The sequence below is a fragment of the Mustela lutreola genome, chromosome 15 (genome assembly GCF_030435805.1).
Source record: "Mustela lutreola isolate mMusLut2 chromosome 15, mMusLut2.pri, whole genome shotgun sequence".
NCBI classification, from domain to species: Eukaryota; Metazoa; Chordata; class Mammalia; order Carnivora; family Mustelidae; genus Mustela; species Mustela lutreola.
The window spans coordinates 4581137-4719091 of record NC_081304.1 but is presented as its reverse complement, the minus strand read 5'-3'; the positions used below and the strand labels follow the sequence as shown (position 1 = coordinate 4719091).

General features: G+C 50.3%; 6 protein-coding genes and 1 long non-coding RNA gene across 21 annotated transcripts in view; 2 read left to right on the top strand and 5 right to left on the bottom strand.

Moving 5' to 3' along the window:
- The window catches only part of ST6GALNAC1 (ST6 N-acetylgalactosaminide alpha-2,6-sialyltransferase 1), an 18809-nt gene extending 5301 nt beyond the window's left edge, over positions 1–13508 (bottom strand). The window contains exon 1 of the mRNA XM_059150307.1: positions 13269–13508. Coding sequence (XP_059006290.1) covers positions 13269–13399 — 131 coding nt within the window. The 5' untranslated portion in view covers positions 13400–13508. The remainder of the gene's footprint in view (positions 1–13268) is intronic.
- Positions 13509–35327: 21819 nt separating this feature from the next.
- LOC131817025 (uncharacterized) lies at positions 35328–36452 on the bottom strand. The gene is made up of 2 exons (XR_009348285.1): positions 36034–36452; positions 35328–35810 (listed from the first exon to the last, which is right to left on the bottom strand). It is a non-coding gene; the product is annotated as an uncharacterized LOC131817025 (long non-coding RNA).
- Positions 36453–42078: 5626 nt separating this feature from the next.
- Positions 42079–69282, bottom strand: MXRA7 (matrix remodeling associated 7). Of its 5 annotated transcripts, none has more exons than XM_059150344.1 (5): positions 68963–69282; positions 54112–54184; positions 49896–49992; positions 48802–48882; positions 44549–45858 (listed from the first exon to the last, which is right to left on the bottom strand). In XM_059150344.1, exons 1-4 carry the CDS (start codon positions 69221–69223, stop codon positions 48849–48851), a joined length of 465 nt encoding a protein of 154 aa, XP_059006327.1. In that variant the 5' UTR covers positions 69224–69282; the 3' UTR covers positions 44549–45858; positions 48802–48848. The 5 variants fall into 5 exon arrangements, with proteins under 5 accessions (XP_059006326.1, XP_059006327.1, XP_059006329.1 ...); XM_059150345.1 differs by lacking the exon at positions 44549–45858 and adding an exon at positions 45865–47131; XM_059150343.1 differs by lacking the exons at positions 44549–45858; positions 48802–48882 and adding an exon at positions 42079–43119 and having other exon boundaries at positions 68963–69275.
- Positions 69283–70515: 1233 nt separating this feature from the next.
- On the bottom strand, positions 70516–80687 carry JMJD6 (jumonji domain containing 6, arginine demethylase and lysine hydroxylase). Of its 5 annotated transcripts, XM_059150314.1 has the most exons (8): positions 80300–80687; positions 79386–79774; positions 78603–78889; positions 77740–77837; positions 77133–77221; positions 76225–76363; positions 75215–75342; positions 70516–73979 (listed from the first exon to the last, which is right to left on the bottom strand). In XM_059150314.1, exons 1-8 carry the CDS (start codon positions 80426–80428, stop codon positions 73943–73945), a joined length of 1296 nt encoding a protein of 431 aa, XP_059006297.1. In that variant the 5' UTR covers positions 80429–80687; the 3' UTR covers positions 70516–73942. The 5 variants fall into 5 exon arrangements, 4 of the variants coding, with proteins under 4 accessions (XP_059006297.1, XP_059006299.1, XP_059006298.1 ...); XM_059150316.1 differs by lacking the exon at positions 77133–77221 and having other exon boundaries at positions 77702–77837; XM_059150315.1 differs by lacking the exon at positions 70516–73979 and having other exon boundaries at positions 74928–75342.
- A 136-nt stretch (positions 80688–80823) lies between these two features.
- Positions 80824–87544, top strand: METTL23 (methyltransferase 23, arginine). 2 transcript variants are annotated; one of them, XM_059150340.1, is made up of 5 exons: positions 80824–81203; positions 83248–83352; positions 84980–85217; positions 85303–85387; positions 85534–87544. In XM_059150340.1, the coding sequence occupies exons 2-5, from the start codon at positions 83269–83271 to the stop codon at positions 85697–85699; spliced, it is 573 nt and encodes a 190-aa protein (XP_059006323.1). In that variant the 5' UTR covers positions 80824–81203; positions 83248–83268; the 3' UTR covers positions 85700–87544. The 2 variants fall into 2 exon arrangements, with proteins under 2 accessions (XP_059006323.1, XP_059006325.1); XM_059150342.1 differs by lacking the exon at positions 80824–81203 and having other exon boundaries at positions 83264–83335.
- Positions 86193–89416, bottom strand: SRSF2 (serine and arginine rich splicing factor 2). Of its 5 annotated transcripts, none has more exons than XR_009348268.1 (4): positions 88797–89416; positions 87910–88585; positions 87146–87244; positions 86193–86642 (listed from the first exon to the last, which is right to left on the bottom strand). XR_009348268.1 is itself a non-coding variant. In XM_059150337.1 (3 exons), the coding sequence occupies exons 1-2, from the start codon at positions 89156–89158 to the stop codon at positions 88282–88284; spliced, it is 666 nt and encodes a 221-aa protein (XP_059006320.1). In that variant the 5' UTR covers positions 89159–89413; the 3' UTR covers positions 86193–87244; positions 88275–88281. The 5 variants fall into 5 exon arrangements, 1 of the variants encoding a protein (XP_059006320.1); XR_009348266.1 differs by having other exon boundaries at positions 86193–87244; positions 87910–88013; positions 88275–88585; XR_009348267.1 differs by having other exon boundaries at positions 88275–88585; positions 88797–89413.
- Positions 89417–89903: 487 nt separating this feature from the next.
- Positions 89904–116282, top strand: MFSD11 (major facilitator superfamily domain containing 11). Of its 2 annotated transcripts, XM_059150313.1 has the most exons (14): positions 89904–90039; positions 90321–90491; positions 90999–91054; positions 92651–92758; positions 93710–93789; positions 93911–94007; positions 95238–95296; positions 95931–96075; positions 98484–98524; positions 105634–105699; positions 107784–107909; positions 111054–111228; positions 112077–112212; positions 113138–116282. In XM_059150313.1, exons 2-14 carry the CDS (start codon positions 90396–90398, stop codon positions 113300–113302), a joined length of 1350 nt encoding a protein of 449 aa, XP_059006296.1. In that variant the 5' UTR covers positions 89904–90039; positions 90321–90395; the 3' UTR covers positions 113303–116282. The 2 variants fall into 2 exon arrangements, with proteins under 2 accessions (XP_059006296.1, XP_059006295.1); XM_059150312.1 differs by lacking the exon at positions 89904–90039 and having other exon boundaries at positions 90046–90491.
- The last annotated feature ends 21673 nt before the right edge of the window (positions 116283–137955 follow it).

The window sequence follows — 137955 nt, the reverse complement described above, 5'->3', positions numbered from 1 at the left end:
GGAGGTGGCCTGACCCACAGCTCCGTCTCCTGGGACACACGACAGGACTAGAAACCTACGGGCTGCCGAACTGGGCGTGTCTGGGGATTATGTTCATTCAAGGGCAAGGTTAAAAACTCCTCCCTAAGTCGCAAAGTTGGAGGCAATCACACCCAGCAGCCCTTCCCACGAAGTCTGAAGCCCGCCACCACTTCCCACATCGTCACACAAAAGCTTTCAGAAGGCTCTCTGGACCCACCAGGAAATGGATTTAAACCAGCGGAATAGAACAGACTCTGAAATATGTAAGACGGAGAACAACTCATTCAATAGATGTTCAGTGCAGCATGCTGTGTGGGTCCCGGGAATGCAGATTTGAATAAGGCGCAGCCTTTCACCTGTGGAGGACGCTGTAGACATTGTTATTACAGGCGGAAGATGGAGGAGACCGTTCATCACTAGAGAAATACAGGGCAGGCCCCCATGGTGGTCTGTGCACGAGGCAGATTATCTCTGTCGATCCTTCCTCATTTAGGGTCTCCCTCCCGCATCGCGGCCAGCCCTTGTGGCAGTCCCGTATGTCCTGCTTTCTGGGCACCAGGGAAGCACATTCATTCTGGTTTTGCAAGAAGGGCGCTCTCTGGCCTGACCTTGAAACAGAGAAGGCCTTACTCCTCTGGGAGGTTGTTAGGGGAAAGGCTAGCAGTGGGTCCTTCCGTCTTGGAGCACACGCATTTTTAACTGGCCTCATGTAGCCAATGCCTCTGCCTGTTACCAAGCTCAAAGAAGCGATGCGGAGAGTTATCCCCGCCCAGAGGGTTGAGGAAGGCGGTGACACCGGGCCAGACTGTGACATGGAGCAGCCTGGAAAAACTAATAGCCTTCGAGACTTTTAAGCCTTTATTCCTTGTTTTCCATTTTTAACTAAGAAAAAAAAATGGAGGGAGGGATTTATCATAAGGATAGAAAATGTCTTGAGGAGCCCAAGCGCAAGATGTGGCGGAGCTTCTAGAAGGGTCTGGAACCTGGAGTCTCTCTCTTAGGCTGCTTTCTGCTCTCCACTCCTCAGCCCGCGTGACGGCGGAGGACGCCCGCCCCAGAACACCTCCTCCCGGGACTCATGACTCTCTGCTCCCAGTGCTTAATTTTTATGGTTCCGGCCCACTTGTGTCCCTTCCTGTGCCTGACCAACATGGCAAGTGACCCAGGTCCTGGGGTCCACCCTGGGCAGGAGAGGAGGACAGTTTCAAGAGAAAGAGACGGCTGTTGGCTCGTGAACTGGATAGACATTGCTGAAGTGTCCATTCTGGAAGGGTACCCTCTGCACAGAGGGGGAACCTTGAGATAGTCCTGATCCTATTCATTTTTAAAAATTATTTATTTATTTATTTATTTAAGTGGGGGAGAGAGAGAGAGAGAGAGAGTGCACAAGCAGGGGGACCAGGAGACAGAGGGAGAAGCAGACTTCCGTTGAGCAGGGAGCCCAAAGCGGGGCTCGCTTCCAGGACTCTGGGATCACAACCTGAGCCGAAGGCAGATGCTACATCAAATGAACCACTCTGGCGCCCTAGTCCAGAACATTCTTGAGGCATCTGGGCTACCTTATGTTGGTGCTGTGAAGTCTGAGTACCGTGAGACTCACTCTTCTCCCCTCCAGTGGCACAAGGGAGCTGAAGCTTCAAGCCAGAGGCACAACCAAGGCCTAGGCGTTAGCTCAGCGAGCAGACAGCTCTTGTTACCCACCCGTGAACCTCGGAATCGCCTCCCCCTGCATTTCCCACCTCCAAACTGCAAGAGGCCTCTAGAAGTTTCCCTTCCAAAGTGCAAACACCTCGGCAAGGCTGCGATCGGGGAGATGGCGCGGCAGGGTGGGCTTCTCCACGAGACGTCTCACACATACGGCCCAGAGAGCTGGCCGTCCGCCTCGTGGCCACGCCAGCCCCAGGGAACGGAGCTCCCCGAGCTCCTCTCTACAGTCCCTCCCAGAGGCAGAAGGCGCAAGGTCCCTGGCAGGTTACCAATGACTCCTTCACATTTTACAGGGAGTCGCAGCAATGACCTAGGTACTGACAAAATTATGGAATTAAGTTTCATTTCATTTCCCTATAATTAAATACAACTATGATTGCTAGGAATGTGGGTGTCTATGTAGGCATTTCCTTATGCTCATGCATGGTATTTACTGAATGCTCAAATTCCTTCCGTCTGTGTGGTGGGTGCCCTGTATTCGCCTTGTCCAGACCTTGGGCGATCCTGGGTTTGAACAGCATGAGTAAGGCCAGGGTGGGGTGAAGGGGGGAGCCTGTTTTCTATTAAGGGTTCAAAGGGACAGATAAGTCACGCTTGGATCTCATCCAAGCAAAACAACAACTCAGTATCAAAGTCTGATCTATTTGGGAGGTAAAAATATAAAATGTAGCACTTTAAAAAGAAATTTATCATTAGCAGGGTTTGTTTACCTGGCTCTGTGCAATAAAGAAAATGGATACAAAAGATGAATTATCTGGCATCGTCTTTCCTCTTAAGTCTGAATTACCCAACACCACGGGAAACCTGGAAGCGAAGAAAGGGCAAAAGGCTCAGAGTTTATTTATACTTGAAGTCATGAAAAACTGTGGGCAAGAGAGCAGAGTTTTCCCACAAATATGGCAGAGATGATCCTTGAATACTGTGTGGATTAGGGGCACTGATGCACACACTGTCGAAAATCTGCACATGACTCTTGGCTCCCCAGAACTTGACTACTAATAAACAATAAATAATAATAAAATAAATAATAAATAATAATATAAATAAAATAATAAATAATAAATAAATAATAATATAAATAAAATCTTTAAAAATATCTATGTACATAATACATATAACATACAAAATATATGTTGACTTGTTTATGCTGTTGGCCAGAATCCTTGCCAATAGCATAAACAAGTCAACATATATTTTGTATGTTATATGTATTATGTACATAGATATTTTTAAAGATTTTATTCATTTACTTGACAGAGAGAGACACAGAGAGAGAGGGAACACAAGCAGAGGGAGAGGGAGAAGCAGGCTTCCCACTGAGAAGGGAACTCGACATGGGGCTCTATCCCAGGATCCTGGGATCATGACCCAAGCCAAAGGCAGACGCTTAACAAGGGAGCCACCCAGGCGCCCCTAAGTCAGCTAGAGAAAGGACAATGTCCCTCATAAAACTGTAAGGAAGAGAAGATACACGTACACTACTGTACTGTAAAAAATCCATATGTAAACAGACCCACATGGTTCAAACCATGTTGTTCAGTGCTCAATTGTATCTACCGGAAATAATACAGGGAGTGTTGAAGGTGTCTCAGCCACGGAAGAGGTCATCCCAACTGAACCTGACCAATAACACCCCGAGTCCGAGGCCATTGATAAAACCAGTAGGAATAGAAGATTATTTTATCAAGGAAAACACAAGAGCTCAAAAGACCTCCTTGATGATCTCACAATTCCACTTCTAGATATTTATCCTAAGAGGGGCCCCTGGGTGGCTCAGTGGGTTAAGCTGCTGCCTTCGGCTCAGGTCATGGTCTCAGGGTCCTGGGATCGAGTCCCGCCTCATGCTCTCTGCTCAGCGGGGAACCTGCTTCCTCCTCTGTGTCTGCCTGCCTCTCTGCCTGCTTGTGATCTCTGTCTGTCAAATAAATAAATAAAATCTTTAGATATTTATCCGAAGAAAATGAAAACACTAATCTGAAAAGACATGCACACCCCTGTGTTCGCTGCAGCGTTATTTACAATGGCCAAGACATGGAAAGCAGCCCAAGGGCCCAGTGACAGATGAATGGAGAAATATATATGTATATGTATATATATATATTATATCCATTTATATATATATAAAATGGAATACTGCTCAGCCATAAGAAAGAATGAGGTCTTGCCATTTGCAGCAACTTGGATGGGCATAGATAGATTAGATTAAGTAAAATGAGCCAGACAAAGACAAATACCGTAGGATTTCACATACATGTGCCATCTCAAAAACAGATAAAAATGAAACAGAACAGAAACAGACTCGTAGTTACAGAGAGTCCAGTGGTGGTTGCCAGAACAGAGGTGGTGGGGGAGGGTGGGCAAAACGGGTCCGAGGGATTAGGAAGTACAGTGTCCCGCTAGTAAAATAAGTAAGACACAGGGCTGTACAGTACAAGCCTAGGGGACATAGTCCATAATATTCTGACAATTTCATATGGTGACAAATGGAAACTGGCCTGATTGTGAGCATTTCATAATATATATATAAACATCAATTCATTCTTGTGCATCTAAAACGGTATACAATATTGGATATCTGTTATTCTTCAATAAAATCCCCAAACCAAAAACCCTTTGATTTCCTAAATAATTCTGGGCTCTGATGTTCCGTGGAACAGATGATAGAAGAGGCTCCAGGCAGGTGTACCTGCTCTGTGATGAGTGGCCGCGTCCTCACCACCCAGACCCCCTCCCCGCAGTCTCCACGATCCGCTTTCCTCATCGCTCGCTCATTTTATCCGGGGCATGATTGCCTCTTCGGGGTTACACATCTGGTTCCCCATCCTTGGCTTCCGTTATGCCTCTCCTTGAAAGGAGAACAAACCCTAGTCTCCCCAGGGCTGTCTTTCCTCGCCCCCAGCCGAGGCACCGCCTTGATGGGCAACTCTCACCCCCAGTGCCCGCCTTCGTGGTCAGCCCAGCCTGGAGCGGCTGAAACTCCCTTGGTGTCCACAGAGCTCTTTAGGGGCTCTAGTCTTATCCGAAATGGAAACCAGTCATTCCACTGTCCCCCCATACCTCAAACTCTGCAGTATCTTACCCCCAGGAAATCCTGAAACTTTTTGCATGATTTACATTTTAGAACTTTACTTTAAACTTTATTTTTTTTATTTTTTTAAAAGATTTTATTTATTTATTTGACAGAGAGAGATCACAAGTAGGCAGAGAGGCAGGCAGAGAGAGAGAGAGAGGAGGAAGCAAACTCCCTGCTGAGCAGAGAGCCCGACGCGAGACTCGATCCCAGGACCCTGAGATCATGACCTGAGCCGAAGGCAGCGGCTGAACCCACTGAGCCACCCAGGCACCCTACTTTGAAACTTTGGATGGGTCCACAAGTTGCTTCCATCACTAAAATTGTACTTTGCCTTAACGAGCTTTAATTCTCTTTGTAGGCTGGGAAAAAAAAATACAGAAATCTGTATTCTGTTGTTACTCCAAATGTTCTTTTTTCAAATCAAAGCCAATTCTCTTATTTGTTTAGCTTCTGGCCAATTAAATCCTAATGGAGAACAATATAAAATGGGAACAGAAGAGGAAACACATCTAAGCCACTGTTCCTAGTGCTTTAGGAAATGGATCCAATTTCCAAAGCTCTCCCCCAACAGAGGGGCCCAGAGCATTTCCTGAGATCCCGTTCACTGAAGTAACTGTGGCCCGGGAAATGGGAAGCTGGTTTAAAATTTGGATGTGCTCCCTCTGATACATGAATAGCACACAGGTCTCTCCAGAACCCCCAGGCTGAGTCTTGAGAGTTTAGGAAAGTAGGGACAACCTTGAACAGGGTGGTGGGGGGTGCGACCGGGGTAACTGGGGAAGAAAGTGTTTTCAACAAAACAGTGGCAGGTACGTAGAGGTCCAGAATCACAGATACGAGGCGAGACCCTGTGCTCCTGTGGCTGGAAACTCTCCCCGCGAACCTACATTGCTCAAAGCGGGGTCAGTTTTCATCACCCGGATCTGGCACGGGGCTTAGCTCTTTTGCGGCTAATCACACCTGCAGGTACAATTTGTTTCAGGCGTAAGCCTGAGTTCCGGTGACATTTTTATCCTGGCGTGTTTGACATAGTGACCTTGGGGGAAAATAAGATTCCTCCCCTTCCCCAGCCCTCTGCTCCAGAGGAAGGAGAAGAGCGAGGGGGTCCAGTGGGCAGCTACCCCTGCCGTCCGTTGGGGCCAGAAGCTCCACAAGTGGGGTGGCTTTTAATAACTTCCAGATGAGGCTCCCTGAGGCCACAGGGCAGCACGATCAGCCCGTCCCCCACGAGGAGGCAGGAGGGCGGCCGCCCACCGTGCTTCGGCTGTTACCTACCCAAAACTCAACCTCTGGAACTCTGGCTGTTCTCATGTGTTGAGCTTGAGTCTGACACAAAACTACCTTCTTAGCACTTGACAAAAAGGCGGTGACACACACGGGGCAGGAAGGAGCCTGCTTGAGTTCCAGCCCGTCCACTAACCAGCCCGCTGTGTGACCTTGGGCAAGTCACAGAACCCTCAGAGCCCTTGTTTTCTTATCTATTAGATGGGAAATTTTTTTTTTTTTTTTTAGATTTTATTTATTTATTTGACAGAGAGAGAAAGCAGGAGAACACAGCATGGAGAGCAGCAGGCAGAGGGGGAAGCAGGCTCCCCGCTGAGCAAGGAGCCTAACACGGGGCTCAATCCCAGGACTCTGGGATGATGCCCTGAGCTGAAGGCAGATGCTTAACGACTGAGCCACCCAGGCGACCCCCCAGAGGGGACTCTTTTTTTTAAAAAAATATTTTATTTATTTATTTGACAGAGAGAGAGAGACACAGCGAGAGAGGAAACACAGCAAGGGGAGCGAGAGAGGGAGAAGCAGACTTCCTGTTGAGCAGGGGGCCTGATTCGGGGCTCGATCCCGGGACCCTGCGACCATGACCTGAGCTGAAGGCAGACGCTTCACCAACTATGCCACCCAGGCGTCCCCCCGAGATGGGACTCTTCATACCAGTCTTATAATACCATTGTGAGGACTTCATGGTGTATAAAAGCCACTTGGAAAAGTACCATGTTCCACAGATGGGTTGGGTGCTAACACGTAGACAGACAGTGACCATCCACTCCCCTTTGGGTTCACGTGTCCAGAGATTGAAGCCAAAAAGGGTGATAGGCGTCAAGGCCATGGTAAAGGACATTTCATTCACAGCACTAAACTCCTTAATTGAGAAGTCAAGAGGTAGCAGGTAGGCATGTGACTTAGAAATAGGATGATACGGGGCACCTGGGTGGCTCAGTCGGTCAGGTGTCTGGCTCCGGCTCAGGTCATGATACCAGGATCCTGGGAATGAGCCCCACATCGGGCTCTCTGCTCAGTGGGGAGTCTGCATCTCCCTCTCCCTCTGCTGCTGCCCCTGCTTGTGCGCGCGCTCTCTCTCTCTCTCTGAAAAATCAATAAATAAAATCTTAAAAAAAAAAAGGGTGGTAAATACCAGAAGAAAGGGCAGAAAATTGAAGTAGGCACCTTGGGAATCAGGATTCTGGAGGAAGGAGAAGTCATGGGGAGCGCTCTGTGTTCAGTACTATCTGGAACATTTGCATGTTAGCGTAATAAAAAATAAATACATAAAGGGGGAAAACATGAAAACTAAATGAGATATCTTTAACCCACTGAGCCACCCAGGCGCCCTAAATGAGATATCTTATAAAAAATGCTATGAAAATCTGAAAATGCAATGCGACATGTAGTAAACAGATACTCAGTGACTGTTGGGTGATTAGATCCCTGGTGCTTAGAACTATCTGTTGAGGATTAGCAATGAGACAGCCAGGGTCACTGATCTTAAGAAGGTCCAGCTCTAAGAGGAGAACAGACATAAACAGTGACCCAGAGTTAGCGATCCGATGCTATTAGTCACGTGGGCGTGGGGAGAGAGTGTAGACACGACCCAGGGATGGGGTTCTGCTGGGGGGGAGGGGCGCTTCACTATGGCAGTGGGGGGGCCCTAGATGGGTCTTCTGTTCCTGAATCTTCAGAAACAGACTTTGCTGAATTATTCTTCCTTTTATAAAAGCAATGTGCGCTCATTCCCAAAAAAGCAGAAAAGGATATCAGCCAGTGATTGTGGAATCACAAGAATTTGCTGGTTGCCCCTTAGGGGGCGCACACCCAGATCCCCTTCCGAAAATTCCCACACCTAAGCGGGTGGACATGGAACAGCTAAGAGACAGAGACGATGGATGTCTCGAAGGCAGTACAAGGGCGAAGAATCAGTGCCGCTCCCCGGCTCCCCACCCCCCCCGGACCCTGGCACCACATCTGGTATCCGGGAGCCTCTGATGCCATCCTGGGAAGGGGGCAGAGGAACAGGACGGCTGAAATTAGGTTTCCCGGACGCTCGGTGAACGGGGGGTCCACAATTAGAAATCGGGAGGTTATAGAAAATAAAGTTATATTTCTTAGACCAAAAGAAAAGAAAAAGAAAATCCATAGCCCTGATTTTATAGCTCACGCTTCCCGGGTTAGCTCTAAAGCCAACACAAGGCACAGAGCCTTTAAGGGCAAAGTCATTCCAGACCAGGAAAGCTAAGCAGGTAGAGACAAGGTCTGAGATCCGTATCTACATATCCGGGACCACGTAGGAGACTGGGACCAAATGAAGAAAATCCAAAAGGTAGTCCAGTAACCTCGGTTGGAAATCATACCGTCCTATCCTTTTGTTGGCAAATCAGCCAATCTTATTCCCAATCCTTTCTCCCTAATGTCTTTCCGCCGGAGCCTCCCTGCCCAGGGCTCCTACCGTAAACCATTCCAACAGCCTCGATCCCAGCCCCCCTGAGAACACCCCCCACACACAGTGTCCCCTATAATCTGGTAACAGAGGAGTCTTGAAAACGCAGGAACGTCATCATGTCCCTCCCTTATGCAAAAGTTTTCGGTAGCTGGAGAATAACATTTAAACTCTTGATACGTTACCGAGGGTCCTGCCTTTACTCTTTGGTCGACAAGCATTGAAAAAACACCACCGTGTCTGGGACCAGCTCAAAATACTGCGGGAAGGGGCAAATAAGCCAGTCCCTACCCACAGGAAATGCACTGTCTGGCAGAAAACAAACTTTGGGTTCAGGACAACGCGTTATGATGGGTGTGATAGAGGAAGGAGGGTCAGTGCTCGCCCTGGGCAGGGCTGGGAGCCAGACTCCGGAGCTAGCTGGTCTGGGTTTGAACTGAACTGACCAAGGTGACCTTGAACAATTTGCCTAACCTCTCTTATTTGGAAAAGAGGGTGTTGTTAACAACAATATTTACCCCAAAGCCTTGATATGTGGTCGCTAATCGGGGATTTTGGAGACCAGTGCCTGGCATGCCAAGCCCTCTAGCGTCAAGTTTCATTAGTCACCAAGCTCTCACGCCCGCACACGCCCGCCCGTTCCCGTGTCTACACTGCTGCACCCGCCGCTTCCTCGGTGCGCAATCTTCCTGCTGGCTGAAGTGTCCCACGGCCCTCAGGCGCTCTACAAACACCACCGTCTCCAGGATGTTCTCCGTGCCCTGCCCCAGGGGTTGAAATGACTCTTTTCATTTTGCTCTCATAGCGCCTGGGACTTAACTGCGGTCACGACTCCTAACACCCCGCACCGTCTCTGGTTCTGTCTCCGTCTCTCTGCCCCGTTAGACTTTGAGGCTCTGGAGAGTCAACCTGTCCGAGGGAGGGAAAAGCACGGATTTTGGAGCCCAAATCCCCGGGGTTCACATCTACAGTTTGCGACTTCCTGGCTGGGTGGAATTAGGCTCAACTTTTTTTTTTTTTTTTAAAGATTGTATTTTTTTTTATCTCATCTCCACACTGACCACAGGGCCCGAACTCACAACCCCGGGATCAAAAGCCGCAGGCTCCACCTACCCAGTAAGCCCGGCGCCCCCAGGCTTAATATTTTGAGCTTCATATCCTTCATTTGTGTAAAAGAATAAAAATGCTAATCTTGGGTGACAATTGTGAGGACCAGAAATAACCCACAGAAAGCGGACATCTCCAGCTCTGAAATGATAATCTTTTGTCATAAACAAGGAAATACCTCGGTAACAAGGACCTTCAGAAACCACAGATAACAGGGCACCTGGGGGGCTCAGTTGGTTAAGTGACTGCCTTCGGCTCAGCTCGTGGTCCTGGAGTCCCCAGACCGAGTCCTGCTTCAGGCGCCCTCCTCAGCAGGGAGTCTGCTTCTCCCTCTGACTGTCCCTGCTATCAAACTCTCAAATAAATAAAAAAAATTTTTTTTAAAGAAACCACGGGTTGGGGCGCCGGGGTGGCTCTGTGAGTTAAAGCCGCTGCCTTCGGTTTGGGTCATGATTCCAGGGTCCTGGGATCGAGCCCCGCGTCGGGCTCTCTGCTCAGCAGGGAGCCTGCTTCCTTCTTCTCTCTGACTCTCTGCCTACTGTGATCTGTCTGTCCCTACCCATAGGAAATGGGTATAAATAAATAAATAAAATCTTTTATAAATAAATAAATAAATAAATAAAATCTTTGTAGAAAAAAAGAAAAGAAACCACTGATGCACATTTGGGTTGGCGTTTTACAACTCCATTTTATCTGATTTTATTTTCCCCAGGCTGCACTGTGGGGAGAGATGCCTCAGCTCCCCCTGCCCCCCCCACACCCCACCCCCACCTTGTCTCTCCCTCCCACCCCTCTCCTGACCTGATTTTCCACTTCTTCCTTCCCTCCCGCCCCAGGTCCTCTTCACCTTGTATTTCAAAGGCTAAAGCCACCTGTGAGGGCACCTGTCAGCCTCAGTCCCTCCCTTCATCTCGGGATAATCTGCTTGTGAAGTCCGTCCCTGGGTCGCCACTATGGGCCAGCCCAAAGCAGTGATTCACTCCTAATCTATCTTGTTCCCTTCGGACAGACTAACCATTGCACAATACCGTTTTCAGGAGGACACCTCCCTGCCTAAATGCCTCCTGGTGTCTACCCTCACCCCCGCCCTTCTGGAATGCCCTTCCCCTGCTCCGGAGATTGAGCCCCTCATTTCTGCAAGGCGTGTTGGTCCGCGGCTCAGCCAAGAGGACGCAGGCAGTCCCGCCTCCCTGTTTGTGCTTTTCTCCCCACACGCCTTATCTAAGCCCTACGGGGGTCTCAGATACCAGAGACCCATCTCCTCATGGAAGCTTCCAGCGGACACACCTCCTTCCCTCTCGGGACCTCTGCTCTCAAGGTGCTCACTCTGTCACTTGGTTTGTGCTTAGTTATGGAGACGGTTTACTGAGATGTCTCAGTGGATTACCTTCTCCCTCAGTCTAACGCCTTGGGCAGTTCAATAACTTTATAGTCATGTTTCATGATTAAAACTCAGTCTAGGGGCACTTGAGTGGCTCGCTCAGTGGTTAAAGCATCTGCCTTTGGCCCTGGTCATGATCCCAGGGTCCTGGGGACCTGTTCTCTGCTTAGCAGGGGGCCTGCTTCTCTCTCTTTGCTCCCCCTGCTTGTGTTCCCTCTCTGGCTGTCTCTGTCAAATAAATAAATAAAATCTTAAACAACAACAACAAAAACTCAGTCTATAAAAGTTACAGCAAAGATTGAAAAAAAAAAAAAAGAAAAAAGAAACCCTAAATTCAGTCTCATCCATTTTAAAGCTCCAGGTGTCCTATCGGTTCAGAGCTCTTTCCCCCACCCCGCCAGGTCAGAGCGAAGACCCAAGGCTTGGGGGGTGGGGCAGGAGGGCTGGGGGAGGTGGAGAAGCTGGAGGGAGGGGGTCAGAATCCGGGTCAGCCCCAGCGAGGCTAGCTCTTCTGTGGACGTGCACACCTGTTGTTCTAACCTTCTCAAAGGGTTATCTGGGGGCGCCTGGGTGGCTCAGTCGTTAACCGTCTGCCTTCAGTTCAGGTCATAGTCCCAGGGTCCTGGGATCGAACCCCACATCAGACTCCCTGCTCCGCAGGAAGCCTGCTTCTCCCTCTCCCATTTCCCGTGCTTGTGTTCCCTCTCTCGCTGTGTCTCTCTCCATCAAATAAATAAATAAAATCCTTAAAAGAATAAAAAAAAGGGGTGACCCGATGGCATCTGTGGGCATTTGCTGCCAATGTACCCATTGCCTTGGCCATTCCAATCTTAGAAATTTGCCTTCTCAAATACCTATGTAAGTGTGTGACGAGCCAGTGGCAACCCAATAGGATCAACCCAAGGGTCAACCGATAGAGACTGGTTGAGTAACCCCATATCCTTGCCATGCACCATGAGTAAAATGGGAGTAGATTTGTACATGTCGACACGGAAGGATGTCCATGGCAGAGTGTCGATTTAAAAAGCCAGCCCGTGGAACAATGTGTGTGGTGTGAAACCTACCTACCTGCCTATGTATCCACTTATCTACCCACCTATCTGTTTTTTTTTTTTTAAGATTTTATTTATTTATTTGCCAGAGAGAGAGAGAGAGAAAGCACAGGCAGGCAGAGTGGCAGGCAGAGGCAGAGGGAGAAGCAGGCTCCCTGCCGAGCAAGGAGCCCGATGTGGGACTCGATCCCAGGACGCTGGGATCATGACCTGAGCCGAAGGCAGTTGCTTAACCAACTGAGCCACCCAGGCATACCCCCACCTATTTGTTTATCCATCTGTGGTAAGGGCTTGTGTAACATAAGGTAAAAAGCACAAGCTAAAGAAGCAGAATACCAGGTTTTGAATCCTGGCCATGCGACTTCCTAGCGGGCTGACCTTGGGCAGTTCACTCTCTGTATCTCTGTAAATTCATAACCATCAGAATTAATTAATGGCACATAAGGCATTTTGAATAGAAGTGTTGCCTACAATTATGTAATAATTATAGGTCCGCCAAAGAAGCAAGTGTGGTCAGCGCTTAAGAGTGGGTAGACATGGGGGTGTGATGGGAGACCCTCACTTCTTGCTTGGATTTTTCTAAACATTATGAGAGCAGGTATTACTTTCAAATTTTAAGAGCAGTGAAATAAAGTCATTCCCCCCAAAAAAAACTAGTCTGGAAAGAAAAAAGGTCTTCTGCAGCTGGAGATGTGTTGATGCTCTAAGGAAATTGATCTACAAGGTCCTTCTGAAGGATCAACTTGGAGCCCAGAAGTAAGCGAGGCGGGAGGTCTCAAAGTTTCTCACCAGGTCCTCAAAGAGAATGAGATTTAGAAGTGAAGGGTAACCGCGGTGTACATCTTTTGCTTTAGGACACCGCAAATGGCAGGAGTGGCGCGTGAGAACTATCCCCAAAGCCCCTGTTCTTACACACAATCCCAGAGGGGGACGTCATCTCCCATCTGTGCCTTCTGGAGACCCAAACCCATCGCTGGCCAGCTCCTGCCTACGTTTCCCCTCGACGTGGACACCTTGGTTTCCCCGCTCCTGTGTGTTCCCTACGTGCCCCCTTGGATCTCCCTTGCCAGGGGGTCCTTGAAAACATTCCTGCTTGCTGACACCCCGTGTGGACACGGCAGCATCTCGGGGCTCCCAGGGCTTCCCTGGGCTAGAGTCCTTTAATGTGCTTCCAACAGAGTATGAGGAATTTGGGAAGGGTCAGAGCCTTACCTGGAAGGTTTTGTGTTGGGCTCCTTCATAAAGGAGGGCAGCAGGAAGAGGAAAACCACCAACACGGCCAAAAGCAAGAGCCACTGGGCGGCATGGTCCAGACGACTGATTCGAGGCAGACAGGTCCTCATGACGTTGGGTCAGGCACCGCCAGAAGGTTCTGCATATCCTGGAGCTCTGATGGGGCCTGCAGCTGGTTTGAGCGCTGACGCCTCCTGGTCAGGGAGTGCACACCTCTTGTCTTAACAATGAGCCACTCGGGTAAACACGGAGTTGATCGGCATCTGCCAGGGGAAGGAGGAGCTGCCGTCCCTGCTTTGCAAGGGCTGGCGTGGCTTGAAGGAAAAGAAACTCCTTTTGTTCAAACAAGTCTACTTTCCTTTTCTTGGTCTCAGGAGCCAATTTCTGCATGTAGAGCTTTATGAGAAACATGTACGCGTTATAGGGAACCTCGCTTTTATCAGGTTCCAAACCCCTGGGGACCCTGGGCAGCTGCACGGGCTGGAAGACCCCTGCACGGCCTCCGTGTGCCACATGACCTTTACGAGAAAAGCACAGGGAATCTCTGGCTTGGAGAGCCCTCTAGCAATAGTCCCTGAAAGAACATTGTGCCACCAGAGACTAGAACTATGAGAACGACTCATTTCCAAGGCGTTCCAGAGTCCCGGCTCTCAGTCCTGGGATGCATACAGGAAACACTTGGGAAACTTTCCTACACCAGGTTGCAGAGAAATCAACAAAGCCAGGATCTCCGGTACCGGCTGTTTTTCCGGCAGGGGTATTTTTTTTTCTTTTTTTTTTTTTTTAGTTCCCCAGGTGATTCCAATATGCAGCCATGCGGAGGACTGATTTATAGTCATTGGCTCAACCTTGCCAATGTCCCTTTGGCAGTCATGACCGTGACAGCCCTGAGCTCATACGTGTAGGCGAGAGCTCGGAGCCAGGCTCTGGGGGGCCGTCCTCGTGCAGTGATGCCTTTGCAGCTGCTCGAGGTGCTGGTGTGGTTGTCAACCCCATTCTACCGTTGGCGAAACCGCCCGGTGCTCAGATCTCCTCAGCGTGGAGACCCATCCAGAGGACCCAGAGAAATCATTAACTCTATTTTGATATGAGGCATAAAAGCCGTAATGCTTAGGGGGAATGTGCAACTCAGAGGAATAACGATCGAGTTCGGGATAGAAAACAGAAGATGCAGAGAAGCAGCCCTCCGAAGTGCATATTCAGAGGAATGCACAGCTTCCCACTCTGTACCCAACATCCTCGGCCTTCACCCAGGACACGCACCAATAAATGCTTAAAACACCTTCGCCAAGCAGGATGAAAAAGGCAAAACATGCTTCTGAGTGGCAGGGGGTAATACAGATGCACGATGGCCTTCCCTTGTCCCGTACCGCACCCTGGAACTCAGGGCACTATTCCAGGGGTTGGGCTGGGAGCAAGAAGAAAAGATCCTTTTGGTACTAATTTAATCTCTCTCTCTCTACCTGAACACACCTAACCTGTAACGGCTGATAGAATCACTCTATAAACATCTTCTGAATGACTCTATAAACAACTTCTGAATGGACTCGGATCAAATCATTACTCTTTGCTCTAAGTGACCCTTAAGTGACCGGAGTTCCCCTGTGAACTTGCCACAAACGATTACCCTACGCTCTGCTTCCTGTTTGCAATGCTAGGCAAATCACCTGCACAAGGGGAAGGCGTTTTCTTACCCCCTGCCCGGTTCCACGGCAAGGAGTGTCTCTCTCACCTTGCCCCCTGCTTTGGGGAAGGCTCTCGGGGTCCGTGTTCTCTCTGACTTGCAGAGCATGAAGATCTAGGGGGGCTCCCGGGTGTAAGCTGTGCTGCGGAACACGGTCTGTGCTGCTCGCCACCTCAGGGGCGGGTTGAACTTGGAGCTATGGAAGCCCTGCGAGGAGGGGAGAGGAGAGGGGGCCAGATCATCCAACGCTGCTGCAGTGCATGCCTGTGCGCCGTGGGAGATCCAGAGGGACACGTGTTCTAGTGGAAACAGACTCTCCAGATGGGTTTCCAGCCATCTCCCCTGTTCCACTGTTTCACATTCAGTAAGGTCAACTCCCCTCTCCTTTTTAAAGCTTCTGCCTTCAGTTTTTATACACCTGTCACCAGGAGGCACGAGACCTCCCATGCAGACAAAGTTGTTAAAAGATCATTATCAGGGCATCTGGGTGGCTCAGTCGGTTAGGCGTCTGGCTCCGGCTCAGGTCATGATCCTGGGGTCCTGGGATCGAGCCCCTCACTGGACTCCCTGCTCAGCGTGGAGCCTGCTTCTCCCTCTCCCTCTGCCTGCTGCTTCCCCCTGCTTGTGCTCTCTCTCTCTCTCTCAAAGAAATAAATAAAATCTTAAAAAAAATTAAAAGATTTTCCGGAAAAGGGAAGCTCGCGACTCTCATATGGATAGGAAACATGAAAATGTGTTAAAGATTTTTTTCCTACTCATGAGAGTGAGTAGATGTGGTAATTGATTCAAAAGAGAAGGCTGGAGGCATGAATTAACATAGAATAAGGATTGCTGACCATGAACGGCAAGTGGGGTAAAACTGGTTTTTCCACAGGGAGGACAGCAGAATCTGTGTGACTATCAACTCCCTACAATTTACAGAATTGTAAAATAGTTCAAAGGCTAGAATCAGCTAAGCTGGAAGGTTATCTCCTAGATGATGCATCCTTTTCCACGTAAACACACGTGGTATTTCTAGAGTGAAGGTAACTTGGAACCACTCCAGGATTGCAATTGTTGGAAACATCCTCTCTACTGGAAGACACTCTTGGTGACTTAGGGGAATGCTGGTGCTAATGGAAAGAGGTCAGCTTTTTAGGGACATTGAGTAGCAGGCATTCAGCATCCCCTTATATGTCCTGCCTTCTCTGTTTTCTGTACCATGCTCACCCCTAACTTTTAAAAAACAGTCTCATTGAGATATAAATTATGTACTATTTAGTTCACACACTTAAGTGTACAATTCAGTGGAATGAATTGAGTGTATTTACAGAATGGTGCAACCATCGTAATACTCTAATTTTATTATTAGTTTTTTTAAAGATTTTATTTTTATTTTTAAGTCATCTCTACACCCAATATGGGGCTCGAACTCACAACACCGAAATCAAGAATCCCAAGCTCTGCTGTTGAGCCAGCCAAGCACTGCTCAGTAATCTGATTTTAAAACATCTTCATCACACTCGAAGGAAAAAACCTTATGCCATAAAGGGAAGCAAAATACACCACCCCAAATTATGCCTCTTTGGCACATTGATTATTTTAAGCTGGTTATTTTTAAGAAACTGCAGGCCTGAGAGAGTTGATCTGAAGACCAAGTATAAGTTTGCCTTTTGTAAGAGACTTTCCCATTATAAAGGAAATCTCCATTTATAAGGGTGACTCCCTCCGCGTACCAGGAAGAGGATACTAAATTCCCTAGGAACTCTAGCTCATGGAGATGGTGTGGACTTGAATCTGCACAGCAACCTCACCCTTGTGAGCCATGAAAACTGGGGCAACTGGGTGGCTCAGTCAGTTGAACGTCCAACTCTTGATCTCAGGGTGGTGAGTTTGAGCCCCGCCTTGGGCTCCAAGCTGGGCATGGAGCCTACTTAAAAAAAAAAAAAAATGCAGTCAAAACACAGCAGATTCAGGAAAAGCTCTTTATTCCCTTCTCCCCCACAAAAAAGGCCAGAGGAGCTGCTCTGGGAGCAGAGTTGTCTTGTCAGCATGGATAACCTTGGAAGGATGGGAACAGGGAGGAGGCTAGCAAGGTCTGGTCCATCAAAGTCCTCTCTGTCCCATTGTTTCTGAGTGACCCTGCAAACATTTCCTGCTTTTCATCTTCCTGTGAAGTGCATTCCTTCTGCTTGAAGTCCCAGACCCCAACAACCTCCTCCTTAGTTCAGGATGACGTGTGTACCTCCTTGAGCCTCACTGTCTTGGGAATTTCCACATCTGTGTGGATGCCCTGCATGTATGCTATCAAATTGGATTTTCTTCTGTTAAAGTGCCTCATGTCAATTTGATTCTTAGTCCAGTTAGAAAGTGCTTGATAGTATTTAAAGTGATGGCTTTGGCCATTTAGGGGAGCTACTGTTTTCCTGGGTCTCTCCCATGTATACAGGAGGGATGAATGTTATTCAGCCTCTGTTTTTCTCCTGTTAATCTGTCTGCTGTCAATTTAATTATTAAACCAGTCAAAGAACCTAGAAGGGCAGAAGAAAAACTCTGCCATCCCTGCAGCCCCTGACTTGCCACTTGTTGCCTTATTGTAACTGTTTGTCTGGTTACTTCTGTATCTGTTTAATTCTTTTCTTTTTTCTTTTTCTTTTTTTTAAGATTTTATTTATTTATTTGACAGGCAGATCACAAGTAGGCAGAGAGGCAGGCAGGGAGAGGAAGGGAAGCAGGCTCCCCGTTGAGCAGAGAGCCCAATATGGGGCTCAATCCCAGGACTCTGGGATTATGTAAAAGTCCCCCCTTATAACTAACTATTTTCCCTTTCTTTCTTTCTTTCTTTTTTTCTTTCTTTCTTCTTCTTCTTTTTTTTTTAAGTATGCTCCACACCCATCGTAGGCTTGAACTCATGACCCTAAGATCAAGAGTCACATGCTCTACCAACTGAGCCAGCCAGGTGTTCCCAAAGTTCCTCTTTCTGAGGGTAGAAGCCTTGGGCATTTACACAGTGTTCTAGACCACCAAGAATCAGTGTGATTTTAATTCATATACTTATTTTTTCTTTTAAAGTAAGGCATACTCCCATTTGCAGTCCTTCATGTGGATGTGTCCGGAGTCTTGGAAATTTGACTACCCTACATTCTCTTACAAATGGACCTTGAGGGGTGCCTGGGTGGCTCAGTGGGTTAAAGCCTCTGCCTTCGGCTCTGGTTGTAGTCTCAGGGTCATGGGATCGAGCCCCGCGTCAGGCTCTCTGCGCGGTGGGGAGCCTGCTTTCTCCTCTCTCTCTGCCTGCCTCTCTGCCTACTAGTGATCTCTGTCTGTCAAATAAATAAATAAAATCTTTTTTTTTAAAAAAAAAAAGGACCCTGAAAGCTCTTTTAGCCCATTTGGTAGGAGACAGCAGGTATTTGTATGTGCTTGACCATAGAATAGTCCTCCTCTGTCGGGGAAGATCATCCTATTCCCCCCAGTACACAGATTTGGGAGGGATGCCCATGGAGTGGTGAGGGAGGATGGGGACCCCACCTAGCCAGTCAGATCAACAAAGCAATCCTGGAGTGATGGGGTGATGGGTATCACAGTCAGATGGCTCTCACAACCAGTGTGATCTTATTTTTAAATCTGAGGTCCAAGTTGCTTGTTTCAGTCCCTTGAACCAGGAAGACTCCTGACCTTTGCTCATGGGTCTTTGTGGTGCGGAAAATTCTCTTGACTCTGCTCCCCATCCTACTCTGACTGCTCCAGCGTGGGGACACGTGCTTTGTGGACCCCCAGGAATGGGTGGAATCCTGTGAGGATTCTTCTTGGCTGTCTCTTTCCCTGGCTCTTTCCGTTAAACTTCTGGCTGGTCTGCTGTTCTGCTTGTCTCTACTAGGATCATGGAGCTACCATCCCTATTAATGGTTTGCCCAAGATGTGCTTATCTCTGAAGAATCTACAAACCTTCATAGCACCAGGACACTATTGCCTTTGACTTTGAAGATAAAGGGCAAAGGACATGAAGAAGTCTTTCTCTGGGGCTTGAGCAGCGTAAGTCTGAAAAGCATATGTTGACAGTTATGGGTCATGCCGTGACAGCGTTGAGCACCAGCTTCAAGTGAAATAATCTTTAATTTTATCTTTGATTAAGTCTGTATTTGTATGCCTATGACATGGGGGCTTCTAAAGTGTGGGGTCCAGGCTAGGGGCTCCTCTTGTCTGTATCTTAATGTAATGTCATTCTATACCCCATTCAACTACACTTTTCATCTCTTCCCTTCTCTTCTCTTCTCTTCTCTTCTCTTCTCTTCTCTCTCCCTTCCCTTCCCTTCCCTTCCCTTCCCTTCCCTTCCCTTCCTTTCCCTCCTCTCCCTCATTTCCTTCCTTCCTCCCTCCCTCCTTCTTTCCTTCCTTCCTTATTTTCCTTCCTTCTTTCTTAGCCAGAATGCCCTGGTTCACAAAAGTACAGTATTTTATAGCATTTGTCTTTATAACAGGCTCACATGGCCTATTCATTACTTAGAAGTTTCTCACAGAAAGAGAAAGGCAAACATAAAGCCATTTGGTTAAAACAATACAATTTTAATTCATGAGTCTTTGTGGTCTGATGAAGAAGTCGATGATTAAGGGTGCCCTAGGCAAGTGTTCACTATTATGCTAGACAGCCTGTCTTCCATACAGAATGTCCTATCTCCTGGGTGGTCATGGTCAGAGGTGTGCTTGTCTTGGAACACTGAGTCTGGATCGGGCGGCCTGTCAAGTGCCTTCTGGGCTACTGCAGTGTTTGTGGAGGTGGCTAGAAAGGCCAGGCAGACGCTGATGGACCTTTTTGACAACATTTCTTCCATCTCCAGATGCAACGACAGTATTTCCTGTTCTCTTAAGACTCTAACATCAGGGGCACCTGGGTGGCTCAGTGGGTTAAGCCTCTGCCTTCAGCTCAGGTCATGGTCTCAGGGTCCTGGCATTGAGTCCCGCATCGGGCTCTCTGCTCAGCAGAGGACCTGCTTCCCCCTCTCTCTCTGCCTGCCTCTCTGTCTTCTTGTGATCTCTCTCTGTGTCTAATAAATAAATAAAATCTTAAAAAAAAAAGACTCTAACATCAGAGAAGAAGCCTACCTCACTTTCTAAGATCATTGCCTCTCCTTCCTCCACACATGAGAAAGCTTCTGCTCTTCCCTCGTCCTCTCATCATGAAGAAATCCATCCAATAGAAAGGTCGGTGCACCACTGAGCCTGGTGTCATGGTGACAAGTGCTTTTGAAACGAAATACGGCACGAGGTCAAAGTTTCTCCTGATGAAGTTGTTCATTTCATACTTATTGAGAGATTCCTGTATGCTGGGCTCTTGGGTGACTCCATGATGGAAGACATACAGGGTCACTGAAGGCATGGGGCCTGGGGTGCTGACCTGGGGGTACATGAGTATAAAAAGCTTCTCCAGCAGTGCTCCCAACATGGCCAATGAGTCCCAAAGAATAACACGGGACATGGATGCATGAAAGGCAGCACCAGGAAGGCTGAAGATAAACAGGAAAACTCTGCCCTGCCCACATCCAGCACTGAGTGCCATCAGTATCTAGAGAGGAAAGGCTGAGCGTGAGTGGCCAACTTGCCCTGCAGACCCCCTGCAGCATTAGTAATTGCTATGTAGAAGGCAACTTTGTGGAGAGGGTGGACAAAGACAAAAGCCCATGTGGCTGGGGCTGAGCCAACAGAGGGCAGGGGTGGAGGGACAGCTAGTGTTGGGAAAATAGAATTAAAAACAAATCTCCCAACCCCAAACCATCTCCACAAAGGTAGAGGAGAAAGGAAACACGCGATTGAATAAACTTAAACCAGAATTCAGTGGGCTTTGTAAACAATCCGCTAAGAGATTGCTGCAAAGATGGAAAGAAACCTTGCCTTCTGATGCAACCAAGTGGGTACAGGTCCCTACAAACATGTTCCCATCATAAACAATGATTAATTCTCAACTAAGAGTGCTGGACAGCACAATTGTCACACTGAGTCCATCCTATCCTCTCTTGGTGGTTGGGGGGACCATCTGGGTAGCTAACTGGCTTTGAACAAAATAAACGAGACTCCTGCCCTCCCACAGAAATTGGATAAAGGGGGTGCTATCTTCCTCAATCATGTTTCCAAGAGATGCTTCCAGGAGTCCAGAAAGTCCAGAAAGACTTTTCTGGGTCTGGCAAGAGGATTCTTCAGCTTTAAAAAGTCTCACATGCATTTCAAATGGACAGAGGAAGAGTTCCCAAGTTTTCTAAAGCAAATGCTCTAAGAAAAGGGAGGGGAAGCAAAATCTCCATCCTTATTCTCAACAGGGGAATTAAACATCTTAATTTTTTTGCTTGTATCTGCTCTTACCCTAGACAAGCAGAGCATGTGGGCCTCGAAATTCTCAGTGAGGAATTTGGGTTTACTCTGAGCTTGATGGGAAGCCCGGGGAGGTCTTGAGCTGACAACGTTTCAAAGGTTTAGTCTTGGTGCTGAGTGGAGACCTGGCCCCCAGGCTTGGCCTGATGTCTGTAGGGAGGAAGCGGCCTTTGGAGGCACCAGAAGGTTGAAAATGGAGCTGATTTCCACTGATGGTTTGTGCCAAGGAGCCAAGCGGGTCTGCTAACTATAGCACTTAGGGGTGTTTCTTGGTATTGTTCTGCTGGGGCCCCAGATTCCTGTATAATGAGTGTCATCTGGTCATTGTGGAATATGCCAATGTTCTTCCACTTTTCTGGTCTTTTTTCTAGTACAGTGTCTCTCAAATGTTTCAAACTTCTCCCTAAAAGGTGGAAGTAAAGTAGAGCTCTGAGAAACAAATTCAGAGGAGCTATTTATGAGAAGAGTAAAGAAATGCTAATGAAGGCAGTGGCTCAGGGAAGTCAAATGAGGTAGACAGTAATGTGTGCAACCATAGGGCAAGGCTGTGAATGTGCCCACCTCCTGAGAAAGCAAGCAAAGAGAGACGGCATTGCCCAAATCAGACCAAAACCCGTTTTTTTTTTTTTTTTTTTTTTTTTCTTTCAGGTTTTCCACCTGGATCCTTTGTGCCTTCATCATCCTTTATGTAACCGTTTGCTGGGAGAATATTCTAGCTAAAAAAACAGGTCTCTGAAAAGAAGCAAACTAATTACATAGTCTCTTTTATGCTTGTGGCATGGAATCATAAATAGAATTACACACCACACCGCTCTGAACGTTTGGTTTCCTCTCTGCCTTGCAGGCTAGGAGCTAATTCTTACCTGTTGGATCCACCTGCTCACCTGAATTCTTGGGCTTGTTTTTGCTCTTATTTGTTCTTTGGCTGTTTGTTGTTGTTGTTGTTGCTCGGCGGCCGGTTGGTTTGGGAGCACTCACCCTGTTTCTGAACCTCTGGCTGTTCTGAAACAAGAAGCTAATTGGATCTTTACAGCTGCAGGAAGATTTGTTTAGTTTTTATATTTTTGCAAGGTCTTCGCTCTCAGAAAACGCCGATGTCATTTCACGTGGTACATGGATCCTCTACCGTGGAAACCTTTGTCTCCTAATTGCATAAGTGTCACAGATAAAGACAAAGTGCCAAATTGTAGAATAAGAAGGACCTTCAGGTAACTTTGGGAGTAAAAGCCCTTTAATCTTTGCACAGTCCTCTCCCTTCTCTGGGGCGAGAAGGCTATTTTGTGCAGCTGTCTGCTGTAACTGGGTATCAGTGGGTTCCACGGCAAGCAGCCTCCTCCTGAGAGCAACACAGAAAGCATTTCATCCCTTCCCTGTCTTGCTCGCTATACCTGGCCACTATTTAGCTGTATGTTTTTTTTTTTTTTTTAAGATTTTATTTATTTATTTGAGAGAGAGAGGGATTGAGAGTATGAGTGGAGAGGTAGAGGGAAAAGCAGACTCCTCACTGAGAAGGGAGTCTGCTGTGGGACTCAATCCCAGGACCCTCGGATTATGACCTGAGCTGAAGTCAGATGCTTAATTGAGTCACCCAAGCACTCCCTAGCTGTACAGTCCAGCAAATCACACGTTAATGGTTATAATAACAGTTCACAGGGAACTTGTTAGAACTCTGTTGTAATCAGTTACATATATTATCTTATTCCTCAGAACAAGCCAATGAAGTTGGCAGTTAAAATCCCCATTTTATAGATAAGACAAAGCAAACAGGAATTTGCCCCAGGGCCCTCAGCTGGGAAGTAGCACAGCCAGGATTTGGACACCTGTACCACGATGCTGTGTGGCCCAGGGCTTTGTTAAACCTTCGTGTGGTCATCTGTACCATGAGCTTGTTGACCAGATGTTCTCAAAGCTCCCAAAGACTCCTGGATGCATCCGTGATGGGCAGTGTCTCACTAGTTTGACTGCAGAAGAGGAATGCTCCATGTTGGCTCTGTTCACTCCCCAGAACCTACCCCAGCAGACAAGTTCCGAAACCACTGCAGGCGGGACAAACCAGATAGGGCTCGTCTTCATGGACCAGTGTTCACGGAACTCTGCTCTGTCTGACCGTCAGTGTCTTGCCCTACATCATCGTTCATATACTAGCTGAAATTCTTGCGTCGGATAGAGCCCCCAAACTTCTGGAAACAATTGGTTCTGGGGTTGTTTAATGAAACTAAAGTAAGTTAAGCCTTCTACACTCCAGCTAGAATTCGCTTCTCTCTTTCGCCCTCACATGTATCCTACCAAGATTTGATCACTGGTGTTTATTACATGTCTTCTTGGTTTCTCCCTTGACAATACAGTGCATGTTCTTTTTTTTTTCTTTTCTTTCTTTCTTTTTTTTTTAGCCAGGGACCAATTCATTTGTATGTGTTTCCCCTGGCACAATCACTATTGTGTAGTTGGCATTTGGTGAATATACAGCAAATCAGCTGAATCAAAACAAAACAAATCAAATAGACAATGACATATGTAGTGTAAGCCCCTGCAGTCATTCCCCTCCCCTCTTTTTTGTAATCCAAGTGCTTTATTTAAGTTTTACTTGCCAAGGCATGCACTTTGAAGACAGCTAGCTCAAATAAACACATCACCAGCCACCCCACTCAATAAGGAGCTGACTGTCTCCCCTGCACCGAGGATCTTGCTTGGCGTCCATAACTGACCACAGGGCCGCCTTGCCTGTTCTCTTCCCATGCGTTAAATGCCTGCTGTTGTGTTTTAAATTTACCAATAAGGCCTAAACCCTGCAAACCCCAGGTCCCCACCCTCCACCCCAATAAAAGCAGAACCCCAGGCCTGCACTCCTCTCTCTCTCTCTCTGTACCCCCAGCTGTGTGGTGTAATTTCCAGATACTGTTAAATCATCAACCTCTTTCAGTATTTCCTCATGTTGTTGCTGAATGGCCACTTGGCATTGCAGCAAGAACCATGAGGGTCTACCCACTCATAATGCTGGTTTGGAAACGGTGCCGGGGGTGGGGGTGATGTGTAAGGGAGTCTCACCCAAGCTGGGACTGTGACAAAGCAATAGAAGACGCTGGTTTTCCAACCCAGATGTCAGGGGTACGTGTTGTCAAAGAAGCACTCAGTCTAGTCCAGGAAAAGCGTTGGGAAGAGATTGAACTGAAGCTCTCTGGGCCTGTTATTATACATGGCACATCCAAAACATCCCGCAAAATGGAAATTAACTTCACATTAGTTACGTAGGGGCCAGAGCAGTGTTCCTTCCCATCCCCAAAGACGGGCCACTTTGGCATGAAAACGATCTTGAGATAAAAAGTAATCAAGGGGCACCTGGGTGGCTCAGTGGGTTAAAACTCTGCCTTCAGCTCAGGTCATGATCCCAGGGTCCTGGGATGGAGCTGCACATCGGTCTCTCTGCTCAGCAGGGAGCCTGCTTCCTCCTCTCTCTCTGCCTGCCTCTCTGCCTCCTTGTGATCTCTGTCGGTCAAGTAAATAAAATCTTTTTTTTTTTTTTTAAAGATTTTATTTATTTATTTGACAGAGAGAAATCACAAGTAGATGGAGAGGCAGGCAGAGAGAGAGAGAGGGAAGCAGGCTCCCCGCTGAGCAGAGAGCCGGATGCGGGACTTGATCCCAGGACCCTGAGATCATGACCTGAGCCGAAGGCAGCGGCTCAACCCACTGAGCCACCCAGGCGCCCCAAGTAAATAAAATCTTTAATAAAAAAAAAGTAATCAAAACCCAGCAGATTCAGGAAAAGCTCTTTACCTCCTCCCCTTCCCCCCAACTGCCTAAAAAGAGCTCAGGCAGAGGAGCTGCTCCAGGAACAGAGCTGTGAGCATGGATAACCTTGTAAGGATGGGAACAGGGAGGCTAGGCAGGGAGGAAGCTATCGAGGCCTGGTCCCTCGAAGTCCTCTCTGCCCCATTGTTTCCGAGTCACCTGCAAACATTTCCTGGTTTCCATCTTCCTGTGATGGGCAATCCTTCTGCTTGAAGTCCCAGACCCCTACCCCCTCCTCCTTAGTTCAGGATGACATAGGTACCTCATTGTGCCTGACTGTCTTTGGAATTTCCACATCTGTGTGGATTCCCCAGATGCAAAAAATTAGACTTTCTCCTTAATCTGTCTTATGTCTGGTTTACTCTTAGTCCAGCCAGAAGGACCTTGAAAGGGACAGGAAACTCTCTTTTTTTTTTTTTTAAGATTTTCTTTATTTATTTGTCAGAGAGAGAGAGAGAGCACAAGCAGGCAGAGGGGCAGGCAGAGACAGAGAGAGAAGCAGGCTTCCCGCTGAGCAAGGAGCCCGATGCAGGACTTGATCCCAGGACCCTGGAATTATGACCTGAGCCAAAGGCAGACGCTTAATGAATGAGCCACCCAGGTGTCCCAAGGACAGGAAATTCTTGCTCTGGGACAATTAACCTGCAGTAGTGTGGCCATCCCATGCATCCGATGTTCCCTAGGATTCTTTTCTCTGTGACATTTTCCTATCCTCAGAGCCTTCACAATCACCCCTGGGAAGACCAGGGTGAGCAAGCATCTTCTGTCTGCCATACTTGTACCAAGGAGAGAAACCTTGGAGGATGTCCATAAAAGAAGAGAAGGGGCTCCTTTGGGCACCCCCTTTGAGCCATGCCTAATAAGAAGAAAATGCCATTTCTCTAGACTCAAAACAGCAGCATGTTTTTGCTAACATTAGAATTTTTACTAATCTTCTTCCCGGGGTTCACATTTCGAAAATGAGGCCCTCATCAGAATTGTGTCTTGAAAAATGGAAAAAGCTGGATTTCCTCCAAAGGATCGAAGTAGGAGATCTCTTACTGCCCAAACCAGCGAATGGCGGTGGTGGAGAAGGGACAGCAGCTTCGGGGAGTGGTCAGGATCCAACTTCTTTGCCATAGATGCCAAGGTGTTAAGCGGCATTCTCCATGGCATTCCAGAACTACTGGCTAAGACTCGAAGCTGAAGACCAGAGATGCCAAGTGGCTTGGGTAGGAGCAGCAGTGTAGACAGGAACCCCAGGGGAAGCGGAACCTGGTGTCTCCCACTTACTGAATTATATAGCACCATGGCCCTTCCACGAGCATGTGTGTTCGTGGGGTAGGACCTTTTGAGAACTGACATATGTTCCCTGGGGCTTTGGGGTCGCATATGTGTAAACATACAGAGTATTCCCAATAGAGCGACTCTTACTTCCAGTCTAGGGATTTCTGAAGGCAGGATACCCACTGGAGTGAGTGGCCCTCGCCAGTGGAGTCTGAGAAAACTGTGTGAGTCTGGGAATGAAGACGGGGTGGCCCTAGGCCAGTCTCCTATAGCCCTTGGAAGGTGCAGAAAAGCCTCTGTATTTACTGAGTTCTTAGAAGCAACAGCATGGAGGGCAAAGGAAGGGTGACTCTCACAGGCTGTCCAGGGGCCTCCAGACGAAACAGTGGGCTCTAGAGATGGGGAAGTGGACTGCTGAGAGGGTCAGAAGACGAGGCTGTCCTTTCTGGGGCTGAGGGGGGCTCAGCGATGGAGGGGACCGAGGGAAGCCTGCCATCTATGCGGAGACCACTCTATGTCGATGACCAGTAGTAGTAGATAGAACTAAGCCAAGCCTGACCTGGGGCACACAGCCAGTTCATGGAAAGATCTCTCTCCCTCCCTCCCCACCCCAAGGATTTCCACTTCCTATTCTCCACGCCAGGGCAGAGCTTGGAAGCCAAGCCTTGCCAAAAGAAGGAGCCCCCGTGCCCCACGCTCACCCCTGGACCTGCCTCTCTCCGCCTTCTCCCGGCAGCCAAGGGCAGCACCCCAGCGTGGACTGGGGAGAGGCACCTAACCTCCGAGGCAGATCAGCAGGGAGTTTTCAGCAGAGCTGGCCTGAGCTTTCCCCACCTACAGTGTCCGAGTCCGCCAGCCACCCCCTCCCGCAACCCCCGTCCTGCCAGGGACTAAGAGGGAGCTGGCATGGAAAGGCTGAGCTAGAGGGAGAAATTAGAGAATTGTTACTCGTTTCTTCGCTGGGTCAGTTGAGGCTCAATGAAACCACACTTAGATTGTTGTCTGGACCGGAATTTTCCTGTCCTCTGATGCCGTGCCCTCTGGTAACTCGCTGTTCTGTCTGGAGGCCCTTTTCTCAGACAGCCCAGAGCACTTTCTGCGACCCTTCCATCCGGAAAACTGAGACACAAAGCATATGGGTCCCGTAGCACCCCAAGGGGAGATCTTTTACTCTAGACTTTGTGGTGGTTGTGACCCTGGGGACAGCGTCTTCCGCAAAATCCAAGACAAAGGACTGCATCTCATGTAAGAAGTTTGTTCTTTTAGGGAATTTACAGGAATAAGAGAAAGGATTGCTGAGAGGAAGGCAGCTGTCTGGGTGAGTTAGGAAGCCTTCTGACCACAGACGGAAGGACTGTGCCAAGATCTACAGCCTCCAGGGACAGGCAGGGCTGCCCAGCCTGGGACAAAGCAGGTCCTCAGCGGTGCTGTGTACTTACTGCTTAACCAGAACCAGGGTTCAGTTTCACTCATCAGGGTTCAGTTTACGTTCATCCGGTCGTCGGATGCGTTTTTCACCGCCTCCTGACCCTCTGGGTTCTGTGTTTGCCTTTCCAATGACTATAGTAAATCAGTGATGTTAGAGAATAAAAAACAAGTCAATCTTCCCAGCCAGAAGATAAGATAAAGTGTGCCATAGTAAATGACTATAGGTAAACGACTCAGCGCTTATACCAAAGCCACCCCAGAGGATAACGGCCCCATGTCCTCCTGATTTTCCTGGTCAGAAGAGCTGGTTCCACCAAAGCCAGCCTGGAGCCGCTATTCCCCCAGATGTGGGGTCCCCGGTGCTGCTGGGAAGCAAGCCGGGAGCCCTGGGTGCTGCCCTCTCGCCCGCCCCAGCCCCCACTCTCACCAGCCGTCACCGGATTCAGCCCTTATCTGAATAGATCCCATTTTCCATGGAAGGCAACCAGCGAGCGCGGGACAAGCAGCCAATTAGGCTCCAGAGCAGGAAATGTACAAGCGGGCATGGGACATCTTGTTACGCCAGAAAGCAAGGAGGCTCTCAGATGAATCACGTTAGAAGTTCACAGAATCTCTTGAGACCTGGCCGTTCCTCTTCAAAAATGTCAAGGTCAGGAAGGACAAAGACGCAGGAGCTGTTCCAGATGAAGGGAGGCAAGAGAACCAAATGCAGTGCTTAATCTCTGATTGGATCCTGGAATAGGGTTTTGTTTTATTTTTAAAGATTTTTTTTTTTTTTTTTTTAAATTTGAAAGAGAGAGAGGGAGAGAGAGTATGAGAAGGGAAGGGTTGGAAGGAGAAGCAGACTCGCCCCCGAGCAGGGAGCCTGATGTAGGACCCGATCCCGGAACTTGAGGAGTGTGACCCGAGCTGAAGGCAGTTGCCCAACCAACTAAGCCACCTAGGCGTCCCTTGTTTTGTTTTTATTTTTTAAATTATTTATTTGTTTAAATATTTTATTTACTTGACAGACAGAGATCACAAGTAGGCAGAGAGAGAGGAGGAAGCAGGCTCCCCGCTGAGCAGAGAGCCAGATGCGGGGCTCGATCCCAGGACCCTGGGATCATGACCTGAGCCGAAGGCAGAGGCCTTAACCCACTGAGCCACCCAGGCGCCCCACTTTGTTTTCATCATTATTGGTGACTGTGCGAGAGTATGTCCTTGTTCTTAGGAGACAGACACTCTCGTGTTTGGGGGACCAGAAACACCCTGCGAGCAATTTACTCTCACATGGGTAAAATGTTATACCTGCAGAAAAGAAAATGATTAAGCAATTGAGATCAAGTGCTAACAATTGGGGAACCCGGAGGGTCTATGAGAACTCTTTTCATCATTCTTGTAACTATCCTGCAAATCTAACATTATTTTTAGAAAAACAAAACAAAACAAAACCCAACAGGGGTGCCTGGATGGCTTAGTCATTAAGCCTCTGCCCTCAGCTCCGGTCGTGGTCCCAGGGTCCTGGGACCGAGCCCGGCATCGGGTCTCCCTGCTCAGCAGGAAGCCTGCTTCTCCCTCTCCCACTCCCCCTGCTTGTGTTTCTTTATCTCGCTGTGTCTCTGTCAAATATATAAAATCTTTAAAACCACAACAACAACAGAACAAGGTCACGGGACACCATCAGCCAAATTCAGAGGGTGGACTATTCTGTAAGACGCACGAGTGACTTGGTGTCTCCATCACATCAATGCCATTTAAAAAAAAAAAAAAAAAAAAAGGCAGGTAGACTGTTAGCTAATAAAAGACTTCAGACACAATGACTAATTGTAATGTGTGGCTCTTGTTTGCATTCTGCCTTGAACAAACCAGCTAATTTAGACAATCAGAGATTAGGTAATATGATGGAATTATTGATTTTGTTAAGAGTGACAGTGGCACATGACTATGTTTTTTTCCAAATGTTTTTATTAGTTAAAGATGTAAATTAATGTATTTATGGGAGAAATGGCACAATGCCTGCACTTGTCTTTAGAAGGCTGGCAAGGGGTGTAGGGGCGGACAGGAAATAAGATTGGCAAAGCGGGTAATTGTTGAAGCTGAGCGACGAGGAAGTAGGGTTTCGATACCTGATTTCCTCTACATTCATGTATGTTTGAAATTTTCCATTTAAGAACCTTTAAATCAATTACGCCCAAAGACTGCAATTTGAATTCCATTATTTCAGATGACTATTCCTTTTCTCCCACCAGTCAAGTCTTCCGGAAATACGGTTCAGAATCTCTCTCTGGTCCTTGCCTGGCGGTCTGGTGTCTCTTTTGATCCTGCCGGTGAGTGGCCCGCCTGCGCTTTCCTGCTGATTGGAAAGAAATCTAATTTGACTGGATTTCAGACCCAGATTGCAGTCATATGAAATTAAAAAGAAACCATCCAGGGCACCTGGGTGGCTCACTGGGTTAAAGCCATGGGTTAAACCATGGCTCAGGTCATGGTTCCGGGGTCCTGGGATCGAGCCCTGCATCGGGCTCTCTGCTTGGCGGGGAGCCTGCTTCTTCCTCTGTCTCTGCCTGCCTCTCTGCCTATTTGTGATCTCGGTCTGTCAAATAAATAAATAAATAAATCTTTAAAACAAAAAAAAGGAACCATCCAACTCATGATGTCACTCACCTGTCTCTCCCTCAACTCATGTCTCGGTCTCACTTGATCACATATCTGAATTTTTGACAAAGAAATTAGTTCCACAAATGGAGAATGCAGAAACTCCAGTGTTTACAGAAAATGATATGCTCTTTCCTGTATAATATGCAGACTGGACCTTTGTCGCATGTACCCCCATCCAGCAGTGAGGTTGACAGGCCCGAGGCATTCTTATCTGAAAGCAATTCACTAAGGAAAACTCTGGAAAGATGAAAATGGTAAAGTCCGAATTAAAAGCTGTCACTGAGTTTCATGAAGTGTTCTCAAGAAGCAGACTCTTTTTTTTTTTTTTAAGAACCAGACTCTTAAGTCGTTTGGTACTCACGACTGCAGAAATCAAGATGAAACACACGAGAAAGCAGAAGAAATCTTGAACCATGGGAGAAGCAGATTAACTCCTTGCTCACAAGCACGATACAAAGAAAGAACATGTCAAAACTCACATGCCAGGGGCTCCTGGGTGGCTCAGCCATTAAGCGTCTACCTTCGGCTCAGGTCATGATCCTGGGGTCCTGGGATCGAGCCCCGCATCGGGCTCGCTGCTTGGCGGGAAGCCTACTTCTCCCTCTCCCATTCCCCGTGCTTGTGTTCCCTCTCTCGCTGTCTCTCTGTCATATAAATAAATAAAAATCTTAAAAAAAAAAAAAAACTCACACGCCACTCAGACATAAACTTTAAGGGCAATACTCAAGTCTCAAGTAAATAGCTTGGACATACATGGAAAGATTTAAATTCTGATGTTTGCACAATGAACACCGACTCTTCCGTTTTGGTCATCTCTTTGCCACAGAACTGATTTTTAGTGTTTGCCCGTACCAGGATGGGTTTTTCTTCATCTTCTCACCATCTTTTCTCCCCACCTCCGCTTCCCGAGTGGGAATCTTTGATAAGGGGAGAAAAAGAGACGGTTGTATCTCAAGAGACAGATAAAAAGCAAGAGGAAGATGTGTTTGTTCTAGATGTGTTTTGCCTTTGAACTTCCATGCTGCCCAAAGGGCTGAGTCCAAAGAGAAAAGAGCAAACGTGGAAGGTGCTTGAGGAAGGTTCGGCCACGTTTCTGAACACAACAGGGCTCCTGGGGCAGCCGGCCAGGAAGTCCTGGTCCGAGAGCTCGTCGGGCCAACAGAAAAGTTTGGGTGCCAGAAGCATCGCTGTCCCCTCCGGCCCGGTCTGGATCTCAAGCCCTCAGGGTGACTTGATTTCCCCATTTCCTTGTAGGAAGTGTCCCTTCCTCTTAAATCTGCCAGAGCTGGTTTCTGTGACTAGCATGAACTCTGACCCATATGGTGCATCAGCGAAAAACAAGAATTCCTGCATTTGTAGAAACTGTGTTATCTGTATTGTTCCTGGGCTCACCCCACCCCCCAGATCCCCAGTCCTCTGTTACCTTAGGGCTGCAGGGTTGCCTGGGGCATGGGGAGGGGGAAGTCAGAAGACTAGGGGGCTCTACCTCTTCTTGGGGGAGGGGAGCTTGCTGCTTCTGGGCTGGTTCAAAAGAGTGAGAGGCACGGGGGAGGTTCGCCAGTGGGTCACCGGGTTGGTCCCAGAGGGGTCCATGCTCCAGGGGACACCCCAGGTTGTGTATCACCGCTGAAGGGAGCCGTTCTCTGCAGGACCCTGGGCTGTGTGGTTCTTCCTTCATCCCAGGGCTCAGGGCTTCTCAGGGCAAAGGCAGGTAGGAGCAGACCCTCAGCTCTGCAGCCAGTGGGAGGAGATTGGAGGGTCTCTTGGCTTCTTCTTCCACACTGCTGGGCTAGTGACTCAGCCTCGCTTTGCTTCAGTTTTCTTTTATGTAAAATGCAAGTAATAATCATGGTGGACAGGTTGATGCGCCCACCAGGTTCCCCAGCGGAAGGATTTCCCCCTTGCCCCCCTTGGTCAGCCCCTGTGCAGGAGCACTTGGCCCGAGACAGCAGTCCCCTTTCATTGATCCAAAGAGTGATGGACAAGGCCGTGTCAGCGCATGGTCTCCGCACTCTGCGGGGTCAACGGAATGGCCATCCGGTCTTCAGCCCTCCCTCCGGGGTCCTCTGCCGCCCCTCTCTTCCTCTGGGAGGGGTTGATGCTGGAGCTCTGCCCCCTGAGACTCTGGTACAGGGATCTCAGCGTCAGAGATTCCCGGGACCCAGCCTGCCACACACCGCCTTCTCATTTAGACTAAAGTGCACAGAACTTGGGGCTCCTGGGTCACTCATCGTTAGGCATCTGCCTTCGGCTCAGGTCATGATCCCAGGGTCCTCGGATCGAGTCCCGTATCTGGCTCCCTGCTTGTCCCTCTCCCACTTCCCCTGCTTGTGTTCCAGCTCTCGCTCTGTGTGTCTCTCTCAAATAAATAAATGAAATCTTTTAAAAACAGTAATAATTAAAAAATTAAATGCACAAAACTTAAAATTCTCATCACAGACCCAGGCATAAGCGCACAAGAAACATCACGGGGGCTGTTACAAACCCAAGGCCTTTTTTCTCCTTATGATTAGAGATTTTTAAAAATCATCTCAAGGGCGCCTGGGTGGCTCAGTGGGTTAAGCCGCTGCCTTCGGCTCAGGTCATGATCTCAGGGTCCTGGGATCGAGGCCCACATCGGGCTCTCTGCTCAGCAGGGAGTCTGCTTCCCTCTCTCTCTCTGCCTGCCTCTCCATCTACTTGTGATTTCTCTCTGTCAAATAAATAAATAAAATCTTTAAAAAATAAAAAATAAAAAATAAAAATAAAAATCATCTCAAAAGACCAAAAGAGGCAACCTCTGTGTGTGCTCACCTTGCCATTTTGACTGGAATGCCAAAAAGCAAACGCAGAAGCAAGAGGCATCAGGGTTTTTGAGATCTCATTCACATACCATACAATTCATCTGTTGAAAACAGACATTTATGGCTTTTAGTATATTCCCAGAGCTGTGCACACATGACCACAGTCAATGTTAGGATGTTTTCATGACTTCCCCAAAATACCCTGTGCCCGCTAATGGCAACTGCTCTTTCCTTCCAGCCCACCCCAGCCCCAGGTAACCCCCAACCTACTTTCTGTGTCTATAGATTTGCCTTTTCAGGACATTTCATGTAAATGGAATGATACCATGTGTGGCCTTCTGTGTCTGAGTTTTTCACTTAAGATAGTATATTCAAGGTTTAGCCATGCTGTAGCTACTCTGTTCCTTTTCATGGTTGACTTACATTTCGTTATGTGGACAGACCACATTTTGTTTCTCCATCCACCAGGTCCCGGGTACTTGGGTTGTTTCCACCTTTCAGCTATTATGAATAATGCTGCTATGAACTTTCATGGCAAAGTTTTTCTGTGGGCATAGTTCCCCCCCACCAGCTTTATTGAGATATTGATGTTCAACATTGTGAAAGTTTCAGGTACCTGGGTGGCTCAGTGGATTAAGCCTCTGTCTTTGGCTCAGGTCATGATCCCAGGGTTCTGGGATCGAGCCCCGCATTGGGCTCTCTGCTCAGCAGGGAGCCTGCTCCCCTCTCTCTCTCTGCCTGCCTCTCTGCCTACTTGTGATCTCTCTCTGTGTCAAATAAATAAATAAAATCTTTAAAAAAACCAAACAAACAACATTGTGCAAGTTTAAGGTGTCTAACATGTTGATTCAATACACATACACAGGGTGCCTGGGGGGCTCAGTCAGTGAAGCATCTGCCTTTGGCTTGGGTTGTGATCCTGGAGTCCTGGGATGGAGTCCCTGCTCAGCCGGGAGCTTGCTTCTCCCTCTGCCTGCTGTTCCCCCGCCTTGTGCGCGCTCTCTCTCTCTCTCTCTGTGTCAAATAAATAAAAACCTTAAAAAAAAATACACATACACAGCAGAATGATTTCTACCATGATGTTAGCTAACATCCCCAATCACGTCACATAATGACCACTGGGGCTTTTTTTTTTGGTGAGTGTGGACTTCTTTTTGATTTCACATGGGTGTAGAGCTAGGAGTAAAATACACCGAATCATATGGCAATTCTTTAATTTTTGGAGGAACTGCAGCTGTTTCATAAAGCAGCTGTCTCATTTTACAGTCCCATTGAGAGTGTGAGGGTTCCAACTTCCCCACCTCCTCATCAACCACTCCTTTTTATCTGTCTTGGCCATTCTGATGGCTGTGAAGTAGTGGCTCATGTTTTTGACTTGTGTTTGATTTGCACATTGAGCATCTTTTCATGTGCTTGTTGGCCATTATGTATATCTTCTTGGCAGAAATGTCTACTCAGATCCTTTGCTTATTTTAAAATTGGGTTATTTTGGATATATATATTTTTAAAAGTTTATTTATTTATTTTAGAGGGAGAGTGTGCCTATGTGGGCAAGTGGGGGCAGGGACACAGGGAAGTGAAGAAAGAGGATCCCAGCAGACTTCCCGCTGGGGGTGGAGTGCCACGTGGGGCTCTATCGCGTGACCCTGAGATCATGACCCCAGCGGAAACCAAGAAGAGTCTGGTTGCTCAACTGCCCGGAGCCACCCGGGCACCCCCGTCTTCGATATTGTTTCCCTCTTTTATAAAAGAAGAAGGTTACTGTGTCCTTCACAGATTTGTCGTGGAGATTTCACACAGTGTTCTGCACGTCGCAGGCACCCCCAAAAGTTAGTGAACCTTCATCTCACCTCGCCTTCAGAGTGGAAACCGAGTCAGATTCACTTAGCATCACATCACCTAGCGCAGCGCTTTGCACGAAGACAGGCTCAATAAACTTCGGAAAGTATAAATGTGCCAATTCACACCGCTCAAATATTCTAATTGGAACCTTGCGTGGTTCGCCCCCTTGCTCCCATTACTTTCCGTGAACCTCTTCTTCTGAGAACAATATTCTTAATTTTATTCCCCTTGCCAGCTGCCTCCTGTCCCGAAATTTCGCTGGCACCATCAGGGAGGCTGATTACAAGACAAGCAAAGACGCCTCCCGGCAGGCTGACGTGTAAACGAGAACCCTTTGAAGGAGCTAGAGGACCGACAGCCTGTCAAACACAACCTGTCGCTTTTTGGAGAGCGCAGCGGAACGTAATTAAAGTCATTACAGAAGTGAGAAAAATGAGATTTTTTTTTTTTTCCCCAAAACCCCCTGACTGCTTACTGACAGTTATTTAACAGTTCAGTAACCCGTCACCAGCCAGCCCCGGCTGAGGCATGGCCCTCGTTCTCATTAGGAGGGGACGGGGCCACCGACCAGCCCAAAGATCTGGGGCGGGGAGGGGAGGGTCCCCGCTAGGGTGTGCACGGGAGACCTCCAGGCGCGAGTGCTGCCTGACCGCTCCCTGAGCGCTGCTTCGGGGAACCCGGCTCAGCGGCCTGGGGTCCACCGGGAAAGCTCAGGGACGGTGAGGCCAGGCGTCTCATTCCACCTTGCACCTTCTTTTTTTTTTTTTTTTTTTTTTTTTTAAAGATTTTATTTATTTATTTGACAGAGAGAAATTACAAGTAAGCAGAGAGGCAGGCAGAGAGAGGAGGAAGCAGGCTCCCCGCTGAGCAGAGAGCCCGATGCGGGACTCGATCCCAGGACCCTGAGATCACGACCTGAGCCGAAGGCAGCGGCTTTACCCACTGAGCCACCCAGGCGCCCCCCACCTTGCACCTTCTTGAAAGCAAAGGCACCCCGGGGGACCTAGGGGTGCGTGCCGCTGTGCGCTCACGTACCCCAGGCCCGGGTAGAGCCGGGAATGTGGAAAACAAGGCGTGTGTGTCTTGGATTCAGCCCCAGGACGGCGGGGGAGGTGGGTGGGGGGTTCTGAAACTCTGGGTCACTTTCTCTCGAACCTACTGGAGGGCCGGCCCGGGGAGGGCGGGGGGATGAAGGTGGAGATGGGCGGCTCCTGGGTGCTGGGACCCGCGCGACTTCGTGTCCCCATGCAGGGTGCCCTGCTCAGGGACTGTCCCGGGGCTCCTGGCCCTGCCGCGGGAGGGCACTGGGAGCCGGCTCCGGGCCGCCCAGCTCGCCAGGCCGTACCTCGACGCGGCGGGCTGCGGGGCGCGGGGACCGAGCTCCCGACTTGAGCCGCGGAGGGGCGGCGCCCGGAGGGTCCTGCGAGCCCACGGCTGGCCGCGCGGACTTCGCAGGAGGCGGGGCAAGCGGGACTCCAACCCCAGCCCCCGGCAGCCAGTGGTGACAAGGGCGACGCCTGGTGTGGGCGGGACAGACCAGCTCGCGCTCCTTATTGGGCAAATGCCCCTGTCCATCACTGAGGAAAGGCGACTGGACATCCAGGACTTCCCCACCTCGGGAAGGCGGGCTCTGGGGAGATGGGCGGAAGCGCTACCCAATAGCAGTCGAACTCGTGGCCTGCACGAGAGACTGGCAGATGCTCTAACCACTGAGACGTCGCGGAGCTTACTGGCTATGCCGGTGATTGGTGGGCGGCGCTCGGGGCGTTCAGGCGCGGGGCGCTTCATAGTCTGGAAAACGGGCTTCCAACGGACCCGCGGCTGGGGGTGATGCTGCGGCGAGTGTTTCGTCTTGAGTGAGGCTCGAGGCTTTCACGGAGGCTCCTGAGTTTGACTTTTCCTAGAATTAGCCCAGATTTTCCGGGCCCCTTACTAAAGCACCCCCCACCCCCCGTGCAGGAGCGGGGCCGGACGAAGACGGGCGCTGCGCCCGCAGGGGCCTCGTGCGTGTTCCTGGGTTAAAGCGAAGACCCAGTGGACGAGACTCCGTGGAAAACAGGGACGAGGAGAACCGAAGATTGCGGGGTGGGGGTGGGGGTGTGTGTTAGGAGCCCCTGGAAATTGGAATGGATGCTCAGCCTTCCTCGGAAGAGAAAGATGCGAGTGAAAAGTCCCCCGTCAGCTGGCGGGAGTCCGGACTCGGGCGAGGTACTGCCTCGAGCTGGTGCAGAGAAGGGCTCTCTCGAGTCGCGGGCTGGCCCAAGCCCCGAGGGTGGGGGGAGGGCGGTCTGCGACGTGTCACGTGTTCATGCACCTTGGGCCCAGCCACCCATGTGGGGGGATCTGGTCTGAAAATGCGCTTCCGCAAACAGGGAACTCCGAATGCACAGTTTGTTGGAATTCGCCAAAGGTGGGAAACTGCACGAACGGCCATCAGCAGGGGAGGGTTTGCAGAGGCTGCGGGTCGGCTGCCCCAAGGGAGCATTCTACGGACTCTAGCATTAAAGAGAAGGAGAGAGCCAGCGGTTCTTTCCGTGGAGTGAGCTCCGGAGACGGATACAGGCCGCTCCCTGGAGCAAAAAGGTGCTTCAAGGACAAAACCAACACTAATAAAAATGGTTGCACGTAAGGGATAGAGGTGGTGGGGGTGCATCTCGCGGGAGACTTAGGGGGGAAATAGAATAAAAATAAAGTGATGCTGGGACACCTGGGTGGCTCAGTCGATTAAGCGTCTGCCTTTCGGTTCAGGTCATGATCCTAGGGTCCTGGAATCAAGTCCCCACATGCTTCCTTGCCCCTCTCCCTCTGCCTGCTGCTCCCCTTGCTTGTGCTCTCTGTCAAATAAATAAAATCCTAAATAAAAATAAAGATATACCCATAATAATAGTAGAAAGAAAAAAAAAAACAAACAAAAATCAGTGACAGTAGAAATCCGCCCAATTGACCACTGTTCTGGGACCCGACATTAGATCCTGAAAGCACACGGATGCTAGGCTGGGTGGGCCTCAAGTTCTCTATAACAGGGCCACAATGTAGATGGGGCTAAGGGTTTCTGGCAGCCTGCCCCTCTCCAGGGCTCCTCCAGAAGATGAAGGCAGAAAGAAAATGACTTTGACCTACTTTCGGGTTTATATGACCTTGCCCTCCAAGGTTAGAAGTGGGGGTGGGTTGTGGATCCCAGACAGCGAGAATGAAGGGCCTAGGAGGTGACCACGGACTTCTCCGCACCCAGGCATCCCTGTGGAATATGGCTCAGAAGGAGACAAGAGCTCCTTGCGTCCCTTCTCCAGCACTGCTTGGTTCCACGAAAATGAAGCCGTGGCCCTCAGAAGGCATGTGGCCCAGCTGGATCCAGCTGTCCTGACACATGAGGTCTTCCAGGCCCAAGAGCTGCCCGGAGGATAAACTTGGCCTCTGTTCATCTGAGTTCAGGGAGATCCTGTGGACAAATGTGTTTTCTCACAATCAGACTGGGAAGACCAGAACAAGCCCAAAGTGATCTGTTTTTAAAAACTATTTCAATTTACAGATGTTAAAAAATTGAGAACAAGGGGTGCCTGGCCGACTCAGTCAATAGAGGGTGTGACTCGATCTCAGGGATGTGAGTTTGAGCCCCACCATGGGTGTAGAGAGTGGTTAAAAAAATATTTATACTGAGAACAAGTACGAATCATCCAAAAAGGGGAAAAAAGAGCTATGTGCACCAGGAATTCACAGCAAGTTTGTTCCAGGTTTTAGGTTTTAGGCTGCCCTTAGAGCTGCTTTGATGGCACGTTTTTTTCAACATGGCCATTTTTAGTACAGAAAGTGGGGAGACACCTAATTTTCCCGGATGCTGGCAGTTACAACAGACTTTTTTTTTTTTTTTTTTTTTTGAGACAGAGAGAGCACAAGCAGAGGGGGGTGGGCAGAGGGAGAAGCAGACTCCCCCGCTGAGCAGGGAGCCTGACTCTGGACTTGATCCCAGGGCCCCGAGATCGTGACCTGAGCCGAAGGCAGACACCCAACCAACAGAGCCACCCGGCGCCCCTACAACAGACATTTTGATGGAAGGCGGCCCTGAAAAGTTCCTAGCAAGTGGAGTCTGGTGAATAGAAACGAATTGTCAAAATGAACTATTGGGACTTCATCAAGATCAAAAGCTTTTGCACAGCAAAGGAAACAGTTAACAAAATCAAAAGACAACTGACAGAATGGGAGAAGATATTTGCAAACGACATATCAGATAAAGGACTAGTGTCCAAAATCTATAAAGAACTTAGCAAACTCAACACCCAAAGAACAAATAATCCAATCAAGAAATGGGCAGAGGACATGAACAGACATTTCTGCAAAGAAGACATCCAGATGGCCAACAGACACATGAAAAAGTGCTCCATATCACTCGGCATCAGGGAAATACAAATCAAAACCACAATGAGATATCACCTCACACCAGTCAGAATGGCTAAAATCAACAAGTCAGGAAATGACAGATGCTGGCGAGGATGCGGAGAAAGGGGAACCCTCCTACACTGTTGGTAGGAATGCAAGCTGGTGCAACCTCTCTGGAAAACAGCATGGAGGTTCCTCAAAATGTTGAAAATAGAACTGCCCTATGACCCAGCAATTGCACTACTGGGTATTTACCCTAAAGATACAAACATAGTGATCCAAAGGGGCACGTGCACCTGAATGTTTATAGCAGCAATGTCCACAATAGCCATACTATGGAAAGAACCTAGATGTCCATCAACAGATGAATGGATCAAGAAGATGTGGTATATATACACAATGGAATACTATGCAGCCATCAAAAGAAATGAAATCTTGCCATTTGCGACAACATGGATGGAACTAGAGGGTATCATGCTTAGTGAAATAAGTCTAGCAGAGAAAGACAACTCTCATATGATCTCCCTGATATGAGGAAGTGGTGATGCAACATGGGGGCTTAAGTGGGTAGGAGAAGAATCAATGAAACAAGATGGGATTGGGAGGGAGCCAAACCATAAGTGACTCTTAATCTCACAAAACAAACCGAGGGTTGCTGGGGGGAGGGGGGTTGGGAGAAGGGGGGTGGGGTTATGGACATTGGGGAGGGTATGTGCTTTGGTGAGTGCTGTGAAGTGTGTAAACCTGGCGATTCACAGACCTGTACCCCTGGGGATAAAAATATATGTTTATAAAAAATAAAAAATTTAAAAATCAAAAAAAAAAAAAAAAGAAAGAAAGAAACGAATTGTCTGCAGACTTGGGTTTTTGCGCACTGCAGGTGTGTGATGTGTGGGGCGGGTGACAAGCCCCTGCTGTTTGTGTCACGTAGGAAGCAGCGGTGGGGGGCGCAGGGGAAGGGTCTGAGAGTTGTGGGGCAGAGACTCTGGGCATCCCAAAGCCTCTTGGGCCCCAGACTGGCTTCTATCAGCCCCTGTGGCTCTGGGCCCTGCATGGCTGTGCCACGTCGGTGGCACCACATCAGTGGCGGCCCCACCATGGCCTGTCTAACGGGAGTCTCACCCGGTATGCGCTCTCTCCCTCCGGCCCTGCTGCTTCCTTCCCTGTACTTTGGCTTTACGCGGCCCTAATGGTATCGAGGTCGTTTTCTTCCACCCAACGCTGTGAACGAGGGGAATCTCCTCTTGGTTTCAGCGTGCGGGTGGGGTGGTACCTTGGGGTGTGTTACGGCCTTGCCATTGACTCTGAGGACGCCAGGAAACATCTCAGCATGGGTTCTTCACGTTTCCGGAGCCGGATCAGTCCCGGTATCTGTCTGGTGGGACACATGGGTGGGAGGTGAAGTGGGTTCTGAGTGGACTCTTCTGACCACAGTGGACTCGAAGGGGCCCCAGTGGGGCAGTTGAGGGGACAGGTATGGTATAAGCATGGGTGGAAATGGCGGCAGAGCCATCCCCACAGTCCCAGTGAGTGGGCAATGCTTCCTTGAAGCATCAGAGGCTCAGTATGAAACCTGGGCAACGGGACCGCCACCCAGGAAGTGTGCGGGGTGCTGTGTGCAGCATGCTTCAGAGGTTCCCAAGTCCCCACCAGGTGACTGATCTGGTGTCTGCGCAGCCACCCCCTCCCCCATCCCTTCCTCACAGAGTCCTGATGGGGTCCTCTTCTCCGCTCCTATGAACGGCCCCGTGTTCATGGGAACCCAGCCCCAGACCCAGGTACCTCAGCCAACCTTGGTCAGCCCATCTCCTCACTGGAGATTGGTTGAGGCGTGAACACATGACATATTCTAGCCAATCGGGACCTTACAGGAGGTCGGGGACTGGGCAGCGGGACAGGCGCAAGGGTTCCCTCACTCCTATGGACCTTTCCCTGCATTTGGATGCGACATGTGAGCTCCTGCGGCAGTCTTGCAAGGATGAGGAAGGCTAGTGGGTCCCAGGAGCCCGAAGCACAAGGAATTTGGAACCACGGAAATGGCCGCATAGGCCCATTCTGCCTTTGGGCTCCTCTGTGCCCCCGCACCCCTCTGGTTTGCTGCCGCACCGTCTTAGTGGATCCAAGGGTATGAAAGCTCCTTGAGTTTACTTTCCAGAGCCCTGGGGATTTTGACTCAAGTACACAGGAGTCCTTCGTGTTTGGTGTCATCAGAGAAGAAGGATCCAGGCAGGAGAAGACGAAAGCCCATCAGCCGGCACCAGGGCAACGCACTGGACAGGGTGGCCCCGGGATGGTGGCCCGGTCTGCCACCGCACCCAGTGGGTGGGGAGTTGCAATGATGGGGAAGGGGTCGCTGGGAGATGACAAAGGGAAGAAAGAACTCTTAAAATCAGATTAAAAAAAAAAAAAGAGCAGTGACAAAAGATGATTTTTAACAAAGAAAGAACCACAGACATTAGGCTGGAACGCAGAGGTCAGCTCCCCGTTCCGTGCAGGTTGTCACACGGAAGCAGACGGAGTCAGGGCCACAGAAGGGAGGCGCCCGGGGAGAACTCCAGCGCCGAGCCCGAGACCGAGGAAGGGAGAGGGACTCACTCCCGCCATCACTGACGTCAGGTGCGCAAAAGGCCACTGCTTCTTTGAGTTCACTGTACTGAGTTAGCTTTATTCCAGCAAATACAAAATATTTATAAGAATTTCACAGGTTCTCTCCTCACCAGACCCTCCCGAATTCCGTTTGCTGTGAGCTTTCGTGCTAATGGAACAGAAACGGCCTGTGCAGCACGGAGGAACCGCTGTCTCCCCCCGTCCCACGCTGGCGGACCCCAGGAACCTACGGAGCCCCCGAGCTGTCCCAGACACCGTCCCCATCAGGCCATTTTGGGGTTTTCCGGCGTGCTGTCTGTGGAAAGACCCTTTCCCTGCACACATGGCTGTCTTCTCCCGAAGACCTTCATCTCCCTTATAGGCGGGCACCATGTTGCATCTTTGATGTCTCTCTCTAGCAGGGGCACAGTGCTGGGTGTGTTATAAACACTCAAACAAGCCTCCCTTCCTTAAGTGGGAAGTCTGTGTCATGCTTAAATGGGAGGGGCTCTTCGCGGGTCCCAGCTCTGAGGGCACTGATCAGTTCCAGCACGGAAGGTGGGTGTTGAGGGGTTGAGTTAGGGTTTTTGCTAAAAGCACGCTCCGAGCCTGGGACAGGCAGCAGCTCGCATCCCTGGGCACAGTGCCCCTCCCCTCCACATGCCCGCACCTGGTGTGGAAAGGATTCGGGGGCGCCGTGCAGAAGATGGGTAACCGGTCCTGCTGCCTGGGTGTCCAGCCTAACAACGCTGCCCCCTCATTCTGCCTCAGAAGGCTTTCTGGAAGCCTCCGGAACTGCGGGGAGCATTCTCTTAGCAAATGCGTCTAACCCTGATGACCGTGATCCTGATTCCTATAAAAGGAGGACTAAGCTGTGGGAACTGCACCATCAGTGCCATCCACCTCTACAGCTATGTCTGGGGGAGGGAAGGAGCCTGTGGACGTCTGCATGGGAGGGCCCGGACCTCGCCGGACGAAGGCCATCTACATGTCGTAGAGCCGGAGCTGCTCCTGCACATCGCCAGCGGACATCTCCCCGAATGTCTCCTTGTTGTCCTGCATGAGCTTGAAGATGGCTGCCAGCTGCTCCTTCTGCACTCTGTGGGGAAGAGAGGACAGAGAGAGAGGAGAAAGGTGCTCCGAGCCCAGGGTGGCAGGGGCGCTGGGGGCCCTGCTCTATCCGCTACTGCTGAGTCTGCTTTCCAGGACAAGAAGAGAATCAAACCGCACCAAAACGCACTCAAAGCTCAACGACCTCAGCTGGAAGGTTCTAAAAGCCGGCTCTAGGTCTTGGGTGTTCGCTGCAGGTCTGGGGACGCGAGTGACCGTGTGGGTTCCGGTGCCCCTGTTTCCCCTTGGGACCCCTTTGAGCATTGACCTCGCACGTCGGGGGAGGTAGCGAGGAGAGGCCCGTTCTGTTAGGTGGCCGGAGAGCGAGCCCCCAAAGAAACAGGTCAGCGGCAGCCTCAGTTGAGCGGGATGAGGGCAGAGACCACGGCAGAGACCACGGCCGACCGAGACGGGGGGGGCGCGCGTGGAGGGGCCCATGGGGGCTGACTCAGAGCCGGCATGGGGTCTCAGCAGGGGACTCAGTAGGGGAAGGGGCTCAGCACCTTTTCCTTTTCCTGATTTGCGCAGATCCCTTATGGCCAGCGGGGGCCCTGCCTCTCCTGCCATAGACCGGCCCGCACAGGCTGGGCTGCTGGGACTGACCAGCTGCTGTCTTTGTGAGGCTCCGCCACACCATCTGACTGGCACAGGGCAACTCCCAGGAGCGCAAACATTTGGAAAGGGTGGGGCAAGACTTCCTCAGAGAGCAGGGACCGTCTGCGGTTCCCGTCCCCGTGCCGGCTGTTTGCACGGCTGGAGTCTGTCTTCTGCGTTATCTCTGGGGCCACCACACCCTGCTCTTGGGCCCTCTCAGCCTCTCCCTGCAGCTGGCAATGCCACAGACACGGGCAGGTCCCACGTGGCTGGGCTCTGGCACAACCTCCGGCCACCCAGCACCCAGAAGGCTGCCCGGGGCCGGACTGGGGTCTGAGCATCTGGTCTTACACGTGCGTCTCAATAGATTTCCTTCTGTGGGAACCCCATGTCTCCCATCCAGAAGTTGGTTTTCTGGCTACAGCAGCATCTAGAAACTCAAACATTGAAGTCCCAAACCCGAGCCTCTCTTTGTCACCCCGCGAATGTGCTTTCTACAGTCTGTTTTCCCATCTGGAGGAGAAGGAGCCTGCCGTAGGTGTTTGGTACCCCACCGTCCGAAGACAGCACTGAGAACTGAAAGCGTGTGTGTTGAGCTCCTTGGATGAAATCAGCATCTCCCCATCCCAGGCGACCACAGATTCCCAGATATTTTTGGTGGTTGTGGTGTTTGGGCACTTTTAACAGGAGTGGATCTATGGCTTGGACTAGGCTAGAGAGCAAGAGGCATTCAAAGTGAGAGAGAGCTCAAATTTTAATGGGTTCAAAAGGAGATTATTTTTTTAAAAACAAAGCAAAACTGAAAAAACACACAGTAACCGAGATCATCTACTCCAAGTTTATTGGGCTGAACAAAGGCCGAATGCACAGATCCAAGCCATCAGGAGTATGTGAGGCCTGGTGCCTACAAGGCCCTGGCAGGAAGAGTCCAGACAACTAACTAGTTAGATAACTAACCTGGAGGGAGTCACCTACTTACTGGATCCGTAAGATCCCAGCCTGGGCAGGGCCGTTCTTACTGCTGTGTGGGGACATGTGTGCCACCAAGCGTACATCTCCTCGTCACACGGCTTAGCGTGGCTTACCCACTATTGCCTGGTCTGCTCTCCGCCCCTAAAACCCAAGCTTTTAGGCCCAGAGGAGGAGGTCACTGGGAATGTAACATTGCCCCAGAGGTCGGCATCCTGGCCTTCCATTAATGGCAAAAAAGTTCTCTATAAACTTACTGCTTAAAAAAAAAAAAGTTTTAACCAACACATCTAAAAACTGCCGATTAGTCTCATATAGTATAAATACTGTCCAGTATAAAACTCCAAGAAACGGATCTGGGACTGATCTCACTATCTGGTGAAATTCTGATCTGTCTAGGACACGTTCTAGGGAACGGCATCGTCCAGAAATCTACTTCAGGCGCACTCTTCCTCCTGCTTCTGCCGAAGGTGGAGATTTGGCTGAGCTGGTAAGAGCGTCAGGGAAAAGGCTTCTGAGCTCCAAGACGGCCGGATTGCAGAGACTAAGGGCAACAGAGATATGGGGCTGGCCCTGGTTCCCTGCTCTGGGACCATCAACATGGCATCCCTCGCCCCCTGCCACCGAGCCAGCCAGCCAGAAAGAGGGAAGTGGGCCCCCAGGGAGAGGAGGACAGTCAGCCACCCCAGAGCCGGCTAAGAGCGCAGGAGCTTGGCCTCAGCTGTCTGGGATGCCTCAGAGTCTTTCTCGTTTTGGCTCCAGTGAAGGAGAAGGCCAGTAGACAGTAGGGGAGGCACTGGAATGCAGCTACAATGGTTTTGCAATGACAAGGTGACAAGGGACATCACAGATGTGAAGGGTGAGTGGAGAGCGGGGTTCCGCGTTAGGAAAGACCAAAGTCTACAAAACCCTGGCTTAACCAAGCAATCCACACCAACTGGGAGGAACACCTCTACCCGGGGTGGGGCGGGGGGCAAGGCACTCCCAGCACCTTCCCCGCCGAGGGGCAGGTCCTGATGGAGGGTCTGGGTCCCCGCGGATTTATGCCGGCCAGAGCCTGTACGGCTCTGCTCTGGGGATTTCCATTTTAACTCTCAAGCTTTTTAGATGCCAAAAGGAAAAGCCTTTAGCAGGAGGCTAAGGATAACTTCATTATTCTTCGGTTCTGTAAAGAGAAATAGGGAGAAAAGATCATTTATTTTACTTCTTCCATCTAACAAGTATTGTGGGGGAGGACACGGGACACACGGATGAGGAGGATGATGTTTGGGATTGCAGATGCTGGACACTGGTTTCTCGGTCACGGGGCAGTTGGCTTCTTGTCACCTGCAGTAGGACACTCTGTTCCCCAGAGCTGGCCTGACTCAGCACAGGACCTCAGCAGCCTGCCACACCCCATTCTGAGTCCGGAGTCCATGAACTACTGTTGAGTTAGGTCAGGCGGTTGCTGTCTCTGGGCAGGACAGGCCCTTTCTCTGGGCTGGTGGGCAGGGCAGACTCCAGGTCAGACACTGGGCGCTTCTGAGTTCTGGCTCTGTGCTTTACTGGGCCCATCCTGTCAAGTTTGACTACTCCCTATTCCTGCCAGCAGGGTTTTGTCCCCGCTGGGGAAACTGACACCCTAGGATGGACGTCCACCTTTTCTAAATGACACCCAGCAGCGCACGGACTCATCAAGGGATCGCAGGGGATCCGATTTTGTTCCTCTGGCGCCCTCTCCTGGAGGTCAGAGTCTCGCGTGTTTCTAGACCTTAACACTGGCCAAGCCTTGGCCGACTCAGCAGGTTGCAGAGGCCAGGATATCCCACAGCCTGGGTTCCCCCGCCCCCGCCTCTTCCCCACCCCCTGCCTGTGATGCAGTTCAAAACACCTCCACCACAGTCATGTCCCCCTCCAGAAAGGTCAGGACATTCTGAGGACCTTCAGAATGGGAGTGGGAGCTGGGGTCCCAGGTTCCTGCGTATCAGAGCCTTCCTGGTCTACACTTTCCTCTGGACCAGAAGGTGGGGAGAACAGATGGCGTACAAGCACAGGAGTGGGCAGGGGAGCTTCTTCTTTTTCCTGCCAAGCTCACTAGCTTCCCAAGCTCTGAGAGCCGGAGGAGCCGTCAGCAGCCGGCAAGCCCACTGTCCCGTCCACGCTCGGAAGCTGGATGCGGCCCCTCCCAGAGAGACTGCGGTGGGAACGCACACCCCCGCCAGCCAGGCATGGCAAGGCGAAGGGGGCCCTGAGCCCCAGGAGAAGCCCCGAAGGAGGGGACAGAACACGCTCTTCCCTGGGCGGCGACAAGCTCTGGATTCGCAAACCCGACCGTGTTCAGCCCCTCGGGCAGAAGGAAGCTGACCTGCGAGCGAGTCCAAGGATGGGAATGTCCATTTAAACACGCAGAGGAACGATCTGGGGTCTTGATTTTAGTCCCGCTTCCTAAGTGCTATGCCCTGAAAATTTATGAAGTGAGGCTTTAGGGGATGCGGGATCACGTGACCACTGAGTCCCCGGGCTCAGCCTACTGCTGCTCTGTTGGCTGAGTTGAGAAGTTTTTAAAGTCAGGGATTTGCTTGCAACTCAGCTGGGACCCAGAATGCCAGGAGAGGAATTAGAAACAGGCAGCGTTTGGTCGGAAAGAATCTAACAGGCAAAGAAGAGAGCACACTTCGCTGGCCTGTGGCTTCAGTGTTGGACCGTAACAGACGGATTGTTTCCACACTGGAATTCCAGGGCGGTGTCCTACCCACAGCTGGGACCAGAACGCACTTGCACCCGCCGGCGCGCTCCCGGGCCACACGGGAACGAGCGTGCTGTCAGTGGAGACAAGGAGCCCAGGCGCCAGCCTCTGCAACCCCAAGCATCACCACAAGAGGGACGGAAGCGGCTGCAGGAGAGGTGTGGTCAAGCAGCCCCATGCAGTGCCACGTGGGCTGGCCGCGTGCAGGGGCAGGAGGCGGCAGGCAGGCAGGCAGGCGGCACAGGCAGATGCGTCCAACAGCCGCGGGGAGCATGCTGGGAAGGGCAGGCATGAGGATGGACATGAACTCCAGCTGCACCCGGTGAGGATGGCACCACACGGAGCGAGGATTGTGTTTAAGGGCCATGGCGTCCACCGGCCCCTCCTCCACTTGGGCCACAGCCTCCTTCACCCCGAGAGAAGCCCCGGGGCACAGTCTCCACCTCACGGAATAGCCAAATGTCAATCGGTGCGTGAGAAGCCCTCCCCACAGGACCCCTCGGGAAAGAGCCCCGTGGCTGATGGAGTCTGCTGTCTAAACACAACAGAGGACAGACTTTCCCTCCCTCTTCCCGCAGTCCTGGCTCAGAGCTCAGGGTCGGCGGCATCCGACCCCGCAGCCTAAGGCCTGGCATCCGTTCCCTGTCCTTCCTGTTTCAGTGGCTCCTCACAGCCACAGGGAGCACCTGCCCGAGCCCTGGGAATCAGGCCTGTCCCGGCCACAGCTCCGTCCACGGGGACCTCTGCGGGACCTCAAGTGCACCCCGCCCTCCCTATTCTTAATCCAGGGGCCACACACGTTTTCTGTAAAGGGCCCGATACTGACTCTTCTGGGCCCTGTGGCTCACGTGGTCTCTGTTGCAACGACTCGCCCTGGCCACAGGGGCGTGGAAGCCTCCACAGACCACAGGAAACGGAAAGAGTGGCCGTGCTGCGGTCACACTGAGCTTACCGACCAGGACTGCACCCGGCCACCCCTTCCTCTGCCCCGGAAAACCTGCCTGTCCCACCACTCAGGAGCACAGGGTTCTTTTTTGTTTTTTTGTCTTTCTTCTTATGGCAGGACAGAGCGGCAGGGCGACACCCAGAGGTTCCCGAGGGGGACGACAGTTCGGCCCCAGCCTCACAAGGGGGCGCTAGCTCCCCACCAGCGGGTCCTCGAGGCCCACGGGGGACTTAGGTCCCCTGGGCTCCCAGAACCCTGCAGCCCTGGGAGCAGGGGCCGGGTCACAGGGCGCCCCACCCCGTGCTGGTGCCCGGAATGTACCAACTGGTTAATGAAGGTGGCGGAGGAGGGGAGGTTTAGACTCGGTCAGTCATGTTGGGGACACGTTAACAGACGGGGAGGGAAGCATCACTGGTCTAGGGCCTCAGTCTCCTTACCAAAAGGATTTGCAAGAATATGTGTGGCTCAGGACCTAAGGAACTTGCTACAGGGAAGTGAGGTCAGAGGTCAGCTCAATCCTGAAATATAAAGGCAGCAAAGCGGGTCACACCCAGAAGCAGCGTCACCAGCACCTAGGGGAGGGGCGTGGATCCGCGGGAGGCCACCTTTCCTGCTCCGGGTCTTCCTCAGGCTGGGCCTACGCCGCCACCACCCCTCTGCTCCAGGGGAAGAGCCTTCTAGGCCGGGTTTGGAAGAGCTGGGGACAGCTGACACAGGGGAATGGGGATTCTCGTGAGCAGAACGGCTTCTGACCTTGGAGGGACCCCGAGTGCCTTGGCCAGCCGCAATGAACGGCTGTTGGAGTTCTGCATTCGAATACGCCCTCCTGCCGCCTGTGACCCTGGCAGCCCAGCCTGGGTTCCTGTTTCGATTCCTGCTTGAACCGAAGCGCGCCAGGCCCCAGGCCGGCTGGCAGCGTGCAGGAGACAGCTGGGCTGGGGGTCTGAGCACTGCTTCTCTCCCCAGCTGTCCTGCTGCTTCCAGAGCGTTCCTTAGCACTCTGGCGGGATGGAGGGAGGCCCGCGGGTGCGCAGTGGGTGTCCGGCGGGGGAGGAGGGGCCCCAGTTCTAAAACTGAGAAGCTAGGCAGCTGCCATTGTGTGGGAGCCCCGTGGAGCAGAACAGATGCAGACGGACCTCAGACGCTGGGCAGGAGGGGTGGGAGGGAGGGGGAGGGGGGCTGCCAAGTGGATGAGCGGGAAGAATCGCCCGGTCTCAAGTGATCGATGGGTTTTGTCAGGAACTCGCCCTGGGAGGGAAGGGCCGGCCGCTCGGCCTCTCGATTTTCCCTTCTGAGTGGGAGAGAGGCGGGCGGAAGAGGGGCTCAGCCGCCCTCCCCTCCTCCCCCCACCCCCGGAGCACCCCAAGGGGACTATCTGAGGACAGCCAGGACAGGAAAGAACCCCTAAACCAAAAGTGGGGGCATGGCAGCGGCTGGGGCAGCGGCTTGCTGCAGGCTCGCCCCCTCAGCTCTCCCCCTGCACCGCGTGACCGTGACCGTGACCGAAGAGGAAAGTGCTCGGCGGCCCTACCTCTGCTCCTCCTCCAGCTCCTCTTTGGTCATCATCTTCTTGTACTGGTTTCCCCGCAGCTTCCCAGGGCTGTATTTAAAGGAGAAGACCTCTCCCCCTGCAGAGAGGAGATGGCGTCAGAGGCAGCGGGAGGGTCTGAGTGCTAGGCGGCCTCCCCCAGACTCAGGGTCCCCTTCCCCTTTTGTTAGTTTCAAAAGGGCCATCTCGCCCAGAGGGGGTCTCACCGCCCTCCCCCCCGCCCCGGCCCCGTCCACCCCAGTGCCCGCACAGGTGCTGCCAGGCCTCAGAGAGGGCGGTGGCAACTTTTCTTCTCGCCTGACAGGGCTTCCTCCCACAGCCTTTCTGTGAAATCCCACGGCCACTGAGAAACTCCAAATGGGGATCCGGAGACAAAATCGTAACAGCTGGGGAGAAACCAGTCCCCCTCCTTAAACAGCACAGCTCCGTCCTCCCAATGATGGCTCCTTTCCCACACACCGTCCTGAGCTGTCCACAGGTCTGTCTGGCTGTCCCTCTCCAGCGAAGGCTCCCGCCGAGCTGCTGCCTGCGAGGATGGTCCACCCTCGTCTTTGAGGCCCCCCCCACTACTGCTGGGCGACTCACACCAGAGGGAGCAGGCTGGGCCAGGGTGCTGGGCTCCCTGCCTCTCCTCCAGCAGGAGGGTGCCTGGGACAGACAGCACAGGGACTCCCAAGCCTCCTGCTGGGGTCCTCCAGCTCCAGGGCCTGGGGCTGCCCGCCAGTGATTAGAAATCTGGAACAACGCATCCAGCCCACGGTAGGACCTGAGAGTGTTGTGGCATTTCCACACCGTCTTGAATTCGGGCATCAAAACTGGTTTTGGGTGGGTGTGCTAGGATCTGCCAGCCCCTGAGGGCAGACTCCTAGCTGCCTTAGAACAAACCAACCATCTCGAGGCCTGATGAGGGCACATCAGAGGTCTGGGCAGAGGGAGGCAGGACCGTGAGACAGGGAGCAAGGGCAAGTGCTGGGCACATGGGCGCGGGCTGCAGGACAGAAGAGGAAAGTGCCCCCAGAGCATCGCCCTGGGCTGAGCATCAGGGAGGAGACAGCCCCTTGGAAGCGAGGCCCGGCAGGTGTAGGGCACACAGCCCCAGCCGCCCCTCACAGAATGACCTGTCTTGTCTAATTCCCATGAAGGTGTAAAGAAAGGAGCATGGGAAATGCGGAGGCCAGCAAATCGCCCTCCCGTGTAGGCGCAGACCTTTTCAGTTCTGTTCTGGAGAGTTTACCGCTCTGTCACTCCAGTGCCAGGAATCTCCAGTGCTGGAAAATCTCAAATCTCACCCTGGCCTCCCGCTGGCGGCTGTCCGGCTTGATCAGGCTGGCTGACAGGGGTGGGGGTGGGGATGCCTGGGCCCCTCGGATTCAGCTGCTCTCTGGGCTGAGGGAGGAAGGTTCTGGATGCAAATTCCGAACCCAAATGTTACGTGGTGGGGACCGTGTTCTCTCCAAACCCTCGCGGAGGAGAAGGCTGGCCGGCTCCACCGTCCTCTCTCACGGCCCCTTCATCCCGGCCAACTGCCCAGAGAGCAAGGCTGAAGCCTTGCCTTGGGAAGAAGTTACTGCATTTGCACAAGGATTCCTTTGCTCTTTGTTCTTTCTGCAAATATTTAGTGAGCGCTGTGCTCGCAGCAAATAAAACGTACAGCAAGTAAAGAGAAGTCAGATACACTTGGAAGTCGGTCGTGAGTGCTCTGCAGAAACGACATGGTGTGGGAGGGAGGGGGCTGCCTGGAAGATTCTCTGGGGGCGGGGGTGGCATCAGGAAAGGTTTTATGGAAGGTAGTTGAGGGGGTGCCATGAGTTGAAGCCTGCGGTGTCTGGGGAGACAGATCTAGCAAAGCAAGGAGGCCGATGGCACTGGGTGGCAGAGAGAGGGGCCAGGACATGGGGGGGTGGGCAGGGCAGGACATCATGGAGGGGAGGGGCTTGGTTCTTCCTCTGGGTGGATTAGGGGCCTGGCCCAGAAACAGAGGACTCTCTCCCCATCCCTCCCCACTGGGGACCCCAGCCCCTCGCTGGCCGGCTCTTCCTCCAGGCTGAGCTCTGCTCAGGTTGACAAGTAAAGGCTGGAAAGTTCCATTCCTTGTGGGTCCATAGAACCGGGAGCTTCCAGCAGCACCGGTATGGGCTGTCTGCATCTGGGGATCTGGGCACTTTGCTGAGTGAGTCAGAGCTGCTGTCTGAGGGGCCTGAGTCCTTGAGGATCAGGAAAGCCCCCGAAAGCCTGCCTGAGGGGCATAATCCCACAGAGGCTGCGGTCTCAGAATGAGCTCACAGCCGACCCTAGATTCCGGATCTCAGAAAGAGGCAACAGAGAAAGAAAACCAATTAGCTTCAACATCAAGGTCATTGTGTTGCTATGTTTTAGAAACATAAAACATAAAAAATTCTGCCAGCTGGGTACGACTCAAGGTTTCCATTTATGGGGCAGGTCTGATTAGTCTCCTGTTTTCGGGCCCAGGCAGAACAAACAACTAGAAAAGGCTTTCACTTAATCACATCGTATGTGGTGGACCCAGGGATAACAGTCACATCCAATTTTGCTGGCCCAGAGGTTTCGATGGGAGGGCCCCCTGGGAGCAGGACTTCCTCCTGCAGCTTTCTGTGAATCACCAGGTCGCTTAGGGAGGGCCTCTGAGCGGCACTAATCAATTAGCCTGAGAGCTGAGCGGCTCACTGCAGAGGGGCTGGGGGCTGGTCCTCTTTTCCTCTGACAGCTGCGGCCATAAACCTCGCCTCCCGCCCCTCCCTCGCCTTGTCAGAGCTGCCAGGAAGACACTGGGGGATGGGGGGTCTCCTGGGGGCAGCAGTCAGAGAAGGGGGAGGGCTCCTGACGAGGCACAGGGCTGGGTGTGAGGCTGGTGAGCCTCCCCTCGTTCTAGCCTGGGGCATCTGGCAGCCTTGGCTCTGGTCCCTGTTGGTGTCCCCAAGTCACTAACTTTTGGCATCCCTGCAGGTGCCTGTGGCCACCCAGACAGGGACAGACGCCAGGGCCACAGTCCCACGCATCTCTAACCTACAGATGATGGAGGAGAACCAAAAGCTCTGGGGAGAGCAGGAGAGCAGGCTCCCTCACCACCGGCCTGCGCAGCTGCCTGCCCTTCCGTTCTCCTCTGAGGCAGTACTGACAAGCCGCAGCCCCATGGGGCCTCAGGGGGGAGCTGTGGGGCCCCCAGCACTGCCCTGCTGCGGGCCACACGCCCACGCCAGCCGTGGTCAGGGCATTCCTGCAACCCTCTCTTTCCACTGCCCCTGCCAGCAGTGAAAGTCACAGCAACAGTCTCACTTTTTAAAAAAATGATGAATATTTCAAACACAAAAAATAAAAATAAATAAATAAATAATAAATAAATAAATAATAATAATAATAATAATAAATAAAAGGAAAAGGAAAAAAAAGAAAGAAAAGGGGTGCCTGGGTGGCTCAGTTGTTAAGCATCTGCCTTCAGCTGTGATCATGATCCCCGGATGCTGGGATCAAGCCCCGCATGGGGCTCCCTGCTCTGCGGGAAGCCTGCTTCCCCCCCTTTCTTTTCCCCTGCGTGTGTTCCCTCTCTCACTGTCTCTCTCTGTCAAAGAAAAAAGAAAAAAGAAACAAACATACACAAAAGGCCAAGTAATAAGTCCCCCAGACTTAACAAATGTTGACATGTTGGTTCTATTCATTGTTCGTTTGTGTGTTTTTAAAGAAATAAAACACGACGGCCCAGCAGAGACCCAGACCACGCGTGGTTGTGTCTCTGTCTGTCCGGGGGACTGGCCCCCGGGGGTGCCCAGGGCAAGCCCACCGCCGTCCACCCAGTCAGGTTTGAATCTGGCCAGTGTTTTAAATGCTCCCGGTCACTCCCGCTCCCTTCTCCTGGCGGGCGGGAGTCTGATGGTGGGGAGGTCCGGCCAGTCAGCTTGTCACGGGGCAGAACGCGTGGGCAGCGGCCCTGTGAGTGGCTTTCGCCTCCATCAGATGGAAGGGGAGACGTCTGTCGTCTGAAGTGCTCGAGCAGTGATGGGACGGGCGCTGGGGGGGCAGGGCAGGAAACGGAGGGTCAGGGTGCTTGGTTTACTGGCAAGATGGGCCTTCCAGAGCCTGAGACAGCTCACAGTTCAGAGACAGGAAGGTGGGGACAGAAAGAGGAAAGGTGACCGGGCCGGGGTGGGGGGTGGGTACGCCCTGGAGGCCGGGTCCCACTCACCCTCTTCTTCCTCAGGCCCTGCTTGGGGTGGGCTGTCCCCGCCATCCTCCTCCTGCTCTGGTTCCTCTTCCTCCTGCAAGGCAAGGAGAGAGTCAGCCCCGGGCACCCGGAGGAGCAGGAGACGGTCCCTCTGATGCGTCCTGCAGGTGCCTGATTCCTTGGTGAAAGCCACCTGACCGGGGTTGGGGGTGGCAACGGTCACCCTTGGGGGGAGGAACCAGTGGAATCCGCACGATCTCTGTGTAAACACCCCCCGAGTGGCCAAGATGACGACGGGGAGGCTGTGGGTGGAGGAGCTACGCTTTTGACCATTGAACCTCAGTCCCTCTGCCCTTTCTGCGTGGGTGCCTGTCAAAGCGTCTGGAGGCCGTCCAGGTCATGGGATGGGACTCCCACCCACGCTCCGCCCCCGACCCTGCGCCAGTGAGTAGAACAAAAGGCACCAGAGGAAGGCTGGCGGGCCATCTGCAGCCCGGGGCCAGGCTGGGCCATCACAGGGGAGCGGCGCTCGTGGGCGCAGACTCCGTCTCTGCCTCCTGGCACCTCGTTTGTACCCCTAAGAGGCTCAGCATCCATCTTCCCCAAACTGGAGCTCCACCTCCTTCAGGGCCGGCGCTCTCCCACGAAAGGACTCAATAAACAGATGGCTGGAAGGAGTGTCCCAAGATGGCCTTCTTGGGAGGAAGGAGTGACTTCAACCTGCAGGAATGCTGGGGGGGCGCGGCGGGACAGGGACGCACGGATTCTCCAGCTATAGGGAATTTAGGGTCCGCGCGGCCCAGGGAACCGTGATGGGAAGCAGGCGGGCAAACACGGACAGACCCGCAGGTTCAGCGAGGGAAGCACACACAGGAGGGAGCCGCCCACAGCCGGTGGAGACAGCAGCACGCCTGGGCCTTTGGGACTCGGCTCCCAGAGCAGGAGCCTGGAGTGGCCCGCAGCAGGCTCGCTCACAAAACAGTGAGCGAAGCAGCCAGTCACAAGTAGCAAACCCTGAAAGGCCTTGAGTTTTCTGGGACTTTCTCGCTCTCTGGACCCCACAAAATGCAGCCGGGAGGAGCGGGGCAGGAGGCAGGAGCAGGACTTGTACTTGGCAACAGTGTCCAGCAAACTCAGCACCAGTGAGATGGGAGAGCCACGCTGCCACGAGGGCCGCCGTGATACCCCCCCGGATTTTGCACAGCAAAGCGTCTTTGTGGCTGCGGGGAGGGGGCCAGGCCTCTCCGGGGGAGGCAGGAAAAGGAGACACCCCTTTGACCCGGCAAACTCACTTCTGGGTATCTGCTCTGGACTGGGAAACCACCTGTCCATGTTTTTATACAAGGGCTCTAATTGTGTGCAGTAGAAAACACAGCAAACTGGAAACAAGGAAATGTTCATCCTTAGAGTGAAATATCTTACCAGTAAATATATTTGGTTAACGTGTTCACCACGACATTACCAGGCTGAATATATCACAGTGTGCCTGTGCCATGCAGCCCTGTGCTTTAAAAGGAGGCGGCGGTACAAACCGATGTGAGAAAAGCATCAGGTAAATTACCAAGAGGAAAAGCAAGAAGCAGCACGGTGTGAGGGGGACAGTCTTCTTGGTGTAAATACAAAAATGGAAGTGCACACACATGCTCCTAAATGCTAACGAAAGTTTTTCTGGAAGGATGGCAAGGCACTGTTAGCAGTCACTACCTTTGGGAGGCGGAGCTACCATTGGGGGTGGAGCCACCTTGGGGTGGGGCTACCTAGGGGGGAGGGGCGGCCCTTCTCTGTTCATCTGATACATTTCTGTATATTTGGATTTCCTAATAATACGCACGAATATGCATTAATTACTCCTAACATGTTTTTTTTCTTTTTTTTTTTTTTTTTTTTTTTAAGATTTTATTTATTTATTTGACAGAGAGAAATCACAAGTAGATGGAGAGGCAGGCAGAGAGAGAGAGAGGGAAGCAGGCTCCCTGCTGAGCAGAGAGCCCGATGCGGGCCTCGATCCCAGGACCCTGAGATCATGACCTGAGCCGAAGGCAGCGGCTTAACCCACTGAGCCACCCAGGCGCCCACATGTTTTTTTTCTTTAAAGATTTTATTTTATTTATTTGACAGACAGAATCACAAGTAGGCAGAGAGGCAGGTAGAGAGAGAGGAGGAAGCAGGCTCCCTGAGGAGCAGAGAGCCTGATGTGGGGCTCGATCCCAGGACCCTGAGATCATGACCCGAGCCGAAAGCAGAGGCTTTAACCCACTGAGCCACCCATATTTTTAACATGTTTTAAAAATACTACACAAGCTGAACTTGAAATCTGCTGGACTATGAAATCTAATTTCTTTTTTTTAAGGAACAGAAAAGGAAAAAAAAAGAGACAAACAGCCATTAACCCATTCAGGGCTAATAAAGAGAGGAGGTGGATTCTCCCATTACGTGTGCGGGACACCGAGATAAAAGAGAAATAAACGCAGTCCCTTCCATAAGGATGTCATGATGCAGGTGGGAAGACAGCTACACAGTGACTGCCATCCAAGGTGAGAACGTCAAGAGCCGAGGCCAGCCCCACCACCCCAAAGGGACACGGTGAAAGCAGACCTGCCAACACTCTCCTGGGGAGACGCTGGTCTATATTTCAATCTTGCACTTGACTTGTCAAGTGTGCTGTTGCTTAAACTGTGGCTGTGATCCCGTTGGCAGGTTGGCAGGTTAGGAAAGCAATTCAGAGGTCGCTACTGATGGATACATTTTATTTTACTTATTTGTTTTGACAGAGAGAGAGAGAGCACAAGCAGGCAGAGCGGCAGGCAGAGGCAGAGGGAGAAGCAGGCTCCGCACTGAGCAGGGAGCCCGACGCGCAGGACTCCATCCCAGGACCCCGGGACCATGACCTGAGCTGAAGGCGGATGCTTCATCGACTGAGCCCCCCAGGAACCCAGCTTCTGATATATATTTTTTTAAATGTGCAACCCACATCTTAGTGTGGTTTTCAGCTTTAAGAATTTCAGAAGCTACAAACATACCAGAAGATGACATTGGAGAGGTTATTTTCATTTTAAATATATTGCTATCGCTCATTCAAATTCGTGTAATTACCACAGTCCGGGGCTAGATATGGCTCCAGCTGATTTTCACAAAATTCAAAAAAAATAGTCACGGTCCGAGGTTCGGCAACTGAGGAATCGCTTTTGTGATTCCAGCCTTTCGATCTTACGACAATCTGACACACACCTGACGACCTGGACGTGACTTTAAGGGAGGCTGACCAGCTAGCTCCCCAAGGTGCCCGTGGGAAAGGCCTCCTCCACCAGTGCTTCGGGCGCGCACGAAGATTAAAATGAAAAACTTGGCATTCAAATGTCAGGAAGCTAAGTATAAGAGGAATTTAAATAAGTAAATATTCAACGGATGTGTGCTGTAACTTTGTAGCATTTACACTCCTCAAGTTATTAAAAACTAAAACTGCATGAAGACTTTGGGGGTACCCCTGTATCCCGGAATTAAATGACAGATAAATAGCGCAATGTGTGTGGCAGACGGAGATACTGTTTTATAAAGTTTCTGGTGCGCTGTGTCTTTATACACAGGGATGTAATTTAAAATAGATTTTTTACTGGAGACTTCATGAAGTTTGGAAAGCAGTGTGGGGTTGGCCATGTACTGGTTTCTGTCTGTGCAGAAAACCCCTTCCTTCGGAAGATGCCCCTTGAAGCCTGTGGGCCCACTGGGCACCAGCTACCTCAGGGCGGCCAGACCCCCTCCCCCAACAGACTGCTCACAGCCCGCTTTGCAAGGCCAGAACAGGTCAAGTCCTTGCGGGAGAGCGCAGAGGCTGAGGGCTGGGCCCTGGGCACCGCAGGCTTGTCCGGGTTACTTGGTGAACTTTAAGATGACATCACCATAATGGAGCGGAGTCCATGATTAAACAAAACACTGTTTATTGCATTTTGCCCTTATTTTATAAAAAATGTGTACCCGACAGAAAAACGGAAGTGCTGATACCGGTCATAGGGTGGGCGGGTCTGGTACCCAGTGTGCTTGGGACAAAGATGGTCGCGCTTCTGGACGAGCGGCCCATCGGCCTCCCTCCAGGGCTCTGCCTCCAGACGGTGACCGGTGTTCATGACCATGAAGGAGGGCGGTGCGGGGCAACCGGTCGTCAGCAAGGCTGCACCTCTGCCCTTCCCTCCTGCCACACGTCCCGCCTTCCATTCTGCTCTACCTTCTGTTCTGAAGGTATGTTTTCTGGAACACACTGTGTGTCTAAGCAACACAAGAGAGGGGCCCCGAGGGCAGCTCGGGGAGCCTGAAGGGAAAAGCGAGGCTGCAGAAGGGACACTGGGCAGGGAGCCTCGCGGCTTCCGCAGTGACTTGCTGGAGTTTGGTGTGGTTGCGGGGGACTGCGGGGGGCTGGGAAGCAGGGCTCGGACGAGGGAGATGTTACAAGGGACAAGGCACCTGGGGGGGGGGCTGCCGGCAGCTTTAAAATGGGGAGAAATGGGAGGAGACCAGCCTTGTGGGAGCAGAAAGGGGAATGGCGTGGTGAGGGCAGGGTGGGAGGCAGGAGGAAGTCCACGAAGGGGGATCAAAGCGCGGGCGAGAGACGTCAGGCCTCAACTGGGAGGTGAAGGGACTCTGGCCTCCAGCTCAGTGTTTATTAAGTGAATCAGCGAAGGACTGGCTGGCCTGGCTGAAGGCGAGCCCCTGGGGCTCTCGAGGTCTGAGTCCCACCCACCCTTGGCTTGCTTCCCCACACTCGATCACTGTGGATTTCTGGTCAGTGCCCTCGGTCCTGAGCGTGCTGCAGAGTACCCTGTGCTGTGGGCTGAACTGGGTCCCTCCCCACACTCACAGGTTGAGCTCCAACCTGCGAGTATCTCAGACTGTGCCTACGTTTGGAGAGAGCGCCTTTGATGAAGGAATTCGGTTAAAATGAGGCTGATGGCGTGGGTAAGCAGGGGAGGCCCCAACTCCATCTGACTGGTGTCCTTTTAAGAGGAAATCTGTAAGAAAGGACCCAGGCGAGAGACACCAGGGGTGTGTGTGTGCTCATGGAAAGACCCCTTGACACGGCGAGAAGTCGGCACCTGCGTGCCAGGGACAGAGGCTTCGGGGGAGAGCGGCCCTGCCCACATCGGGACCTTGTAGTTCTGGAGAAAAGAAATGTCCGTGTTCCGAGCCGCCCAGTGTGTGGTTCGTTGTTCCGGCAGCCCTAGCAAACCGACACACCAAGCTCTAATGAAAGTACGTCGGTTTTGAGAAAACCGTGAATTGGCGACGCCCTCTGGGAGCGACAGCCGGTCTCATCCCGGCTGGTCCCCAGGGCAGTCTTGGGCTGGGACCCAACGCCTCACCTCACTGACCAGAGCCCACAGTTTGACTTCACATGTCCCGGGACACGTCTCCAATTCAGCCGTTTCCCCCAGTTGGGGGGATGGCTCGGCGGGGAGAGGCCAAGCATGGGGGCCAGGGGCTCCCGGAGGCCAAGGAGGGAGGCTTCTCGGAGCCAGCGCGAATCTGCAGCTGCACATTGCCATATGGCTGCTCCCGCGATCCGGAACACAGCGCTGAAGCAGAGGAGGGGGACAGAGAGACAGAGAGAGGGATGGAGACCGGGGTGGGGAAGAGGCAGACAGAGAGAGAGAAACAGACATCTTTGTGTCTGCCCGAGAAGATGTTTCTGCCCTGGGGTCTTGCACTCAGGACTCGCTGGGATCCTGGAACTGGGCACCAGAGCTGATTCGGGCTGTGGATACAGGCACCCCCCCCCCCCAACCCGGTTAATCCAGGATGAAATGAGAGGACCGCGGGGCCACTTGCACGGGATGCCTGTCCCTCGCTCCCCTGCCGCAGCCAGCAGAGAGAGCAGGGAGCTCTCAGGGGCCCGTGCACTCCTCCGCAGCCTGGGTCAGGCCCCTCCACTGCAGGGCCCGCGGCGGGGTGCGGGTACGGGGCTCCCTCCTGGCTCCCACCGCAGGCCCAGCGGGTCTGACGGCGCTCTCTCCCCTTCCAGACAGATTCCATTAGGCAATCGGGCTGTTCATCTTCTGCATTCAGAGGGCAGCCGCCGCGGGCGAGCAGAGGGCACAGAGCTGGTGCCAGCTCCCACACCGCCCGCGCTGGATGGGGAGGGCGGGCCAGCAGAGGTCATGGCGGGCTCTCTCCACCCGTGTGTCTCAGCAGCTCAGCCACTGGCGCCTAAGTGACAGCTCCAGGCCAAGGACGTGTGGGCCAGCCCTCTACATCCGTATTTGCAGCTGGATAAGGTACCCCCCACCCCCGCCAAGACAAGGAACTGATGTCTTCTTCTCCTAAAGTGGCCCCTCTCAACTCCTCAGACTTTCTCAGTGGCCACAGCATCGTTGACACTTGGTCACGGCCTGGGAATGGTGATCCACGCCTGCTGCTTCTTCTCCACTTGGACTTCTCAACTGCCCCCACGCTCCACGCTCCTGCCAGTCTCTCAGGGCCCGACAGGGCACCATGTCCTTGACCTCACTCTCCTCCAACTCGCTGGCTCTGAGAACATCTTCGAATGCCAGCTTTATGACTTTTTTTCCTACTAAAACCCTAAAATGACCATTGCCATGCTCAATTCAAATAATCCCCCGCTCTGAGGTTCTCCTGCCTCAGGAAGTTTAGTCCCCAGTACGTACTGGGAAATGCTATCCACGGTTGGGGGTGGGGTGGTGGGTGGAAACTTGGGGTCACCTTGGGCACACGGTCTGCCTTCCCCTATTCACCTCTGGGTGCTCCTCCTTCCTCTGTCTGCACAGGCTCCTCTGAGGCCACAGGACCCGGCAAGGATGGTTTTGAGTTCAGTTTTTATCCTGGCCTCGGCAGGCTAAAAAGCTGCCTCGGCAGCTCCACTGGGGGTGGAATGGAAGGGAACTGCTGTACGGAGGGAGGCGGGAAGAGAAGGGCCAAGACCCTCGGCCTGGCGCGCGCGCGCGCGCGCGCGCGCACGCACACACACACACACACACACACAGGGCAGTTCTGCTTTTGCTTTATGCCCTGGATTTCCACCTAAGATTGAAGAAGAAGAAAGGTATCTCGTGCTTTTAAAAATATGAGAAAACCACTGATCTAATGTGGCTTTGACCCAAGACAAAACCCTAGCTGATAAAACCTTTGACGCATTGCCAGTTATCCAGTCTCTGTTTGAACACTTCTAGCCTCGGGGAGCTCACCACCTTACAGAGCAGTCTGCCGCTCTGGGGCGCGACACACAGCTCCAGTGCGTGCAGACAAGACGCACGAGGCCTGGGGCGTGAAGAGGAATGGCCTCGGCCTGCTGCCCAGGGTGTGCTACGAAGAGGCAGCATCTGCCTTGTTCCTTCTCTTTGCTGTCCTCGCAGCTGATGCACTCGCCAGCTGGGGCTGGGCTCTGCTGTGTGCTGAGCCTGCTGTGTGCTGAGCCTGCTGTGTGCTGAGCCTGCTGCTGCAGCTGGGGCTGTGGCCGTGAACATGGCAGACCTGTTCTCCAGAGCCGACATCCTGCTGCAGCGGACAATGGAGACAAACATAAAAGGTGACCTCAGTGCTGTGAAGAGAGCTAGAGAGAGGGTAGCGTGCTGGAGCAGGGGTCGGCGCACTTCTTGTTTGGAAGCTGCTCAGGGACACAGAGGCTCGCAAGGTGAAGGAAAAGTCGTGTGGAAGTCTAGGCCAGGAAGGGGCTGCCAGGCAGAGCGAAGAGCTAACCCTGGGCTCCAGCTGAGGTGCAGGCCTGGGGAGTCTGAGAGCCCGATCAGTGACGGAGGGGGCACAGGACAACGGGGACCGGAGGCAGGGCTGGCCGCCGGGGCCACACTCAGAGTTTGGAACTTATTCTGCATGTGACGGGAGCCATCGCAGGGCATGGAGCAGGAACCGCGGATGCGGATTCCATGTGATAAAGATGGTGCCTGCAGACGGAGGTGACGGGACTCGCCGATGGAGGGACTTTGGGCCAGAAAATAAGAAAACAAGGATGTTGTGTGGGCTTTTGGCCTAAGCAGCTTTGGGGGGGCCACGGAGGAACTCCAAACAGATGGTGAAGAACGGTGTGGGCAGGGCAGAGCCAAGGGCATGCATGGTGGGCAGAAGTCAAGAACCCTTAACAGATATGATGGTCTCAGGGGACCTCAGGGGCTCACTGGACAACCACCGGCAGCCAGCCATGTGAGGTCAAGCTCAAGGAGAGCCTGGGCATCATCAGCCACTGATCAGGAGGATGACAGTGGCCAGCGCGTTCTAGAAGACAGGTCTAGAAATGAGCCGTCCACTTGATACGGGCATGAGCTCTTCCAGCACGGGCAAAGAACAAAGGAAGAATACTGGGGAATTCTGGGGAAGAGGCTGACTCCTGAGGCAGAGCTGGGGGATGGGGTGTAGCCTGTGCCTAGCACACAACGTGCGGGGGGCAGGGAAGAGTGGGGCTGCAGGGCCAAGTTCAACCAGCCAGACTAAAAAGGCCATCCTGGACTCCGACCTCCTATCCCCATTGAGGGCACATTCACCAGCCCTACACACGCTCTCTTGCTCCCATGGCCAAGCATGCCAGATCCAATCCTATCAGATTAACGGTTTTTGGCATTGTTCCTACAAAAGAGGATTTGGAGGGCATCGAAAGCTTCGCAAAAAAACAAAAAACAAAACCACCCAGAGGCAGAAACATACCTTCTCCCCTTCTCAGCAAGAATTAGGTGGAATTTTTGTGCCTACGGTTTCATGGGGGGCGGGGGATAAACGGAGATGCCTGAGCACAGGGAGAAGAGCCCGTGGACTGACAAGACCAGAACAAGAGGGGTGAAGGGAAAGGAAACTGCTGTGCTGGGGACCAACCAGGCTGAAGAACTTTGACCAGGACCAACTTTAAGGATCCTTTTTTTTTTTTTTTTTTTTTTTTTTAAAGACTTTACTTATTTATTTGACAAAGAGAGGGATAGAAACCAAAAGTAGGCCAAAAGGCAGGCAGGGGGTGGGGGGAAGCAGGCTCCTCGCTGAGCAGAGAGCCCGATGTGGGGCTCAATCCCAGGACCCCGAGATCATGACCTGAGCCGAAGGCAGAGGCTTAACCCACTGAGCCACCCAGGCACCCCAACTTTAAGGATCTTAGTAGAAGACGGGTGCCCAGGGTTTAAAGTCTCTAAGGTAGCCTCAACCAGGGGCACAGGAACTGGTGAGACTTCAGGAAGAATAAAGATAAGAATGATTTGACCCTGGAGCTGGGTTTACTAATCTTCATAGGACACCACTGCGCTGAAGGGATTTGCTTGTCTCGGGATTGATCTCAGAATCTGAGCCGTTAGTACATCAGCCTCCGGCCAGGAGACACATGAGTAATACCAAGGTCACAGAGCTAGCTTCTTGCTGAGAACATGCCCAGGGTTGTCTCCAGTGAAGGTCAGGTTGGCCAGAGTTAACAATGAACGCAAGGAGTTCTTCCTTGCAAATACTGGAAACAGGTGTGCACACACACACACTCTCTCCCCTGCCAGACACACAGAGGCCACGAAACAGGAGTGGTAATGGGAAAGCCCATGACTGCTAAGAGCTCTAGGACAAATCAGAGATGGTTTGAGTCCAACCCCTTCTACTTGAGGAAACTGAGGCCCAGAGGTTCTTCTCCCAAGTCCTTCCTAGGTAAAAATATTAGGTGAACGGGTACCGTGATTTCTCACACCGGGTTTCCCCTGGACCCGTTAAATCTCATTTGTTGTTCCTTAGCCCCCATGGCCAGGAGAACGGGACCGATCCTTCTTCCTCCCACGCTGGAGGGCAGGAAGACAGCATCCCAGACCTCCTTCGTGGCTCGGACCGAGCAGCAAACTACTCTGTCCACATAGAGCACCCCTTCCAGGAGGAGGCTTCTGAACCCCAGCAAAGTCCTGCTTCGTGCACTGTCCCTAACGGCGGCCAAGCGAGCGTGGTCGGATTCAGGTTGTTGCAGAAATGCCTGAGCCGCCAGGGATCGGACATTGCTCAGGAAGCACAGCCACCGCTGGTCTCGGGCCCTCTCAGCCCTCCCACTCTGCGGCTGAGGCCGACCATCCAGGAAAGAACAGGGCTACGGACAGACTGTCTGAAAGGGCGCACTCTCCACGTTTCCCTTCTAACCCTCCCTCTGAAGCTAGGCAGCTTCACTACTTCTAGAAAATTCTAACCAACGGCTACATTTTCTGTGTGCAAACAAGACTATCTCTGGAAGAAAGAACAAAATTGAGCCATTAGGAAAGTCCCTGGACATCTTTCTCACATGAAAAAAAAAATTACGAGCCAGAACGACTTCGCATAAAGCACCCTCTTGCGCTTCCAAACACTGAACTCTTGTTCGCAGCTCTGGGCATCATCCTCTGTCCGGGGATGTTTATGACTGTAATTACTGTGAACACACTGTTTTATGTTCTGCACTTTTCCTTACTTATTTCTACCAACTTGCTAATTAACTCAATGTCCTAATTAATGGACATTTGGAGTATTTCCAGTTTCCTTCCCAGCAAATCACTAGACCTACTACAGATTGAGTGTCTATATCCTCCCCAAATTCCTATGTTGAAGCCCTAAGCCCCAGTGGGATGGTATTTGGAGGCGGGGCCTTTGTTGGTAACTAGGATGCATGAGGTCCTAAGAGTGAGGTCCCCAGGAAGGGATTATTGTCCTTATAAGAAGAGGAAGAGACCAGAGAGCTCTCTCTCCACCACGTGCCTACACAGCCAGAAAGCGGTTGTCTTGTGAGCCAGGAAACAGGCTCTTACTGGGAACTGAATTGGCTGGTACTTGATCTTGGACTTGCCAACCTCCAGAGCTGCGAGAAATAAATCTGTACTTTTTAAGTCTCCCAGTCTGTGGTATTTTGTTATAGCAGCCCGAGCTGACTGAGACAAGATTCCAAAGTGATATGAACAACTGCCAGATATCTATTTGGCCCTCGACTAGCTGGCTTCTGCGCTTTTGTTAAGAGAACAGAGAGCGGGGCCATGTGGACACCACGAAGGTCAGGACAGATGATGCGGGAGTGGATTTACCGTCTCCTAAACCGTTCCGTGGCCTCTGCAGGGGGTGGGGGGGCACAGGGACACGCCTGCGGTGATGACGATGGTGAGGGTAAGGGACACAGCATGGACCCAACAGCAGGATAACTTCAGAAGGTGAACTACGGGGGCGCTTGGGTGGCTCAGTTGGTTAAACGTCTGCCTTTGGCTCAGGTCATGATCTTGGGGTCCTGGGAAAAGGTCCAGGGTCCAGCTGCATAGTGAGGGCAGCCAAAGGAGGCTCAATCAGACCACCACCACCAGAGTGTCTGAAAAGTCAAGCCCTTTCCTGAGAAATTCCCCCACTGGTTTCTTTTTTCCAACACTGTATTTTTTTTTTCACGTATAATTCATATACAGTGTTATAGAAGTTTTAGGTGTACAATATGATGATTCAACAACTCTCTACATTTCTCAGGGCTCATCAAGATAAGTGTACTCTCCAGCAGTGTGTTTTGGGAAATTCCAACTTACAGAAAAATCAGAAGAATGAAACAATGAACACTCGGACACCCTTCACCTAAATTCACCAGCTGTTAACGTTTTGCCATCTTTCCAATCTCTCGTGCGTGCATAGATGTGTCACTGTTAGAATCGTGACATGTTGTCCCTCAATGTTTGGGCATGCACCTTCCTTTTTAAAATCTATTTTATTTTATTTTTTTTTAGAGATTTTATTTGTTTACTTATTTGTCAGAGAGAGAGAGATCCTAAGCGGAGGGAGCAGCAGGCAGTGGCAGGGGGAGAAGCAGACAGAGCTGGGAGCTCGGCCACAAGGGGTTCAATCCCAGCCCCCCGGGATGGTGACCTGAGCCGCAGGCAGATGCTTGCTTAACAGACTGAGCCACTCCGGCCTTCTAGGCATGCATCTTCCTAAGAACAAGGACATGTTTCTAATCACAACACCAGCACCACATGCATGAAATTGAGCATCGATACAATAAAATGATCTCATAAGTCATTCCTTTGAAATACCTCCCAGCTACCTGCAAGATGTTCTTGATAGCTCCTCACCACAGCCCCAATCCAGAATCCAATCAAGGATCAGGCATGGCGTTTGTCTGTCTTGTCTCTTTAGTCTTGAATCTAGACGAGTTTCCCTGCCTCCTCTGTGTGTGGTGACGTCCCTACTCCGTTGCTGAGCAGAGCGAGGACCCGGAGCGCCAAGAAGTCTGAGTTCTGGCACGGATGTAAATCTAGCACTATTCGAGTGACCCTTGACCTTCACCTTGACCATGGTTTGGGAATCCTCTGACATTGCCTTGCTGGAATCCACACCTCCAGTTCGCAAGAAGCCCGGCTATCCTAAGATTGCAGCCTACACATCAGCACCCAAAGGCACAGTTTCCTGGCCTTAAAAGGGACCAGCTCTTATTCGTGACATTGTTGGTCATGATTCTTTGTGAGGGAGGGGTGTGCCTATCATGCTTCCTCAGCTGCCCACCCCTACACTCACCCCTAGGAGACATAACAAGAAAGACCTTCTAACAATACGGCTCTGCCCTCTGCTTGGCCTGCCTGTCCCTGCCGGCGGATCACCCCCCATTTCTTCAGTGGCTGCCCAGTGCCTCAGTCCATTACGCTACTTTGCTTCCCAGCACAGCGGGGCCGCTTCCCCGATGACCCAGGGCCGCTTCCCCGGTGATCCAGAGCCGCGCTGGAAGGCTGCTTCCCTGGGCCCCAGATCCTTTGCAATAATCAGCTTTGTGAGTCAGAGGCAGCAGCTGCCGGGCCTGGCAGGGCAGAAAGATGATTGGATCAGAAGAAGTGCCATTAGTTAGGCAAGGTGGCTGCTCTGCAGCCCCCCCACTCCCTCCCACACCCCCTCATTTCCCCAGGGCCCTTCTACCCGCTTTCCAGGCCCAGCAATATGATAATGAGATCTCAAAAAATGCCCCCACCCACCCCACGTCCATATACAGACAATTTCTTAGCGGCTTCTTGCAGGGCTAATCCCACCACCGGGAAGGCAGAGCAGTGGGGGACAGTGGTATGTGTCCCCCCCAGCACCTGACCCCAGGCCTGAGGCACAGCCACAGCCGTTTGCTAGCTGGAGTTGTGGGGAGCTCAGCAACTCAGCAGGGTCTGAACCCACAAGGGCAGAGAAACGGACTTAAACGTAACGCTTACGCTGGGATAATCTCAGGACCGGCTGTCGCACAGGGAGGGGAGACCCAAGCCTCAACTCTCAGAGTCATGTGGCAGCTGCCCTACGTGGGAACCCCTGTGATGGGCTTTGTCCTCTGAGCACCCACTCACCCCCACAGGACAAGCATTTTCCTAATGAGGAAAACTGTCCTCTGGCTGCTCCTGACTGGGGACGCTGAGTCCTGCTCACCAGCTCTGGAACTGCTGAGGACCCCACAGGCCTTGTGCAAAGCTCTCTCAGAAGTGTGTTGTCCAGGGGATCGAGACGCTGACTGAGCGCCACTAAGGGCGGCGTTGCAAACTTCTGTCTAGAATTTGCTGCTGGGGTTTCGAGGGCCCTGTGTAAACCGTGGGAGCAGGGCTGGTTGAGAACTGGGGCTGGCTGAGAAGGGCCCCCACATCTCTCCTAGGCCTAGAAGGCTGGGAGCGCAGGCAGAAGCCCCACCTAACACACCAGCACAGGTCCCCCAAACCCTACCTGCCACTGGCCGGGGAGGTTCGCAAGGGCAGCTGGGCCTCCATTAAGCAGAGTCTCTGTCCTTGGCCCCCGGGGGAAGGGGGAGGGAGGAATATGCTCTCATGACACAATTAGTCACCCACTTGTCAAACAAAGCGCCTGCTCAGAGGGGTCCCTGCACGCTTAACTTGGCAAAGAGAAGCCACGCCTTGGCCCAGCCTCATGGCCTTCTCCCCTCAAGGGTTCGTTCCCCTGTAAACCACAGTGTCCAGCAAAATTCTAAAGGGTGCTGCAGATACTCTACTGACAGGGCCCTCAAGCAGCCTGCTCGTGGTTTCTACTGTCCCAGCCGTCCTCCCCTGCAGAAGAGGGGCTCGGGAGTAAGAGCAAGGCATTCTGGTCCAGCAGACTCAGGGCCCCGAGTGGTAGCCTGCCGGGGTCGAGGGCGCTGAAATCCTGGCAGTGTGTCTCATGGTGGCCAAGTAGGCTTCAATGTAAAGAGCAGCACTGGAAAAAGTGCACGGGGCCGGGGGATGGGCGCACATCTCTCCTGCTGTTCCGAAGCAAGGAAGCAAGGCGTGAGGTCAGGACAGAGCTCAGGGACCGACCGCAGGGACTGGGAGGGGGCAGAAGCAGGAGGGCCGGTTCGGGGGTGCTCAGCGGAGCTTTCACCTTCTCCTCCACTCCCCCCAGGCCTGGCTTATCTGCAAGTCCGGGGCAGAGGTGCCACAGCACGTGTGCAGTTTGACAAGCACCATACAATGACTGCGTTTGTTCAACGCCTCTTCTTTCGGCCCCGCCCTGTAGCTTCCCACCTCGAGACCTCAATGGCTCTGGAGTCTGGATTTCACATTGGTTTAACAGGAAAAATCAGCATTTTTTTCCCTAAGTATGACCATTTCTTCATGATGGAGACAACTCTCATCACCGCAGATCGTGAACATGCACGTGGATCCGGGAACCCGCGGGCCGGAGGGGTGCGGGGCGAGGGGTGGGTGTGACCCGAGCCTGGGAAGGAGGGAGCCGGGACCGGGAAGTGGAGCGCCCGCACCACACACTACACAACTCCCATAGGCTCGGCGCTCGCAGGCACTTGGGAGGGGGAGGGCCACGGCGAGTTTGCTCGGCGGGATCTGCGCTCCTGGGGAACAGTCGGCCCCAGGCAGGGAGCCCGGTCCCCGGCCCCGCCTGAGCTGGGGGGAGGGGGAGGCGGGCCCCGAGGTGGGGAGGGCACCGAGGAGGGCCGGGTCCGTACCTGCTTGGCCTCGGCGGCCTGCTCCTCCGCCTCCGCCGGCGCCGCCTCTCGCTCCCCTGGCCCCTGGAGCTCCCCGGGGCCCTCCGGCGCGGCCGCCGGCTCTGGGGCGCAGGGAGGTGCGGGGGTCCCGGGGGCCTTGGCCGGGGTCACGGGCTCTGGGCTCGCGGCCGCCCCGCGCCGCACCAGCAGCCAGGCGAGCAGTAGCGCCAGCACCGTGGCCAGCACGGGCAGCGCAGCCAGCAGCTCGGCGGGCGCCTCCATCGCGCCGCGGCCGCCCGAGTGCCCGCCCGCGGGGACCCCGAGGGAGCCCGCCGCGCCCCGCCCGCGCCCCGCCCCAGGGCGGAGCCCCTGCCCGTGCCCCGCCTTCTCGGACCCCCCTTTGCGGGGGTGGGGGTGGGGGTGGGGAGGACACGGGTGCTGGGGGACCCTGACCCCTGCGGCGGCACTCCCGAGGCGGGCCAGTCCCTCCCTGCACCGGGCAGGCCTGACGCTTGCGCTTAAGATTTGTTTTGAAAACCCAGCTCGAAACGCTCTTTCCTCAGGCGCCCTTAGATTACTGTCATTTTCGGCATCATTTCCGCTCTGTACAGAAGGTCCAGCACTTCGGCACCGCAGGCTGGGAGATGCCGAGGCCCCCCACGGCCCGGAAGGCTCGCCTAAACCGTGGCACTGGACTGCCCGTAAGGCGACGAAAGGCAAACGTTAGCCGGCTCGCTCCGGGCCGCTTCCAGACCCGTCTGCAGCATCTTCCGGGAGCACCCGAGCTCCTGGCGGGGAATGCCCGGCCCTAACACCCGGCAGCCTTCAACGCAAGCCTCACTGTAACGTGGCTGCCCCCCAAAGGCCGCTTTCTGGAATTCAGCTCCAGGCGCCTTGGGATAACAAGTTCTTCCTCTTGGAGTATTTCCCGTGTAGGGAGGGTGGAATGAAGGGAATTCTGCTGTTTCTCTTTCCCCAGATCCTTCCTTCGGTTGTACTTGTTTGAGATAGATGCGCTATAACCAAAAAGTTGTGTCTTTACCCCTCCCAGTAAACACGACAAAGTTTGTCAGGTACCAGTTGAAAAGACAGTATGCCAGGTTTTGCTTTGGACACATTTATTGCTTTTTGGGGAAAATTCCAGTGCCTGAGCCTGTATCTGGTGCACGCCAGGAGCTAGATGGAGTGCGGCTTACATGGGAGGCAGAAGGATGTGCTCAGGCTTCTTCCTGGGCTCCAGTTACGACCAGCAGGCCTCCAGTATGAGGGGGAGCTTAGTCCTGGTGCTTCACATAATGGTAAGGAGTACCAGCAAAAGGAATTTCAGTGGTGACTGGTGAAAAATGCCCCATAGCTATAAACTGTGGATTGGGGCTCCTATCTGGCTTTTGACCCCCAGGGGACCTTCAGCCAAAGCGGGCCTCCTTTTCTAGTCCCTGCCTTCGTTGTTTGAAAGTACAAGATGTTTAAGTTAAGTTTAAGAGGGACCATTGTGCAAACTTAGCTACGTTCTATATCTACTACCAGATGAATAACGAGAAGAAACAAGAACAAAACAATGCAAAAAACCCAACTCCAAACCAAGTTGCTTTATTTAAAATGATGAACAAGTTTCATCCAAGTGAAAGTTAAAACCACCCAACAAACGGCGGAGCCATAGGCAGCCCGTGGTGGAGCGCACACACGGCGAGACGGAAGCAGACGGAGCGGGCTGCTGGGTGTCTCTGTGGCAGCGGCCAGAGGCACAAGGACTCTGCATGGTCCCAGTTCTTCAGCACCGTCCAGTCACCTTGAAGATAGCAGGCCGGGCCAGTTCTCATGGGACTTTCAGTGAGGACTAGATGCCTCAAGTTTTTGAACAATGAGACAAGAGTAGAGAGCCACCACCCGAGGGTGCCAAGGCGCGAGGTTCATCTAGTTTTGTGGCCTAAGGTAACATCAGTGGAACATCTTCACAGAAGGCAGGGAGGGAGGAGGGCGTATGAGGAGAAACCACACAGGGAACCATCCGCACTACCCGGCACACACGACAAACACCTTATGGAAACGCTATGCACGATTCAAGGAACCTACAGCTGTGCATGTACATGCCTACGTCCTAAAAGCACTTTTTACAACACTTCCCGCAAAACTCCTATTCTGTCCCACACTCTTGTCTAAAATCCTATGTCACGACCAGACTGAACCTCTAATAAGTTCATAAAGCATTCACACCAGCAACTTTCTTGCCGATGCTTAAATATCTGTAGCTGATATAGAGAAAAACCAAATACTGAGACCATAACTTGATGTTCTTACGTTCTTTTAGGAAGATCTCACAGACTTGTATTTAGTAAGGTCTCATCTTGCTTTTCTGGTCATGGAAATGCATGTCTGTGACACCACCTAGCCTGAGCAGTGACCCTTGGGAAGCGTGCACGGCACACAGCCTTTTAGCTGCACGAGGGGAGGGACCTGCGCTTGTCCCAGCTGATGGCCAGCCCCCAGAGCAGGGCCTGCCTCTCAAACGCGGACTGAACACTTGGATGATTCATAAACGGGCGTCTGCAAGCCTAAGCCAAATTGGAACAACATCCCTGGGCTGGGTGGCTCTCCCCTCAAAGGTGTCACCCTGAATATCCCAGCACTACTAATGAGCCCAGAAACACCCGTGCGCGGCACCGGGTCCTTCAGGCTGGTGGTCAAGTCTTTGGTGCTGGCTCTCAAAGCCCCGGAGCCACACACCGTCTTCTTTGACCCTGCTTGTCCCGGTCAGTAGTTTCGGACCCAAGAGTCCTTCTTCCAGGACCCAGATTGCTGGTTTTTCAGTTGGAGAAAAATCCCTACTATTGTTGATGTCACTGGGAGGAGACGGCTCAGACCAGGTGGGGTGAACGGGTATCGTTAGAACAGACCTGGTTCCCCCTTTCTACCTGGTCTGCAGCACCCCGCCATCCCTGCCCTCCTCTCCCTCCGGCTCCCCACCTCCCCCCTGCTTCATTCCACTAACGGTGTGCTTGGGGGGCCCACAGCAACAGGGGATGGCGGTGGGGTGCGAGGTGTGGAATCTCTGGCCCGGCTAAAACAAGGACTGTCCCTCCGTCACTCGTGGGATGGCAAGAACCGAATGGCAGCAGAGAAGCGGTGTGATCCGGACGCTTCCCGGTGAGGTGATTGCGGGCCTGTCAGGTGGGCTGGATCCCTTCTTTCTGGGTATTGTTTGTCCAACAGGAATCACCCTTGGCCTCTCAGGAAGGCTAGTCTCTCCCATTCAAACTTCCGCCGTGTCATCCCAGCCACAGCAAGAGTCCTATCCTGCCCCCTGGCGGCAAATAGTTTTGGTTTTGCTTCTTTTCTTTACGCAGACGTTTAGAGACAAGCCGATATGAATGAGAGAGGAAGGCGTGATGATACCCGACAGCCAGACTGGGGTGCAGAAGAAAAGCGTTTTGGAAGAGAGTGTGAACATTTTAAAAAAGGAGACAGAGGAACCCCAGTCAGGTGTGACCACAAAGAGTCGAGTTCAGGGTCTGACTTCACTCACCCCCAAAACACACCCTGGGAATGGAGGGAAGCAGGGCTGTCTGAGCCCAGGGGGCCTGGTGGGGAAGCGGAGCGGCACGGAGGGCAGGTGACAGGCGCCAACACTGAGGAACATGGTGGACGTTCTCCATCCAACCCAGCCAGGTTTTTGGGTCGGGATTTGAGAATGCAGAAAACTCAGACAAAGTAGGGGACGGGCCTCTTAGGGGCAAGCCACGTGACCAACCCAGGGTCCAGAAACAATCATCAGTCTGTTAAAAATATAACCTTCACACAGAAGACCTGGATTCCCCAGATTATACCCATGGTCAGGGAGGATCCAGGGAGGCAACACCACACAGTTCCAGGCCGCCTGCACACCCGCTCCTGCGCGCCCCTGGGATGCTACAGGGCCAGCTCCTGCCGCCTCCGGCTGTTCGTGCCCTTACCTACACCCCGCCCGGAAAAGGGCATGCTGCTCAGTGCTTTTCACTGGGCACATCCTTTGACAAACGCCCTCTCACTTTTATTTAAATTTAGCTGAATTTAGGGTCAGGTTAAGGCAAGCAGGTCAACTGAGAGGGCAAGAGATGGAACCTGCTGCTCAACCCCCCAGTCTTTATACCAGAGGCCTTAAGAAGCCTTAACATACCCGAGGACCAGAAGCGCCACGTGTGCGTTTATTCCGACCTGCAGCCCAAGCCACCCACCCGCTGGTCTAACCAGCGGGGACACTGACTGTGACGTCTCTCAGAGAGCGAGAGCTTCTGCCTTTACGGATCACGTGGGGAGAAAGACCCATCTGCCGGAAGCGGGCCCTGTGCACAACTTGAATTCTGCGGGGAGCACACACCGGACCATTCCTCTCCCGTTTCTAAGCAGAAACCCTGATCTGTCATCCCTGCCCCAAAACACACCGCACGAAAACGCTGCTGGAATTCCTGAGCCCGTCTGGCGGTGGTGAGAAGGTCCCGCGTCTGAGGCCCGGGCTCGCGGTGGTGAGCGGTGCCGCCCACGCTGGCTGGGTCGGTGACACATTGGGGGTGGCGCAGGAGTGGCACTTTTCATGCGTGATTGGCTCAGATGCAAATCCAAATCCACTCGCCCCTCGGGGCCTGCTGGTGACCACTGGCTCCCGGAGAGCAGAGGCTCCTCACCCGTGTCGCTGAGTAATCAGACGCAGCGAGACATTCGAGGGATCCCAGCCCTGCGGCCTCGAGGTCGAGCAGCGTGGCTTAGAGGGGACAGCACAGACCCCCCCAACCCCGCAGCGCGCCGGCCGTCAGTGTTTCCGGTCTGAGCTCTGAAACTTCTCGACCCTCTACTCTTAGCAAGTGGTAAGAACAGCATTTGACCGAAGACAGAAGCTTGGACCAGAGAAGGATGATCCGAATTCAAAGGAGACAAAGGAGAAGGTGGGAGCAGGAGATGTGAAAACGGAGTCGGGCGGCCGCCCACAGCGCACACAGGAGCCACCTCAGGGAGAGTCTCTGCACTGGCTCAGGGGTGAGCCCGGCCTCCGCAAGTGTCCCTAATCCTGCCAAGGAAAGCACAACCGCCTGTCAGCAGCGTGGAGACAGCACGGCAGGTACGAAGCTGGAAGGACACGTTAAAGCAGAACCCCAAGACCCCACATGCAAGTCAGCGCAGGGCTGACCCTAAAGCTTTTTCTGAGTAACTGCTAAACAGGGGGGGTCAGGTGGGGTCTACAGCGACAGGAACACCCCGGAAAAGTAAGAAGAGAAATCGAACAGTGGCTGTGAAGAGGGCAACCTGGTTGGGAAACGCAGAGTTTAGCTCATCAATTTACGCCACTAGGACACCTGAGCTTCTGGAATTCCGCCGTGAACAAACAGCAAGGCCTATGGATCCGCCACTCTGCTAACAACACACGTTGAGGAAACACCCAGCTGCTCAGATACGAACAGCGCAACAGCAACATCACCCATGGCAGGCCAGGCCCCCAGATGCTTAGGGTCCCCCGAGCTTCCGTCCTGAACTACCTCCCCGAAACCCCCTCCCTCGCTTACCGCCACCGTCTGACACATCAGGACTCGCACGTGAGAAGAGGCTCTGTACCTGAACCTCAGTTTAGCCCACAGCGTGTCCACCGTGAGGGCACGAGCCGGCAGAGGTCACCTTACTGACTCTGAGTTAAGTCCGAGCTCAATTAGATCCCATCCAGTTCAAACAAACAAACATGGGAGACGTGATGAAGACCTTCGAGAAAATCAAAGCTCTTCACGGCTGTCTCACGTGGTGTGAGCGCTCCAAGTGACAAGGGCAAGCGTGGGGGGAAGCAGGAGGCCACCCCTCTGGCTCCTGGGAGACACCGGGGACCTGCTCTCGGGCCGCCCTGACTGCCGCAACCATCTCTTCCCCATCGAGGGCCCGGGGCAGTCGAGTCGCTGCTTTCCCACAACACCACAGGAATTGCCACAAGGGGAGGCCCTGGGATTCTCCAAGGACAGAAGTTGCGAAGATATAAAATGGTTTTAATTTTTATTAAATAATGTTAAGGGTTTCCTTGGCACCATCCGCACAGATCCTTGCCTTTACGCGTAAAATAAGCCACGTGACTTTGCGTCAGTAGCAGAGGCAGAAGCTACTGAAGCAAACGCTAAGTGAATGGACTCCTATTCCAAGGGCGTGCTCGTTCTCGGGCTTTCTCCGGCCCTCCCTTGTCTGCAGATCCAAAAGGCAGCCCTCCCCGGGGCCCTGGCCTCGCCGCGCGCACGTCCTCCTACAGAGACAGCAGCCGCGTGCGGTCACCTGGAGGAGCTGCGCTCTTTGCTCGCACAGTCGTCCTGGGAGGTGGTGTCCCCGTTGCCCATCATGCCGCACGTTCTCCGCTTTTTCCTGCGGTGCATCGTCCCGTCGCCTTCAGACCCCGACTCGCACTGCACGCGGGGGCGGGAGGAGGAAAAACCAGGAAGTCAACCAGATGCAACCCCTTCTGTCTGTGAGTAAACCTCCGGCCTCCAGAGGCAGCACGAATGTCACCCGAGTCCCCCAGGAAGTGAAGCAGCCACGGACGACAGCTCCGCAGCACGGTCCGCACCGCCTTCTCCCTCAGGGGTTTCTGGCCCCCTGGACGCTAGACCTCCCACACATGCCAGGTGTCCCCCCAGGGCTTGCCAGTGGGAGGGCTGTTCGAAATCGAGACATGCGTTAGCACCCTGAGACTGCGTGACGCCATTTCGCTGCATCCAGGCAGACCCCGAGAGGGACACAAGAAGTCCGGCGCTGATACTGTTCCCCCACGCCCCCGGCCCCCGCAAGACACCGTATCCCCGGATTATGCAAAGTGCTCCGAGAGAAATTCCATCCAGTGCGGGCCCAGGTTCCTCTTCCCCAAAATGATGGCAGCTTCTAACAAGCCACCGAATTCGGGGAGCTTCCAGGCTTACAATTTACACCCACAGGGACAACTGTCACCGCTGGCTGTGAGGTGACAGCGCTCCAAGTCTGGAGCCCCACACTGCTGTTCACGAGCTGGGCGGCCCTTGGCCATTCACTTAACGAAATCCCCCAATACTCCTTTTATCTCTTCAAGTTACTGCCGACAACGCATGAGCTCACGCGTGCGTGTGCACACACGTGAGTGCACACGCACGAGCTCCAGGCTATAACATGGGCAAAAGTCACTACCCGGCAGGAATGGTGGCAGGTGTAGCTCTTGGAACAAAGCGGGAGAATGTTCACCCCTTTCCCCGTCCTGGGCAGGAGGTTCCCGGGGGGACCTGCCCTGCAGGCCTGGGTTCCAGGAAGCGGGGCCTCACCTCGGAGTCCGAGTCGGAGGAGCTGGAGCTGGAGGAGCTGGAGGAGTCGCTGGAGCTGTCGGAGGCGATCCCCGTGGACTCCTGCAGGTCGACGGAGTCAGCCAGCACCGCCAACTCGGGGTGCTCTTGCTTCAAGATCCTGGGAGACAAGAAACATCGTTCCCAGTGCTGGGAGCGGCAGCGACACCGCGCGCAGTAACCCGGACTCAAAGCTGAGGCCTGTCTCTCTCGGAGGCACCTGCGAAGGGCGGGCGCCGTGGCTCAGAACGGGCGCTGGGCCGTGGTGAGGCCGCGCGGATCCGCAGGCTGGGAACAGAAACCCTAAAGTGCTGCCCAGGCTTTTCTGAAAGGCGGACTAGCTGCACGCGAGTTACTGTGACCTTCGCACGCCAACGAGCCAGCCGTGCTGCCGACGTGAGGCCGGGTTGCCCCGAGTTAGCCACTGATTTTTTTCCACCTGGGAGAAAGTGTCTCTCTTCCGTTTTTTCCTGAACCGTTCCTAGCTAACTTCCTTCAAACCCTTCCTTTCCACGACACAGCACTGAGCGACCGCAGTCGGGCTTGGTTACATTCCGTTTGTAAGAGGAGCAACAATTAGGTTTGCGAGAAAGAAGACGAGGCAAGCCACAGAGAGGGTCCCCCTCACTCGAAGATAAAACTGGACCAGACTTTCGGAGGAAGCAGCCCTCCCCACAGGGGCCTCATCTCGGCATCCACTCTAAGCTGGGACAAGAGACCAGCCGCGTGGTCAGGCCTTTAAGATGACCAAATCCCAGCACACAGAGGCCGACGGAATGGAGTCAGTGGGCCTTAGGTGCCTGAGAGTCCGGGGAGAACGAAGCCACCACCCTTGCTGGCCCTCTCAGCAGGGAGGCTGAGCACTGACCAAGCCAGGATCCCTCTCTTACCCCGAGAGCTGGTCCCTCCAGGTCAGGGTTGGGACACAGTGGCACGGGGTGGCTGGGGGTGGCTTGCACTGCCGCTGCCCGTGCTGTATCTGTTCTGTGGATAAACAGAGGAGCTAAGTCTCCAGGGCAGTCACCTCACTCACAAGAACTGAAGGTATTAAGTTTAAAGGGGAATAATGCTTCTCAGTAAGAAAAAGAAAGAACCAAAATACAACCCAAACAAAATGGCTTCCATTGCTACCACTGGCTTTGGTGGGGGAGGCCGGGGGGGGGGGGGCAAAAAACAGAAAATAAAACAAAACAAAAAACAGAAAACAAGAACCAATCCCAATTATGGCCATGTTTTGACTGACTGATCAAACATGCAGAGTCTTACCCTGTCACCTGGAGGCTGGCAAGCATCCTGAGAACTAGCCCTGACCTTGGACCCCCTCTCCTCTGCCCCAGCTCTCCCAGGCCTAAGATCAACACACGTCACTGCAGCAGTGAACTCTTTTCCATTTCACCTCTGGGGTATGAATTGGAACAAAGTGAAAATAAGGAAAAAAAAAAAAAAAAAAGGCTCTCACCTATACCATTTCCTCGATAACTTTGGTCTCCCTCTTACCGTCTTGTGCCATACAACAGGGAAGTTGGTGCTGCTGGCAAAATTCTGCGTGATGGCAATGGTGGTGTCAAGGTTAAGGACAACGTGCCACCAGCCTCCTGAAACCCAACAAAGAAACAGTTAAACAGGGTTTGCTTCTGTGCACGATCACAAACATAAGCTTGGTGAACAGAGAGTTTCTATCTACCGATCTACAGGCGAGACAGGTAGAGACTCAGAGACAGCAGATCCCGACTGGTCAATGCGTCCCCTGATTCAGAAATCACAACCTATTTGTGGAAGGTTCTACTGGAGCACAGCCCATGCCTGTTCATTTCCAGATCGCCTGTGGCTGCCTTCCTGCTCCATAGGCAGAGCTGAGCTGCCGGGATAGACCCAGTCCGGCCCACAGCACTTAAAATATTTATTCTCTGCCTTTTACAGGAAAAGTGTGTTGACCCCTGTGAGTCCAAACCTGGGGTTGAAACTGGAAAGGCAGCAAGTTTTTCAGCTCCTCGGAGGAGAACACCTACCGCCAGCATTAAACACCCTCGCTTTCAACGCTTAAGTCTGAAGTGAGCCAATGTTACACTGTATTAAAAACCCAATTTACAGAACGAGTCAGTTTATCCACAGACACACAAGATTACTACAATGCAAAAAAGGTGAGCAGAATCTTTACATACAAAGAATTTATCAACACGCATTATGTATGTAGGTTATAAGAGATGTGGACAGCAGCCCATCACTGTCCAAGCTGGGCAGCAGTCAGTTCATTTACAGTCGACAAGCAGACGGGTTTCTCTGACTCCTAGATACACTTGTGCTCGAAAATGACAAATAACTGAAATCAAAGAATGTACTTCCCCTTAGTTCGTCTATACCTGGTACAAAGACAGTCTCTCCCGGTTTTTGTAAGATTTCCAGGGGTTTGAATTCAGGTGGCCAGGTGGGAAGCTGTGTCCGGGGATGAATGATACTAAACCAAGTAATAGCTTCATCTTGCTGGTTCCCTCCTTCTTCACGGGTCACCTTGATGAGTTCCCTGGGCGTGCTGGTAGGAAACAGGCACCAGCGCTTGTGGCCCTGAACTAAGGCATTCCAGGCACTGGTTCCCAGAGGGTCGATGTGAATTCCAGTTCCAGAGCGCGGTGGCCCCATCACAAACCATCTAATGGAATGGAAACGTCCGAGATATGAAAGGTGATTCAACTGTACACACACATACTACCAAAGAGCGAGTTTCTAGTCTTATACTCTTTATTTCAGGACTACATAAACCCTGCTACACAGAAACGCTAAATGAATCATGCCTGGAATGCTCTGTAACAGAAAGGAAACAAACAAACAAACAAAGACTGATGTGGCTTACTACTACTGAGCTTTAACTATTAAAATTTCCTCTACAAACCAGTGGCTTAACTGTGGTAGCGTGTCTGAGTCACCTGGGGCGCCTTCAGAAATCCTGATGCCCAGGTGGCCATCCAGACCAGTGAAACCAGTCTGTGGCTGTAGGATCTGGGCAGACAGCAATAACTCACTAAGTAAGTTCCATGTGCAGCCAAAGAGAACCACTCACTGTTATGGAAAAAGGTTAGCCGACCGAGCTCAGGTGCCACATACTGCCCTGCGTGAGACTGTAAGGGCTTCACCGCGAGGTACTTTACCTGTAAGGGGGCCTGCGTTTCTCCCCAGCATACTGGAAGAGGTCATCGGTGAAGAACTTGGGCACCTTGTAATCTTCCAGAAGTTTCCTTCTTTTGGGGTGTTCACCATAGCTGCTGTCAAAGATGTAGAGGGGGCTGTCATCCCGAGTGCTCTCCATGTACTCAATGTAGTACTTCATCTTCATCTTCACCGAGTAGCCGTCATTATCCTCACCGCACTTGAACTTCTGGTTACGGTACTTCCTTTTCAGGCGCTCCAGGGTCCACTTCTCCTGCGCCGACCAACCCTCTTGGGCATTCAGCAGAACCACGGGCTTGTACGGTCTTTCATATCGCTCCACGAATTCTTCCACCGACAGCTGTAATGCATCTGCCCTTTCCACGTTATCCTGAAGGAACCAGAAAAAACCTATCCAGTTAAAAAAAAAAAAGTCCAGCGGCAGCAAAGGGCGTCCCCCAAGACCAATTAGCAACGACATACCTAAGGAGCCAGATTCTTTTTCTGGCTTATTTTGGGGGGGGGGGTGGGGAGAGGAGGGACAAGGACCTGCGTGTGCACTGACACGTCGCACCCAGCGCCGCCCCACCACGGGAAGGGGGCTTCGCATCTCCCACTCGTGGGCCTCCACAGTCGAGTCCCCGGGGCCCCACCGCCCAAAGGGGTCAAGGGGCGACAGTCCTTCCTGCGGGGATCGCCGAAGGCGCCAGCCTCCAGGTGGCCCAGCAGGCAGGCGGCGGCGGCGGCGTGGGAGGAAGGAGGCCCGCCCTGGAACCCGGCCCCGATGACCCCGACCTCCGCGGGGTGCGGGTGAGCCCATCGGAACCCGGGGGTGCCGCGCTGGACGCCGGGGGAGTCGCGCAGCCGCCCGGAGGTGCCCGTGCCCGGCCTCGGCCCGCGACCCCGGCCCACTCACCGCCACGGCCGCCGGGTTCAGCGAGAAGCTTTCGTAGTAGTTGTGACGGGTCCAGTCCAGCGAGTCCTTGAGCTCCGGCCGCGCACTACGCTTGGCCTCGCGGATCCGCTTCTTGCTCTTGTGGTTCATCCTCCGGGGGTCACCAGCTGCTCCCGCGACGACCTCGGCGCGCCTCGCTTCCTGCTTCCAACGCACCCCTCCCCTGCCCGGACAGCGGCTGCGGCGGCGGCACCCAAACGCCCTTCGCCCTGGCCCGGCGCCTTTAAAGTCGCCTTCCAGAAAATTCACTCCCCAACCACCTCCCGGGCCTCGGGTTGGGCACGCGGCTGCCGTCTTCCCCGCCCCCCGGCCTCTCGCGGTGAGCCATTGGCTCGGGCACCTCCGGGGTCCGCCCTCACACTCGCCGGCTCTCCGCCATGTTGGGAAGGTCGCGCCGATCGAGGAGCCGCCTCGTTGCGGCCCCGCCCCTCCTGCGCCCGCTTCCGGTGTGCGCGTCACTTCCGGGCGTGGGTCGCTTACCCGGCGGCCCGTTTCCGGCGTGCGAGTCGCCGAGGCCACCTGTTTTCCGTGTCTCTTTTGCCTGGCGTCCGGTGTCTTCTCACCTCGCGGCCACGTCGTCGCCCGCTGGAGCGGTGCCTTCCCCGCCTTTGCAGTCGACTTGCGGCGACCCAGCAGGGCAGCGTGGCGCCCGTGAGGCGGCCCCGTCGGCCAGGGGTTTCCCGCGCGCGCGCGCAGCCTGGCAGCCCGGCTCTCTTCGCCGTTCCCGGCCCGTCGGGGGACCCCCGACTCCCCCCTGGACAAGCGTGGCCTCCGCGGGCATGAAGTCCGGACCCAGCGCTTTCGATTCTCGGAGGAGCCGGGCCTGGGGGCCGAGGGGGCCGTGCTGGAGGTCAGCGTCCCGCAGGTGCGTGCGTCGGCACCCGTCGGGAGGCGCCTCCGGTCCTTTGCGGAGACGCCCGGGGCAGGAGACGCTCCCAGCCGGCCCGGAGGTGCTGGGAGGGGTGGAGCGAGGTTTGGCGGCTACCCTGCCTTAGGATGGACCTCAGGGCGGGAAGGCTTGGGGCCTGAAGCTCTTGGCAGTCTTTAAGGAAGAAACTTGGGGACCCTGCCACGAGAAGGGCCTTCCACATCGAATATTTCCTGCCAGAAAGGTGGCATTTTTGACACCCAAGTATTTTCTTTGATCTTGTTGAAGGGCTTCTTAATTCAGCTTTATCCAAGACGGGGGATTCCACCCTCACTTTCCAAATAAAGTTTCTTGGGCTGGCACTCACTTATTCTTTTCAGCTCACGACTGTCCCCAAACCCTCAGTAATAGCAGCAGTAATACATTATGCGTCCGGTTTTGCAAAGCACTTGGACATTGCAGTGTTAAGATTTTAGCAGCATTCTGTGAGGAGGGTATTAGCAAAAACAATTTGAAGATGAAAACCCGCCCAAGAGGAGGTAAAGTCTCGAGTGAAACCCATTTCTGATAGTTTTTAAATGCCTTCGTGTTGAATACCCACTGGGATTTCTTCCCAAGTTCAGGAGCTGACTCCACGTGAGAATAAAGACCGCTTTACACCCAAATCTGCAAACTCACTGCTGTGCTCAGAAACCCTTTACTGTATCCTGCGTCAGCTCTTCCAGGGCAGGCATTTTATTCACGCTGCTTCCCTACACTTAGAACCAGTGGCAAGGCACTGATATTTTTCTTGAGTGAATTCACCTTTGATACTTACACGGCTTCAGCCCCCTTCCCAACCAGTCCACTAGCAGCACCCTCTGCTCTAGAAAACAGAAAGATACTCAGTTTTGCAGTTTAATAACTGCTCGCTTTGCTTATTTTGTGCCTGGCACTGTACTAAGCAGTTTGCATAGAGTCTCACAAGTCACGGTATGAAATAGTGTTTTGCAGGTGAGGAAACTGCAGCACAGACAGGTTAAGTAATGGGTGAAGTCATACGGCTAGCAGTTACACATCTGGCTTTTGAACTCAGGCAGGCTCATTCCAAAGGTGTGAGCCGTTATTTTGCGTCCCTAAATACTGTGCTGTCTCAGAATTCTGTATCTTTCCAAAGGCTGTGTAAGCTGCCTGCCTTCCCAACTCCAGGATTGAGCTCCTCTCAAACTTCTGGAATGTCTTTCTGGCCTCATTGTTTTCCATTAGCATACCAGATTATGCCTGTGATTGTAACCCTCTGAAACTTTTTTTTTTTAAGATTTTATTTATTTCACAGACAGATCACAAGTAGGCAGAGAGGCAGGCTCCCCGCTGAGCAGAGAGACCATGACCTGAGCCAAAGGCAGAGGCTTTAACCCACTGAGCCACCCAGGCACCCCCCTCTGATATATTAACTGTACTTAAAATAAAAGCTAATCTTCCCGTGGCCTACAAGACCCCCCAGTTCTGATCCATGCCATCCCACTGCCCTCAGTACTACCACAACCCTGCCTCCCAGCCCCCATGCCCCTGCCGGCAGTGCTGTCTGTACTCCAGCCAGAGACTTTTTTTAGTTCCTGCTTCAGGACCCTTGCCAGACTCATTCTATCTAGGACAGCCACCTGTGGTCGCTGTCTCCACCCCTCCCTGCCCCCACTACTTTCTCACTAGGTTTTGTTGTTAACATTATCACCAGCTAAAAATGTATGTGCTTACTTGTGGCTTATCTTTTCCCATAGGGTATGTATGTGTCTATGTATGTATTCCGTGATAACCTAGTTACGTCCTTAGCCTGCTAAGCAACGCAGTCCCTGGATAAATGCTTATTGAGTGAATGAGTGTATGAAGAGTGCTTATCACACGATATTGCAATTTTATAAACCCCATGGGATGTGAACTGGACAGCAGGGAATTGTCATTTGTGTGATAGATGCCGGGTGTTGGGCACTCTGATTGCTGTGAAAATAAATATTACAACTGTCGGCAGATGAGTTATTTTTGGCATACAAAAAATTCTTTTCAGGTGCTGCATCTCGAATATGGAATGTACGTTTGGCCCTGTGCGGTGGTCTTGGCTCAGTACCTATGGTTTCACAGAAGATCTCTGCCAGGCAAGGCTGTCCTAGAGGTACAAGTGCTCTTGAGCCTTCAAAAATGCTGTGTTCAGATTTGTCTATGTGCTTGTTACTGTCTTGTTAAAGATTTTTAAATCAAGTGATTTTTTTTTTTTTAAGATTTTATTTATTTATTTGACAGGCAGAGACCACAGGTAGGCAGAGAGGCAGGCAGAGAGAGGAGGAAGCAGGCTCCCTGCTGAGCAGAGAGCCTGATGCGGGACCCGATCCCAGGACCCTGAGATCATGACCTGAGCCAAAGGCAGCGGCTCAACCCACTGAGCCACCCAGGCGCCCCAAGTGATTTGCCAGCTTATAAGTCATGTGAGCTAGGAATGCTTTTTGTTTTGTTTTTAAAAACCATGTGCACTAGAGACCACAGGAGTCCCACGGAGATGAAAATGTCATTTGGCCCTTTACATTATGCTGACCTTTATTCTAAGTGAAGCCCTTTGACTAATTCCACACAATCTTGGCACGGAAGCAATCATTAAGACTATCTTTTCAGGGTGTCCCAACAGGGTCATCTGGGGTCTACTGTGACACATGCGTTTTTCTCATACACTTGTCCTTTCCTAAACTCTTTCTCATCACTCCACCTGACTTAAGACTGCTAAAGGCTTGGAGAAAAACTTGTTAAGTTTGCGTAAATGGTACAAGGCTTAAATCTTAAGGCTGAGGACAAACCCAAAACTTAGTAACCTCTTAACTTTTGCAAAACCATGTGAGGGGTGTGAGAGTACTTAGCGTACTTCTGACCCTGAACAGTGGCAATTTGAAAACATTCAGGAAAGACTGAGAATCTCCAAGCTCAGGCTCAGAACTGGAAATTACATTTTATTTTATCTTTTTAATTTTTAAAGTATTTATTTATTTATTTGACAGAGAGATCACAAGTAGGCAGAGAGGCAGGCAGAGAGAGAGAGGAAGGGAAGCAGGCTCCCCGCCGAGCAGAGAGCCCGATGCGGGACTCGATCCCAGGATCCCGAGATCACGACCCGAGCCGAAGGCAGTGGCTTAACCCACTGAGCCACCCAGGAACCCCGGAAATTACATTTTAAATAGGGAGAATACTTATAAAGGCATTCCTTGGTCATTCCTTACTTAGCACACTAAAGACCTTGTCACTTTGAAGGCCCAACTGGAAAGTCCCCTCTGCAGAAAGTCATGTTGCAGACCTGTCTGGTTATAGCCACATAAAAGCACTAAAAATTGGTAGTAACCACCATAATGGCCAGGTATGCATGGAAGTCACCCATCAGGCTTCTAGAGACCCAATGTTCTGTATAATTAAGAGTTCCTTTATAGACTATAAGAGAACTGAAAATGACAGTGTCCCAAACTGCCTAGGGCACATTGAGCAATGGAGCTGCCAGGTACCATGAAGGTTGGAAGTCATAGTCAGTTGCAGAATGCAGGGCCCTGTATGGGACTTAACCTTCCCACCCTGGAAGAGGAATCTCAAGTATTTTCTACAAATTGAAAAGCTTAAAGCTTCATATGGGAACGCAATGTAGTTGCAGCACCTTTTGTAGATAGGACAAGCTAATCAACTCTGTACTTATGGAAACTACGCCCCCAAATTCCCTGCAATGGTTAAGCAGAATTTGGATTTGGAATGCTATTTTTTAAATGTATTAGATTGGAGCTGGAGTGAGCCTTCCAGGAATTATGGCTGCAAAATGTGGTGCTGAAGTAATCTTGTCGGACAGTTCAGAGCTGCCTCACTGTCTAGAAATCTGCCGGCAAAGCTGTGAAATGAATGACCTGCCACAGGTACGCGTCATAGGACTGACATGGGGCCATGTGTCTCAGGATCTTCTGGCTCTACCATCACAAGATATTATACTTGCATCTGATGTGTTCTTTGAACCAGAAGGTAAACCTCTTTTGGTCTTCATTAGTAAATTTGACTGGAGAGATGACCTAAGTTTAAGTCCATTTAAGTAGTCTTTTCTTCCCAGACTTTGAAGACATCTTAACTACAGTCTACTTTTTGATGCAAAAAAACCCCGAAGTCCAATTGTGGTCCACTTACCAGGTCAGAAGGTAAGCCTGAATAATCCTGGTTCACTCTCAATTTTTTTGAAACTTAAATCCTTACTCATGCAGTATTTACTGAAAGGACAAAATGAAAATGTATCTGAAGCAAAACAGGAAAACGTGATTTTAAAAAACAATTTATTTTTTTTTAGTGCTGACTGGTCACTTGAAGCTTTGCTCTACAAGTGGGATATGAAATGTGTCCACATTCCTCTGGAGTCTTTTGATGCAGACAAGGAAGATATAGCAGAATCTGCCCTCCCAGGAAGACATACTGTTGAAATGCTGGTCATCTCCTTTGCAAAGGACAGTCTCTGAATTACACCTACATAACAGGCTGTTTTCAGACAATGTCAATACTAATTAGCAACCTGCCATGCCAACTAAGACCACTTTAGCTTCTTGGGAGTACAAGCATTGAATTTGACGATGGTCAGATCTGTTGGCCTTTAAGATTGTGATGGGTCACCTAGACAATACTCACAGGTTACAAAGCCATGAAAACAAAAATTAACACACCTGTTTTTTTTTTTTTAAGGGGGGGGGGGGACTTGGATTGTTCTTTAGGGGGGAAATCATCAAAAACGGCATAAATTAGGCAGAGAGAAGGGGGTACCCACAACCTCAAGAGACTGCTACCTTAGAGCATTGATTTTAGGGGTTATGGGTGCTGAAATGGCATTTCCACTTTAACTTAGGGAAAAAAGTCAACACTACACATATCACTTTCATACTGTACAGTCAGTAACAATTCACAAGGTAATTGCACAGGTCTTTCAAATAAAGGGGAGGGAAAAAACACCAAGACATATTCTGAGAAAAGCTAACACCAAGGAAACGTTTTAATTAAACTACAGAAACAATGGTTATAGTACAGAATTTTCATGAGCAAAAAGATACACCATGTTATAAGTACTTACAAAGTTACAAACCATTTTTGCTTCCTTAACATTTTCCATATTTTAAGTTCATACATGAAGATGATCAGATATACCATTTTGGGAGAAGGGGGGGAAAAAAGGTGTATTTATCATCAGCTAGATGTGCTCACTGTATGCTCCGTTATTTATATGCAAGGCCCGGGTGACTGGAAGTGCAGTTGTCAGGCATTTTAATAAACTGGACAGCCATTTGTTTCTGCACGACAAGGCATCTTTACACAGGAGCAATCAGGAGAAAACAGGAAACAGCCAAGCACTCTGCACTGCAACACGCCACCTTAACAGCTAACCAGCATTACTCAACTGCTACACAACTGCGCCTAGTGCACAAAAATACACAAGAGAAGAGATTAGAATTGTGTTTGGTAAACAATCCTTTCAAAAAATCAAGTCTTTTCACCTGAAAAGTCTTTATACAAATTTGGGTTCAGATTACCATTTAGATCTGAAGGTAAATAACATATACAAACAAATTTACACCGACTTTTGTAGGTTTTTAATTTTAAGGAATGAAGGCAATGTTGAGTCAATCTCTTGACAGCTTTAGGCTGTGTGTAATGGCTGCACACGTTTCCTTAAAAGTCAGGAGGCCACAAATTAGGTTACCAATCTGTTTAATTTCAAACAAAAAAAGTCAGCACTATATAAACAAAAGGAAAATTTACCTCAAATATCCAAGCCAATAATGAAATCTGAAGTCGTTCACCTCACTAAATTACAAGAAATTTGAATAACAGCAACAAAATGGCACATAAAATGAAGTTTGCCACCTGAGGCAAAGCTTAAAACAAGTAAAAAGTTAGACAAAATGTTACAAAATAACCTTTTCAATAGCCAGTTGCTTGTTCCAAGTGACTCTTCGATGGACTGAGTATGTGGTCCTTTGCCCCCAGGTCTTCTGTTATGTTGCTTGCTGACCCATCTAGGTTCGAAAAGAAAAAAGTTCAGTTTACCTTCCATTACAATGAAGCTACCGAAAGTGCACATGGTTTCAGTTTCAGGCATGTACTTACTAAGGCTCTGGTGAAACAAGTAGGTTACGGAAAGGTTCCACCCAGCCATTATCAGTTTTTTAAAGGCCCAATTAGGAAATTTTCACAAAGGCTACCATCCGCTTTTACAAATTTGTGTTTATGTAATCTTGGCCAAATAACCAAGGTGAAAAATGATATAAGGGAGGGGAAAAAAGAAAAAGGAAAAAGGGGGGAGAAAAAAAAGGGGGGGGGGAAAAAAAAGGACGGTATCCAAAGAAAAACTTGAAATCAGAAAATCAGTCTATTTTAAGATAAATTTTTAGTCTTTAAATGAAACATTTGGCAATTGAGAATAAAGCTTTAATATCTGAGCTACTTAGGGCCCTTTCCTTTTAAAAAATAGGACCAAACAATTCGAGAGTTAAAGACACACTATCCTTTCCCCACCCAGTGCGATACCTGTAAACTTTTTGGGGGTTCCAAAAGGTCATTGCTTCTTTTCGCAATTCGTTTGCCACATCCATTAGAATATGAAGTCCCAGTCAGTACAACAATAGTTGAACTGATCCTTCTCTCTAAGAGGATAGTGCATCTTTAACATTTAAAGACAAACCTGCTCCAATACACGCCCACAGAAACTGGTCCCTGGAGGATCAGCCAAATCAGTTAAAATCTGCAATACTGGCCAATATTCTTTTATCAAACAGGAGACCGCAGCTTTAAAGGGGAAAATGCAGACGTTGGATAAAAACAGCAAGAAATAGTCATTTTCATTAATAGGTCTCAAACAGTTTACGAAACAGCCATTATTATCTAAGCTTTCCGCACATCCTCTCTGCAGACCCCTCTCTTCAGCATCTCTCCCAAAGCCGCTCCCCGACAGCGGGAGCCGCACTTACACTAACACGGATCGCCACAAGCTCCTACACACCCCAGCTCTGAGTTCGGGCCGTGCGCCTCGGATCCCCCCGACATTACCATTCGCTTAAGAGGACACCGCTCCTTCCTCCTCGGGAGACTTGGGGGGGCTCTTGGAGCGCGACCTGGACTTGGACTCCCTCTTGGACACGGGCGGCGGACTCCGGGACCGGGAGCGGGACCGGGAGCGCGAGCGAGACCTGGACACCGACGAGGACTTGGACTTGGACCTTCGCGCCGACCTGGACTTGGACGTGGATCGCGACCTCGAGCGAGTGCGGGAGCGAGACTTGGAGCGGCTGTAGCGGGAGCGACTGCGGGACCTGGAGCGGCTCCGACTCCGGGAGCGGCTGCGGCGGCGCCGCCGAGGGCTGCGGGCGGACGGGCCGGGCGTCAGGGCGGCCATCGGGGCTCGAGGGCCGCGCCCCGCCCGCGTGCTGCGCCCGCCCCGCCGCCATTACCGCGCCGGGCGCCATTTCCCCCGCCGCCCGCCGCGGCCCGGAGCCCGCCCGCCGCCGCCACGTGTCCACGCGGACCTTTGTGCCCCCCGCCCGCGCCCCCGCGGCCCCCTGGCCCGCTCACCTGCGGCTCCGGCGTCCGTAGCCGCCGCCCCCGTACCGGCGGGGCGGCGGGCCCCGCCGGCTGTGGTGCGAGTCCGGGGGTCGGCCGTAGCGCGCCATCTGCACCCGCAGCTCGCGGCCGTCCAGCACCGCCCCGTCCATGGCGTCCATGGCGTCCTCGGCGTCGCGCTTGTCGTGGAAGCGGACGAAGGCGAAGCCGCGGGACTCCTTGGTGTAGCGGTCCCGCGGGATGTACACATCGCCGACGCGCCCGTACTTCTCGAACACGCGCCTCAGGGTGTCGGGCGAGGTGCGGTAGGTCAGGTTGTCCACCTTGAGGGAGGTCATGCCCTCCACATCGGGAGGCGGGCGACCGTAACTCATGGCCCTGGAGAGCCGGCCGGGGGCCGCGACTGCGCGCCGAAAACTAACGCCCTGGGCGGGCCCGCGCGCTCGGCTGAGGCGGCGGTTTCCTCACACTCGCCCGGCTCGACGCCGCGCCGCGCCTCCGGCAGTTGGCTTCCGCGTGGAAACGCTGGGCGAGGCCGGACGGGGTTGGGGGGAAACGCGAGAAAGCAGCCGACCCCACCAAAGAAACAACTGGGCGGGCAGGCGGCCCTAGCGCCCGTTTATATCCCTCCTCACAAAATGGCGCCCGCGCCACCCGGAAATGAATCCCCTGATTGGCTCGCCCCTCCCCGCCCCGCAACGCCGCGGCCACGCGCCCCACCCCTGCCCGACGCGCCTGCGCAGAGTCCGGCGGGCGGGCCGAAAAGCGCGGAGTCACTGTTGCTGGGAGGGGGGAGCGGAATTTTCGGGCAGTTGGAAAGCCCGCGAAAAGCTCTTTCCGGCTGCGAGGCCGTACGGGCGTTCTCCCGCAAGAGGAACAGGAAGCGCTCCCCTTCCAGGCCACGCCTTCTTTTCATGCCAATATCCGAGCCCCACGCAGCTTTTCCGCTCGGACCTCAGCAGGAGGTTCCCGCTTCTATCAGAGGGAGTACTTCTCCTCCTCCTCCCGTTTGCCCCGCGGTCTCCGGCCTTCTCAGGCCCCGCTACCACGTCTCCGGGTTCCCTCCGGCAGTTCCCGATTTCTCGGCGGGGTTCCGCTTTGAAGCTCCTCCTTGGTGGGGGGGGGTGGGGCGCGGGTTCGACGCCCCTCCCCTCACGGCGCGCCTGCGCGTCTCGGGCTGTACAGGACTACATTTCCCAGCCGGCCCAGCGGCCGGCCGCGGCTGCGGTCAGGTGACCGGGTCGCCTGACCCGCGGTGAGTCAGGGCCGGGCGGGCGGGGCCGCGCCGGCCGCTGCACCTCGGTCTCGGCCCCCGATCCCCCTCGCGGGCCCCCCAACGTGAGCCACGACATTTTTGGCGCCTCTCCGGGGGTCGGGCCCTTCTCTGCTCGGATCGGCTCCTAGGAATGTCCTGACTGCCCGCGGGGAGGACCTCACTCTGACCCGCGATTCTGATCCAAGACCTGGAAGTTGACAGCTTGGCAGCCTTGTCCCCGGATCGGCCTCCTCTTCTCACCGTCTCGCTTCCTTCCCCAGGATTGTCAGTGGGTTCGCCCCGAGGAGAGCTGACCGCCCTGGGCCGCTGCGGGCCCCCGGCCGAGTCGAGCCACCATGTCCCCGGAATCTAAAAAGCTCTTCAACATTATAATTTTAGGAGTTGCCTTTATGTTTATGTTCACCGCCTTTCAAACTTGCGGAAACGTGGCGGTGAGTCGGGGTCTGTTCTCCCTCCTTGGCCGTGCCTCTCCTAACGCGTTCCGAAAATGACAATAATCAGGAATTGCGCCGAACCGCGCGCTTAGGTCGCGCCTTCTATCTCCCCGCCTGCCCTTCCTCGTTTTTTATGCCTCAGGTCAATGTCGTGTGTCGGACGGGTCTTGCTAATATTGTACCGGGATGGGGAGTTCAACCGTGCGGCTTATTCCTCTGGTTGACCTGGGGGGTGACGTGTTATTATTTCTTGTCGGCATTAAGGGCTCCATGAGTCCTGGGAGAATTGAGGAGAAAAGAACCCCCAGGCATAGCTACAGCTGATCTTTCCCCCTTCCCTGTCGTCCGTCTTCTTGTCTCCTAGTTGACTTTCAACATGAAGTACTGAGTATCTTTTGAGTTTTTGCCGGGGGCTTCATTTTCAGTTCTTGGAGACAAACTTCGGTGGGGATGGGGAGGGAGACTGCAAAATGTTTTCATTGATTAGCTTTATCTTTCACGCAGCAAACTGTCATCAGGAGCTTAAATAGCACAGACTTTCACGGCAGTGGCTATACCAGGTATGGTACCCTGTGACTTTCCTTCCTGTATTACAGTAGTTAACCGAAATCTTATCAGAATCTCCGGTCATTGATACCGTGATTGAATTCGTAGTGGTTGCCTTTTCTCTGTGTCTGGTCTGTTTGGCAGAACATAATAAACATGGCGAGTTTCGGTGTCATGTGGAATTAAATACTGGGTTTGAAATCCTGGTTTCATGGTTTAACACTGCGTTACGTTAGGTAGGTTACTTCTGCAAGCCGTTTCCTCGCTCAGAAAATGGGTGTGAAGCTCTTGGCACAGCGCCTGGCGTTTAATAAACACTCAAGTGTTGTCATAAGTACATCTTCTCAATCCTAAACAGAGGATGTTTTATATGATTCTTGAATCAGCCTTCCTGTCTTTGTAATTTTGTGATGAACGTGCTGTCATCGGGAGCTTTTAGATTTTTGTTAAGGTGTTTAGTCCCACTTTTACAGACAGATAATAAAGTGAAAAGATCTTCATGAGTCACTAGTACATTGTGATTGAAGCTGGGAGTGTAATGCACACATGGATATAAACACTTGAATAGAAGCACATATGGGTTCTTAATTTCTTTGCAATTAACCATTAGATGCTGACCAATACCCCCCCCCCAACTCATCTTATTTGGTTATTCCCTATGCTAAACCTGATCTTACATATGACGTTTCAGAATAAAGGGGTGCTAATGTCCATTTTTTAAGCAATTAACAATACTACAGTTTTTATTTTGTCTTCCAATTCCAGCAAACCTTTACTGTTTGAAAGGATCATAAAAGTCAGAGAATAATTTACTTTGGGTTTGTGGATAGTGTCTGGGGAATGAATTGAGGACCCTCAAAATGGTTTTATCACACTGCTACAAGACATGTGTTCTAGGGCTGAGTCTATAGTAGCTGAATAATGTTCAAGTGAGATGATTAGATTGAGTTAAATCAGTTCTGGTTTAAGCGAGTGATAACTCTGTGCCTGCTGTTTATAACTAGGAAATTTCACGCAGTTGCCAGGAGTTGTAAACTAAGTTTGTAGAGCAGACTGGTTGACTTGTAGAGCAGACTGGTTGACTTGTAGAGCAGACCGGTTGACTTGTAGAGCAGACTGGTTGACTGTGGCCTCGGGGGCGAGACCACCAGGGATGAGATTCTGGCTTCACTCTTCCCCCAGCTGTCCAGCTGGACTTGTGGCAAGTACCTTAACCCCTCCGTGTTTCAGTTTTCTTTTCTGTAGAGTGAGGATAATAATAATACTTTATAGAGCTGTCAGATTTAATAAAGAAAACATCCATAAAATACTTGGTTTGATGTCTGTTGCAGGTTACATGTTAGCTGGTTTTATGCATTACCATTCCATTAAAAGCATGTTGTCCAAGGCAGGCTGAGTCCAAGGGAAATTTGATGAGACTTCAAGATTCTGTGTACGTGAAAACCTCACTGTAGGATTCAGCTTAATGACAGACTTATCGTTAAGTTCAACTAGAGAAATGAAGGTTTATGACAGAAAAATCTATAGACTCTAAGCAGATTTGGAAAAACACACTTTGGAGACAGTGATTCAAGGGTTTTGTTTTTCCCTTTTATGTGTTGTGTGTACAGCATGGCAATTATTTATGGCGTGTTCTCCGCTTCAAATTTGATTACACCATCAGTGGTTGCCATTATAGGACCTCAGCTCTCTATGTTTGCAAGTGGTTTATTTTACAGGTGAGTAGTGTGATTTTCTTTCATTTAATCCAAACTCCCTCAGCACCTTCCAAGCACGTAGTAAACTTTTCACAAGAAATTGCTGACTTGGGGGCGCGTGGCTGGTTCAGTCAGAAAGGCATGTGACACTCGATTTCCGAGTTGTAGGTTCACGCCGCACTTTGGGTGCAGAGATTACTTAAAAAAAAAAAAATTGCCTACTTGGATTGAATAGTTGACAGGCAGTATTTTAGGGATTTGTTCTCTTCTTGATGCCCAGAGATGCCATGTTGTTTCAGTGTGACGGCATGTGTGCCCACTTCCTTTCATTTTACTCTTCATAAAAATAGTATCCCCACATCTCTTTCTGTGGGATTTGGAAAGAACTTCCTGTGAAATACTCTTATTTTATATCACGTTGATTAGCAGGAATTCAACCTGAGATAACTAAGCTTTTCTTCTGGGTTGTAGAACTGCAGTCCCAGCACAAGCTGAGCTATTGGCAAAGACCGATTGCAAACCCTTATTCAGTGTCTGACCCAATTCGAAATAATACATTAAGAAATGAGTAGGTCGCATCTGTCCCTTTTTTTTTTTTTTTTTTTTTTTTTGCAATACTGGAGAAGTCCTTTACAGGTTGACTTTTGTGGGTTTTTGTTTTTTTTTTTTTTTTAAGATTTTTTATTTATTTATTTGCCAGAGAGAGAGATCATAAGCAGGCATAGAAGCAGGCAGAGAGAGAAGGGGAAGCAGGCTCCCCGCCAGGCAGAGAGCCCAATGCGGGGCTCGATCCCAGGACCCTGAGATCATGACCTGAGCCTAAGGCAGAGGCCTTAACCCACTGAGCCACCCAGGCGCCCCCAGGTTGACTTTTAAAACAAAAGAATCATCAGAACCGATTCCTAGAAGGCATAACTGGCATTCTCTATGCGGTATTGTTTGACCGTAATGCGTTGACCTGTTACATTTTAGCATGTACATTGCCGTTTTTATCCAGCCTCTCCCGTGGTCCTTCTACACAGCTTCTGTTTTCATTGGAATTGCAGCTGCCGGTAAGTATCTTGATGTTTATTTTCTCTGTCTTCTGGGATTTACTTAAGCGTATCGTGTGTTTTGTGGGGGAAGAAGCCAAGTGATCTCATTCCCTTGACAAACTTTTGGTTTGAATTTCAGTGCTTTGGACAGCACAAGGAAATTGCCTGACAATAAATTCAGATGAGCATACTATTGGGAGAAACAGTGGAATTTTCTGGGCACTCTTACAATCTAGGTAATAATCCTCCTGGAGCTCAGTCTTTCCTTTAATTCTGTTGTCACACCATCTTTTTAGATCTTTGTTGTGTTGAAAATTGCATCCTTCCATGTTCCAGGACCTGACTTCCTAGCTGCATATGATACGGAGTTAATGTTTTAGAGAATTGCATGAAAGGCATGCACCTGCCTCATCGGCAGTCACGATTAGTAAAGAGAAAATCATATTAACCGTAATGTATTTAGTATCTGCTGTATTTCAGGCAGGGACCGTTGGCTTCCTTAGTAAATCTCAGTAATCCTCACCACCTAGGGAGACCAGAAGGTATTATCTGTGTGCTACAGATGAGAAAACGGGCTTAAAACGTGAAGTAACTGATCTGATTTAAACCATCCTTATCTGGATTCCAAAGACCACATCCTTCCCACTGAGCAGCTTTTGATAACTATGAACAAATATATTAAAATTCAAAAATGAGGGGCACCTGGCTGGCTCAGTTGTGGGGGGGTGCATATGACTCTTGATCTCAGGGTCATGAGTTGGAGCCACACGTTGGGTGTAGAGATTACTTAAAAATAAATGAATTTTTAAAAATTTGAAAGTGAGACTATATCAGTGCTGAATGATCTAGCATGTTATATATTTCCTAAGTAAAAAAGCAAAAATGGTCATTCTTTCGTGGAATCTGTCCTGAGGCTTTACCCTCGTGGTTATTGCCCCAAATTGTGGTGTTGATAAGTCTTCATAAATACAGATGTTTAGTTGTAAGGGGGTGTGTATTAAGAAACCAAACTGTAAGTGAATGATCCCTTTTCTGGGAAAGTATGCTAAAGTGTCTGATTAGATGCAGGTAACTGAATCGTGGATTCCCCCCACCCCAATCCCCGCCATAGAGTCTTTAAAATAGAGAACTGGAGAAGTAGCATAAGCTTGTTTCCAAGTAGTCATTTCCGGAGTCCCAATAAATCACATGTTTCCAAGAGAGTCGAGCCTTTGAAGGGCAGCTCTGATTCAGGTCAGGTAGCAGGAGACCGAATTCCATCTGGGTCAGTTAGTTTTTTAGAAGGAGTCAGGGCGGAGTTGATACTTTCAAATGATCCAGGGCAGGTAGAGACTTTAAAAATTATATATGCTTTTAAAAAAATCTCTTTTTCTCTCTCTTTTTAACAAATAATGGAAAAACCGCTGTAAAAACTATAAATATGGAAATAAATTCTCAACATCCTGTCCTCCCTTTTCTTCCCTCAGCTTGTTCTTCGGAAACCTCTACATCTATTTTGCTTGGCAAGGGAAAACTCAGATATCAGGTTTGTGCTTTTTGCTTTGCTTTATGCACACATGTTTGAAAAGGAAGAAGAATTTCACAAAAAGATCCATTATTGCTCTGTTCACATTGTTCCAATGAACCTTGCTGCCTTAAGTCCTCTCAGATTTTAGTATTTAGTAACTTTTTTCCTTATATTATTTTTTTCCATTTTATAATTTTTAAATTTTTTTAAATAAACATAGAATGTATTTTTAGCCCCAGGGGTACAGGTCTGTGAATCGCCAGGTTTACACACTTCACAGTTTGCTTATATTATTAAGCTAGGATTTTAGTTTTTGACTCTGCTTTGAGCAGCAGCTCAAGGTATAGGGGAAGTCATGCCGTGTACAAGCTTGCCAGTCGCTTGTTAGACTTTTGAACCCTTGTTTTGTCTGTGCACTTCTTTGGTTAAAAGAATATGATTAATTTCTTGTGCCATTTTTCTTTTGGCTTATTAGTACTTTAACTGAAGGACAAAGGTGAAGGTATTCTGTTGAGTTTCTTGTTTGAGATTTTCACTAATGCAGTAAAGTAAACATGTAACAAGGAAACGTTTGGATGGTTTTAAACACCACACTAACTCGAACTGTTTGCATGGCCAGTGCTATCTGCTTTCTTCTTTCTTTTTTCTCCAGAGAGTGACCGAAGAACAGTGTTTATTGCCCTGACAGTGATTAGCCTTGTGGGGACAGTTCTTTTCTTTCTCATTCGGCAGCCAGATTCTGAAAATGTCCTGGGAGAAGATGAGTCCTCTGATGACCAGGACCTGGAAGTCAACGAGTAAGAAGTTGGCAATGTTCCTTTTTATTTGAAAATATATTTTGAGTGGATGTAGTTTAGAGATTCCCAACCTTTTCTTTCTTTTTAAAAATATTTTATTTATTTATTTGACACAGAGAGAGATCACAAGCAGGCAGAGAGGCAGGCTGTGCTCCCTTGTTAATCCCAAAAAGGCCTAAAATTCTCCGGTCAGAGGATCACTAAGCATTCAAAATTTCACTAAGTTTGTTAAAAGCAAAAGAGAGGGGCATCTGGGTGGCTTAGTCACTTAAGTGTCTCCCTTTAGCTCAGGTCATGATCCCAGTCCTGGGATCAAGACCCACATCAGGCTCTCTACTCAGTGGGGAGCCTGCTTCTCCCTCTCCCTCTGCTGTTCCCCCTGCTTGTGCTCTCTCTCTCTCTGTCCTCATACATAAATAAACAAAATATTTTAAAAAATAAAAATAAAGCAAAGGAGAAGAGTCACCTTTGGTTTGAATATGTATGTACTTATGGGTATATATTTCTGGTCCATATACATAATATGAACTATGTGTGTGTATTTTTAATCATAAGCTAACAGATATTGGAGAAGCATTCTGTGAAGGTGAATACCACAGATTCAGCAGAAACTAAAACCCCGGTTCGTTTAGCCAGCGTCCGGTGTTGGTGCCGTGCAGACAGATACAGGCCATCCCTGTTCTCAGGGAATTCGTGGACTGCTGGGATGCAGTACTGAGGAAGCAGTGTTGCTTAGTCCTTTTAGCATTTTGTCTCCCAAACTTAAAGCTTCCTTGTCTTTATTCTATAAGGAGCACAGACCCTGCGCCAGCCCCCCTATAAAGCTGAGGGGTACAGCAGCGAACAAGACAGATAAGTCCCTGCTTTAGTGCAGCTTAATTTTAGAGGGGGTGTAGACGGTCCTGGTGTAAAACCACAAAGTGTGTGCGAAGAAGGCAGTGCAAGGGGGAGGTGGTGGAGGGCTGGGGGCTCCCTGAGGCCTGACCCATGAGCAGGGAGGATCCGCTGATGGCCACGGCCAAGGCCAGGTGGTGGGAAGGGGTGCGGTGGGTGCCAGGGCCGCAGGGAGGCAGAGGGAGGGAGTGGAAGCGGGAGTGTCTGCAGTGGGCAGGGAGTCCGTCCCGGGAGGCCGTGCAGGGACGCAGGTTCTGTTCTCGGTGTGACTGGAAGCCGTTGAAGAGGGGCCGTGCCTGGGTGGCTTAGCTGAGCATCCAGCTCTTGATTTCGGGCTCAGGTCATGATCTCAGGGTCCTGAGATCAAGCCCAATGTCAGGCTCTACTCTCAGCAGGGTTGGGGGCGGTGTCTGCTTGAGAGTCTCTCCCTCTGCCCCGACCTGCCTCAAAAAAAAAGCCATTGAAGGAAAAAAATAGGATCTGAATTTAAAGGATTCCACTAACGTCCTTACGGAAGATGATTTGAGGATGCAGAACGGTAGCTCAGTGTCCTGCCTGAGCCGTCCCCTTATGCATAATTGGCCCACGTGAGGCCCTGGGAGCTGGGCGGCCTCCAGGAATTCCTTCATTGGCGGTTTTGCCTCCTTGGCCTCCCTCCTCCGCCCCCTCCCTGGGTCTGTATCTGAGCGTCTGTTCCAGGCTCTGTCCGGAGGGTATTTCGTTGAACAAACAGAGAGAGGTTCGTGTATTCGTAGAGCTTTCTAGTAGGTGAGAGAGAAGTAGGAATCTTTTTTTAAAAAACAGTTTTTATTGAGATATAATTCACACGCTATACAGTTTACCCATTCAGAGTGTACGGTTCCGAGGTGCCTGGGTGGCTCCGTTGGTTAAGTGTCAGACTCTTGATTTTGGCTACACGGTCCCGTTACATGGTTCCAGTGAAGTGGTGGCGCCCCTGTTTTATAAACAGGCAAGTGAAACTTGGAGGCAAGCAATAACTTCTCTAAAACCGTACGAGGAAGAAGTGGCAAACCCCTGAAGCCCACATCTCTGACCCCCAGCTTCTCCCGCACCCGGCTGGCAGCCCAGGGGCTGGTGGTGCATTTGAAGAGTTTTCACGCCGCCCAACTTCGTTTTGAAGGAGTCCGAGTGGAGGGAGATCGAGTTCTCCCAAGGGGTCTTGACCGTATGGGAATAGCAGGGTGGAGGAGAGTTCTGTCCTGCCTGAACTAGCCTTTCTGAGGACACGTGTGGGTGTGTGCTCTCAGCCGAGTTTGAGGGAACGGTGTTCAGCTGTGAATAAAGGGTCACCCAGGTGGCCCTTGTTCTCCGAGGCAAGGATGGGGTCCCGGAGGGACACCCCGGAGCGAGGAGCGTCTCGGGCAATGGCAGCGTTTGCCAGACCACGTAGAGGACGGAGCTTTGACGAACATCCATGAAAGTATGATAGCATTTTGGTTCTCTCTTCAGTTTTTCAGGGGAAAACGCTTTGATATTTTGTTTTATTTTTCCAGGTCTGCCCAGAGCACTATGGGAAAAGCAGTGGATGCATTCAGTAAGTATTTTCTGTGTCTGAAATGTAAGAGCTGTTTGGGAACAGCCACAACATGTGCCTTCCCCCCTTTCCCTGGTGGCTTTGGGTCGCCGGTCCTGCGGTGTTTTCGTTTCTCCAGGTCTGCGGCCCCGCAGTCCGCTCGTCTTCCCGGCGTCTCTGTAACTGGGGGTGCGCGGGACGGCCGGCCGCCCGACTGCCCGGCCAGGGACACGCGGGGAGGTGCGGGTTGCTCACGGACTGCGCTTTACAAGGCAGTGAGGACACACAGACCGTCTCCTCAGAACCGAGTCTGGGAGAACAGTTGCGCTCGACGGCAGGGGGCTCTTTCCTCAGTGTTCTTTTTGTGTTATTCTAAAGGTGTGTATCCCTAGAACACGCACCTGCCATTCTCTGCATTTTATAGAAGAGAGAATCGAGGCTTAGAGAAATTACCTACCCAAGGTCAGGTAGCTGGGACATTGCTGAGCTGGGATTCCAGCCCAAACTGTGTCACCGGCAAAGCCAGTGAGTCCCATAACGGCCATCTTGCGGTTCCTTCAGAAACCGGCAAACATGGCTTCCGGTTCTCGTAGGGCCTGATGGGGGCCAGTTCTCTGCTTCTGCCCTAGCTCTCTCGGCCTCTTTGTCTCCCAAGGAGAGAGAATCTGACCGCTGTCTTGTGGGGGACAGCCTTTTAGGGCCCGTGTTGTTTCAGTTAAGTCCTTTGGCCTTATTCGCTCTGTGCTTGTGGGGAGTCTACAGGATGCCTTGGGCTTGGATGCAAATTCTTCATCTAATCAGCCATGGCCTGAGTCAGAGGATACAAAGCACCCAACTTCTAGCCAAGAATTCCTGTGGTCCTTTTTTAGAAAAGGCTATGGGTGTGGTAGTCTGAGTTTCGAATATATAACATCTTATCGTTCAGGCTGTTTAATCGGGCTTCTGTTACATGTATTTCTTATGTTTCAGGACCAGGTTTTTTTTTTTTTTCTTTTTTAAAGATTTTATTTATTTATTTGACAGAGCGATCACAAGTAGGCAGAGAGGTAGGCAGAGAGAGAGGAGGAAGCAGGCTCCCTGCTGAGCAGAGAGCCAGATGCGGGGCTCGTTCTCAGGACCCTGAAATCATGACCTGAGCGGAAGGCAGAGGTTTAACCCACTGAGCCACCCAGGCGCCCCTAGGACCAGTTTTTTGTTTTTGTTTTTTTTTAAGATTTTATTTGTTTTTGAGAGAGAAAGAGAAAGAGCACGAGCCGGTGGAGGGACAGAGGGAGAAGCAGACTCCCTGCTGAGCAGGGAGCGCCACGTAGGGCTCGATCCCAGGACCCTGGGATCAAGAACCGGGCTGAAGGCAGATGGTTAACCAACTGAGCCATCCAGGTGCCCCCTTAGGAACACATTCTTAATGATATGCTGTAATTAAAAAGAATGCAGCCTGACTGTCCCCCAGCAGGACGGGAGGTCACCACAGTCGAAGGTCTTTCAGCTTTACGGGCCTAGAAACTTGTTTGTCACAGGCTCTTTATTGATCAGAGGGACCAGATGGGAAAGGACTCAAACTAAACAAACCCATGGAAGTCTCAATCTAACCATTATTTTTTTAAGATTAAAAAAAAATTTTTTTTAAGATTTTATTTATTTGAAAGAGAGAGAACAAGCAGGGGGAGAAGCAGACTCCCCACTGAGCAGAGACCCTAATGCAGGACTCATTCCCAGGACCCTGGGATCATGACCTGAGCCAAAGGCAGTCGCTTAACCAACCTGAGCCACCCAGATGCCCCTCGATTTAACCATATATGATGGCATTTAATATTTTTTAGTGAGTCCTTTCATAGATACTCACTTCTTATTGTTCCCTTCTTGGCCTAGAAAGCAACATTGGCTTACTGGTGAGCCATGGAGTCAAGGAAAAGGGAGATTGATGACCCCAGGCTTATGGAATGGTCCATCCGGCCTTGGTGAGGCTTATACGGCCTCTCTGCACCATTGTGGAACCTGCTCTGCCTGGCTGCTGTGGATAGTAACCAGATTCCCCAGTGTACAGACCTTGCCTCAACTTCTCTGTCATTAAAATGGGGCACTAACACAATGGGGCCAACTAGTTGGTTGCTCAGGAGGGTGTGGGAGTGATAGGATGTTGAGCTGTCTCGTCTGAATGGGGAGAAAGAAGGAGCAGCCAAAAAGATAAGGGGCGTGTAAGGTGTTACAGGCAGATTTAGGAGCTGGTTGCTGGGCCCTGGGGAACAACGGAAGGTAATGATGTACCAAGGAAGTCAAAGAGAAGACAGGAAGGAAGAAGACTGTCTAAGCTTTAAGTAATCCGTCTGTCTTGGTGGGGGGCATTGTGGGGGGCTGTGTTTCATTTATTCTCAGTCATCACATTCCTTCTGTCGATGTCGTGATGCGTGTTGTACGGGAAAGGCTCCTGGTTATCTGAAAAGCACCTCATTCCTCAACTGAGTGTGTATGCTTCATGGGATTCTAGAAAGTTCTTTAAAATTTATCTTTTGGTCCTGAAGCAGTCCTAAAGTCGATCTGGAAGAATAAATCAGAATAGCCCAGGAACTTTTTGAAAAGGAGGAGGACTTTCCCTAATGAATATTAAAGTCGACTGTGAGTTCATTTGAACACTTTGGGATAGAAAGAGCCGTGGAACTGGATTCTAGAATCAGCCCCACATCCACAGTACAATAAATACAATAAAAGACTCTTAAATAAGCAAAGTTAAGGAGTGGGCTGTGTAGGAAGAGAGACTCAAATGTCGTATCTCCTGGCATTCCAGGTGGGTTCAATGTAGAAATGCAACTAGAAAAGTAACTGGAGAAGCTTCTAAGGCAGGTCACTCAGACGATAAGGAAAAGAAGGCCCTTTCGAGGCTTAAACTGTGAACCTTTGTCAAAGCAACTTAATAGAGCTGAAATGGCAGGGAAGGTGTTTGTTTAAGTCTAAGAAATACAGGTTTGAAAGTTTTCCATCAAATTTCAAAAGATAAAAAAATAATGGTCCGTGTTATGGGGAGTAGGTGTTTCTATGCATAAGACCACCTTGCTGATGGGAATATATATTTGTGTTATTTTCTGAAGAGCCATTAGTCGGCCAGTTCTCAGGAGCCTTAAAATGTCTGTGCCTTTACCCCGGCAATTCCACTAACAGGACTATCCTCAGGAAATAATTTAAGAACTTTTATTAAGATTTAATGGTTAAGAGGTGTCTATTAGGGAGAAACTGAAAGTAATTGAAATATTTCTCTATAAGGCCTCAGTACATCTGTACGGTAGATTATCTTGGCCATTAAAATGAGCTCGATGATGTTAGAACATATTTGCTCTCTTACGTGAAAACAAATTTTGAAATTGTATACGTAATGAAATTTGTTTCTGTCGAACATTGTTTTAAGTCTGCAAGGGGATCCATTAAGCTGTTAGGTGGTATTTTTTTCTCCTAATAGAACAGGTTTACTGAATATAATTCACGTGCTGTCTGATCACCCATTTAAAGTAGACAGTTCAGTGGCCTTTAGTACATACACAGGGTTCTTCATCTGTCACCACAGTCCATTCTAGGCCCTGCTCCTCAGCCCAGGAGGAACTGATGTCCCTGTCAGCATTCACTGCCCATTTCCTCCCCACCCCCCCCATCCCGCACCCCAGGCTCTCGTTAATGCGCTTTCTTTCTCCGGACTTGCCTATGCTGGAGGTCATTTTGTATACATAGAGTCGGACTCTGTGTGCTTTTCTATGACCTATTTCTTGGCTTTGGTTTTACTTACAGTCATGATTTCGAGGCTCATCCGTGTTCTAGCATGTTCTGCAGAATGGGTTGTTTGTAGGCATCATGAATAATGCTGCTGTGAACATGTGTGGACAGGTTGTTTTGTTTTGTTTTGTTCTAAATACTTTATTTATTTGAGACAGAGAATGAGAGAGAACGGGCATGAGAGGGGGAAGGTCGGGAGAAGGAGACCCCCTGCGGAGCGGGGACACCCTCTCCAGCCATGCAGGACTCCATCCCAGGACTCCAGGATCATGACCTGAGCTGAGGCAGTCACTCAACCAGCTGAGCCACCCAGGCGCCCTGTGCATGGGTTTTTGTGTGGCTGTACATCTGCACATCTCCGTAGGCGCCTAGGAGCCGCAGGATTGCTGTGTGTTCTGGTCGCCGTGTTTCACCCTCCGGGAACCACCAGATGTCTTCTGGAGTGGTTGCACCATTTTACGGTCCCATCAGCCGTATCTGAAGGTTCCAGTTTCTCCAGGTTCTCTACTTCTTGAGCTCTTATCTGTCTTTCAGAGGATAGCTGTCCCTGTGGGTGTAAAGTGGTGTCTCGTGGTTTTGATTGGCGTTTTGCGAATGGCTAAGGACGTGGAACCTATTTCCACATGCTCGTGGGGCATTTGTATTGCGTCTCAGGAGACCTGTCTGCGCAGGTCCTCTGCCCATTTTTTATGAGTTCTTTTTTTATTGCCGAGTTGTAAAAATTCTTTTCGTACCCTAGATAAAAGTCTCTCATATGATTGCAAATCTTTTCTCCTATTTCTTAGGTTGACTTTTCATTTTCTCAGTGGTATCTCTGAAAGCTCAAAAGTTCTGAATTTTTGTCCAGGGCTCATGATTTATCCATTTTATCTTTTGCGTGTGTTTTTGGTGTTCTAAGGTTTTGACTGGCCCAGGTCACAAAGATTTGCTCCTGTGTTGTCTTCTAAGACTTTTATAGTCTCCGCTCTGACATTGAGGTCTGGGATCTCTTCTAAGTTCCTTGCTGTGTGTGTTGCGAGGTGCGAATCCAACTTCATTCTTCTGCATGTGGCCACCTGCTTGTCCCGCTGAAAAGATTGTTGTTCTTACCCCCCTGGGTTGTGTCGGGTCGAAAATTGACAGTAAATGTGAGCGTTCATTTCCGGATGCACGTGTCTGTCCTTATTCTGGTAGCACGCTCTGCTGATGACCGTCGTGCTGTGGCGTTGGGAAGGGTGAGCCCGCCAGCTTTGTTCTTTTTCAAGATCATTTTGGCCACGGTGGGCCCCTTGAATTTCCGTATGAACTTTAAGATCACTTTATCTATTTCTGCAAATGGATGACGTATTGTTTTTAAAGCACTTCATTTTTTAGAATCTTTTTAGATTTTTTTAAAAATTTATTTGAGAGGGAGAGTGAGCAAGAGAGAAAAGGAGAAGGGGGAGGGGCAAAGAGAGAAGGAGAAACAGACTCCCCACTGAGCAGGGTGCCCCACGTGGGGTCTGATCCCAGGATTCCAGGATCAGCACCCGAGCTGAAGGCAGACACTTAATTGTCTGAGCCTCCCAAGCGTCTCATTAGAGCTATTTTAGGGTCACAACAAAATTGAGAAGGAGGAGAGTTCCCCTGTGCGCCTCACCCTCACAGAGACGCAGCCTCCCCCACTATCCAAGTCCCCCTTCAATATGGTTGAGGCTGCGTTCACACTTCATCGTCACCTAGAGTCCACAGTTCACACAGGGGTGCACTCCGGGTGGTGTATATTCTGTGGCTTTGTACAAACGTAATGACATACAGTCACAGTCATAGTATCATTGTAGATCATGTTTTAAAAAATCTTTTTTAAAGATTTATTTATTTATTTGACACAGAGAAATCACAGGTAGGCAGAGAGGCAGGCAGAGAGAGAGGAGGGGAAGCAGGCTCCCCACTGAGCAGAGAGCCTGATGCGGGGCTCGATCCTAGGACCCTGAGATCATGAGGCAGAGGCAGAGGCTTAACCCACTGAGCCAAAGGCAGAGGCTTAACCCACTGAGCCACCCAAGCGCCCCAACATTTTAAAATTTTTTGTTAATCTTCTGGTTATTCAAAAGCAAATGTACTTTGCTAATGTCTTTACTTTTTTTTATTAAAAATAATGTTTTAGGGGCACCTGGGTGGCTCAGTGGGTTAAGCCACTGCCTTCAGCTCTGGTCATGATCTCAGGATCTTGGGATCGAGCCCCGCATTGGGCTCTCTGCTCAGCGGGGGGCCTGCCTCCCCGTCTCTCTCTCTGCCTGCCTCTCTGCCTACTTGTGATCTCTCTCTGTCAAATAAATAAATAAAATGTTTAAGAAAAATACTGTTTTAAACCTCATATTGATCCTATATTTTTTCCTGGAAATGCGTGAAAATGGTGACAATGTCTTACTGCATTTAGTCTCTCTATATTTCCGTGAGATTAGAGAAAAAAAATACCCTGTTCTGCATGTGGCAGAATTCAGGACAGACCGTTTGTGTCTTGTATAACTTTTGTAGGGTGTGGTTGAGTTAGAACTAAAATCTGGAGTCACTGTTGTTTAGATCAGTGACCTTAAGCTATGAGATGGGAGCAGGTTCAAAAAGATGGTTAAAGTATGCAATTGTTAGGGGTGCCTGGGTGGCTCACTGGGTTAAGCCTCTTCTTTAGGCTTAGGTCATTATCTCAGGGTCCTGGGATCGGGCCCTGCGTCAGGCTCCCTGCTCTGCAAGGAATCCCCCCCAACCCGCTGTCTCTGCCTGCTTGTGATCTCTGTCTGTCAAATAAATAAAATCTTTAAAAATATATATGCAGATTCTAGACCGCATTTCCCACTGCAGATCTCCACCACATTGAACAGCATGAAAACAGACGTTAAAGCAGTCCTAAGCAAATACACCGAGCTAACTCTTTGTCCCCAGATCCAGAGAACTGAGAATCGCAGGAAGTGGTGTGGCAGCCTCAGTGCGGTCGGCAGTCTCCCTGGGTGGCAGTTGTCCTCTGGAGTCCACTCGTCAAGCCGCTCTGCACTCACTCCTTCCCCCGGGATGTTAGCTCCCTGCCGGCCATGGTCGCCCTTAGCCCAACCTTCACTCAATCAAGTCTGTTGACACAGTCTTGTTTCTTTTCTCCGTTCCATTGTTGTTTTTTTAGATTCAAGCTGGGGAATGTGTGGGGCAAAACAGCACTGTAGGATGTAGCGAAGCAGGTGGAGAGAGCGTTTTATTCACCGGCCGGATTAAGTTCTTCCCTTCAGCGTCTGAATCCTTAACCTCGGTCCCACTGAATCTGTCTGCTGGCGTTACCGACAAGAGGTGTCTGGGTTGAGTAAGTGTTTTAGAATCATGGGGCAATTAAAATCGCATTAAGCACTCTTGCATTGTTTTCTTTCTTACAGAAAAGTCTCTGAAGTTATGTGTCACCAAGGAGATGCTGCTCCTTAGTATTACGACCGCCTATACAGGTAACAGGGCTGACAGTGGCCTGGGTTTTCTGTGGCTGCGTCATGACTGTGAGGACTGAAAACAACCACCACGTGATTCTTTCTCACAGCTCTCCGCACTGATGGGGCTCAGCTAAATGATTCTTCTGATGGTCTTAAATGAGGTCTCTTCTGGGTGCTGGTAGAGGCAGCTGGGGTCACAGCTTCTGGATAGTTTCCTTTGCATGTCTGAAGGGGTCAAGTTCAAGGCTGGGTCTTTGTTCACGGTAGTCTCCGTGGCTGCGTGGCCCCCTCCCAAGTGGTCCCTTCCTTCCGATCCAGCAGGAAGGCCAGATTGCTTAGGGGCTCCAAAAAGAGCAAAAGGAGAACCAACCAGACTTTCCGAAGGCTTGAGCCCGGTGTCACTTGGACAGCGTTTCACTGGTGGAAGCATGTCATAGGGCCAGCGCAAATTCAGCGTGGGAGGGTTCTACCAAAGTGTTGACCCCGGGAGGCATTGCAACCAGTGATTTTTTTTTTTTTTAATTTGACAGATCTCAAGTAGGCAGAGAGAGAGGAAGGGAAGCGGGCTCCCTCCTGAGCAGAGAGCCTGATGCGGGGCTCGATCCCAGGACCCTGAGATCATGACCTGAGCCAAAGGCAGAGGCTTTAACCCACTGAGCCACCCAGGTGGCCCACAACCAGTGATTTTAGGGCAAAATGGAGCTCTGCAGAAAATAACTGAGTGGATTCATACACTTTCTAATGAAATGGAATGAGCTCTGTGGTTCCCTGGTGGCTCTGGAGCACTCTCGGATTTTCAGAATGATAAGGAAATTTCCTTTTAAAAAGTGCTATTATGTCGAGGTGCCTGGGTGGCTCAGTCGGTGAAGCATCTGCCTTCAGCTTAGGTCCTGGGATCAAGGGTGCTAGGGTTCTGTGCTCCGTAGGGAGTCTGCTTCTCCCTCTGCCCCTCCCCCATTCACACTTGTGTGCATGTGCACTCTCTCTCTCTCTGAAATAAAATCTTTAAAAAAAAAAAAAGTGCTGTCATGTTAAAAAAAAAGCTATAATGGGCCAATGTTACTTATGCCTTTATTTACCTTTCAGGTATAAACATCTTTTTTTGAGAAATAGAATGAATGGCAGACATCTTTAAAATTCACTTAAGTTTTGGTAGCATTAAGGAATGAGGTCCTCTACTGATTGACCTTAATTTTTTTAGCCCTAATTTTTAAAACTTCCTTTTCTGGGAAAAAGAGTTGAATGAAGACATTTTGCCCTTAAGCAGAGGAGGATAGCATGCATTGGTTTTCCAAACCCACTTCCGGTTAACCTTGGAGAGCAACTAATAAGGTCACGGTGCTTTAAAAATCACCATTACAGACTTGCATGTGTACCGTCCTCTGTCCGTCCCATATCCACACAGGATCATTTTGTTTGTTTGTAAGATTAATTTATTTGAGAGAGAGAGAGAGAGCCTGCTTATGCGTGCGTATGCACACAAGCACGAGCAAGGGGGAGGGGCGGAGGGAGAGAGAATCCACACGGAGCACCGAGCCCGTCCTGGGGCTCGATCCCACAGCCCTGAGACCATGACCTGACCTGAAATCAGGAATCAGATGCTCAACAGACTGAGCCACCCAGTGCCCCAAAGGACAGTTTCTCTCTCTCTCTCTCTTTTTAAAAAGATTTTATTTATTTATTTGACAGAGGGAGACACAGTAAGAGAGGGAGCAGAAGCAGGGGGAGTGGGGGAGGGAGAAGCAGCTTCCTGAGGAGCAGGAACCCCAATGCCGGGCTGGATCCCAGGACCCTGGGGGTCATGACCTGAGCCAAAGGCAGATGCTTAATGACTGAGCCACCCAGGCACTCCCAAAGGACAGTTTCTAACAGAAGGTGTAAAGGGTTTGCTTATTTGAGTTGTGTATTCTTATCTGAAACACATGGCAACTGCCATCTTGTGGCTAATTCCGTTTCATCAGCCACACAGCATTAAGGGAGTAAGGCATCAGGCCGAGTGAGTTTTACTGTGTACGTGTATATAGCTCAAATACCACCAGCCATGAAGAGGAACCAGGAATGGAGATTGTGAATGTGTAATTGAATCCGCTTTTTTCCTAAAGGTCTGGAATTGACTTTCTTCTCTGGTGTCTATGGAACGTGTATTGGTGCTGTAAATAAATTCGGAACGGAAGAGAAAAGCCTTATTGGACTTTCTGGCATTTTCATTGGCATTGGAGAAATCTTAGGTTGGTCTGAAAAAATGTTCCTGTGTGAAATCAGTTCATTGTTGTTATCATACGTATTGTAAGTGTACTTCACCTCTCTGTCCTTGAATTTTAATTTCCTTGCTTATTTTTACCCAGACAGGTAGGTCTTTGGGGTTGTTTTTTTTTTTTTAATTATCATTGTTCTAAGATAACTATGAGATGTTTGCCATCTAATTCCCTGTCAAAACCATACATAGGAAAGCTTGTAGTCTCTCCGAGCTTTTTCTCTTAAAATTCTTAGGGAAAGTGTCTTCTGAATCTTGGATGCAAGCTGGATGCCCCGCGTAAGTCCTGGGTCCGCAGGCTACCTTCTGTCTGATGTGGTTGCAAGTTTGGAGGTTCCCATGGACCCCCAGGAAAATGCTGTACGTGCTACTAAAGCTTATGAAGGATGCAGGTGAACAGGCAGGTGAAGAAGCACACAGGGTAGAGACCAGGAGGGTCCCGAGCGCAGGAACCTCTGCCCCGTATGGTACCTTCCCAGTATGTGGATGTGTTCCCCAGCCAACCTGGGTAGCTCTCCCAAACCCATCCATTAGGGGTTTGTGCAGACATTTCATTACAGAGGAAGGGTTGATGAGGTCATTGGCTAATGACAGTTGAACTCAATCTCCAACCCCTTTCCCCTACCCCAGGTCTGGGGGTCGGGGCTGAAGGTTCCAATCCTCTAAGCATGCCTTGGTCCTTCTGGCAACCAGCCCCCATCCTGAAGTTAGCTGCACCACCCCACACCCCTCAGGGATCACCTCATTTGTATAAACTCTGGTGTGGTCAGAAGGGAGTAGTGGAGAACAACCAGGAGACACACCGGACCCTGAGGACGTGCGCCGGGTTCTAGGAGCAGCTCTGTGCCAGGAAGTGGGCAGGAGGCCCAACAAGGAACAAGACCAATCTTTTTTTCTGTAGCACAGTAGGTATTCTTCTTTTTTTTTTTAATGTTTTTTATTCAAATTCTAGTTAATGTACAATGTAATATGAGTTTCCGGCGTACGAGGTAGTGATTGAACACTTCCGTACCCCTCCCGGGGCCCGGCACACCTGCGGGTAGCCCTCGGTCAGCAAAGCGGGTTCCATGCCGGGAGTGTGTGTTGGATATTGTCCTGTAGGAGGAACTTTCCAGTTTGTCAGATACTTACTATGCATCCATTGTATGAATAAGAGACTCCCTGCACACCTGGAGCTTATGGCTGAGGGAAGAAGACAGATGCTAAAAACCCGTAGGACCCTTGGAATGGCCGGTGGTGGTCAGCACGACCGGGAGAGCAGAATTCTGTGGTTTCTGTTCCTTCCTTTACTGCGCATACCTCGATCTGTACCGGCTGTTTATATGTATCTGAACCTGTGGAATGTAGTTAGAGTAATCGTCTTAATGTTTTTGCTCATTCTCATATCTGCGACAGTTCTGGGTTTTTAAATTTCTTTGGAGAGCTTTATTGAACTATAACTCACGTGCCATGTATGTCACCCACTTAAAGTGTACGGGTCAGTGTTTTTAGTTACACCCACAGGGCTGTGAGTCATCCCTGCAGTCTAATTTTAGAAAATGTTTCTTGCCCTTCCCCAGACAACTGCTAACGTCCTTGCTCTCCGGATTTGCTTACTCTGGACTTTTCATATGAATGGAGTCACAGGATTCATGGTCCCTTAGCTCTGGCTTCTTTCATTTAGCATAATGTTTCCAAGGTTCCTCCACGTTCTAGCACATACCAGCAGCATCCTTTCTTATGACTAGATAATATTTAATTGTAGGGATCTATCCCATTTTACCTAGCCATTCGTCATTCCCTGGACATTTGGGTTGTTTCCACTTTTCGGCCAGTGTAATTAATGCTGCTGTGAACACGTATGTACGGTTGCTGTCCGGATTTATGTTTTCATTCCCTTGGGTTCTGGAACTAGCACCGGAATTGTTGGATCCTATGACACCTCCACGTGTGTGACTGCTTTCTCTCCTCATGGTGGGTCATGCTTTCCTGCTGCTTTGCCTGGTCGCACTGGAGATACCAGACTTTGTGAACTCTGCCTGGTGGGGCGCTGGATAGTTTTGTATTCTTAAAAATATTCTTTTTTTTTTTTTTTTTAAGATTTTATTTATTTATTTATTTGACAGAGAGAGGGAGAGAGCACAAGTAAGCAAAGCGGCATGCAGAGAGAGAGGGAGAAGCAGGCTCTCTGCTAAGCAGGGAGCCTGATGCGGGGCTCAGTCCCTGGGATCATGACCTGAGCTGAAAGCAGACACTTAACCAACTGAGCCACCCAGGCGCCCCTAAATATTCTTCAGCTTTGTTCTTGGCTGTGGTTCACTTACTTGGAAACAGTAGGACTCTTTCGGGGCTTTTGAGGTTTGTTGCACAGAACCAAAGCAGTGCTCAGACGAGGGCTAATTATTCCTCACTCTTGAGGAAAGACCCTTCTGTGCACACCCAGTGCCTTTGAGTCATGAGATGTCCTGTCTGGCTTGAGGGACAAGGCCCCCAGCCCAGGGCAGGGTCTTAATACATCTAATATAGCTAACCCTTCTAGACAGTTCTTTTGCAGCTCTCTGCTAATTTACTCACAGTCTGTGCTGATCAGCACTTAGGGAAGACTCAGAGGAACCCTCTGTAGATCTTTGGAATTGTCTCTCTGTGCAGCTTTCCTTTCTCATAGCCTGTTCTGGAACTTTGTAGCCACCTAGGTATCCCTCCATTCAGGGAGGGCTGTGGGCTCCACCTAAACTCCCCCACATCCCCCACCCCTGCAGCGCAGCCTCAGCTTCTCTCTAGACCAGCAGCTGGGCAGTAGCGGGGCTCCCCTCCTTCCCTTCTGTCGCAGAGATCACTGCCCTTTGTCATCTGATGTCTCGTGTCTTCAAAACTACTGCATCATATTTGTTGTACATTTTTTTTCAGGCAGGGGCTGAATCCACTCCCTGTTACCACACTGACCTTGGAGTCTATTCTGATTCTTGAAATTTCTTCGGTTTCAGTGGTTATTTTTTATTTTTAACATTTGTGCTTGCTTTCCCCTTGATTAAACTAGTTGTTGGATGCTCTGTTTTCTTTATCTTTTTCAAAGAACCAAAATTTCAATTTATTAATCTGGCCTTGTGTTTTTCTGTTCTCTACTTCATTGGTTCTGTAGGTGGAAGCCTCTTTGGTCTGCTGAGCAAGAATAATCGTTTTGGTAGAAATCCGGTTGTGTTGTTGGGCATCCTGGTGCATTTTATAGCTTTTTATTTGATATTTCTCAACATGCCTGGGGATGCTCCTATTGCTCCCGTTGAAGGGACCGATAGCAGCGCTTACATCAAATCCAGGTATAGTGACTGTCATTTTTCTAGTAATTTAAGGAAGGATGGGAGGTAACGGTGGCTAGATGTTCATAATGGAGCAGTTAATCATTTTCTGAAATTCTGTTTTCTTTATAAGGTCCTCTGGCAAATGTTGATTATTTTAAATCAGAGTTCATGGAGAATCCCAAGTTATTTTTGCAATTGTTAGTTTTTTTTAAGATTTCATTTATTTATTTGACTGAGATCACAAGTAGGCAGAGAGGCAGGCAGAGAGAGAGAAGGGGAAGCAGGCTCCCTGCTGAGCAGAGAGCCCAATGTGGGACTCGATCCCAGGACCCTGAGATCATGACCTGAGCCAAAGGCAGCGGCTTAACCCACTGAGCCACCCAGGCACCCTGCAATTGTTAGTTTTAACCTTTTGGCCCACTAAATGCTTTTTTTGATCTGTGAAAGGACATACAAGTATCCAATGTGATCCTGTAGCTGCTCTCTGAGCAGTGAACAGTGGGGAAGGGGTAGGCCATCCTGTTCATTCACAGCTGGTTATGTCCATTTCGAGGATCTTACTTCCCTGCACTCAACTCAAATCCATTATAGATGGATACCTTAATGCCCAGACACACCATCCGGGGCGAGGTGGGGGGCCCTGCCCCAACCCAGTTCATAGACCAGACTTGGCTTGGACTGTGCAGGTGAGTGCATTTGAGCATAAATTCTTACTTTGTAGCATCCAGTGTTGATTTCTTCTTATTTCATAGTGTTTAAGCCTTGAAAGCGAAATGCTCCTGTAGGGGAATGCTCTGACGTTGGAAAGGGCTCTAACACATACTGTTAAGAGTGCTCGTTCGAAATTCATTTTCCCGTTTGTGCAGCAAAGAAGTCGCCATCTTCTGCAGCTTCCTGCTGGGCCTTGGGGACAGCTGCTTCAATACCCAGTTGCTTAGTATCTTGGGCTTCCTCTACTCCGAAGACAGCGCGCCGGCCTTTGCCGTCTTCAAATTTGTGCAGGTGAGCTCCCCTTCCGGCGGGGCTGATGCCAGGTTCCTGGGCTCCTTTTTTTTTTTTTTTTTTAAGTGCTTTAACATTGTTTTCTCGATGGTTCTGAAACGAGAGTCAGGGGCATCCTTGAAAGTATTTCTGATTGGACTGAGGAAGCAGCGACGGGGCGTGATCCCCCCCACCCCCGCTAGTGCAAGAGATTTGCTGTTCTGGTTTTAGTGTGCAGATTAGAGGCTTCTTGCCTTAGGTACCAGAGTCCCTTTGTCCTGTAGACGAGCGCATTTCTGACTGGGTGTGTACGTTATTTTATTACTCAGTTTCTCACAAAAATACTATTTTATTTATTTATTTAAAGATTTTATTTGAGGGACGTCTGGGTGGCTCAGTTAGTTAAACATCTGCCTTCGGTTCGGGTCATGATTCTGGGGTCCTGGGATCGAGTCCCACATCGGGCTCCCTGCTCAGTGGGAAGCCTGCTTCTCCCGCCCCCTCTGCCTGCCACTCCTCCTGCTTGTGCTCTGTGTGTGTGTGTGTCTCTCTCTCTGACAAATAAATAAATAAAATCTCAAGAAAAAAAAAGATTTTATTTGAGACTGAGAGCAAGTGGGCCCACATGAGTGTGGTGGGGGGCAGCGGAGAAGCAGGCTCCCCGCCAAGCAGAGAACCTGATGTGGGGCTCAATCGCAGGCCCCCAGGATCATGACCTGAGCCAGAGGCAGATGTTTGACTGACTGAGCCACGCAGGCACCCTGCAAAATCCTATTTAGAATAACATTTCCGCTTGCCTGAGCTGCCAGCTCTCCGCCGGAATGTAGGGTGCACATCTGTGACCTGGTGGCTGATAAAGTCCCATCCGGGCAGAGGGTGGCGGGGCTTGCTGGGGAGCAGTGGGGTCGCCGGAGGGCGTCTTCTGACCCGTTCTGTTTCCTCTCAGTCCATCTGCGCAGCCGTGGCATTTTTCTACAGTAACTACCTTCTCCTTCACTGGCAACTCCTGGTCATGGTGATATTTGGATTCTTTGGGACCATTTCATTTTTCTCCGTGGAGTGGGCAGCCGCTGCCATCGTGGCCCGGGGCTCTGACTACCGGAGTATTTGACCCGGGGCACCTGCGAGGTGGGGCGCTGCGGCGGACGACGCGCGGGACGTCGGCTCGGCTGAAGAAGCCACCTTCAGCGTCCGCAGAGTGCTGGACGCTGTTCTGGAAGGAAACACAGAGAATCAAGACTGCTCAGTCAGTCAGGGTTGGTGTTCAAGTTTACAGACATTAGCTATTTAAAATAAGCAGAATAAGGGAAACTTGTTCTGTCAATTATAATCATTCAGAAATGTTGTTTTGCAAGTCCTCTGTCTCAAGTTCCTTATCATCATGCTATAGAGTGTAAATGTTTTCTTGCCCTCCTGTTCTCCTCGAAAGATGCTGCCCCCAATCAGAACACTAGGCCGTTTGTCAAGTGAAGATTCTTGCCTGGTGTGGAGTGTGTGCTGCTGTGTGATGATGGGGAGCATATACAGCCCCCGTATGTGTCTGGGAGTGATGTTTAAATAAACTGTGAGATGCTGAAGTGGAATCTTTGAAAAGATTTACACTTTCTTCCTCCTTAAACGCTTTGTTTTGGTAAGTTTCCCTACCTTGTCATGTGTAGCAAGGAGTAACTAATTATTATAAAACAAGGTGAAAATTGTCCAGAGTTTTTAAAATGAATCTAACATGTAAATGAACAAAAACACATTTAAAACAATATTTTTTTTAAGATTTTATTTTTATTTCTTTGAGAGAGCGAGAGCGTGCATGGGCAGGGGCAGAGGGAGAGGGAAAGACAGACCCCCCGCTGAGCGGGGAGCCCAATATGGGACTCAATCCCATGACCTGGAGACCATGACCTGAACCAAAGGCAGATGCTGAATCCACTGAGCCACCCAGGTGCCCCCCAAAACACATTTAAACAACAACAACAATACACATTTACTGGAGAAGGATTTTTGCTAGCATTTTCCTAGAAGACGCAATGCAAAAAAAGAAAGAAAGAAAAAGGGACATGTAAGCTGTTCTGCGGTGATGCACGTCCTTCTGGGGATGTAGCGTAACTGTCTGGGAGGGATTTTTTTTTTTTTTTTTAAAGATTTTATTTATTTATTTGACAGAGAGAAATCACAAGTAGATGGAAAGGCAGGCAGAGAAAGAGAGAGAGGGAAGCAGGCCCCCTGCTGAGCAGAGAGCCCGATGCGGGACTCTCCCAGGACCCCGAGATCATGACCTGAGCCAAAGGCAGTGGCTTAACCCACTGAGCCACCCAGGCACCCTGGGAGGGATGTTTAAAGGGACTCACTTTCCTCCATAAGAGCTTGCCTACAGATTCTTTCTAATTGACATGTAATTCAGAAACCATGAAACTCACCATTTTAAAATGTACAATTTAATATTTGTTTTTAGTATATTCACAAAGTTGTACAGATAAGCAGCATGGTGTAATTCTAGAACATTCTCATCACCCCAGAAAGAAACCCCATGCCTTTTAGCAGTCATTCCCTATTGTCTGGCCTCGTGCTGGCAAGCACTACTTTGCTTTCTGTCTCTGTGGATTTGCCTGTTTGGACATTTCTTATGAATGGGAGAGCTCATGTTTACCTGTGAATTTTAACTGTACGAATGATGACTTTTACAGCAAGGTAAATTCAGCCAGGAGGACAGATAATACTTTGTTTTCTATTGTTCTTTTTTTTTTTTTTTTAAACCTGCTAGAGTTTTGTAGATTTTTATAGTTGGCTTACAAATTTGAAGAAATTCAGTGGAGTGTGGTTTTCAGACTTGATGGCACACGTTCTGCAGGGAGTCAGAAAGCTGTGTGGTCAGCTCGACTCTGCAGAGAAATGGCATTTCTGTGAAGCACTAAACTCTTGTTCCAGGTTGTGTAAAGTTCTGGTTTTCTTTCTCAGCGTTGCGATAAACCCAGTTGTTTATTGATCGTATATAAATAATTTTGTAAATGCGATTGCACAATGAATACAAGTGATTTTATTGTCTCTTTAAGCACAGGACTGCTTACCTGGGTGTATTAGTTTTCTATCATGGTCTAATCATAGGTTACCCCAAAACTTAACCCCTTAAAACGACACACGCTTACCATCTCACGGTTTCCATGGGTCAGGAATCGGCGTGGCTAGGCCAGGTTGCCGGCTCAGAGTCTGTCACAAGGCTGGGTTGGGCTCCACTGGGGAGAGACCCCCTGCTCCGCTCCCTCCTGCGGCTGTTGGCAAAAGTCAGCTCCTTGCGAGCTGCTGGATAAGAGTCTTCGTTTCTCATGGCTGCAGGCTGAAGGTCACGCTCTCTGTCCCTTGTTACAAGGGGCTGTCCTCGCGGCAGCTCACAACACGGAAACTGTCTGCATCAGAGAAAGCAAGTCAGAAAAGCCAGAGAATGGTAGCAAGACAGAAGTCACAGTCTTTTGTAACTTAATCTCAAAAGGGACATCCCAATACTGGTGCTATATTCTCTTTGTTGGATGCAAGTCGGTAGCCCCGGATGGGATATTCTACACGAGGTGAGGACCAGGAGTCAGCGAGCCTCTGAACCGTCTTACGAGGCTGCTTATCACACCAGGCTCACACTCCTTTGCATGTAAGCTCGCACGGGATCTGCGTTCCCACATCCCACCTCCTCCTGGGCTCTAGCTCCATGTGCTCATAACAGATCCACAGAACGAGGCTGGCAGAGGTTAAGTAGCTTCTGGAAGTGACACAGAATACTTCCCTCCCAGAAAGCCGCAGCATCTCATCCCACTGGGAGGATTCCTGGTAACTCGGGTCAAGAAGAAACCGAAACCGGGTGTGGTACATCGTCGGGGAAAACCCCTCCCGGGCTGCGTCCCACTGACCCGGGCAATCATACTCACTTGGAGTTCTGTACTCACATTGGGTTTCCAGGGCTTTGGCTTTCATTTGGTTTTTTAATGTCTATAAATAGCGTCGATTTTGGTGGGCTCCTTAGATGACGGGTAACACTAAGCGCATCTTTTAATTTTTTTTCATACTTGAGTTAAAAAGGAAATGTGACCATGAAATAAAGAGTTTAGTTTTTATACTTGTCTCGTACACTGTCAGATAATTTTATCTTCACATCTGTGTGTAGTAGAAGTCTTAGCTTGGTTTCACATGGGGGGTGTGTGTGTGGATATGGGTGTGCTGATCTTTTATCAAAAATTTAATAAGGTATATATTGAAATTTGGTCGAGACCTTGAACAGCCTTGATTGAATCACGATGTCTTCTCCACTAGTGTGAAGAGTTCCCCATCCCCTCCCTAGAGTTCTCCCATACAAAGGCTTGAAAACTGTTGGTGGGACTATGAAAATAATGCGTGCAGCCTCTACGGGTAGGGCGGTTCCAGAAAAATCTAGAGTTACCATATGAACACCAAACGAACACCATACATACCCATTTCTGGATATGTACCCAACACTGCTGAAAGCAGGAACTGGAACAGATACCTGTAGAACCCGTTGATAGCAGCATTATTTACAGTAGCCCAAAGGTAGCAACAACCCAGGTCTCCACGGACAGATGAACAAGTGAATGAAATTGGGTGGTCCATACCATGGAGTATCGTTCAGCCGTGCAAAGTGCTGACCCCTGCAACATGGATGAACCATGAAAACACGACGCTGGGACATGCCCGTCACAATAGAACAAATAAGCTACAATTCCACATGCGTCAAATACCCAACACAGCCCTGTTCATGGAGACAGAAAGTAGAGTAGTAGTCGCCAGGGCCTGGGTGGGCAGAGGAACACGGAAGTGTGTTTAATGGTGTTCAAAAGAAAACCACGGGCCCAAAATGGCGTCATTTCGACCAAGTCACCAAATCCGGTAATACCTTTGCTCCTTGCAGTGTAGCCTGAACTGGTCAGTGAGGAGTTTTCTGGCCAGCATCGATGAGGTAATCTGTCCCATGGGCCTTCTCCAAACCGCAAAGGGAAGATGAGGGGATACACGTATGGGGTCAGATCCCTTGCCCTTCCCATAGGGAAAGATGATCTTGCCACAAAGAATCTTTTCTTTTTTCCTTTTTCTAATAACTTTCTTTTCCTATGCTCCTTCCTATACAAATCTTTCTTTTTTGTTCAACTCCTCTACTTACTAGGTGAGAAGCTGCCTGTTTTATGCATCTCTTAATAAACCCAAGTAGGTCTTCAAATGTACTCAGATGAATTTTGTTTTTGTTTTCTAAAGATTTTATTTATCTGAGAGCACACGCGTGAGTGTGTACTCAAGCAGGGGAGAGGGGTGGAGGAGAAGCAGACTCCCCACTGAATGGGGAACCCCATGTGGGACTGATCCCAGGACGCTGAGATCATGACCTGAGCCAAAGGCAGACGTCTGCATAACCAACTGAGCCACCCAGGTGCTCGAATTTTATTTTTTGACCGCACATAGTGTGTCCTCTGGGGAAGGTAAGAGTCCTGTGGGGGGAGCGTCGTGATAGTTGTACCTCATAAATGTGCTTAATGCCCCTAAATTGTATGCTTCAAAAGGGTTCAGATACACATTTATGTTTCACTACAATTAAAAAATTAAAAAGTGGGGGGAGCATAAGTGATTGTGTTTCAAGGGATCCCAGGATCACCCCTAAGTTGGAAGATTTATTGGAAGGAATCATGGGATGTCGCTTATCAGTGTACCCATGGGTAAGGTTTATGACGGTGACCTGGGAAAGTTGGATCACAGGGGACAAAGACCCAGGAAGAGTCTGGAGAAATCCAGAGGCACAGGCTTCCTTAAGTTCTCCTCCTGCTTGCAGCTGGGACACACGAGCACGTGGTTTGGGGTTTTCCAAGCAGACCAGGGTCAGCCACTCGCTGTTCACAAAATCCAAAGGCAGAGAGACGAGTAGGGGAGAAACAAGAAGGGAATCTATTTCGGTGAGGCCAGCAATGGGAAGACAGCGTCTCAAAGATTGTCTCCAAAGTGCTGAAAAAAATTCTAGGTTTATATGAGGACAGCGTGGGACCAAGGTGGGTGGATGCGCGCAGGTGGGTGGTGAGGGTCAGGCTGGTCATGGTCTTGGGTCAATCACGTGGGCTCTTGCTGGCTCAGAGCAGTCCTTATTGTTTGAGGAGGTATTTCCAGTCCCCCTGTGTGATACTTTGCCTTCAGGATCATTTGTCTGAGATAGGAGATAAGCTGGAAAGGAGGACTTAATTAGAAATTACAGACAAGTCAGAAAGGAGGTAGTTGACATGTCCTTCACCCTGGGAGATCACACAGAGAGCTCCCTCTTCCCCCAGAATGGAAAAGGCAGCACACATGTACCATGTTCCTGCCCAGGAGAGCCCATCGGGGACATAGTCTGCAGGGTTTGCACTGGGCGCAGGTCCTATGGGCTCTCTGCCTGGCGTAAGTGGGGATGCCAGACCCTGGAGAGAAGCATGCATTTATGTAGCAGAAACCTTGTCATTTGCCCCAAAAGTCTGGGCTCGCTGAGCCACGCTTAGCTGTTAACTGTTGGCCAGAAACGCTCTGAGAGCCTGCGTGCCTGCCAAGGACCCAGTCTGCAAGCCCCTTCCAAGGGTGGTGGTCTCAGGCCCACTGTGTTAATCCCGTCTTGTGCAAGCCCAAAGCCATTTTAAGAATAGTCTTATAAAAGGTAGGGATAGTTCTTCCTCATCACCAATGATATGGAAAAGCCTACAGAGGGAAAGGTCTTGAAATGAACTAGCTCTCGGTTAAATGTCAGACATTGCCTTTAGGGCCACAATCCTTGGAATCCTTGCTCTGCCTGGAGTGCCTGGGTGGCTAAGTTGGGTAAGCGTCTGTCTGCAGCTCAGGTCGTGATCTCCGGGTCCTGGGATCAAGCCCTGCATTAGGCTCCCTGCTGAGCAGGGAGTCTGCTTCTCCCTCTCCCTCTGCAGCTTGTGCACTCTCTCAAATAAATGAAATAAAAAAAAAAAAAAAAAAAGAATTGTTCGTGAGAACTATATGCCTGACTTTAATAGGTAAAAATCTCTAATTTCCCCTATTTTGAGACTTCCCAGGTATCGGGGGACTTTAGAATTGTCCTCAAGAATGATGATCTCTCCTAAACCCATTTCTAGGCATGCCTCATTTGAATAAATGTCAAAAATGGGATAGCAAGGATTTGAAGGATTCTAGAAATGGTTACTGCTGTTCTTGAATCAAGTTTTATTATAAGTTAAATCATTTAACTAGAATATGTATGTCTTTCCTTATTTCCTCAAATTGAGACACTCATTTTGGTTTTTTTTATACCTTTTTAAAATTTTGTTTTTTAAAGATTTTATTTATTTCAGAGAAGTAGAGCACAAGCAGGGAGAGGGGCAGGAGAGGAAGTGAGAAAATCCCAAGCAGATTCTGCACTGAGTACAGAGTCCCACGCGGGCCTGGATCCCAGGACCCTGAGATCATGACCTGAGCCAAACTTGAGTCAGATGCTTAACCAGCTGAGCCACCCAGGTGCCCCAACACCTTTCTTTTTCTTTTTAAAGTAAACTCTACACCCAATGTGGGGCTCAAAGTCATGACTCCGAGATCAAGAGTGGCATGCTCTACCAACCAAGCCAGCCAGAAGCCCCTTGAGACACTCATTTTGTAATTGAACAAAATATTCTTTTATAATATTGTAGTTTCAGAATGTTGGTAAGGTCTGGAGCCAAGGGCCAAGCAAGAATTCTTGAGACATCTTTAGTGCAAAAAAGCGATTTTATTAAAGCACTGGGACAGGACAGGACCGGTGGGCAGAATGAGTGGGGCACCAGGGTTGTGATGAATTGACTGATTGTATATTTGGGAGCTGGGGGCGAGGGGCTGCTGGAGGTCACCTCACGCTTTGTCCTCAGCTTGCCTTTTGCTCCCTCATCAATATAACCTAAGTGTCCACTTGGTTACTTTTAGTCCTCCAAGAAAAAGGAAGTCTCGGGCAAAGCAGATCAGATTCCAGCCATAGAATGGGACAGATGAACTACAGAAGAGAGAAATGGCTTTGAAAAGTTAATGTCTCATCAAACTATAACTACTTTGGCTTGTTTCATTGGGTTCTTTTGGTTTAGTTCCCAGCAAGTAAAATATAGACAACTATTCTCTACAAGTCCTATTTCTGAAGAAGGGAACTGTCTGTATTTTCTTAAGGAATACAGAAACAATTTCCAAGAAATCCTCTGACTTAAAATTTGGGGTGGTTCCTCTCTTGCTTGTTTCTTTAAAACCTTTTTAGTTTTTGAGTTAAAAAATAGACTATTATTATTAATTTTTAGATGGAAAAAATAGACTTCAATTTCTAATGCAATTGGGGTTCGGAAAAATACTTGAGAGGAAGGTGCGGAGATTTCCCATACACCCTGCCCCGACTCATACTTCATGCCCGCCACCATGCCTCTGATAAATTACCATCGTCCAGAGTCCATTGTTTACATGAGGGTTCCTCTTCGAGTACATTCTGCAGGTTTGGACAAACATACAGTGTAGTTTCACCGCCCAAAAGACCCTCTGTGGCCCTCCTATTTATTCTTCCTTCTGACAACCTCTGATCTTTTTACTGTTTCCATAGTTCTGCCTTTTCCAGAATGTCATGTAGTTAGTTGGAAACACACAGTCTGGAGCCTTTTCATTACTGGCTTCTTCCACTTAGTGCTATGCATTTAAGATTCCTCCATGTCTTTTCGTGGCTCGATAGCTCATTTCTTCTTAGCGCTGAATAATATTCCCTTGTCTGAGTTGTTAAAAAGACAAGACCAGACCCCAAATGAATTCCTTTCTGCTGAGTCCCAAGTCACCTTCACCATTACCATTTCAGCTCTCTCAGAAATGGAATCTTAAACCAGTCGATCAGGAATCGCTTGATGGACCTATGCCATTCCCTAAAGGAAAATAACCTTGCAATAACCAATCTGCTTTTTTTTTTTTTTTTTTTGGCCTGGTATAGCTCCCTGGTTGCTGCTTCCTGCTGCCCATAAAAGCCTTTCATTTTGTACAGCTCCTTGGAGCCCCTTTCCGCCTGCTAGATTGGATGCTGCTGGGTTCAAACACATTGTTGTTAACCTCTTAACATGGTTATGATGCCTCAGTTTATCTTTTAGCGTGATGTACACATCTTAGGTTTTGACATTAGGAATAAAGCTCCCGTAAACATCTCTGTGTAGCTTTTTGTGTGGACGTAAGTTTTCAGCTCCTTTGATAAAGACCGACAGGCACAACTGGCTGGGTTGTTTGGTACAAGTATGTTAGTTTGGTAGGAAACTGACAAGCTGCCCTCCAAAGCGGCTGTAGCGTTTTGCGTTCTCTATCAGCAATGCAGGCAGGTCCCTGTCCTGCTCCACATCCTCAGCCACGTTCAGTGGTGACAGTTGTGGGTTTTGGCCATTCTGATAGGTGTGCAGCAGTATCTCATTGTTGCCTTAATTTTCATTCCCCTGAAGACACAATGTGTGGAGCTCTTTTTATCTTTGTCTTTGCCATCTGTTATCTTCTTTGGTGAAGTGTCTGTTAGGGTCTTTGTTTCTCATGTATTTTGAATACAGCCCTCTATCAGATGCATCTTTTGCAAATATTTTCTCCCAATTGTCTATGGCTTATTTTATTATTCTCTTGAGTGTGATTTCCTTTTGTTGATCCATAATGTATTAAATTTTATGGGACGCCTGGGTGACTCAGTCAGTTGAGCATCTGCCTTCAGCTCAGGTCATGGTCCCAGGATCCTGGTATCGAGCCCTGTGGCCAGCTCCCTGCTCAGCGGGGTGTCTGATTCTCCCTCTTCATCTGCCTGCTGTTCCCCCTGCTTGTGTTCTCTCTCTCTCTCTGTGTGTGTAAAACAAAATCTTTAAAAAAATTTTTTTAATACTAAGAAGTATTTTTTTGTTGTTATTGTTCATTTGGTAAGCCAAGAAACTATAATGTTTTACAGTGGCTTTCAAACTTGACATTATTTTCTACTTTGTATACAAATTGTCTGATCAGTCTGTGAGCACTGGTGCGTTTGGTTGTGACTGCTGGTGTTCTGAGCTGTTGTTAAATCTGGAAGGTTTGATGTTTTTATCAGGAGTAGTTCTGCCCTAATTCCGTGAGAACCGAGACAGATAATTTAAAGAAAAAACTGACTGCCATTTTAGAGACGTCAAATCCAAAAGAGACTCATTTGGGCATTTCTTTTCGACTGCATTTCAATTCCTAGGTCCTCTTATTTTCTTTTCTTCCTTAAAATGTTGTCAGATATTCCCAATTCTTCAATCTTCTTTGTTTATATTCTAAGCTTGTTTGACTTTTTTTCTCCCATTCTATTTTACATTTTAAAAGGGATCTTTTGGGATAATTGTCACATGAACTGAAAGCAAAGTCTTTTGATGACTCATCTTGTAGACACTGTGAGAGCATATTGAGAAAAAAGCAGATGTTTTTTTCTCTACTTCTTTTATGTTGTTACAACCACTCAAATAAAAGAGGAGTACAGCAAATGCTGTCAGCTGGCATGTTGGGTAAGTAGTCTGTCGAATTGATGGGGCTGTCAGAGGGAGCCAAGCAGGAGCATCTGGGCTCCCTTTCCTCCCGAAGGTGGCTGGACCCAAATCCACACTGTGTGCGTTCTAGTCTGCGAAAATGATTTGTTTTGCATCCAGAACTTGCTCTAGACAAGGTCATTGCGGGGCGTGGGGCGGGGGTCTGTGGTGCAGGTGAAAAAATTCCCCCAGGGTAGACAAGAGTTTATTGGATACAGGGTAAGGGCGGAGCGGGCAGGACCGCAAAGGAGAGACTGTCCCCCACGACGCGGTGGTGAGGGACCATTGTTACAGGGAGTACGGGACGGATGCAATTTTCCCTTTTCTGGTAACCTTAGGAACTGTGCCTGGGAAGGCTGTTGTAAACAGCAAATCCATTGGAGTACACTGGGGAATGGAAGTATGGGGGTGTCTCATTGGCTGGGTTATGACGGTCTCTCATTGGCTGGGCTGTGACTCTCTCATTGGCTGAACTATGACAGTTTCTTATTGGCTGGGCTGTGACTCTCTCATTGGCTGGGCTATGACTGTCTCTCATTGGCTGGGTTGTTGCTTGGTAAGGAAGAAAACCTACCTTCCTACCGCTGGCATGGTAAAGTAGTAGCTGACCTTCCTGAGCACTTGCACTGTTGGTCTTTTCCTGTTGGGTCTGCAGTGGACAACCCAGCTCCGTTTTAGTGAGGTTTCCCTTTATTAATTTTCACACTATAATTATTATTTTTTTAAGTAATCTGTACCCCCGGTGTGGGGCTTGAACTCCCGAGAGCAAGAGTCATGTGCTCTATTGACTGAACCAGCCAGATGCCCCCCAATTTTTTTTTTTTTTAATTTTATGTAGTTACTTGACACACACACACACACAGAGCACAAGCTGGAGGAGTAGCAGGCAGAGGGAGAAGGAAAAGCAGGCTCCCCTCTGAGCAAGGAGCCTGACATGGGGCTGGATCCCAGGACTCTGGGATCATGACCCAAGTCAAAGGCAGTTGCTTAACCAGCTGAGCGCCCCTCTTTTTTTTTTTTTTCCAAGAGAGAAAATTTTTATAAATGATCAACTATGTTCTTTGGATAATCATTATGATTCTGTTTTGTTCTGTATGAGAGGCCATATGCTAGGTTTTAAGTTGTGCTGTCTTCACGTGGGGCATGTTAAAGTAGTATATTATATATGGGTTTGAAATCTGTAGCAAGCTGAATGAAACCTGCTTTGTCACTGAAATTATATCAGCTCAAAATATCCAACTTCAACTTTGAGTTATACCAACTCAAACTATCATTTCCTGTGACCAATTTTCTTTTTAGTTATCATATTTAAGATAAGATGTTATTCTATGAAATTGTGGAACTTTAAATCTGCCAGGGCCTTAGAGGTCACACCTTCTCTACAGATAACTAAACTGAGGCCTTCATATGTGAAGGGACTCTTCTGAGGTTGCTTCAATTTCACTTGAGGTTTTGAATCTCTTTCTATTCCACTGCCTTTTTAGACCTTGGCTGAGGTAAAGAAATTAAAAATGAAAAGAAAGCACAAAAGGAAAGGAGGGCTCAGTATTCTATGGATCGGTCGATAGTGTGATGTTGTGAAATCGATTAGTCTTGGAGTCTAGCAGTTTAGAGGTTTGGCTTCTCTTTTTGCCCTTGCTAATTTTGGTCTTCTTTTCCTCTTAAATAAAAACTGTTTCTGCAGTGAAAAAAAAAAAAAGAGAGAGAGAGAGAGAAGGAGAGAAAATTACACAGATAATAATGTGTTTGAAAAAGCCCATGAGTGATACATCATTATTTGTTTTCTGGTGGCAGAACAATGAATGCAGTGTATAGGTGTCTGTAAACTTTTCTTACAGCTACCGAGCTGATTAGGGGCAGTGAAGTAACCTGAAGTGTGTTCTGTGTTCCAATGCGGAAGGTATGCATACCTTGAATTTCCTATATTTGTACCTCTATAAATACCATACCCATCTCAAGTGTATGATAGGGGCCAAGGGCAGGTCTCCCCAAGATGGACCACTTTGGGAGGAAGATTATTTTGAAATGCAATCAATCATTATTTTAAAAACAATCAAAACCCAGCAGATTCATGGGGCACCTGGGTGGCTCAGCGGGTTAAGCTGCTGCCTTCTGCTCAGGTCATGATCCCAGAGTCCTGGGATCGAGTCCTACATCGGGCTCCTTGCTCAGCGGGGAGCCTGCTTCTCTCTCTGCCACTCCCTGCCATGTTGCCTGCTTGTGCGCACTCTCTCTCTCTCTCTGACAAATAAATAAATAAAACCTTTAAAAAAAAAACAACAACCCAACAGATTCAGGAAAAGCTCCTTACCTCTGCTCAGCTGCCTAAATTCCCATCAGAAAGAAGACTGTATCAGGAAGAGGGCCATTAACAGAGATGCCTTTTTACCTAAGAAACTTATTTGTATAACAGGGCAATCCTTGTTTTCCAAACATCTCTAGTGGTATTCTTTCCCTTTGTATGCCCAGATTCTACCTTTCTCTTTAGGTTGTCTAAGCCTCATGGTGTCTGGCTGTCTTTGGAATCTCATGTCTATGTGGATTCCCCACACGTACCAAACTAGATTTGGTTTTCTCTCGTTCTTCTGTCTTATGTCAGTTTGATTCTCAGTCTAGCCAGAAGGATTTTAAAGGGAAGAGGTCATATCTTCCTCCCACAGGCATGGTCAGGCTCTGCAGTGGTAATTGTAGGTGTAAATGTAGTGGTGAGCAAGGGTCAATGAGGAAATGTTGCAACTTGCAACATGAAATACATGGCATATTGATGACAGTGAACCTCAGAGGGAGAAGGGAAATTTGACCACTCAGGTGAACTGGACAGACTGCTAGAAAGAGACTGTAACTGACTCAAGAAGAATTAGGAAATCTGAAATGACCTATAATGAATAAAGAAATTTAATTAGTAGTTAAAGCTCTTGGGGCATCTGGGTGGGTCAGTCAACTAAGCGTCTGCCTTGGGCTCAGGTCGTGATCCCAGGGTCCTGGGATCTAACCCCATGTTGGGATCCCTGCTCAGCAGGGAGTCTGCTTCTCCCTCTGACCCTCACCCTCACTCTCTCCCTCTAATAAATAAGTAAAATCTTAAAAAGAATTAAAAAGTAAATTATCAAATTGTTGGGTGCCTGGATGGCTCAGTGGGTTAAGCCGCTACCTTCAGCTTGGGTCATGATCTCAGGGTCCTGGGATCGAGGATCCAGGGTCATTGGGCTCTCTGCTCAGCAGGGAGCCTGCTTCCTCCTCTCTCTCTGCCTGCCTCTCTGCCTGCTTGTGATCTCCCTCTGTAGAATAAATAAATAAAAATTTAAAAAAATTATCAAATTGTTTCAGAACATAGAGGAGGAGGAGTCCCCAACTCATTCCATGAGACCAGTATGTCTCTGATACCAAAGCCAAAGATATCACAAGAGAAACTATAGTCAAATACTCCTCATGAACATAGAGGCCAATATATGAACAAACTGAATCTGAATAAAACAAACATATAAGGAAGATTATACACCACCACCCAGTGGAACTTATCTCAGGAATGCGAGATTAGTTTAATATCAAAAAAATCAATGTAATTGTGTCATTTTCCAAACGCTAATAATTTTCCAGCAGCAACTGGATGTCGTACAAGTCAATTCAGTTCCGACCCTAAGTACCCAGAGTTAGCACAGACCCCATAAGTTGAAGCCTCAGTCCCACACAGTCCCCACTTCAGGTCCCAGCCACAAGTCCCCAAGGCTGCCACACTTCTGCCTCACTAAGCACAAATTCAGGGGTTCCTACAACCTTTCCCTCAGATTTGATAATTCACTAGAGCTACTCATAAAATCAGGAAAATGCTATACTTAATATTGCAATGGTCTTATAAGGGACCCATCTCAGGAAGAGCCAAATGGAAGAGATACACAAGGGCGAGGTGGGACAGAAGGCATGGAGCTTCCATGTCCTGTCTGGGCATGCTACCCTCCTGGGGTATCCGATGAGTTCACCAACCTGGAAGTTCCCTGAACTTTGTTCAAGAGTTTTTATCAAGATTTTATTATGTTAGCATGACTGATTAAGTCACTGGTGTTGGTGGTTAATGCAACTTCCAGCTGGTCTCCCCTTGTTGGAGGTGGAGGAGATAGGACTGAAATTCCATTGTCTAATCACGTGGTTGGTTCTTCTGGCAACCAGCCCCAATCTCGAAGCTATACAAGGGCCCACCCAGAGTCACCTCATTAGCATAAACTCAGGTACGATCTGAAGAGGCCCATTGTGGTGGTGATAGACACTCTTAGCGCTCAGGAAATTTCAACGGTTTTAGGAGCTCTGTGCCAGGAACGAGGGACAAAGACTATATACGTGTTTGTGTGTGTGTGTGTGTGTATACATATTATTTTGGTAAGATTTTATTTACTTATTTGAGAGAGAATGAGCAAGACAGAGAGCATGAACAGGGGCAGAGGGAGAGGGAAAAGCAGACTCCCCACTGAGCAGGGAGCCCAATGTGAGGCTCCAACCCAAGACACTGGGATCATGGCCTGAGCTGAAGGCAGACGCTTAACCAACTGAGCCCCTGTATGTATGTATGCATATATATTTTTTAAAAGATTTTATTTTTTAATAAGCTGTCGAACCTGTTGTGCGACTTGAACTCACAACCCCAAGGTCAAGGGTCGCATGCTCCACCAAAAGAGCCAGCCAGGTGCCCCCCCCCTTGTATTTTTTATTATACCTCAGTAATACACCATATAAATAAAATAAAGGACAAAAACTTCATGGTCATTCACATTGCAGAAAAGGCACTTGACAAAATCCAATACCATGCTTAAACAAAAACTAAGCACCTTTCATTAAAGTAGGAATAGAGAGTTTCTTCAACTAAATAGAGTCATCAATGGAAAAATCCACAGCTAACATCCTGCTTAATGCTGAAAAATTGAATGTTCTTTTCCTAAGATTGGGTTCACAGCAAAACGTACATTTTTGCCATTTCTGCAATAAGACAAAAAAAAAAAAAAAAAGAAAGACATCCAGTTTGTCAAAGAAAACTGTCAATCACAGATAACATAATCTTATATGTTAATAATCCCAAGGATGCACACATAGACGAATAAATCTCCTAAAACTAATGTATTTAGTAAGATTGGGATACAAAATCATTATACAGAAACCAATTGTATTTTATATACTAATATTGGACTATTTGCTGACGAAACTTTTATAATTTGATTCACAATAGTATCAAAAAGAATAAAATAGTAATAAATTCCACAAAAACATAATTTTTATTTACTGAAAACTACTAAGCATTTCTTAAAGGAATTAAAAATATAAATAAATGGAGAAAATCTCCATGTTCATGGGTTGGGAAATTTAGTCTCATTGAAGAATCGCCATGTTGATGTATAAAGAAATTCAATGCAGTCACTCTCAAAAATCCCAGCTGGACCTTTGTAATAGAAATCAACATGCTGACTTTAAGACTTGTAAGGAAATACAAAGACCCTGGAATTGGCAAAGCAATTTTGAAAAAGAACAAAGTAGGAGGTATTTTCGCTTTTTTATTGCAGACTTACTCGTGAAGAAAGTGTTATCAAGACAGTACGGTGTTGGTGTTAAGGATGGAGTCATATAAAATAAATAACTGAGAGTCCAAAAATCCTTACATTTCTGGTCAACTGACAAAGATACCAATACAATTCACGTCGGGGAAAGATAGTCTTTTTCACAAGTGGCGCTGGGACAGTGGGACAGCCAGGAGCAAAAGAGATGAACTCAGATACTGACAGACTCTGTCTTCCAAGGTAGAATGTTCATGGGAAACGGAATTCAGGACACCAGGAGAAGATCTGTTCCCTGGAGCACAGTGGGGAGCAAATGAATACGGAATTTATTGATGGAATTCACGCCGGGCCATTAAGTATTTATCTATGAATAAGGATGGGACTTGTTTTCAAGGTAGTGAAAGCCTCTCCAGCCTTTGTCCTAGCCTCAGGTTTCTTTTTTTCTGTGGCTGGTTTGAACCCGGACCTGTAAACATGCATCACTTCCTGATCCCAACCAAGAGTAACCTGGGGAAAATATGGGTGTCCACTGACTCACGTAGATATTAGTAATGAAGGGACCATAAGGCTTTCCTGCATTCGCAGTGTAAGCACCACACACCCACAGGGTAGTGTAGCAGAACTTGGGTTTTGACTGTGTTCGATGTAAGGGACATTCCTGCTAACGACATTCGGCTTTATCTTTGCTCAAACACACGTGCTTTGGCCCAACTGCAAGTGATGGAGGAAAGGCATTAGGGTTCAAAGCCTTTGGCCATGAAAAAACTCTTGAGAGTTTTTGGTGCAAAAAGGTGGTTTTATTAAAGCACGGGGACAGGCGCCTTGGGCAGAAAGAGCTGCCCTGGGGTCCTGAGCAGTGGCCCATGATATACTTTCAAGTTGGGAAGGGTTAGGGATCGACTATGCCTTCCAGGTATTTTGACAAGGTTTCCAGGATCCTGAGGGGGCTAGCTATGGTTTTTTGTTTTAATATTTTTTTATTTATTTGAAGGAGAGAGAGACATAGTGAGAGAGGGAACACAAGCAGGGGGGGTGGGAGAGGGAGAGGGAGAAGCAGGCTTTCAGCTGAGCAGAGAGCCCTATGTGGGGCTTGATCCCATGACCCTGAGATCCACCTGAGCCGAAAGCAGAGGCTTAACACCGGAGCCACCCGGGCTAGCTGTTGCTAGGAGAAGATCCTAGAACTCAAGTCATGAGATTCTTGAGATGTCTATCAGTGGGTCATCTTCTTTGGGGATGATCAGTAACACATATCTTGGGGGTAGAGATAAAGGAAGTTTCCAAAGGAATTTTTATATGTTAAAGTAGACTTACAGGCTCCTGGAGGGTCAGGCTAAGATTGCCTTTTGCCCTTAGCAAAGTATTAACTTTGAGGCAGCTGCGTTCCTAGAGGAAGGTCTCTCGGCCTGTTTCAAGGACTTATAAAGGAGCTGTAAGGAGTAAGCAAATTTAACCATTTCTCTTCTGCCTTTGTTTCCCTCATCACCAGGAGCAAAGGTTATTCCTTTATCATGTTACTCCTCTGTCATGTGAAAATGCAAAGCAGTGAGGGTAAGTTGTATACCAGGTCAAGAGCAAGTCACAGCATTGCGTTCACAATTCGCCAGCTCCACCGTCAAGTTCAGGTTTGGGCTGTATTTTCTCCCAAGAATTCTGTGTGGGTCAGGCCCAAGGCCCTTTCTGTTGCCTGTGCGCCTGTGCCTTATCCGTGGAATAAGGCTTCCCATCTACACACCCTGACTTTGCAGAATGCTTTCAAGTACATTTTGACATGAGCCTCCCAAGAACTTAGCACAGGAGTTCAGAGAGAGGGCTGGGTATTCCTATAGCAGGGCTCAGAACTGGGCGCAGAGAGATAGGGGCTGGCCTAGGAGGGCAGGTAGGTGGCCTCCACTAGGCTTGGCCCGGCTGCCTCTCGACACAGCCTTTGCCTGGGTGCCCACTCCATTGTTGGGCTAACTGGAATTCTAGAAGCTGAATCTCGAGCCTACGGCACCTGTTTTCTTCAATCCAACCCAAGAGGATTTAGTTATTTGGCATCTCAGAGAAGCCTGCGGAAACATTGCCTTATCAGGATGTGGGGAGCACAGCCGCACACACACCCCTCCCATGAAGCCCGGTTTTTTGGAAGGTCCCGTGGAGTTTGGGATTCATGTTAACCATCAGATGAGGAGAGTGGGCTAGGGGGATTTCAGATGCCTCGGGGAAGGAGTACGTTATTTCAAGTTCCCAGGTGCCTCTGAAAGTAAGCGTAGGGCCGAGGCGTGAGCAGGGGCAGAGGGCCCTCGGGTCCCGCATTTGCTGACTCAGTCTTGCTCAGCTTCAGCTCCCAAATTATGCTCTCCTGTGCAGATTTTTTACCACTTGTCTCTCTGCATTATTGGAAACTGCAAGCTATCCCCGGTAAACAGTAAAGCCAATTTAAACCCAGTCAAGCCTGCAAGTATTAAAACTCAGGCTTGGAAATGGGGGGGGGGGTGGATATGACAGAGGCTCCTGAAGGAAGATCTCACTACCTCTTTGCCAATGTCCCCAGGGGGAAGGGGGCTGTGAGGATGACAAATGACCCCCCTGGGGCTCCAGGGAGGGAGCTGGGGCTGCCTGCAGAGGCAGAGTGGATTTCATTTCATGCCAAGAAGAATGAGATTACAAATATCTTCAAGGGTCTTCTGCACGGGCAGGGGACATAGCGGTCCCAGGAGTGGGGAGGGAAATGAGAAGGCAGAGCAGGGTCTGTGCTGTGTGGCGTTCAGTGCCCAGGATGCTGGTGAGGTGGGAGTCACAGAGAGACGCCATGTGCCTTTCGGGTAGGGGAGTGCTGGGCGCCGGATCTAGGCTATGCTTGACCCTGCATCTTCAGTCTGCTGGCAGATCTGAGGGCGCATCTCTTCCAGAGAGAGCCGTGGCATGCCTCTTGCCCTCTCGTGGCCGAGAGCTTGGCCCCAAGCAGGATTTCTCAGCCCTGGCCCCTTTGACACCTGGGCTGTATCATTCTGTGTTCTGGAACCGTCCAACTCGTGTAATGCAGGACGGAGAGCCTCCCTGGGCTCTTCCTGCTGGGTCTCAGTAGCACCGCCAACCACTCCACCCCAGCCAAGCTGTGACAACCAAAAATATCTCCAGACATCACCAAATGTCCCCTATGGGGCAAAATGGTCCCTGTTCTAGGAGGTGGCAAAAATGAGCCAAGCGGAAGGCTTGTGAGGCATTTTGGCATTGAGAGGGGCTGCCTTGCTGAGAATGGGTCAAACTCATCTCTTTGAGTAAAATCACCTCCACATAATTGGTCACTTAACAGGTTGGTGGGTGTGGTGCGCACTCGTCCGCGGCCCTAATGCCCAGAGCCTGGGAACGCGTCACTTTGTCCAGCAAAAGGGATTCCGTAGCTGTGGTGAAGTTCAAGATCTTGAGATGGGAAGATCGTCCCAGGTGATCCGGGGGGGGGGGGGCCTCTGTAATCACACGGTCCTTGGAAGAGGGAGGCAGGAGGCTCAGACACAGGGAAGGAGAGGGTGTTTGAAGCAGCGGCCGGAGAGGAAGGGGCGGTTCCTCACTGCCCATCCTGAAGATGCAGGAAGGGACCACGGGCCAAGAAATGCCTCTAGCAGCTGGAAAAGGCAAGGGAACACACCCTCTCCTCCACGCCTCCAGGAGGAACGCAGCACGGCCAACACCTTGATGGGGGCCCAGGGAGACCCAGTGCAGACCGCTGACCACCGGAGCTCTGAGAGAATAAACATGTGTTGTTAGAAGCCGCTGAGTTTGCCAGCGAAGCCACTGAATTTGTCGCAGCCGCCCTCGAAATGAACCTAGTGGGTAGTCCTTGCTCTTTCTCAGCTGGGCTGTGGCTTCTTTTTCTTTTCTTTTCTTTTTTTAAAAAAATATTTTATTTATTTATTTTTCAGAGAGAGAAGAGAGAGCGCACAAGCAGGGGGAGCAGGAGGCAAGGGAGGAAGCAGACTTCCCGCCAAGCAGGGAGCCCAGTGTGGGGCCTATCCCAGGACCCTGGGATCACGACCCGAGCCGAAGGCAGACACCTAATGCCTGAGCCACCCAGGCGTCCCATGGGCTGTGGGCTCTGAGGGTGGGAGCGCGCCCTGGTTTTCTGTACCTTTCGCATTTGTTTGTTTGCGAGGGTACTTACATCCTGAGGAGCCAGAGTCTTCCATAAACTCTTTCCTCTGAGGGGCTCACGCAAAGCTGATGGCCTGGGTTTTGATGGAACCTCTAATCTGTTGGCTGATAGGACTGTGGTACCGGAAGTCAGGCTGCAGAGTAATGCAAGCCTTGCGTGGCCCTACGGGTCTGCCTTGGACCCGCATCCTCTCCCTGATGCCTTGGCCACAAGTGTCCATCAGCTAGCATCTTTCTTGGAGCTTCTTGGGCTTCTCCGTCCCGGAATTGGCACTACAGGGCTCTGCCCAATGCAGGCTGGACAGCACGCATCGGGGGTCCTTCTCCCAGCTACCATAGGAACCAGGCTGTGCAAAAATTCACTGATTTCATAAATTCCTTAAGTTTCACTTTAAAATGAAAAAATGTTTTAATGGATGTAATTATTTAGAGCAGTTTGAGGTTGACAGAAAAATTGAGCGGGAAGTACAGAGTTCTTAGATATCCCTTGCCCTGCCCTCGCCCCGCACCACCTGTCCCACTATCACCATCCCCACCAGGGGTGCATTTGCTGCGATCAAAGAACGAGCACTGACTGGTCATCGCCGCCGCGAGCCCACAGCTAACATGAGGGTTCACTGGGTGCTGCAGGATTTGCGGGTCTGGACAAATCACGCTGGCACGTGTCCATCACTAGGGCATGGTACAGTTCCTCTGCAACGCGGACTGCAGAATGGACATGCTGCCCGGTGGATATCCGGTGTCATTCCCATATAGCCCCACACGACACCTGTAACTCTGGACAGTTGCCTGCTAACTGTCCAAACAGTTGTTTGTTATAAGGGGGGATCAGGTGAGGGAGTGCAACCAGGTCAGCGGAAGATCCTCTCAGCTTTATGAATATATGCTTGAGGCAAGCCTTCTTATTGCGATGAATTCAGCAAGTACCAATCGGCCGCCATAGGTTAGGGAGCAAAGGTGATAGGGAAGGATCTGCCCTCCCAGAACTTCAGGGAGCTTGGCAAATGTTGGATACAAACAAGGTCTGCTCAGCGGGAATAAGAGGGCATCTGCCTAAAAGCCCAGCAGGATGTAGGAGAGGACAGAGTTGGGATGCCGGTGCTACGGAGCAGGTAGCAGGTTTGCCATCACCCAAGGCCAGGCAAAGCTCCGATGCTGGAGCACCAGCCAGGGACTCTCTTCCTAAGTCATTCTTTCCTCCTGAGGTTTTTGCTGACTCTTCCAGGCAGATGAAGAACCAGGATTCTGGTCCCTGCTGGGGGGCTGGAAGCAGCTCATGGACTCCGTGAAGCCGAATTTCTTCATCTGAAAATAGAGTGTGAATGAACACAATGGCGTGGAGGATTTCTGTGAGCCAGGAACCCCTCTGATAGGTATGCAGGTGGGACCAGGTCCGCCTCTGGTCACCAAACCCCACCAGCCCTTAACTAGTAGCTCTGGATTAGATCCCAATGCATAGGCAGAAGTTTCAGCAGAGGCTCCCCCCAGCCCTCAAATCCTGCAGTCCTTGCAGAATTAACAAGAGCTGGGTGGAGGGTGGACCGCGTCCCTTGCCAGCCAGGGGGTGTGGAGGGATTACTGTGCCAGCTGGAGATACTGCAGGAAAGAAATGTGCAGGTGCAGCAGTGGGGCTCCTGTCCTTTGGTGCCCTGGCTTGGATGGTCCTCTCTTGCCTTTGGCTGGCGTGCTTCTGGAGGCAGGTGTCCCCTTTGGTGTGGCGAATGCCGAGGGCCGGGACGGAAGAGGAATAAGCTGGTGTGGGAGATGCAAACACACTTCGAGTTTCCACTCAGCCCTCACAGGAAGCTTCTGCTTCACAGGAAGCTTCTGGCCTGCTCTGCACGATCTCCTCTGGGTTGGTAGGAGGCATCCCTCACTAGCCTGTGGCTTCCGGCTGTTTTCTGCTGTTCCTGTTTAAGTCCCCAAGTTCACAGATTGTCCATATCTTTCATTCCCTCCTTGGAAGGCTCTGGTAACTCAATTTGTGGAAAATTGAAAACCTTTCCAGATATTACTCTTTCGAAAGTGGTTTTGCCTAAGAACATAACAACGTACAAGCTCCAGCAGGGGTGATTCATTTAGCTCTTGTTGCCCTTGACCTAAGAAGAAAACATAAACGGGAGGGCTGGAAAGTAACAGTTGAAACCAATGTATGAGCTCATTTTAAACAAAGCGTCTGTGTTTTTCCTCCAGCTACACAGTTCCTAGAAAGTACTAGAGAACAGGAATGTGTGTATTTTGCCCCTGAATGTTTCATACTGCTGCACATCGCCACGAGGGGGCTGCAGGGCTAAATGCAGGCTCACGGGAGGGGTTCTGATCCATGGTCACTGCCCTTATCCTTACGGCAGAGGAGGAATTCAGTGGCTTTTCCTGGCCCTCAGTGTTCTCCGAGGGCCCCTGGGCTTTCTTTCCATGAGCACAGCACGGGAACCCACAGTCTGACTTTGGGGTCCTTCCTCCCTCCCCACATCTGCCGCGACGGCATCCTTCAACACTTGGCCACGGGAGGACTTGGCCGCCAACCAGCTCGAGCTGCCCTTGTTGGGACTTAAGTGAATTTCCCTGTTGTTTTTGGGACGAGCCAGTGATTCTTCTGTAGTGGGTTGAATAGTACTTCCACCCTCCCCAAGATATTCCACATCCCAGCCCCTGGAAGCTGTGAATGTGACCTTATCTGGAAATAGGGTCTTGGCCGATGAACTTGAGGATCTCAGGGTGAGGTCACTGGGGATTTAGGGCTCTGTGTCTGATGGTTGGTTTCTTCTACGAGAAAGGAGGGAAACAGCGGGAAAGGTGTGTGGAAACAGAGGCAGGGACAGGAGTGATGTAGCTACAAGCCACAGAATGCCAAGGATTGCCAGTTCATTCTAGAAACCTGGAACAGATTCTCTCTCACAGCTTTCAAAGGAACCAAGTCCTGGCGACACTTCGATCTCAGACTTCTGGCTTCCAGAACTGTGTGAGAACACATTTCTGTTGTTTTAAACTCCCCGGTTTGTGACATTTTGTTGTGGTAGACCTGGAAAAATGAATACAGCTCTCCCTGAGCCCTACAGTGGGTCACTCCGCCCGGCTTTGCCCTGGTGATTGTCCCTGGGGCCCGCTGTGCACCTTTCTTCCTGCCTTCACTGGGGTGGGCTGTTTACGCCCAGATGGCTGATGGCGTATGTCATTAGCTGGAAAGTCTCAGAGGGTCTGTGTTGTTTTCTCCCGCTTTGTCCTCAGTTCTCTGTTGATTTCCTGAGAATAGACTCTATCTTTTGATAACTTCTCAGCTTGGCATAATTGCATAACTGCTTGGTTCCAGACTGTTCAGGAGAGAGGCTGGGAGATCCTAGTTCCTCCTGTGGGAGAGGGTGACTATTGCAGCTTTATCCCAGAGGGTGCTGGCTTCTGGCAGGGGTCCTCTGGCACAGATGAGCCCCACTCTGAAGGAGAGACTTCCGTGCTTCTGTTCTGACCTGGGGCTGAGCTCTGAGCTAACAGGGATCCCTTCTGCTCTGAGTTGCCTCCTCTGGGTGGAAAATGCCATGTCTGAATGGAGGGGATTGAAAAGCGCCAGGCAGGGATCTTGGGAGGCTCACAGCCCTCCTTGTCTCCCAAGCTTCTTCTGGGAGCTCCACATGGGAAAGATGAAGGTGCCCCAAAGTCTCTCTCTTCCTCTTTTTTTTTTTAAATTAATTTATTTATTTGCAGAGTAAGAGAGCACAAGCAGGGGGAATAGCAGAGGGAGAGGGAGAAGCAGGCTCCCTGCTGAGCAGGGAACCCAATGTGGGGCTCGATCCCTGGATCCTGGGATCATGACCCAACCTGAAGGCAGATGCTTAACCGACTGAGCCACCCAGGCGCCCCTCTCTTCCTCTCTTTGCAGTGAGAGAAAACCACTTACTTCCTGAACAAAATCCAGTGTCTGCCCTTAGGTGGGTGAGTGGGTATGACAGGGCACTGTCCCTGCAGTGGACTCTTCTTACCCAAGGTTGTAAGATTAACTTTCCCCTTGGATACGGTCTCTCTCTAATCTCTCACCTGGTAGGACTGGGATTGGTTTCATTAAGGTGGAGGGCAGGCTCCTGCTACCCGGGTAGCCGTGGGGTGCCGGGAAGGATATGAGCCCAGAACGCAAACAGCAGTAAGCTGAGCGGGTCAGCTTGCTCACCTCCGTCTGCAATCACTCCAGGCCTGCTTCTCCAGCAGAAACCATTCTGCCTTTAGTCCTGGGCGCACCAGCGGACCACCTTTCCTGGGGCATCTGCTGCTGGGAACAGCTGTGTGGAGGGCCCCTCCTTCAGGAACAGGGCAGGAACATACGTGCTGTGGCCTGTTGGGGCTGCCGAGAGGATGATCCTTACCCGTGCCCCTATAACGGGGCGCACATGCAGGAGCACCTGGCTCCGGGGGTCCCGAACAGACCAGGCTCGGCCTCTCGGCGCTCACAAAATCCAGAGGCAGAGAGATGAGTGGTGGGGAACGAGAAGGGAATTTATTTCAGTAAGGCCAGGGGAAGACAGCTTCTCAAAGACTGTCTCCAAAGTGCTGGAAACTCTTCAAGGTTTATATGAGGACAGTGTGGGACAAGGGTGGGTGGGTATGGGCAGTGGGCAGTGAAGGTCAAGTTGACCGTTGTCTTGGGGTCAGTTATGCAGGGTTTTGCTGGCTCAGGGCTGTCCCTCTGGCTTGAGTTTTGGTTCCCACCACTGGATACTTTGCTGGTAGGGTCTTTTGCCTGATTTAGGAGATAAGCTAGAAAGGAGAACTTAAAAAAAAAAAATACAGGATCCTGGAATTGAGCCCCATCGGGGTCCCTTCAGCGGGACGTCTGCCCCTCCACTGGCTTGTGCTCCTATGCTTTCTCTCTCTCAAATAAATAAATAAATAAATAAAATCTTTTTAAAAAAGTACGGACTGGGAGTGCCTGGGTGGCTCAGTGGGTTGAAGCCCCTGCCTTCCACTTGGGTCATGATCCCAGGGTCCTGGGATCTCTGGGTCCTGGCTCTATGCTCAGCGGGGAGCTGCTTCCTCCTCTCTCTGCCTGCTTCTCTGCCTACTTGTGATCTCTGTCTGTCAAGTAAATAAATAAAAACTCTGGGGCGCCTGGGTGGCTCAGTGGGTTAAGCCGCTGCCTTCGGCTCAGGTCATGATCCCAGGGTCCTGGGATCGAGCCCCGCATCGGGCTCTCTGCTCAGCAGGGAGCCTGCTTCCTCCTCTCTCTGCCTGCCTCTCTGCCTGCTTGTGATCTCTCTCTGTCAAATAAATAAATGAAATTAAAAAAAAAACAACTTAAAAAAAAAAAGTACAGGCTGAAGTCAGAATGGAGGTTGACTTCCACTTGGCTGAAGAGACTCAGGGACAAGCAAACCTGTCTTCAAATTATATTCTGGTGCTTCCTAAATGATATCCTGGGCAAATGGTTTAACTTTTGGGGGACTCAGTTTTATCTGTAACTCAATGGAACAAGGATAATGGGTTTTCCAGAGAGGAAGAGGGAAGGATCAGGGCACCGTGCTGTCTGCATTCTGGGACTGAGCTTCTGAGGGCTCCAGGCGCTGCTGGTCAGAGTGATTTCAGGGTCTAATACT

Bases quoted from the DNA above. Each gene is read 5' to 3' on its own strand.
- MXRA7 (XM_059150343.1), bottom strand. From the start codon at position 69,223: ATGGAGGCGCCCGCCGAGCTGCTGGCTGCGCTGCCCGTGCTGGCCACG. The intron at 49,993-54,111 runs GTGAGTGGGACC...TCCTCTCTGCAG, and splicing joins AGGGCCTGAGGAAGAAGAGG to GGGGAGAGGTCTTCTCCTTT. The intron at 43,120-49,895 runs GTAGGGCCGCCG...TCTTCCCCACAG, and splicing joins GAGCTGGAGGAGGAGCAGAG to AGTGCAGAAGGAGCAGCTGG.
- JMJD6 (XM_059150314.1), bottom strand. From the start codon at position 80,428: ATGAACCACAAGAGCAAGAAGCGGATCCGCGAGGCCAAGCGTAGTGCG. The intron at 78,890-79,385 runs GTAAAGTACCTC...CCATTCCATTAG, and splicing joins AAACGCAGGCCCCCTTACAG to ATGGTTTGTGATGGGGCCAC. The intron at 77,222-77,739 runs GTAAGAGGGAGA...TCCACAGAACAG, and splicing joins CTGTTGTATGGCACAAGACG to ATACAGCACGGGCAGCGGCA.
- METTL23 (XM_059150340.1), top strand. From the start codon at position 83,269: ATGTACGTTTGGCCCTGTGCGGTGGTCTTGGCTCAGTACCTATGGTTT. The intron at 85,218-85,302 runs GTAAACCTCTTT...TTTTCTTCCCAG, and splicing joins TGTGTTCTTTGAACCAGAAG to ACTTTGAAGACATCTTAACT. The intron at 85,388-85,533 runs GTAAGCCTGAAT...ATTTTTTTTTAG, and splicing joins TCCACTTACCAGGTCAGAAG to TGCTGACTGGTCACTTGAAG.
- SRSF2 (XM_059150337.1), bottom strand. From the start codon at position 89,158: ATGAGTTACGGTCGCCCGCCTCCCGATGTGGAGGGCATGACCTCCCTC. The intron at 88,586-88,796 runs GTGAGCGGGCCA...GTCCGCCCGCAG, and splicing joins TACGGACGCCGGAGCCGCAG to CCCTCGGCGGCGCCGCCGCA.
- MFSD11 (XM_059150313.1), top strand. From the start codon at position 90,396: ATGTCCCCGGAATCTAAAAAGCTCTTCAACATTATAATTTTAGGAGTT. The intron at 91,055-92,650 runs GTATGGTACCCT...TTGTGTGTACAG, and splicing joins CACGGCAGTGGCTATACCAG to CATGGCAATTATTTATGGCG. The intron at 112,213-113,137 runs GTGAGCTCCCCT...GTTTCCTCTCAG, and splicing joins CCGTCTTCAAATTTGTGCAG to TCCATCTGCGCAGCCGTGGC.